The 114,323-nt window shown below is 36.6% G+C and overlaps 8 protein-coding genes and 3 long non-coding RNA genes across 11 annotated transcripts; all 11 read left to right on the top strand.

Annotated features, from left to right (window-relative positions):
• Positions 1–4,717: 4,717 nt before the first annotated feature.
• Positions 4,718–6,765, top strand: cldn31 (claudin 31). The gene is made up of 2 exons (XM_055204097.2): positions 4,718–4,851; positions 5,313–6,765. Exon 2 carries the CDS (start codon positions 5,432–5,434, stop codon positions 6,086–6,088), a length of 657 nt encoding a protein of 218 aa, XP_055060072.1. The 5' UTR covers positions 4,718–4,851; positions 5,313–5,431; the 3' UTR covers positions 6,089–6,765.
• Positions 6,766–8,635: 1,870 nt separating this feature from the next.
• slc25a10b (solute carrier family 25 member 10b) lies at positions 8,636–20,907 on the top strand. Its single transcript, XM_055204096.2, has 11 exons — positions 8,636–9,058; positions 13,617–13,736; positions 15,500–15,614; positions 16,964–17,012; positions 17,112–17,153; positions 17,245–17,288; positions 17,428–17,498; positions 17,570–17,662; positions 17,819–17,896; positions 19,180–19,236; positions 19,314–20,907. Exons 1-11 carry the CDS (start codon positions 8,969–8,971, stop codon positions 19,413–19,415), a joined length of 861 nt encoding a protein of 286 aa, XP_055060071.1. The 5' UTR covers positions 8,636–8,968; the 3' UTR covers positions 19,416–20,907.
• A 191-nt stretch (positions 20,908–21,098) lies between these two features.
• Positions 21,099–34,924, top strand: LOC141354955 (B-cell receptor CD22-like). Its single transcript, XM_073860070.1, has 8 exons — positions 21,099–21,107; positions 21,900–21,957; positions 24,019–24,279; positions 24,401–24,748; positions 25,039–25,299; positions 25,538–25,795; positions 34,334–34,597; positions 34,699–34,924. Exons 1-8 carry the CDS (start codon positions 21,099–21,101, stop codon positions 34,857–34,859), a joined length of 1,620 nt encoding a protein of 539 aa, XP_073716171.1. The 3' UTR covers positions 34,860–34,924.
• Positions 34,925–35,032: 108 nt separating this feature from the next.
• Positions 35,033–35,939, top strand: LOC129443852 (uncharacterized). Its single transcript, XR_012362635.1, has 3 exons — positions 35,033–35,113; positions 35,254–35,334; positions 35,416–35,939. It is a non-coding gene; the product is annotated as an uncharacterized lncRNA (long non-coding RNA).
• A 15,067-nt stretch (positions 35,940–51,006) lies between these two features.
• Positions 51,007–52,426, top strand: LOC129443855 (sialic acid-binding Ig-like lectin 14). Its single transcript, XM_073860122.1, has 6 exons — positions 51,007–51,087; positions 51,275–51,538; positions 51,640–51,733; positions 52,008–52,053; positions 52,164–52,238; positions 52,326–52,426. Exons 1-6 carry the CDS (start codon positions 51,072–51,074, stop codon positions 52,410–52,412), a joined length of 582 nt encoding a protein of 193 aa, XP_073716223.1. The 5' UTR covers positions 51,007–51,071; the 3' UTR covers positions 52,413–52,426.
• A 4,823-nt stretch (positions 52,427–57,249) lies between these two features.
• On the top strand, positions 57,250–58,476 carry LOC129443857 (uncharacterized). Its single transcript, XR_008644232.2, has 3 exons — positions 57,250–57,874; positions 58,171–58,228; positions 58,395–58,476. It is a non-coding gene; the product is annotated as an uncharacterized lncRNA (long non-coding RNA).
• A 22-nt stretch (positions 58,477–58,498) lies between these two features.
• LOC141349276 (B-cell receptor CD22-like) lies at positions 58,499–99,886 on the top strand (the record flags this gene model as incomplete). The annotated part of the gene is made up of 7 exons (XM_073860071.1): positions 58,499–58,739; positions 96,514–96,765; positions 98,188–98,451; positions 98,672–98,765; positions 99,047–99,092; positions 99,229–99,309; positions 99,391–99,886. Coding segments are annotated over 7 exons (1,074 nt in total), but the record flags the coding sequence as incomplete, so codon positions are not given.
• Positions 59,289–67,003, top strand: LOC129445233 (B-cell receptor CD22-like). Its single transcript, XM_073860022.1, has 8 exons — positions 59,289–59,299; positions 60,588–60,895; positions 63,792–64,133; positions 64,306–64,563; positions 65,066–65,329; positions 65,431–65,524; positions 65,733–65,778; positions 66,896–67,003. The coding sequence occupies exons 1-8, from the start codon at positions 59,289–59,291 to the stop codon at positions 67,001–67,003; spliced, it is 1,431 nt and encodes a 476-aa protein (XP_073716123.1).
• LOC141353227 (uncharacterized) lies at positions 75,665–81,404 on the top strand. The gene is made up of 3 exons (XR_012360238.1): positions 75,665–77,103; positions 81,083–81,197; positions 81,386–81,404. It is a non-coding gene; the product is annotated as an uncharacterized lncRNA (long non-coding RNA).
• Positions 99,887–101,188: 1,302 nt separating the features above from the next.
• LOC129445234 (cell adhesion molecule CEACAM6) lies at positions 101,189–103,578 on the top strand. Its single transcript, XM_073860072.1, has 6 exons — positions 101,189–101,347; positions 101,665–101,722; positions 102,120–102,470; positions 102,674–102,925; positions 103,237–103,494; positions 103,556–103,578. Exons 1-6 carry the CDS (start codon positions 101,189–101,191, stop codon positions 103,576–103,578), a joined length of 1,101 nt encoding a protein of 366 aa, XP_073716173.1.
• A 216-nt stretch (positions 103,579–103,794) lies between these two features.
• Positions 103,795–105,903, top strand: LOC129445235 (B-cell receptor CD22-like). The gene is made up of 6 exons (XM_073860073.1): positions 103,795–104,069; positions 104,259–104,522; positions 104,600–104,693; positions 104,899–104,944; positions 105,244–105,464; positions 105,591–105,903. The coding sequence occupies exons 1-6, from the start codon at positions 103,859–103,861 to the stop codon at positions 105,622–105,624; spliced, it is 870 nt and encodes a 289-aa protein (XP_073716174.1). The 5' UTR covers positions 103,795–103,858; the 3' UTR covers positions 105,625–105,903.
• Positions 105,904–114,323: the final 8,420 nt, after the last annotated feature.

The following is a 114,323-nucleotide window of genomic DNA, read 5'->3' on the forward strand; positions in this document are numbered from 1 at the left end:
GGGTCCTTGACTCTTGTTATTCACTAAGTTAAATCTTTCTTTTCTTTTTTTGTATTTGTGTGTGTTTATGTAGAAACTAGGGGTGGGTGGATCGATCTAAATATCGATAGTATCGATGCCAACACTGGTATTGGTATCAGATCGATACAGTTGTAATTGAATCGATACTTCAATTTAAATATCCCTCCTCTACGTTCATTACACTTTGCTCGTGTCTTCTACCTCTACAATTCTGAGCAAACGCTTCTTTCACATCCTGGCCCACTTTGCTACTCCTCCCCCTCCTTCTGCTCTGCTGTGATTCGTTGTTGTGTCGTCATGTGACTCACTGACACAACGCGCCGAGGAGCAGCGAACTGAGTGAGAGATCAGGATGGCCGAGAGGAAGAGAAGAGTTGTGTGGAGCTATTTTACGGCTCTAAATAATAATACTATAACTTGAAACGTGTAAAAAGTAATAATTGTGTGCACTTTATTTCATTTGCTTTTAAAACCAGAAAAAAAGGGAGAGAATTTTGTTATTCTTTTTTTTTTTAAAAAAAGGTTGTAACAAATTAATTCTACAGTTCCTAATAACTAATAATTTTGTGGACTTCAACAGTTAATAAAAAAGCCTAAAGAATTTATCATTCATTTATCTCAGAAATAATGACATACTGCTCTCCCCTACACAAAAGTATTTTTTAAAGTAAAAAGTATCGGATCGGTATCGGAATCGGCAATACTGACCCTCAGGGACATCGTTAGGCCTATTTTAGGGGGGCTGAAGCTACCCCAAAATGTTCCTAAGCCCCCCTAAATGATTATAAGAACAACTGTAAAATTTGATTTATCAAAAACCGTATAATCATTAATATTTAGACTCAACAAATGTTATATATCCAGCTACAAAAAAAACATCTGACAAGTCGGACAGAATACGCTAGATGTCGAACGTCAAGTGACCAAACCGGAAAACGGCGATCGCTTCCGGTTGCCTGTATTAGTGATGGGTCGTTCGCGAACGAGCGGCTCTAAGAGCTGATTCTTTGTAGCGAACGAGCAGAGCCGAATCTTCAGACGCATGCAGGGGAGCCGGCTCTTCTAAGGGAGCCGAGCCAGAAGAGCAGAATCTATGAAAAGAGCCGGACTGCCATCACTAAAATGTAGAGCCAGCGCTTGAGCCGAAAGAGCCGAATCAATGGAAAGAGCCGGACTGCCCATCACTAATACACACGCTAGTACGCACGCTAATGGTGAAATAAAGATTGGTAAGTGTCGTGATACGGAGGAGTGAAATTGTAAGTTGTTTTTAATTACCTGCTGGCTGCTTACCTTTAGCTACGTTTTCTTGAGGTAAAGGAATGGTAATATTTTGGTTTGCTATGTCATGAAAAACTTTAGTCTTGCACAAGCAAAATACAAGAAATTGTTAACTTAGCAATCTAATCACAACTCTTTATTCTTTGCCAACAATATAGGCCTAATAATCTTTAAAATAAAATATCTCTAAAATAAAATATCTCTAAAAGAGGCATATTCAACAGTATCAATCCCCATAGAATGTTGTTTTCACTGAAAACTAAATGTCATCATAGGGTCCCTGTTAATGCAATACTGTTGTATCCTTCAATTCATTGAGCAGATGAGATGGATATTAGAAAATATTTTAGGAGAGAGAAAGAGAAGCAGCTGCAGGAGATTGGCAGGCCAGTTGATTCTGAGGGAGCCGGTGTGATCGAGGTCAGTAATGGTCTATAGGTCTAAGGGTTGTTTTTCTTTTCTTGAATTTCTTATAACAATAAGCATTTGTTGGCAGGTCTAGGCACTATGCATAACATACAGTACATTTTTTTTCATTATATTTAATATGCTAGCTATATTCTAACTAGGCCTGAGACTATTTTAATCATATAATGTGATAAATTAAATATTAAATACGTAGATGTTACCTAAAAGTAGGCTAAAGATGAGTAAATGCCCACACTCTCCACAGATACACATGTGAAACAAAAATGAAAGCAGTCATACAGTACATATTATACAGTAATCATTACTCCAAATCTTTTATTCCTTCCGCCATCAGGTTATTGTATTTATACAGTAGCCACTTTAAAAAGGATCCATATCAATAGCTTACCTGGTAAAATACTGCCTTTTTGTTGTTGATTTATATTATACATTGTATTCATTTGGCAGAATAAATCATCTTTAATTGAGAAATGCTCAAACCTGTGTGTTGTCAAATGTCACTATGACTTTAAAACTCTAGTTCTTGGGTTAAACTGTATGCAAGTCAAACAAAATTGCACTCTGATTGAACCTATCCACCATAGCATTCTGTGTGTGGACAACTTAATATAGAAATTAGATATAGTATGCTATTACTTTATCATATATTTACAAAAGCATACAGATAGCATTTAAGTCATTGCTTATAGAATAACTAATCAGGAGCAAAGTCTGGCCTAAATTCCCCCATGCAGCTTTGATGTGTCTAAAAGCTAACATTACAGTAACTTTTATTTAACAGAGTAGAAATGGAAGAGGAGGATATGTCTGTCATGTTTTACTTGTTAACATCTTGGTTTCTTGACTGGATGTTGACATAATTGTAGCTCAGTCAGATGTGAGTGCAAACATTTTGCAAACACAAGTTACAAATACTCTGTGGGCTGAGCCCCCCCTGTCTTCCAATCCTAGTGACGTCCCTGCTGACCCTATATGTATTTGGTATCGGATCGATACCAAATTTTGCAGTATCGCCCACCACTAGTAGAAACACATGTGCATTGGAAAAGAAAGATGTGTTTTAAAGTTAAGTTGAAACTGGTTGCTTTTTGTGAAGAAGTCAAGTTTATATAAAATTAAGCTGCTTTACATGATTTTGTTGATCCATTTTTGACATTTATAATTGTTTTGGTTTGTAAATACACTGTACAAGACAAATAGAAAAATTGCTGACACATTCAGACATCATTACTCATCCTACAAATCTCAACAATGGTGACAATCATCAAACAAATTCAGATAAAACGATCAACTGCAATGCATGCTGGGAGTCATAAATTAGTTTAGTACTACGATGATACCCAGCATGCATTGCACCATGAAGCTTTCTTTTGTTGATCGTCACCATTGATGAGATTCATAGACCGATTCATGATGTCAGAGATAGATTCAGTAGTTTAACTTTTTAAATCTTTTGTAATCCTCAAAATAACAGACCTGACACCGTTTCCAACTAGTATTGTAAAATTAATTTTTTGCATGACTTCAACAGTATTTCATTATTATCATTTAGGTTTATCTACAAGAATTAAACGACTTGATAACATTAGATCTTTGTTTTCTTTGCAATAGCAGACAAATTTTACGTATATTAAAACACTGCTTCAACAGGCAAAGAAAACTTACCATTAAAACACAAGAGTAAAGGGCCCAACAAAAGCAAACACTGATCATGATAATGGTGATTTGTTGAAATTTCAATATTTTTTCAATATTAATTGAGGGTGCAAATGTGATATTGATTCAATGGTATTAACATTGACAAATCAACGATTTTTAACATTGTTTCAATGGTTGCATGCTATCTGGGGGGACATCTTCATCCTCCTCATCCATTCTGTTTCTTCCTCCACCTCTCCTGTTTCTTCTCTTGGAAGAGTTTATGAAGAACACCAAACCTGCTCCTGCAAGAAAGCTGAAAGGTAATGTGCTCACTGCAGCATCCATCAGTGCAGCCATTGCAACCCCAACCATCAGCGTCTCCACTGATATTCCCATGTCAGACAGAAATTCCCAGCCCTCCATCAAGCCGATCAGAGCAGAGATTTGTCTGACTGCTGTTTCCACTTGTTTTCTGATCGTCTCAGCTATAAGAGCTGCTACGAATGTTAACATTATACAGTAGGTGCTACAGTCGCTCCAGCTATTGTTGCCAAGACTCCTCCAGCTTTACCCTCTACCTCCACCCAACTTACAGCTGCGTCTGCGGCCAGATGTCCAACAACTGCTAATGCAACAACAGCAAGACTGAGTCCAGTTACCCCAACAGACTCAAGTCCCATCCATACTAATGACAGACCAGTTTCTCCTAAAGCTCCATAAGCAACGGCACAGCTGAATAGCAGTAAGAGGATTGAAATCCCAATGGCACTCAAAGCCCCGGCTATCCCAACCACACACATTAAATAGTCTAATATTCCTGTTGCAACAGTTGTGTCTGAATTTGATAAGTCCTCCTCCATACCTACTGCCTGAGGGGAGGTTGTAGCATGTTAGACTGTCACAAATATCGCCAAATGGTTTTGTCAAACTTATGTTGGAGTTATAAGTTATATGCATGCCTTGTACCTGGTAAGGGAAGTGTCCTGATGTGCATAAACCGCTAGGTGATAGAAAATTACACGAAAATTAATAAAATAGCAAGATTAACAAAATGCAACTAAGGAGTGGCTAAAAATAACATTTATAACCCAAGTGTACACTTCTGGGTCATGAGTTCTTCTTTGTAAAACTGAATTGTCTCTATATAACTGCATCATACTGCCACCTGCTGCTTTGGAGTAAACAAATAAAAGTTTTGTGTGTGTCTATTTGTTAAAATGTGGACTTTCAGTGAATATATTAGTGTAAAACGTAGGCGCTTGCATATGTGCATGGTCGTGGCTCTTATGTATGTAGGCGCTTGCATAAGTGCATGCCGTTGCTCTGTGTGTGTTTGTGGGGACATAATTATGAAATTATTTTCTCAGTGGGCCAGATGCTTATCGACTCCCACATGTGAAACAAAGCCAGTGTTTCTACAAACACAGACCACAGTTCAGTCACATCATCTCAGACACACACAGATGCTGGTAAACAACAGTAAGTACTTCTAAAACTCATCTACTTTGCTTGTATTTTCTCAGTTTCATTTGTTATTATGTTATTGCAAAAATGAAAAAGCTGATATTTCATGAACCATCTTTTGGGAAAATGTTAAGCTACTCAAGCTATATTTAAGTATTAATATTGATGTAAATGACACTTCTAGACATAATGTCTGTAATAATAATTATGCCTACATCTATAATGAAACCATTCTTTTCTATAACAATATTAATTTACAATAGTAGTAATTTTGATAATTATTATAATTATTATAGAAATAGTGTAAAGTAATAATGGTATATCTTGGTACAATTATTATTGTACAGTTTGGTAATGCTGTTTTGTTTATTTATCTTATAAATTACATAATATATTTTGTGGTATATGTTTTCAAGCTAGTTGTTTACTTAGCCTATTTTTGTGTAATAATATACCTTGTTTTGTTTTTCTTAAAGGAGTAACCAACAAATTATCAAACCAAAACTTTGCACAAGAACTGATTTGAGATTTACAAATAAAATAAAATTTCCTTCCCTAAAGCCAAGAGGAGCCTCACATATAATTTTTAGTAGCCATGGCAAGCACTGGTCTTCAAATGCTGGGTCTGGTTCTGGTCATAGCAGGGTGGGCGTTTGAGATCCTGGTTTGTGCCGCCCCCTGGTGGCGAGTGTCTGCATTTGTAGGGGATGAGCTTGTGGTGTCGCAGGTGTTGTGGGAGGGGCTATGGATGACCTGCCTATCACAGTGGGGCCGTCTGCAGTGTAAAGTTTACGATTCCGGCCTCGCCCTCTCAGGCTCCGCCCAGATGTGCCGCACCCTCTGCGTGGTGTCCCTCCTTCTCTGCCTGCTAGCGCTCCCGCTAATCATCACCGGCCTGAAGTGTACGCGCTGCCTTGGCGATGCACAAGAGTCTAAGTCTCGGCTGGTGAGAATCGGGGCGATACTTTTCCTTGTGGCTGCTTTCTTCTTCCTTATACCGATCTCTTGGACCGCATATGTGGTGGTACGAGATTTCTATGACCCGAATGTCGCTGCCGCACTCAAACGTGAACTCGGACCTGCCCTTTACCTGGGATGGTGTGTGACCGTGCTGATGCTAGTGGGAGGAGCTGTGCTGTATTTGGGCTCCGCCTCCCCTGGAGTCCCACCCATGCCTGCTTTTGGAAAAGGGGTGAAAGGAAATCCTCCATCCACAGGTACAGAAAGCAAACCAGACAAAGTGTTTGTATAAGGGAGCTGCTGGAACTTCTGGATAAACTGTGGCCATACATTTTTTTTTTTTTAATTTAGACTGCAACTATCATATTTTGTTAATGTCAACTGTCGTGCATCCAGTCAATATGATCAATCTCTATAGAGTTTTGGCACAAATTAATCTGTGTCTCTTTGTAATAACTAACAATATATCAACAAATGACAATATGTGTTTGTTCATATGTTAATAACATATTGTGTGTTAATAATTTTACATTGTTAGACAGTTGGTCCAGTGTTTGGCTACCCCTTCATGCTCAGTATAAAATCATTAAAAAAAATATTGAAACAGGAAAAAAATAAATGTTATCCATATGAAAATGATTTAATAAAAATATATAAAGTGGTCTCTGCATAACAGAAGGTTGGATGTAAATTGTTAAAACATAAAGTGACATCAGTCAAAAATAATTTCACTGATGAACTAAGTTCCAGATAAATTATATACACCAAAGGATTATTCACATTAAGATCAGGACCATTTATAAATAATGTAAATATGTTTACTTTAAGGTCTGTTATTTAATTATGGTTTGGTGCATTTCATGATTTTTTTGTGAATGTTTTATTCTTTATTCATTTCACAATTGTAAAATATTTATTTATTTATATGTTCAAGTGTGTATTATTTCTCTAATAAATCTAATGAAACAATGCATTGTGGCATGGATCTGCATATGGAACATGTTTATATGTGCCAAGTGTACGTGCACGTGTGGTGTGTAAGTGTGTGTTGTGCGTTGGCAGCAATCACACAACACAATAGCAGAATACATGACACACACAATGAACAGTGTGTTCAAGAAGAACATGATGTCATAATGGCGGAGGAAGTGTAAAATATGGAGTTGCGTTTCACAGACCTCCTTTACAAACCATGCACAGACACAATCACAATGGCAACGTAAGGAGGAAGTACTTAAACTGTAGTAAAACTGTAACGCCTGAAATGTCCACAAGATGGAACAATCGGGCAAATTCAAGCCTGCTAATTCCATATGTGAACTTTGTGCCTGAATAAAAGAATCAACAATGAACCTTTAAGTTTAAAAATGTAACTAAGCTCTTAAGTTTGCCAATTTTGTGCAGTGCCTTAATGAAGGATGCAATAGGGATACATAGAGCTTGAACTTCTAGTTCATGCATGGCCTGTGACATGTAGGTTCAGATACATGCAGTGTACGTGCAGACAAATGGGTACAGACAGACAGATGTCAAAGGTCCCAGAAAAGTCAATAGTGACACAAACTGACGTCAACAAACGTGGGAACACTAATATCACTTGTAAAGTTTAAACTGCCTTAAAATAGGATGAGGTTCTACCCAGCAAACACAGAATGTGGGAAAAAAACAAGTAATATAATATTTTTTGGGAACCAAGTAATAACATTCTTCGTAGGTTTTATTTTTGCAATAGTGTTCCCATAACGTTGTAGGTTGGTTATTTTTTTAAATAACGTATACAGAATGTTCTGATGTTTTTTTTTGCAACCATAAAATAATGTTACCATAACGTTGCAATTGGGTTATTTTTTATAACCTAAGAATAACGTATACAGAATGTTCTCTGATGGCTATTTCTGGGTTTTTTCAACCATAAAATAACGTTCCCATAACGTTGCCGGTTGGTTATTTTTTAAATAACCTAAAAATAAAGTATACAGATTGTTCTCTGATCGTTATTTCTGGGGTTTTTTCAACCATAAGATAACGTTCCCATAACGTTGTAGGTTGGTAGATAACATATATAGAATGTTCTATGATGGTTTTTTCAACCATAAAATAACGTTCCTATAACGTTGCAGGTTGGTTATTTTTTAGTAACCAAAAAAGAACATATATAGAATGTTCTCTGATGGTTATTTCTGGGTTTTTTCAACCATAAGATAACGTTCCCATAACGTTGCAGGTTGGTTATTTTTTTAAATAACCTAAAAGTAACGTATACAGATTGTTCTCTGATGGTTATTTTTTGTTTTTTTTAGAACCATAAAATAACGTTCTCATAATGTTGGGGGTTGGTTATTTTTAAATAACCTAAAAATAAATTATAGATAATGTTCTCTAATGGTTATATTTTAGCGTTAGGAAAACTTTAACTAAACTAAAACTGTCCTGGCTAACCAAAACCAAACCTTGAAAAATATTGTTCTGGAACCCAAAGTACTAACGTTATGGGAACGTTTTAGGAAGAGAGAGAGAGAGAGAGAGAGAGAGAGAGAGAGAGAGAGAGAGAGAGAGAGAGATTCAGTATTACTGTCTTTAATTTGATACCATTCAACTAGTGTCGAGTAAGGACAAAAGAAATAAATCCACTTGACTGCTCTATTCAGAAAACATGGCACGTTTGCCTAAAGCATACTGTTAATGACCCACTAAAACATTTTTACACAACACTAGTGCGCATCTATTGTACCCGCCTCCAAAATGTTGCGTTATTGAGGAACCGTTCTCTTAAAGTCACAGCGCGGTTATTCAGACCACTCACCCGTTATGTCAGAGCGTTCTGTCTCTTTAAGAGTTTAGCGTGTATCACAGCCATGCTGTTGCAGAAAAGCTGAGCTCTCAAATACATGTTTTTTTCTCGGTTTGTGTTTGTTTGTTATAATGGGTGTGCGTCGGTAGGAGGTGGATCAGGTGCACCGGAAGGCCGTTCCCGATCCCGCTCGAGTAATTGGCTGCGCGTGAACTTTGCAGCGCGTGTTTGTCCTCGCATTCGGAATGTCTCGCGCACATCGGAATTACCGGCACCGACTGAGCTGAAGATCAAACGCGATCCCCCTCACACACACTGTCAGAAGCGAACAGGCCAGTGCACTTTGAGAGAAAGGGAGAGAGATTTGCAGCAACCGGAGAGATGACGGAGAAACGAATGTCGCGCTGGTATTTCGGCGGGCTTGCGTCATGCGGAGCCGCGTGCTGCACGCACCCGCTGGACTTGGTCAAGGTGAGACGCTCACATGATTGTCTCGTGAAGTGTGTGTATGTGTGTTTAGCTATAGGTTTAATGGGAAACTATGCTGTAACTAGTATAGGGATTGTCGAAATAATTTAAGACCCGGAACATTAACTGGTAACTTACTATACAGTACCCCAGCGAAATTTAACAATAGTTTTTTTCTTTGTAGTATTTTTTATGTGTATTGATGCAAACTGGTTTTCTACAGTAACAATTCATACGTAGTTTTTAATAACACCATGTTTTTTAACTGTAGTACAATATTTTTGTAAATTGGGCTATATATTTAATATGGTATTTGTATTTAAACCAATCACAAATGTACTATACTATAGCAAGCTTAGCTTAACTATGATAGTTGTAGCTATGATAGTACAGCCTCTTATGTTGCCCTATAACTGCACCGAATGAATGGCTGTGTAATTGTATTATAACAGGAGAGAGGTCACTTCTGCAGTCCTGGCAGTAATACAGGGTTTCACTAAAGGCCTTTGTCCTCATTATAGTCTGACTTATATTACAGACCAGATTATATCAAAGCTTTTCTACAGTATACCGCCTCTGTTTGGTCACATATAACACAGTTGGATGGATGTTCCAAGACTGCAATGGAGTATTTAACATTCATACATAAAACTAACGCTTTCTCTAACTGCATGCTGTGTTAAAGACCATAGATATTTTAGGATTCACCTTCACTGTCTATACTGTGCTGAGTGATGCTGTCTATGAGAAAGATATTCACAGCGTGCCGTGCCATAACACTTCAAAGTGTGCTTGAAGGAGAAATGAAAGTTTGAAGTACTTGTGTCTTGAAATGCACGTATGTCCAGATAGCACACACTTGACATTTGGTTGAGACATTTGTGTGCACATTGTTAAGTTCAGTTTGGTGAACTTTGATTATGTTGTGAATTCATCTTCTCCATGCACATGAGACTCACTGGACCACTGGAGTTGTGTTTTAGGGGTAGTATAAAAAGTTTCACAATGGAAATGAGTAAAAGAACAGGATCTGGCGGATAAAAGTGCCAATGTGTAATGAGACACTATATAAATGACTTCAGAGGACAAAGATTTCTAAACAACTGAATGGATATCCGAGAGATAAAGTATATCTTCTAGTTAGTAGTATGGTTTTAATTTAACTTAAGTAGTCTGAGAGCTCTTACGTTTATCTGTAAATGTAAATGTCGGCATTATCTCAGATGTTGTTGTGTTCATGCCAAACCAGAAGAAAAAACACAGATCACAAACCTGTTTACACCACACAAACATTAACTTTTGCCAAGAACAGATAGTTAAATCTCCTGAAGTGTTTTGTGTGAAAGTTCACAGAGCTGTTTGTTTACTAGGAGATGATTATACCATGCCGAGCAAAGTACTTGCACTTATAAATGCAGATATACAGTAATAATACGTGGCCGATAACTATTCTTAATCGCACAGCCGATAATATTCACAGCTATTTCGTGTACTACGGCTTTTGATCAGGAAGTCCTTATCGATCTGAAATCACTCAAACTGTTAGTTTGAGTCGTTTATAACATGCATTTGAAAAAGCAACGCTCGTCAAAACTAATAATTATACATATTCTTTATTATCATGAAAATACCTGAAAAGATTTGAAGATCAGCAATATAAATATATCCTTAAACCATTTCCTGGAGCTGCGTGTCATCATAGCTGCATGTGTATTAGAGCCCGACCGATATGCGTTTTTTCGGGCCGATGCTGATACAGATATTAGGGAGTAAAAAAAGACCGATAACGATATATCGGCCGATATTCTTTATGTGTACATTATAGTTCAGTATATACTACAGTATATTATACTAAAGTACTGTACATAGAATACACTATATACTTTAACATAATATACTATGAATAAATACAATGCAATGCAATGATCACTCACAAATGTGGTGATCCAACACTTATATTGATGTGACAAAGATATGTACTATAGGCAAGAAGTTAACAATAAACTTTATTATCCAAAATTAGTTGGATATCAGTGCACTAAAAAGTAAACTTGACTTATTATAAATAACTTTAAAACACAAAGAGAACAAAATACATAAAACTTGAATCATTTGCAGTTTTGACGAGAATAACGTTATAAAGAGAAACTTACGAAGTCATTGATTAATATTAGCTTTACAGTAAGTTGTGTACTTCCCCAATTAGTTAGCCACTCACAGTTACGAAGACAATGCTTGACGGAGCACATACTAATGTACGCTATGTTTAATGTTGTGCTTGTGCACAACGTTTTTATAACACAAACCCAGGGTTCCGTGCAAACTTTAGACTTTAATAAAACTAATGCGTCTTCGCTCCGCCTCTTTTATTTAGCAAGGGTGTAGAGTTGCGCGAGCTTATTGAATCAATTGCTCTGAAATGAGTGTGTTAACTAACAACACAAGCAGCAGTAATCTCATATAGTGTTATATAAGTGCACGGCTGCGTGTAGTTTAAACGTGTCATTTCTCCGTCTCGCGTCATTTCTCCCGCTTGCGTTTTAACTCGCAAGTCGACAAAGAGACGGATTAAAAACACCAAATGTAAGCGGGAATGCGTCTCTCTTGTCCATTTATAATCCAATCGACCAAAGCGCGTCTTAATACCAGGTGTAAAAATGTTGTGAAGAAGACACTGCGTGACTGCAGCCACCTGAACTGAGAGACTGACTGACTGAAGTGAAGGGGGTGGGGGATTGGATGGTGTCACTACAGTGAGTGATCTGGGTCGCCATTAGCAACCAGTATGGCGCACTCTGCTGGACAAACAAGTACTTACATCTTTCAAATGCATTTGTGTTCTGTAACAAACGTTCATATCGGCGCATATCTGCGGCTTATACGCCGATACAGATATATCTGCGACATGCTCATATCGGCCGATAAAATCGGCAAAACGATAAATCGGTCGGGCTCTAATGTGTATGGTTCTTTGTCTACAGCACATATTGAGTTTCTGCACGAGAGCGCCCCCTGGCTTTTGGATGTAGCGGCATTTCATCGTAATTCATTGAGAAGCATAGCAAGCTTCATCGGCCGATATATCGGTGCACCCCTAGTAATAATAATATATAAGTCATTAGTGATAGACCGATTTGCATTGCAGTTATCGACATCGGCCAATAAATGTTTCTTTTTTAAAAATTGTTGTTCCTCATGAAAAGACCCTCAGAAGTAAATCCAAAGTCTGACAGATATGAAAATGTGACATTACATAACCAAACAATACTCCAGCATGCTCTGAAGTGTCAAGTCCTTTTCAAACAGTACCATGAAGTGTCAGATTTGCAGTACATATGTCTTGTATGCCTAAATACTTGTATATTTTAAATATTATGCATAACAAATAAAGAGCTCAAAGCAAAACTCTTTAAGTTCGTCTGGTCTGACGTTTTATTGTAAATTTGCATTTTTTTGTAAATCAGACTCCTAATGAATTCTGCCAACAAAGTGGTATTTCTGAATGAACTGAGGCCGGAATTAAACATTTGAAGCAAAAGTATTTAATAAGCGTATAATGTGTGCTGAGAGCATTCTGTTATCATCCTTATCTCATTTCTAAACAGTAGCGGCCGTTGACTTCTCAAGACTATCAAGGATGCACGATGCCAAGCTTGTCACAACATATATTTAGCCCGTCATGTGTGTGGCTGGTGGATGTTAAAATATTTGTTTGGCACGTTATGTGGACTTATGTGCATCACGTGTCATGTCAAAATACGTGCCTGCTGCAGACGCTTCGAAGGGGTTTATTATTAAAGAGATGCTCAGATACTCGCTTAATCTCATGTGTTATCAGAGTTTAGTGTTAAGTTGGTATCTTGCAAGTATTTTGTAAACGTGAGCATCTCTCTTTTATCATAAACCCTTTGGACGTGTGTGCAGCAGGCACGTATTTTGACATGACGAGCCAGACACTCCAAACACATATTTTGAATTCGGGCCCCTCGAAAGAAAAGTCACCGGCCCTACTGCTTCTAAAGTACTTTAAACGAAGGCATAGTGTACAGCCAAAAACATCATCATGGTTATGTGCTGTGTTGGCATTGAGCTTTCAACGTGTTTGTGTATGTGTGTGTGTGTTTGGTTATGTGCTGTGTTGTCAGTGAGTACAGGAGTTTTTATCAATAATATGTGATTCATGTTGGTGCTTAAATGTACACAGTTTTACATTTTCACATATTCATGCTCGTACAGTGAAGCTCTGCTATTCATCAACACCAATGTAACAAACTTTCTCTGTGTTTATTTATTGTACTGCTTTAGTCAGCTCAGCTCTAAAAGTGGCCTGACCTGCTTTCTTTTGTCTAACCAAACACAACAAGCTTATGTGCGTGTTTTCTGTATGTGTCAGTATGTTTTTCTGCCTATTAAAGAACAAGCAGTTGATCCTTCAGAATGATTATATGTATTAGTGAGTCTTTTTGAATTTTTTCATGAGAATTAAGTGGTGTCACTTTTTGATTTACCTCCTGCATCTGTTTGCGACGATGGTGGTAATGATGGTGATTTCATTGAACAGGTGCACCTGCAGACGCAGCAGGAGGTGAAGATGAGGATGGTTGGCATGGCGATGCACGTGGTGAAGAACGATGGCGTGCTGGCGCTCTACAACGGCCTCAGTGCTTCACTCTGCAGACAGGTGAGACCCACAACTGGGAATGCTGGGAACGATGGGCTATGATTACAGACAACAGCTGATCTTTGTCTTGGAATTGAATGCAGTTTTTCCATGTAGAGCTCATGTGTAGGCAGCACATGTTGATAAAATTCCAGCACGTCGGCTTTACATGCTGGCGGTCGAGCAGGAACATTGCCAGAAATATTTCATACTGATGTTACATGAGAACAAAGTGCAAACAGTTCAATGACATTATAACGCTAAATCGATGTATCTACCATCCCTACATTTTTGGAGGATCTGACAAATACTTTGCTTATGTGGAGGTAATTTTTAACAGCATTTTCTTAAAGGTGCAGTGTGTAAATTTTAGTGGCATCTAGTGACAACTCAGTTTACAGCTCACCCTTCGCTTTTGAAATGCATAGAGAAGCTACGGTAGCCGCCAAAGAACAAACATATCACAGTTGAAGATATTTTGGTTAAAAATGTGTCCGTTAAGAGCTTCTGTAAAAACATGGCGGCACAAAATAGCGACTTCCATGTAAGGGGACCCTCTGTGTAAGTAGATAAAAACATCTCATTCTAAGGTAATAAAAACATAACGGTTCATTATGAAAGGTCTTTATACACCCCTGATAATATAGTTTTGTATATTATTTTGCAATTCTGTCAGGAGATCCTTCTAAAAATTACACACCGCACCTTTAACCAATATTATTGAACTTTATTGCTGCTAATGCAGTTAATAAAATTATTTAGAGGCATTTCATTTAAAGGGTTTCAGGAATTTTTGTTGTGTTTTTTTGTTTGAGCCATATGTCTACAGTATGATTTGTTGGGAAAGTTAATATATGTGAATTTGATGACAATGTAACAGGTTTCATGCTTGAAAAGTGTTATGTGTTCAAAAAAACAACACAATCAGTGTTCGTTTTGGGACAATACACTAAGTGTGTTGGCCAAAGTTTTTATTAAAACAACACATCTGTGTTACTTTTAACTTTGTATTGTCACTTTTATTTACTTTAACGCAGAATCAACACAAAATGACACACAAGCATAACACAAAAAATGTGTAAAAAATAAACAAATTTTCTTCAAGTGTTGAATTACATGATAAAGAATATCAGTAGATTTAGTTTATTATTATGACACCATAGACTAAAAGTCCTTGTTATCAGTCTGTGTTTGATCGTGACACAAAAGATCTTAAGATCAAAGTTAATCTCGTAGTTCAGCATGAGATTAAGGGCTTTAATGATAACAATGAGTGAAGGCAAAGATAGCAACATTGAGCACTCTTATTATTATAAATAAGAGACAATGCAACTCTCAATATGGCCAAAGGTGACAGGAGTTCCGCCTTCCAGTTACAAGAACCAATCAGTAATCGATAAAGACTAAGGGAGGAGCTCTGTACAGAGTCTTGTGGGCCGCTTGCCAGCCTGTGGCCATGCACAGAAGCTAAAATGACCAACAATATGTTTTAGTGCATAAGAAACAAAAGTTATAGTACAGTTGATGTCAGGTTGTTGGATAGAAATTGTTGTTTAATTGTGAATTTATCCATCTTAACCCATTGAAGTAGATGGTACTTTAGTCTTGCATGACTGAAATGACAGACTTGGGGGCGTGGCAAGCATAGCTGCCAAGTGGTGCAACTTTCTTACATGATGCAAGAAAAAACATGTTGAGCAACAACTGGTAAAATACACATGGCCTAATAATGATCTCTCTCTATCTTTCTCTTCCTCCTTCTCTCTCTCTCTCTCTCTCTCTAGATGTCATATTCTCTCACCAGGTTTGCCATTTATGAAACAGTCAGAGACATGATGGGCAGCAGCAGTCAAGGGCCGATGCCTTTCTATCAAAAAGTTTTGCTGGGGGCGTTTGGAGGTAAATACACACTAGCTTTGCGTGTGCAAAAGCCCGTAAGCCTGGAGATAAAAAGCCAACTATTGTTTTAAAAATGTAAAATTCATGTAAAATGTACTGTTCAGTAAATTTCATAGTGATCGGCTGTCATTTCGTCACATCCTTTTGAGTCCAGTGCTTGATCAACTCTAATGTCGATCTCACAATCCCCTGTGGCATTGTGTGTCACTGCGTACATACAGAATACATTGAATCACTTCATGCCAGTAGACATTTACAGTCACACACAAAACTACACACCAAGGGCCAGATATACTAGCGCCTCTTTTGGTGTTATTAATCTGCTATAAGGATTTACTAAAGACATGCAATAAAAAATTAGCTTGTCAGTATTTTGGCGGCTGACCTTTATTGCATATGCATTTGTTGAAGTTTTTGTTTTCAGACGCAAAATTAATAAGAGGAGAGTATTTAAATATATCACACAACATGATTTTCTAAGGTTATTTAACACCAAAAAAGCTGAGGGTTCCCACGGGTCCTTATAAACCTTGAAAGTTTGTAAATCTGGGGGGAGCATTTTTGTAAATAATATACATAGATACAGGTCATTGAAAATACTTGATTCTATTTTATGCAAGAAGTTTTCTGGAAAAATCAATATTATTCCCTGTGTAGTGTAGGATAATATCATAAAAATTCTAGTCTTTTTAAGCACACGTGCTAAACTGTTCGCTTTAAATGCTTTTATCTTCTCTATGCCAATGTTGATTCATACCACAATGCTTTTTTGCATAGTTGTGTTTGACACATGAAAACGTCTCGGGTTACATATGTAACTGTTGTTCCCTGAGAAGGGAACGAGGTGCTGCGTCTCCCTTGCCATACTTCCAACACCATCTCTGGCAATATTTCAGATAGCGATATACTTCTTGGCTCCCGCATCATCCCGTCTTTGTCGTTAAGCCTCACCATTGGTTGAATTTGGTCACCGCAGTGAGGCAGCGCAAGTTCCCTTTGCAATGGAACTTTAAGAATGTATCTTTAAAGGTAACATGATGTAACCTTGCTCTCACTTGAAATGTGTCCCCACATTTAGTCCTTGAATTTGAGGGTATTGGACCTGGAAAGTCCTTGAAAGGTCCTTGAATATGAAGTTAACTAAGGTCTGGGAACACTACGCTAACTTGCACTGCTCTTAATAGATTGCCTTGGTCATTAGGGAAATGAGATTTAAATAAATCACCTGCAAAAAAATCTACGCTCATCTGCACTTTAAAAAAATTGAACTCTCGTGCTAATAACGCCCTGTTTGGTAAATCTGGCCCCAATACACTCACACATGCTCCTATGTTTCTGTCATTCTCCAGGATTCACAGGTGGTTTCATTGGGACTCCAGCAGACATGGTTAACGTCCGGTAAGAGTTGTCGCATTTCTGTTTGTGTGACCTATCTGTGTGTTGTGTTACTGATGTGCTTGTTTGCGTAGCTGATCTGTGTGTTGTTCATCTCGGCAGGATGCAGAATGATATGAAACTCCCTGCAGAGCTTAGGAGAAAGTGAGTGTGTTAATACATCACATTAAACACATCACAAGCCTTACGGTTCACACACTGATAAAGCGATTTATCATCTCTATCTCTCTCACAGCTATAAACATGCACTTGATGGACTCTACAGAGTCTGGAGGGAAGGTAAGAACACCCTGTCCTTTTGTCCTTGTGTGCATTTGTTTATGATTTGTGAATACTACGCTTTAAAATAAAGACATTTTATCTTGAATAAAAAATGTTTTTAAATATTTCATGTTACTGGTCTCTCCGTGTGTGTCAGAGGGCATCAGGAGGTTGTTCTCAGGAGCCACCATGGCTTCCAGCAGAGGAGCTTTGGTCACAGTTGGACAGGTGAGGAAGCAATGCATGCTGGAAATTATTGATGAGATGATGTTGATGCTCACAGTCTTTCTCTTTCTCAGCTGGCGTGTTATGACCAGGCCAAGCAGCTGGTGTTGGGCACAGGACTCATGGGAGATAACATACTTACTCACTTCATGTCAAGTTTTATTGCCGTGAGTATTAAGGCCTCTGATTGGTCAGTCTGCATTACAATCACTTTGATGGTCATTGCACAACATTCTTTTCAAAATTCCTGTTATGAACATGTGAAACATGTAATTGTGCAGTGATGTAGTGATGTAACACAAGTGACAAGTGTCTCTCTACAGGGAGGTTGTGCGACGTTTCTCTGTCAACCGCTGGATGTGATCAAGACCAGATTAATGAACTCTAAAGGAGAATACAGAGTGAGTTTCTGTGATTGACAACATACATTTTTCGATTTTTAATCAGTTCAAATTTCAGTGCAAGCATCAATATTTATTCACAATCAACCTGGACTTGTATAAAATAAATCAAAGTAAAAGTTTGTATAGTGTATATACAAACAAATATTGAATGAAAATGACTTTAATGAATAATTCTATTTTAAACTATACAATATTTTAAGCCATATTTGCATACTAAATATTATATTATATATATTACTACTACATATCTTATTAAATATTTACCTTACAAGTTCAAATACTTGTCGAGATGGTTTCATAGGCAGGGCTTAATGTGGCGTTCACACCAGACGCTGTAGAGGCGGCAAAAACTCGCTATTCACATGTAGTTGGATGCTTGAACATTTTGAGTTTACTCACTTTATTCGCGTGTGAAGTTCTAGTTATTCAAGACATTCCCATGGAAATTTGCATAATGGGAGGGGCTTCTGCGACTCCGCTCGCTTCCTGTAATCACGTCACCACTAGAGCAAGCTTCTGATTCACTCGGCGCGATTATCTGCCAAAGTTCAGATTTTTCAACTCACGCGTATCCCGCGGCAACGCTCAATTTGTGTGGAACGCACCAGAGGATGCCTATTCGCGTCTTTGCATTAATTTAACATGTAAATCATTCACACTTGCCGCTTCTACCGCTTCTGGTGTGAATGCCACATAATGCTACGTACACACCAAACACGGGGCATCGTGTTACTCGCTCTAGATTAGTCGTGGGATTTAACTTTGTGTCATGCGAATTTTTTGCTCGAGTTGAATATTTTTAAATTGGGCGAAGATGCGTTTGAGGCGAATAGCGCGTGTTTTCGCGGCAAATGCGCCACCCATATCGCGTCATTCGCACTGCCCCACGCGTGGACGTGTCTGATCGTGTCTTTGCATTGACTTTGTATGTAATCTACTCTAATCGTTGAACTCACGTCTGGTGTGAACCCACAGTTGTTAGTCTTGTTCTAGACTAAAATGCATGTTTGGGGTGTCTTAAAATTACTTGCCTGACGTATCTGAATATATAAATAAAGATGTAAAATATAAATTTGTCTCAAGATGCACACCAGTGACGTTTTTTTAAGGCAGATTTATAAAAGCTACTAAAAGTCCTAATTTAACTAAAACTTAAGTCCTGTTTGTTAAACGTCATTTTCTTTAAACCAGCTCACATTCTGACACATTTTTATCAATCATTCATTTTTGCATCTTTCACAAGCATCTGACTGGTAAAAATGTTTTGTGTTCTGCATTAGGGTGTCGTGCATTGCCTGTCTGAAACGGCCAAACTCGGACCACTGGCCTTTTACAAGGTACGCCACACAAGAAGTTTTATTTCAGTCTGAAATTATTTGAATAGCTTCGTTCTCACCACCCAATCATATTGCAGGGTTTAGTTCCGGCCGGGATCCGCTTGATTCCTCACACAATCCTGACGTTTGTGTTCCTGGAGCAGCTGAGGCAACACTTTGGGATCAGAGTGATCAGCTAAATGTGTCTGCAGGACCTCCTCTTAAAGCTGCTATTCATTTTCATGACGACAACAACGTTATTTCTGGAAGTTCTTTTCTCTCCCAAATTACACAGGAGTCATCGTTATGACATCATTAATGTGATGACATCACTCCTGCTCATGGGACGGAGATCAGCTTGGTAGCACAGCGTATGTGAGGAGGTCCAGTCCCAGTGGATGAAAGTAGGAGCTGAGAGGAACGATCAGACTCAATAAACTAAATCGGCCTTTTACTCATCTTTTCATGATGAGATATAGATTGTAGGTGTTGTGTCAGGAAGAAGATTCTAAGACTATGAATGAATAGTTCACAGATTTAAGATTGATTATTGTTTTTAAATTCTTTTGTTGTAATGTGACAAGATGTTTTAAGAATTAGTTCACTTAAAAATTGAAATTTTGTTTTTATTTTATCACCCTCATGATTACTTTTCTCAGTGCAACACAAAGCCCATAGGGAACAGGTTTTACATTCCTTTGCAATAAAGATATTTTATTTTCAGTAAGCACTTATGAGGGTGAATAAATTATGGCAAGATTTTCACTTTTTGAATGAACTTAGATGATTCTCACTGAAAAGCCAAATTTATTTTGTATGTCCATCAAAATTTAAAAACGGTACATATCTGTATTTGAGTGTGCATATTTGATTTATAGGCATTGGATTTAAATGAACAGTTTTACTTCACCAACCAAAAATTTGCAGTATGAGAGAAAATGTGAAATGGTAAACTGCATATAGTTTGCGTGATAGATGTCTAAACACACAATATGGGGATCCAGTAGTGTATTAGCAGTGTAAATGACCAGTCAAACTTCTGTACTCGGTGCTATGTTTTCAGTTCAGTTTTCTGTTTTATAATTTTCCACTGACGTATTTCAATCATTTCAGATTTGGATCCTGTTTGGTGTGACAATAATGCTGTAATTTTTGCAGATGTTCTTGTAGTTCATTTACTACCCCGATGACACAGACATTAGATGAATTAATTTGCACTAATTCCTTATAATTTAATATAATATTGCACCTTAGTCATAAATAACTGGACCTGATCTTAGTGATTTGCTTAAGCATATAATAACAAACTATATATCAGATTTTACTTGGAGTGAATACTACATTGTATTAGCTGGATTGATATTAGACACCTAAAACAGGCTGATAGTTCACACTAAACATGACAATTGAAAACTTGAATCATTTTGTGCCTCTTTTGGTGGCCAGCAGAGGGCGATTGTGTTATACAGTAATTGTGTGCAACGTATTTGTTTGCAAGTGAATTTATGTTCAGATAAGTACGAACATTTGTGTATTTGTTATCTTTTTCTATAATCTGACAATGAAAGCTGGGTGGAGCTTGTATTGAAATATGCAAACAAAAACTGATCTGAACTGCAATCCGAGCCATCATATCTAAGCTTTGTTTTGTGTAACAAGAAAATGAATGGAAATAAACATACCAATACTTTAGGTTATTGACTGGACTTGTATATTTCTTTCTAAACCGAGATTCGTTGCTTTTTTTAAGTCATGTTTACAATGTTAGAAATTTGTGTTGACATGGTCTCTAACTGACAGGAGATGCTGTTATGCAGTTAGTTTCAAAGGTTATAAATGATGTCATCTTTCATGATATTGCACCATCAGTCGTGGTTGTTAACATGTGTGAGGTTCGTGTAAATTCACCACAAACTCTTGATCATTTTAATCACTTTTAGTTGCTTTTGAGCTTTGGTCTCATGTTAAGATTATATCATGATGTTCAAGTAAACTTTAGATGATTTCAGTTGTGTCACCATGACCTTGACTAAATGAGCAGACATAAGTGCTTGTGAGGCACTGAGGATGTGATGCTAACATCTGTAAAGACATAATATGCAGATCTGATGCTCATGCAGATCTGATCTTCTCAATATTTTGTGACATATTCTCATACAAAGCTTTATCCTCTGACAGATGATGATGTTTGTTGTTATGTGATTTAGAGATTAAAGAATTTATTACCTTTGTTTCTTGAGTTTCTCAAGTGTGGTTTTGATGCAGGGCACAAATTCTCAGGAAGTATTCTCAGTTTTAAGCTTCATATTAAGGTGTGAAAACCACAAACAGTCCATTAGTTAACAACGCCTGTCCATCTTGTTCATTTCTTTATTGTGCATTGAGAAAAACACTCATTACAGCATGGTAAGATCATTTTTAGATTGCTCTAAGAGTAAATGAATCTGTAGAACTGTAAATGAGAAGAGAGTTAACTTTTATACAAAGAAAATATTTTAACTTCATAAGCGTAATAAATGTTTTTTGAGATTATTACTGTAGTTGTTGAAGCTTTAAGATGAAAAATATCTTGAATGAGCAGTGAATTATACTGAAACTATAATCTTTTCTCATTAAATCAAATGATGAAGAAATTAATGTTTGTGTTGATCTCATGACTGTAAGTGTATGTTTTATGATTGTAGAGGTTTGATATGGAGATGTGTTTCAGAATATCTCTGATGTTTCTGCTCATGACTGCTGGTAAGTGCAGATCACACTTCATTTCTCATACTTATAGACTCACTTTATACACTTTATGTCTTCATTTCTATAAAAAGACCTCATGAATCACATCACACTTTGTGTTTTACATAAACTCTGTGAGAGTGACATATTTAAGCTGATTTGTTTGAAAATGTTTTGTGTGTTATTCTCAATTGTTTCCTCGTTGCTGTTTTTCAGATGTTGATGGTCAACAGGTTTTGGAAATAAATTACAGTCCTTCATATGTTTGTGCTTTAAGGGGATCAAAAGTGAGAATATCCTGTAGTTATCCTCATGGCTATCCAGTCACAACAGCCTTCTGGATCAAATCAGTATATATAACTGGTGTAACACAACCGAACCTGTGTTTAGACAAAAATTACAGAGGAAAGATTCAGTGTCACAGTGAATATAAAGACACTTACAGTATTACTTTGCCACAAGTGACAGAAACTGATAAATGCATCTACTACTGTGGATTTTTAACTCATGGATACTATGTAGTATGGACAGGAGTACCTGGAGTTCGGCTTGATGTCACAGGTAATGAAACAAACCATTCACATAGAGGACATGAGAGATTATATTAACTCTGATCTGATATAAATTCAGAAGCAATAATTTACGATGGGACATTGAATTATTTGAAAATAATGCACACCAAAGGTGGTAAATGCACACCGTAAAAAGTATTTTGTGGTGCTGCCGTTTCAACTTTATTTTTCTTAGGTTGACACAGCTTGCAATTTCTGAATTTGTTCATTTCAACTTAAAATTCTAAGGTTTTACTGTCTCATCTTAACAAATAAAAGGGTTTTTATTCCCTTTAAAAAAAAAAAAAAAATATATATATATATATATATATATATATATATATATATATATATATTTCACATCTATATTTTATAACTTGAGCCAATGACAAATAAACAACTTCCAGTTTTTATGTTTTAAGAACGTTTGTTGATTGTGTGAATGTAAGAGGAATGTTACACTTATTATAATTTTCAAACTGTTATAAAACATTATTTCTGATTGTTCTGTAAATTATTACTGTAGAAAACACTATTCACTTTTTGGGTTTAGATGTTTTGTTTCATTTAAAGGTGGGGTCCATGATCTCTGTAAGCTAATGTTGAAATTTAAAATTACCTAAACAAACACGCCCCTACCCCAATAGAATCTGGACATTCTTTTGATAGACCCACCTCACACATATGCAACCCAGGCAACGATGTCAGTTAGTAAATAAATGTGTTTTGGTCTCTCGTTTTCAAAGCGTTTATCATATATCGTGCACTCCGCCTTTAAAGGGGTAATATTATGAGATTTTTCGAGATGTAAAATGAGAGTGTCCTTAGAGTGTGTATGTGAAGTTTAACTCGCTTATATTTCACAGATAATTTATTATAGCATGTTAAAATTGACATTTTGTAGGTCCGTAGTCCATAACTAAAACAATCACTGATCACCATAATGGCGATGTAGATAGCAAGGACAATTACAATAAACCGCCCCTTAATCTGCACAATCCAACCACGGCACTGACATGTAGTGCCAAAAGATAGAGAAAAATGAATTGACAACACAATTAAGTTTCAGTTTCAACAAACCACCATTATGGCGATCAATGTTTGCATTTCATCAGCTCATTTGCATTTTAAAGGACACACCCAAAACGGCACATTTTTGCACACACCTACAAATTTGCAATTTTATGTTATAATAAATTATTTATATGGTATTTTGAGCTAAAACTTTACATATGTGCTCTGGGGACACCAAAGATTTATTTGACATCTTGACAGTCTTGTGCCATGGCCCCTTTAAAGGGCATACCCAAAAACACAATTTATCAGAAAATAATGCATACCCAGGGAAAATTTCTCGACCCATCAGAATAGCACATTCAAAAGCCCTGTGGTATACAGGTAGTAAAGTTAATGTAGTGATGATATTGATCTAGTTTATTCTGTAATGACATTGATTGGAGGATTTCAGTATGATGATGATGATGATAATGGACTAACAGAGAGTTTGTTGTTGTTGTGCTGTCAGACCTGCAGGTGGAGACAAATCAGAAAGTGAAAGAGGGAGATACAGTGACTCTTACATGTAAAACCACCTGCAGACTGACTGAAGAAACAACATTCATCTGGTACAGAGACACACAGATATTCACTAAAGGAATAAAAACATTGAATCAACTTCACCTGCATTCAGTCAGTCGTGATGATTCAGGAGTTTATAGATGTGATGCTGCCGCTTTAAGAGGATCTGAACGTCTCTCCTCTCCTGATGTTTATCTTAATGTTGAGTGTAAGTACTCACTGATTTATTAATTTAAAAAAAATATTTTGTATTCATTCTAGATTTAACTTGAAAGAATTTGTAAAATGTGGTGAATTTTGATGCCATATTTGTGTATTCTGTATTTCAGGGGTTAGTCAGCAGGATTGGGTGAATTACAGCCCTCCATATGTTTGTGCATTAAGAGGATCAACAGTGAGAATAACCTGTAGGCCTACTTTAAAATATCCATCTGACCATGTGATTGATAAAGCCTTCTGGACAAAAGTTGCACATAAAACTGACGGAGAACCACCTGACCTGTGTTTGGATCCAGAAAACAGAGGAGTTCAGTGTCACAGTGAAAAGAAAGACACTTACATCATCACTTTGACAAATGTGACAGAAACTGATAAACACATCTACTACTGCAGATTTATAACAGATAAAACAGGTGGTAAATGGACAGGAACTCCTGGAGCTCGGCTTGATGTCACAGGTAATGAAATAAACCACACAATCATATTAACACAGAGAGGACATGAGACATTATATTATTTAACTCTGATCTGATATAATTCATAAAGTTAACATACTGATGATATTGATACACTTTATTCTGTAATGAGATTGATTAGAGCAGTGATTCTCAACTCCAGTATAACAACATCAGCTTGTTAGTGTGTTAATTAAGAAAATGTTTCAAGGACTGAAGCTGAGAACCACTGGATTAGAGGATTTCAATATGATGATGGACTAACAGAGAGTTTGTTGTTGTTGTGCTGTCAGACCTGCAGGTGGAGACAAATCAGAAAGTGAAAGAGGGAGATACAGTGACTCTTACATGTAAGACCACCTGCAGCCTGTCTGAAGAAACAACATTCATCTGGTACAGAAACACAAAGAGATTCACTAAAGGAATAATTATATTGAATCAACTTCACATGCAGTCAGTCAGTCGTGATGATTCAGGAGTTTATAGATGTGCTGCTGCTGTAAGAGGATCTAAACGTCTTCTGTCCTCTCCTGATGTTTATCTTAATGTTGAGTGTAAGTACTCACTGATTCATTAACATACACAAACACATATGTAACACATTTACATTCATCTGAATTCAGTATTGTTTATACAGTCAGCTTCAGTTTACTGAGTGTATGACATTAGATGCTGTATAGACATTTATTATAAATACGACTGTAGTGATGTGTAAAATGGTTGTGCATTTGTTTTATTTGTGGGAAATCATGGACTGATTAAAATAATACTGAATAATACTTTAAAATGTAGATCCTCCTGAGAAAACTTCAGTGTCCATCAGTGGATCTGGTGAAATAATGGAGGGTGATTCAGTGAATCTGATCTGCAGCAGTGAATCAAATCCACCTGTTCAGATCTACAGCTGGTTTAAAGGAGGAGAGTTTATAGGATCTGGACAGATCTACAGCATCAAGAGTATCAGATCTGATCACAATGGTGAATACAAGTGCAAGTCAAGTAATAAACATGGAGAGAAAGATTCAGATGCTGTGATGCTGAATGTGATGTGTAAGTGTTGTACCCTTAAAAAGGGGAAAATAGTGAGAAAGAGACGAAGGAACACACACGCATGCAGCTCTTGCCTTCACTCGTCTGTATTGAATGAGCTTTTACACAATGTATACAAAAGAACATACATTTTAACATTAATTCACTCACCAGAGTCACAAGCACATTTTTAATGCTTTCTAGACTATATTTTTAACTAATTTACCATATGAAATGTAAATTGTTTTAAATAAAATGATCAAATGACATTTAATACTCAATTTTTAAAATTAATTCTCACATAACACTCAAATTAATTATATTCTTAACAATATTCATTGTTTCAGCATTGCATGAACTCACCCTTATGGATAACTACACAACATTTACAACAAAAATATGAAATGTAACTGTAGCAGTATTTAGCTTAAACACCAATGACGCAGTAAACACTCATATATGGTGAGATTTAGACATGACGGAGCCACGAGGTGCCCGGTTGCTAGCATAAAGCTACACATCTTCTCTATTAACACTAAACTCTTTAAACAATACAAAACATGTCTTTTACTCATATAAAACCACAATACCATAACGAAATGTATTACAACATATTGTCAAGTTCGATATTGCTTTGTCATGGTAATTACCTTAAAAAGGGGAAAATAATGAGAAAGAGACGAAGGAACACACACGCATGCAGCTCGTGCCTTCACTCGTCTGTATTGAATGAGGCAGAGACACGTGCACAGGTGATTCGACTCCCCCTACCGAATACCCGAGGTATTACCAATACATCAACAAATAATCAACCCATACAGACAAGGATCAGTATGATCTGCATTTCACCTCTTAATATTACTTGTTGTCTATTTTTAACAGTGACAAACTTAATACATACTCATATATAACCATTAATATAACGGACTATTGTTAACTAAATAATGAATAAGGAACACAATATAATTAAATAATGAATGGGGAACACAATATAATAATTAATATAACGACTACTGTAAATTGAATAATTAATTAAGGACACACTTGTCACATACTCCCCCTCAAAATAAATGTTGTCCTCAACATCTAAATGTAACCTTTGACCTTTAGTGCAAATAAGGAGTTAAATCATACATACAATGCACCGTTATTTCAGAGTAACACTTCTGCCACATTGTATCATATAGTGCAATATTACAAACTGGAACTCTTTTCATACATTCCTTTAAACACAGGTAAGTACCCAAAATCCTTTTGGTCTTTTTGTTTTGTGTCCACTTAGGCACACTACTGCCTTGTTAACAGTTCTGTTGGTGCAACATGTTTAAGTCAATTATGCTCCCCTTTAACAAAGGTCCATGAGTGTGGTGTGATTTACTGCAACAGTGTCATGTAACTGTGTATGTAGAGTGTAACCACAGTCCATCTTATGTTCAACAGTCCATTTCAATGTGCATTATGTGCCGAACAGTCCATTCTGAGTTTAATGTGTATGAACTTACTCAGTTCAACAGTCCATGTGCATGTGCATTATGTGCTGAACAGTCCATTCTGAGTGTAATGTGTATGGACTTACTCAGTTCAACAGTCCATGTGCATGTGCATTATGTGCTGAACAGTCCATTCTGAGTGTAATGTGTATGGACTTACTCAGTTCAACAGTCCATTTGAATGTGCTTAATGCCGGACATATTGAAAGTGATGTGGCTGTGCAATGTATGTCCATGGAACCATCCAGCCTTGTTGTTGTAATGCCCTAATGTTGTGGCAAGTTGGTGAGCCAAGCCTATCATATGTGAAAACCCTCGGCCGTCTGGGCTCTCTTCTAGGCCGTTGAAGCTCCTCACCACTGGGGTCACTTGAAATAAGCAAGGGGACAGCTTCCTCTACAGACATACCCTCGACAAAACTGTTCTCTCTCTCCAGCGCATTTTCCATTTGGTTTGTCATTCCTTGTTCTTTATCTGGCTCAGGTGACATATTTTCCTCATCCTGTATGCATTCAGGTTCCAGGGGTGTACTATTCACAGGGTTTATTGTCTCAGGTACGCACAGTTCAAATTGCTGCTGAAGTGACACTGGAGAATAGTCATCTGCATCGTCCTCTTCTTCCGACTGCTCCGCTTCCTCAGTTTGCTCCACATTTCTTTTTCTTGCTCGTGGCTGCACTGTCGTCTCGAGTGGCAGGTGGTCACATGGGAGTAGAAGATTACGATGTAAAATTCTTGATCTCCCTTTTCCTTTCTCAGGTCTGAGTTCATAAACAGGGATTTCTGGACTCACTTGACGCACAACTGTGTGGATAGTATCCTCCCAATGGTTTCTCAGTTTTCCTGGACCACCACGAGGTGTCATGTTCCTGATTAAAACACGGTCTCCAGGCTGTAGCACTGAGCTTTTAACTTTACTGTCATAATGTCTCTTACTTCTGATTGTAGCTTTGTGAGCATTCTCTCTTGTGATCTCATAAGCTTCTTCCATGCCTTGCTTCCATTTTTCCATGTATTGATGGTGATTACCGTTTCCTTGTTCTGAGGTCAGGTTGAATAACATGTCAACTGGCAACCGTGGAGAACGTCCGTACAGTAAGTAGAAGGGGGAAAACCCAGTCACTTCGCTGCGAGTGCAATTGTATGCGTAGGTCAGTTTGTTTAGTGAGTCTTTCCAGTTACTTTTCTGTCTCTCCGTTAGCGTCTTTAACATCTGAAGTAGTGTTCGGTTAAACCGTTCCACCTGTCCGTTCCCTTGGGGGTGGTAGGGAGTAGTTCTCGACCCAGCAACTCCACAGTATTTTTTCAGTTGTGTGAACAGTTGGTTTTCGAATTCACCACCCTGATCGTGATGTATTCTTGTGGGAAAGCCAAATCTTAGTGCATAGTCATTAAATATTTTGTCAGCTGCTGTTTTCCCTGATTTTGAAGTTGTAGCATATGCCTGGGCAAAACGTGTAAAGTGGTCAATGATTACAAGAATATATTCATAGCCACCTTTACATTTGTCAAGATGCAAAAAATCCACTGAGACAAGCTCAAACGGTTGAGTGGTGACAATGCTCGTCAGCGGGGCTCTTGTCTCACGACTTGGCTTCTTGTGTTTGAGGCATGCACACTTCCTTGCAACATAATCTTCTATTTCTTGTTGCATATAGGGCCAGTAAAACCGGTCTCGTATCAGTGACGTAGTCCTGTCTACACCTTGGTGGCCCATTTCATCGTGAAGTTCCTTTAACACAGTACCTTTATATTTTTCTGGAAGCACTAGTTGCTTTCTGTTTGTGGTCTTCCTGTACAATATCCCACTTTCATTGATGTCCAGTTTGTCCCACTCTCTAAGAAGGCATGTGATCTGTGGACTGAGCTGTCTTAATTTGTGACCTGATGGTTTATCTCCTGTCTGTTTGAACTGAACCACGGGTCCAACAGTGGGGTCATTCCTCTGGTCTTGTTTAATTTGTTCTGCTGTTAGTGGACTGAGTATGGTGTCTGTAGTTAGCATTCCACATTCAGCTGAGATACCCATGGACCAAGATGCACTGGACTCTTCCTGACTTTCCACTGCTTGTGTCGCTGCTCCAATCACATCATATGACATTTCCTCTGAACACTCTTTCATAAACGTCTCCTCATCCAGCGGCATTCTGGACAAACTGTCCGCATCAATATTTTCTTTGCCAGGGCGATATTTTATTGTAAAATGGAAATCAGCTAGTTCTGCTACCCAGCGGCAACCTGTTGCATTCAGTCTAGCAGTGGACAACACATAGGTGAGTGGATTATTGTCACTGTAGACAGTGAAGAATGGTGCATAGTATAAGTAGTCACGAAATTTTTCTGTGATCGCCCACTTTAGGGCTAAAAACTCTAACTTGCCTGAGTGCAAGTGATAGTTCTTCTCCGCTGCTGTCAAAGTACGGGAGCCATAAGCAATCACACGTAGCTTTCCATCCTGTCTTTGATATAATACCGCCCCTAGCCCCTGACTGGAAGCGTCAGTATGGAGGGTGAATGGCTGGGAAAATTCTGGGAAACCTAGAACAGGAGGCTGAATGAGACAGTCTATCAACCGTTCCAATATGGTCTGATGCACGTCACCCCACTCAATGGGTGTGTTGGATGGAACTCCTCTACTGTTTTGTTTTGTTTGCCACTTTCTCTTTTTATTTTGTAGGGTTTCAGTCTCGACAGGTGCTTTGAGGAGGTCATACAAGGGACTGGCAATACGTGAAAAATCCTTGATGTACTGCCGGTAATAACTTAACAGTCCTAGAATGGCTCTCAACTCGCCAACAGTACCTGGTTGCTTTTCTTTCAGGGCTCTTACCGCAGCTGTATCAGCAGGGTCCATTCTGTTTCCCTCAGCAGACACAATTCTTCCGAGGTACCGCACTTCTGTCTTAAACAGGTCACATTTTCCGGGTTTAAGTTTTATCCCATGCTCCCTCAGTCGTTGCAGCACCTTCCTGACATCATTGACATGATCCTCAAACGTTCTGCTAAACACAAGAACATCATCGAGATATGGCACACATATTTCGTCCCTCAAGCCCTCTAAGCACTGTTCCATGCAACGTTGGAATGCTGCAGGTGCATTCATGAGTCCGAACGGGATCCGGGCCCATTCATATAGGCCCCACGGGGTGACAAAAGCTGTCAAATGTCTACTTCCCTTTGCCATGAATCCCTGGTGGTACGCCTTACCCTGATCCAACAGTGAAAAGAGGGTGTTTCCTCCCAGGGTGTCCATAATGTCCTGTACTCTGGGAATGGGGTGGCGATCTGGATAGGTTTTCTTGTTGAGCTCCCTATAGTCAATGCATAAGCGCAGAGTACCGTCTTTTTTTCTAACACAAACGACTGGGGAGGAGTAAGAAGACGTCGACTTTTCAACCCACCCTTGTGCTATCAAGTCCTGTAAATAGTCTTTCATCTCTCTATATAAAGGTTTTGGAACAGAGAGGTACGTTTTTGACACTGGCTCATTGTCTTTTAGTGAAATGTCCATCTGCAGGTTCTCCACACAGCCTATGTCAGTATCAGATCTGGAAAATGACCCTGACTCTTCTCTTAGCATCTGACTGACTATCTGCCTCTGGTGTTCATTAAGGTGAGTTAAATCAACAGGAGGTTCCCATTGCTCTTGAGTAGGTATACCTTCACTAGAATTCTGAGCCTGGACATGGTGAATGGATGCGGTTGGTAGGATATCTGTTTTAAATGTGTTGGCAGGATACGCTGATCTGGCTGACTGTACGGTTCCAATAACAGTCCTTCCTGACAGCACAATGTCATGATTTGTAGGATTTTGCACGCTAACAATAATTTTTGGAGTCATCCCTGCCTTCACTGACACAAGAGTGTCACAGAACTCTAGTCCTTCAGGCCAACGTGGGTTCTCATCGGGTTCGAAGATAAGAGTCTTGTCATCCCTGAAAGGCGGGGCCTGTACTCGACACTCGATTTGGATAGAGGTACGTTTAGGCACAGTGACTCTCTCATTTACTGTCTTCACATTATGGTCACATGTCTGTCCTACACTCACTGCATTAATAAAGGTTTTTGCTTTGTTTTTCCTGAGGTGAGGAAAAGCCATTCTCACTGCCTTCACAAGGTTGTTTTTATTTACATGTTTTGTTTGATCTCGCAAGCTATCTAGGACAAGGCGTTCGATGACATTAAAGCCAATAATAGGACATTGCTGTTGTTTGCCTTTTAACACTAGCATGGGTATTAACAGCGCATCATCCTCAGCAGTAAGTTTAAAGGAAACTTCAAGCCATCCGACGTATGGCATTTCTGTTCCATTGGCTGCTTCGATTTGCAAAGGGTCAAGAGGGTCAACTAATTCTGACACGTCTCTGAGAGGAACATCAGGTAAATGACTTTTTTTCCATACCTCATCTATAGCACAAACTTGTGAACCTGTATCCCAAAGTGCCTGAGTTTTATGTTTATTCAGGAAACATCTGATGACACACTTTTTTCCTACTAGCTCACTTACAGTAGGTGTTTTCTCTGGAGCACACTTTTCTTTGCACTTGACTTTATCTCGTGACTGAGTTACCTGCTTCTTGACACTTGAACATGTATATGGCTTACAAAGTATTTTGTGTGTGGGCCAATGGTTCCTCTGACACTCTTTTGAGCAATATAGTGTAGTATTACAAACTGAACAACATTTCAGTTCCTCACTTCCTTTCTCTTCTTTACAGCCTGCGCAAAATTGGGACTTATCAGTACCACTGGTTGCTCCATGTCCCGTGGGGGCAACCCCTATTAGTTTAAAGGGTTTCTCCGAGCGGGATCTATTGGTCTCTGTGCTTTACAACCTGCTCTGAAGTGTTCATTACTTCCGCACCTGAAGCAATGCTGGCAGTACTCCTCACCTGCTTGAGTACATGCGAGACACCTGGGCTGAGGGCGTCGTGCTGGGTAAAACCTCTGCGGCGCAAACCTCTGCTGGAACTGGGCCGTCTCTCTCATCCGCCCAGGGCCAAATGCTGGTCGATATTCCTGCACTGCTGTTGGTGACTGCTGATGGTAAAATGGCATTTCATTTGACTCAGTATTATAAGGGGAAGATTGTGGAGGTGAGAACACTGGATAGGGAGAGGGCACAGTTGCCGGTTCTCTGGATGGTGGGACGTACTGTGACGGTGTGGCTGTGGGTCTTTGGATGGTTTCTTTGATTTGACAGATTTCAGCCTTCAAGTCTTTCAGTTGCACTATGTCAGAGCGCATCTCTTTGATTTCAGCGAGCAGTTCAGGGGGAATTATAGCTGGGCTTTGTGAGGTGGTGTTTCTCTTTTCCACCGAAGCTTCGCCTGACTGGACTGTATTCACATGAGTTACACGTGATGGGGCCAAATGTTTCTTTTTGTCCTGCCTCTCTTTTTCGTTGGCACATGAAATGTTCAGTTTCTCCAACAGCAGCTCATCTGAGGTATCAGTCTGGAGAAGGTAGGGCTGTAGGTCACCTTTAATATTGTCACTCTGGAGGCCAGTTAGGACAGTATGCATAAACAGACTCTGGACTAGCACTGGGTCATATTTTAGGCTTGAATCAGCTTCCTGAGAAGCAAACAGGATTTTTTGTCTTAGGTCCATTGTCCTTATAAGAAAGTTTTGAGGGGTCTCTTTACTGTTTTGAACTTCAGAAGTGAGTTGTTTATATAACTCTGTGGCGCCTCTCTCCTGATAATGACACCTGAGGATCCTACGAAGGGCAGGCAGTGTTAGTTTGTCTTTCCCTTCAAGATAACTGCGTAACTGTAGGCCTGGTGTGATAGCACGGATTACAGCATCGATAATCTCTGACTCTGGGTAGCCTTTGCTGAGCCCACTTTCAATTTGTTTGGCTAGGCTAGAAAACGTCAGCTTATCCTTTTGCCCTGGCTCGCCTATTTGGCCAGATATCTTGAAATCTTTGCGCCACATGGAGCTATTAGGGGGTGCTAGGGTCGTATTCATTTCTGACTTGCTGGAAGTGACAGGGGGGTACATGCTTGTTTTCATCAGGTCATACATTGCGTTCTCTTTTTCTTTCAATGACAGCCTTAGCGCCTCCACTTCTTTCTGAAGATTTTCCTGTGACTCAGTTTGACTGTAAATTTCACTTTCACTTATGTTTGTTGCCGTATCGATTTTGCATATTATGTCGTGGACACTAAGGAGGTCTGACATACCCTCATCCTCTAGGTCGGCCAATTCTTCCCGTTCAAGATACTTTATTACATGTGAAATCACTTGGCTGCGAGTTTTACCAGTTACATGTTCTTTTCCTGGTCCTGAAATCTGCAGTGAATTGCATACTTTAATCAGCTGTTCAATTGTAAGTTTGTACAGCGCCCCTTTAATTTCCAGTTGCAGCCTCTCCAATTCAGACTCCATTTTATCAGTGAGAGCATAAGCAGTAAAATGAGGGTTAATCTGACTTAATTGGCTCTTTGCTATTCCCTAGCGGTCAGTTTTGCTCACTTCAGGATACAAGGTGCCAGATTCGTCTGAAGACCACTTCCACCGCCCTACTGAACTCACTTGCCTGATACCTGGGTTGTTTGAGGGATGATCGACACAAGGACTCCACTTACAGCACAGGGGTGATCCTCCAAATGTTGTACCCTTAAAAAGGGGAAAATAATGAGAAAGAGACGAAGGAACACACACGCATGCAGCTCTTGCCTTCACTCGTCTGTATTGAATGAGCTTTTACACAATGTATACAAAAGAACATACATTTTAACATTAATTCACTCACCAGAGTCACAAGCACCTTTTTAATGCTTTCTAGACTATCTTTTTAACTAAATTACCATATGAAATGTAAATTGTTTTAAATAAAATAATCAAATGACATTTTAGGACACACTTGTCACATAAGCAGCAGTGTTATGGCTGTAACATGTTTGATTGTGAAAATAAATTAATATTCTGTCTGTCAGTGTCTATACAAACATATAAAGATATGTGTGTTAAAACTAAACCTTTCATAACACATAAAAACCATCATGAGTTTTACTCTAGTTTAAGTTAAATAGTCTTTCTTTATTTTTATCTGTTGTAGATGCACCAAGAAATGTTGTGGTGTCCATCAGTGGATCTGGTGAAATAATGGAGGGTGATTCAGTGAATCTGACCTGCAGAAGTGAATCAAATCCACCTGCTCAGATCTACAGCTGGTTTAAGAAGAATGAAACATCATCTGTTGGATCTGGACAGACGTACAGCATCACTAACATTAACTCCAGTAACAGTGGATGGTTTTACTGTGAGGCTCAGAATGAAGTCGGATCTCAGAGATCTTCTGCTATATCAGTCACAGTAACAGGTGATCTGTTCACTTTTCATTCATTCACTGTGTTTTATTTTTCATCTAGCACTGTATGACTTACCTGTTAAATAATCTAATTCATAAATATCTTGTTTCAGGGGTTCATAATTTTGCTCTTTATACACTTTATGGGATTCTGGCTGGATGTGGGGCTTTGATCTTCATCATCATCTTCATCATTTTGTTTATGTTGTCAGTAACATTTTATATTTCAAGTGTTGTCTTCATGGATTCAGTTTATCGTCTGCTCTGTTTCTAATGTGGCTGATTCACAACAAAAACATTCAGTAACGATTCAAAATGATTTTTGTCTTTTTGTCAGTTTTATTGATGGGATGATAGTGTAGATGTTAAAGGCAGTGATGAGGACGAGTTGTGCGACGATCACAGAGGCTCAGTGTATCAGAGGTCAAGTTATTTAAACATTAAAAGGTTATTTTCTGTTATTTTTGTCTTGTTTTGTCTAGGAAGCGCAGAAGAGATCGTACAGCAGAAGACATCAAGCAGAAGCAGGTGAGCAAACACAAACCTCCATCTACACCTGCAGTAGAATTAAATTCTGCTTCATCTATATGAATCCTTCAGTGCTGATGTAACATTCAACTATAAATCAAATATTGTTTGTGAATAATGATGAAAATCTTTCTCTATAGACGGCTGACTCGAATGATGATACATACACAGCTCTGAATCCTGAGTCCAGAACATCTGATGACATTTACAGCACAATCAGAGTAAAACTCTCAAACATTTCAACACTTAAATTCACTTGATCCAAATGAACACAAGATCTATTGTTCATCTTTCTTTTACAGTCTGATCAGTGCAGGGCTGCTGATGGCGTCTACACGACTCTTGAGCTTCAGTCCAGATCTTCTGAATATGACACACTTACAGTAAACAGACATTAAACTCTCTCTGACTCTGTCAGACGACACTGTACACTGATGTAATGTTGTGATTTGTTGTTTATTATTACTAATAAACTGAAATGTATAAAGCTGTTATGTTAAGATTTACACATAGTTAAACCTTTAAAATATATGTTCTATCATCATAATGAGCACATTTATGTGTTATAATTCTCATCTGTATCCCAGAAGAGACTTCTCGTTCTCTGAAGTTGACACAGATGCTGATAGTCATTAAAGATGATTGACTGAGATGATTTTTCAGTATATTGAGAGTCTGTCACACCTTCAGTACAGTAAAGGTTAAATGTGATTTTCTGATTGGTCAGTTTAAGTCACATGGTCAATGATTTTTCATATATCTTCTTTGAAAACATTTAATTCAGCATGTTAAAGCAGTGTTAATAAATGTTAATAAACACTTTTTATCCTTCTAAATGTGTGTTGTTCTGATGATTCTGTAAAAGTAAATTCTTCAATGATTGTAATGTGAGAGTTCAGTAACAGGACTCAATTTTTGATGGTGTCTCTGTGTTGAGTATAGATAGATGAACTCTACACAGTAATGTCAAGTCTTAAAGAAACAGTTCACCTAAAAATAAAACTTCAGTGGTTAGCATGACACCATCAGTCCGTATGTTAACATGTTTCTGGTGTTTCTTTGACTTCATCACCTTGAGTTTGATGTCAGACTGAATGAGCAGAAGTGTGATGAAGACATTTATCATCAGATCATTATATAGATCATCTAAACAGATTCATGTCTAGTGAAACAGAGCAGTTAAGATAAATTAATATTAGAGGTTAAACTTGAAAATAATAGGAGGAAACTGAAGATTCTCTGTACATGCAGTGATCAATGCAAAGATCAATGCTAACACATGAATGCATCTTTTAGATATTAGTACAACTCTTTATTTTAAAAGTGCATCAAAGCTGAAGTGTAAAAATATTCAAATTGTACTTCCGTTTTTTTCTGATGTTGCTCTTTTGCAGACCTTTGTCTGATCTCTAAAGACAGAGTCTGAATGAGGAAGTGATGTTATCGTCTATAAACAAATCCTTTTCTGACAGCCCCTGATATTCTCAATATTTTGACATATTCTCATATAGTGTGAACTCTGATGATGATGTTTTTACTATATGATTTTAAATATGAAGACATTAAATGATTCATTATCTTTGTTTCCAGAGTTCCCTCATGTGTGTTTAAATGCAGGGCACAAATTCTCAGGAAGAGGAAGACAAAAATATTCACAGTATATGTAGTTTAATATTAAAGTGTGAAAACCACCAACAGTTCATTGGTTAACAACGTCTGTCCATCTTGTTTATTTGATATTCATGCATTGTCATAGACGCTCATTACAGCATGGTAAGATGATTTTTACATCGTTTTAAGAGTAAATCAATCTGAGAAGAGACAGAGTGAATATTTATAAAAGAAAGAAAAGTTTAACTTCATGAACTCAATAAATGTTTTTGTGATTTATTTCTGTAGTTGTTGAAGCTTTAAGATGAAAAACATCTTGAATACACATCAGCCTATGAATGAGCAGTGAATTATACTGAAACTATAATCTTCTTTCGTTAAATCAAATGATGAAGAAATGAATGTTTGTGATAATGTCATGATGTGTATATGTTGATCTCATGACTGTAACTGTATGTTTTATGATTGTAGAGGTTTGATATGGAGATGTGTTTCAGAATATCTCTGATGTTTCTGCTCATGACTGCTGGTAAGTGCAGATCACACTTCACTTCTCACACTTATAGACTCACTTTATACACTTCATGTCTTTATTTCTTACATGATCTCTATGAGTGTCTGAATTACGGTTAGAAAATAAATGATTTGCCAGGACTTATTCCTACACATTTTTCCAATTGAATTCACATGTCTGTGTTTCAGATGTTGATGGTCAACAGGATTTGCAAATAAATTACAGACCTTCATATGTTTGTGCATTAAGAGGATCAACAGTGAGAATAACCTGTACTTATCGTCATGATGTCACTTCAGCCTTCTGGATCAAATCAGCATCTGCAACGCAATCAGACCTCTGTTCAGACACAAATTACAGAGGAAAGATTCAGTGTCACAGTGATAATCGAGACACTCACAGCATCACTTTGACAGATGTGACAGAAGCTGATAAAAACATCTACTATTGCAGATTTACAAAATTCTGTGGATACTACTGTGAAGTTGGGTACAATGAATGGTCAGGGACTCCTGGAGTTCGGCTTGATGTCACAGGTAATAAAATAAACCACTGAATCCTATTAACACACAGATGACATTTTGAGACATTACAGGGTGGATTCCCGGACAGTGATTTGTTTAAACCAGGACTAAGCCTTAGTTCAATTAGGAAATATTACTACACTGTAAATTCTAACACGTTCAGTTTACTTGAAAAAACTAAGGAAACCCTTATTTTTCCAAAGCAAACTTAAAAGGAAAATTAAGGTTAACTTACTAATCAGCTATTGTATAAAACTCATTCATAACTCCCATCATGCATTGTAACTTGACAAAATTGTGCAACTTTCTTACCATTTATCTTCACCATGATTGAGATTTGTATCAAAAGTCATGATGTTCAAGCCAAAAAAACCCTAAAGCATTACAGCAATGTTTTTTTTTTCTTTTTCGGATCAGTGCCATATGAGCAGCATTTTTATATGATTAATTTTCTTTATCATTTATTTAGGAACAAACATTTTAATAACAACTAGTTACAAAATAAATATAAATAAACAACCCCAGATGATCGAAACAGCTTATTCTCTCCATCAAGCAATGAACAAGTGTTCTTATTAAAATGCCATTACAACTGCTAAAAGAGGAGAGTTAGTTCAATGAAATGGGTCAAGTGACAAATGCCTAACTAAAGGAAACACTAATCTTAATAATGGTGACTTCAAATGAACACAAACTGGAGATTTAATGTGGTACATTTTGTGGTAAATATCTATTTGACTTGTGATTACATCATGTCAGAAAGAAGATTTTTCTACTAAATCACATGTGTGAATTCTGAAATAGTTGAGCACTTGTATTTTGTTCTGACAGCAGTTTAGAAGTTAAACTTATCCCTTTAGAAAATAACGCAAGTTATAATCATTTTCAAACAGAGATGATGATAGAAAGGCAAATGTGAAATATTGCATCTTCTGGATTAGAAACAGGTGTGGAGGAGGGGAATTGCGCTCAAATACACATGCTCAATAGAACGTCTTGGATATTTTGTAATATATCACCTTCATTATGTAACTGTGCAACTAACTGTCGAGAGGAGGTATTTACCATCCAGTTAAATGTTTATGTTTTATAATGACAATTAGGTCTGTTAGTTGTCCAACTGATTTACATAAAATAATAGATTCTGAGGTTTTAGAGTAATGTTTATTACTTTTACACTGTTTTCTTTTTCAAAGCACAGTCTGATTCTGTTAAAGGGGTCATATAATGAGATTTTTTAAAGATGTAAAACAAGTCTTTGGTGTCCCCAGAGTGCATATGTGAAGTTTTATCTCAAAATATCTCAGTTTTTGGGTGTGTCGTTTAAAATGCAAATGAGCTGATGAAATACAAACACTGATCACAACAATGGTGGTTTGTTGTAATTGAAACTCAATTGTGCTGTCAATTATTTTCTCTCTCTCTTTCTCTCTACACTAAATGGAAGTGATGTGGTTGGATAGTGCAGATTAAGGAGCGGTATTATTGTAATTCGCCTTGCTACCTACATCAAAAAACAGGCAAAATCTGAAACTTTCACATGATAAAAGGCTTACACAAAAAAAGTTACTGGGTTGATATTTTTCACACTGTCTAGATTGATAGAAGCACTGGGAACCTGTCTGATTTTCACACTATGACCCCCTTTAATGGACTAACAGAGAGTTTGTTTTTGTTCTGCTGTCAGTCCTGCAGGTGGAGACAAATCAGAGCGTGAAAGAGGGAGATTCGGTGACTCTTACATGTAAAACCACCTGCAGTCTAAATAAAAAAACAACATTTATCTGGTACAGAAACACACAGCGATTCACTAAAGGAAGAATTACATTGAATCAACTTCACATGCAGTCAGTCAGTCGTGATCATTCAGGAGTTTATAGATGTGCTGCTGTAAGAGGATCTAAACGTCTTCTGTCCTCTACTGATGTTAATCTAAATGTTGAGTGTAAGTACACACTGATTCATTAACATACACAAACAAATATGAAACAAACTTACACTGCAAAATCCCTGGTGTTCAATTAACACCGGCTCGGTGTTTATATGGGTACCACCAGCAGGGTGTTAAAAGTAACACCGAAGCAGTGTTAGAGTTAATTAGATAATTAACCAATCGTTTGAGTGATTATTTGATTATTGAAGACACCTGGTGATAATGAGCAGAACTACATCTACAACTTCCAGTCACTGCCTTAGATAAAATCAACTGAAAAGACATCTCTCTTATTAAAAACCAGACTGACTTTTGTCTACTTTGAAGTTGTTTGGTCGCCATTGTGGTGATCTGTGGTTCCTTTGGTTGGGTGGGTTGACTCTTGTTTTCCTTTTGGGGTCTTTGCAACAGTGTTTACTGAACACATTGTTTGTTGTAAGGGTTGTTAGGGCAAAGTTTGTAAAGTTTTTATGGCAGAGATTGTAGATTTGAGCAAACTGCCCAAACAGTCAAAAAATTCAGCATTCATGGAAAATAAAATGTTGATCAAATATATATTCTCTATTGGTTTTAACTTAGAGCTTTTCAAATTTTATTGTTAAAAATACTTGCCGGAAATTAATATTGTGCCTCGCGTGCAGATATCATGAATCACCCCATTAATCACAATGAGGGTGACATAATTTATGTTGCAATGCATGATGGGAGTCATGAGTTTTATACTATGGTGGATCCCAGCATGCTTTGCAACATTATGTTTGTCACCATGATTCCGATTAGTGGGGTGATTCATGATATCTGCACATGAGGCAAAAAAGTATTTGCAGCAAGTATGTAACAATAAAATTTGAAATGCTTGATCCGAGGAAAGCTATGTTACTGAAGTCCAATAGAGAATAATATACATATGATCAAAATCTAACTTTCCATGAACACTGAATTTTTTGACTGTGTTAACAACTTACTTAAATCTACAATCTTTGTTATAAAAACTATATAAACTTTGCTTTAACAACCTTTACAACAAATAACGTGTTCCGTAAACACTGTTGCAAGACCTCAAAAAGAAAATAAGAGTCAACCCACCCAACTAAAGGAACCACAGATCACCATAATGGTGACCAAACAATTTCAAAGTAGACAAAAGTCAGTCTGGTTTTTAATAAGAGAGATGTCTTTTCAGTTGATTTTATCTAAGGCAGTGACTGGAAGTTGTAGATGTAGTTCTGCTCATTATCACCAGGTGTCTTCAATAATCAAATAATCACTCAAATGATTGCTTAATTATCTAATTAACTCTAACACTGCTTCGGTGTTACTTTTAACACCCTGCTGGTGGTACCCATATAAACACCGAGCCGGTGTTAATTTAACACCAGGGATTTTGCAGTGTACATTCATCTGAATTCAGTATTGTTTATTGTCAGGGTCAGTTTACTGAGTGTATGACATTGGATGTTGTTTAAACATTTATTATTAATGCTAATGTAGTGAAGTGTTAAATTGTTGTGTTTACTTTCTTTGGGTTTCATCTTCGTCAGTAAATATTAGACTCTGCAACAGTGCAGATCTGTAGACATAATTGATCTGACATCTAAATAAAATCCTTTTGTTTTCTGTTTATACGTTTTAGTAAGTGATAAAAGGTATAATTGTGATGAATAAAATAAGTAAGGAATAATTGATGATGGGCCATTGAATTATAAGAAAATAATGCACACCCAATGTGCATTATTTTAAAATAATTCAAAGGACCAGAGCCAATTAATCCTCTTATACCACTGTTACTACAGCCTATTTTAAAGACATTTGACAAGTTAGGTGTGCGGTTATTCAATTCAATTCAATTCAATTCAATTTTATTTATATAGCGCTTTTCACAAGTGTTAATTGTTGCAAAGCAGCTTTACATGAGAAGATGTAGGGGAGAACACAGAAAATCAATAGATAATATAAGAAGTAGAGAAAGCGGTTAAACCGTACAAGCGAGCATATTAATAATGTAACGTATACTGTAAAGTGCTAAATTAAGCCAAAGTTGGCTGACTCTCCCTGGGATTAAAAATCCTCTAGGAAAAAAACCCAATGGGAAAAAGTCCTAGAAGGACAAAAACCCTTGGGAGGAATTAATATATATTTATATATATATAGAAACGGTTGGGATAGGAGGCGGGTAAGCGAATTAAACTGGTTTAGCCGGTGGTCGTTGGTCGGGCATCGGCTGGTCATCACGTTGAAGGACAGCCAGTGGATCAGTGATGCAATGATCTTCACAGCAACCGGAACTGGGTCTGTTTGTCTCATGGTCCTCGTGGTTGAGGACGAGACAGGGAGAGAAAAACAGAATTCTATTAGCGTAGGGGCCGTTTGCATGCAATGCAAGTGTCAAACATTATAGTGGTTCAAGAAATTAATGCATACCCACAGAACATTTCTCAGCCAATCAGAATACAGCATTCAACAGACCCGTGGTATAATGCTAAATAATACACTGACATTAAGATCCTCCTGAGAGAACTTCAGCATCCATCAATGGATCTGGTGAAATAATGGAGGGTGATTCAGTGAATCTGACCTGCAGCAGTGAATCAAACCCAGATAGCATGCAACTATTGAAACAATGTTAAAAACAGTTGATTTGTCAATGATAACAGCATTGAATCAATGTCAGGTTTGCACGCTCCATTAATATTGAAAAAATATTAACATTTCAACAAGCCACCATTATTGTGATCAGTGTTTGCTTTAGTTGGGTGCTTGACTCTTGACATTCAATAAGTCAAATCTTTCTTTTTAGGGGTTCAAGCACGAAGTGCTGAAATCCTGTTATATTTGTAAGGATTTTTATTATTATTTATCTTCCCTAAAACTGATCGTGCAGCCCAAACTGTAAGGTCTAGAGCAGGGTTCCCCAAATCTTACCCTGGAGGGCCGGAGCACTACATAGTTTAGGTCCAACCCTAATCAAGCTTACCCACCTGTGATTTTCTAATGTTCATGAACAGAGGTGGGTAATCCATGTGCCATGAGTAAAAGTCCTCTCCAGTATTTGGTTTCAATCACATGTATTTGCTAATTAGCACAGTTTTTCAGCAGGAGGTGACCTCCTGACTCGTTGGTGTTTTAAGGCCTCAACGAATCCTTCAAGGAAGCGCTGCCTGGAAGGCACTCCACGCCCCCGAGTGTTTCAGCCAATCACAGCACTGGTGCTAGATATTGAGCCTTCCGCCAGCTTCTGGCAGTTTGAGCTCACCGTTGGTCAGGTGAGTAGCGCAGATATGGTAAGATAGGAATGTGATTGAATTTGAATTCAGCTCGAACGGTTTCGAGCGTTTAAGTCAATTTTTGATTGGGATTAGATTTGTGGGTTTTGTCTGATTTTTAAACTGTTTTCACGCAAGGATAAAGTTGTGTTTGGCATAAGTGCAGATGTCATTTAAGCATTGGTTTATATTTTAATTTGTCAGAATTTTAAACGGTTTTCACATGGGGTTAAAGTTGGGTTAGAATGTCATTTTATGTAACAGAAAATTGTATTAACCCCAATCCCAAGCTCCAATGGTAAGAAAATTGGGGAAAAAATTGAGCAACCAACAGTGAAACTGGCAAAAAAAGAAAGACGTGCCACAAAAACGTGGAAACATGTCTCTCAAACATTTGAATTGAATTCAAATACAGTCACATTCCTATCCTTCCATATCTGCGCCACCCACCCGACCAACGGTGAGCTCAAACCGCCAGAAGCTGGCGGAAGGTTCGATATCTAGCACCAGTGCTGTGATTGGCTGGAACGCTCGGGCATGGGGATTGCTTTGCAGCGCTGCCTCGAAGACTTCGTTGAGGGCCCAACACACCAACCAGCCAGGAGGTCACACCCCCCTGGAAAACTGTGCTAACCAGCAAATCCAGGTGATTGGAACAAAACACCGGAGAGGACCTCCACTCATGGCACATGGATTGTCCGCCTCTGATCATGAAGACCTTGATTAGCTGCATCAGGTGTGTTTGATAAGGGTTGGAGGTAAACTCTGCAGTGCTCCGGCCCTCCAGGGTAAGATTTGGGGAACAGTGGTCTAGAGACTTGAAACTTGGTCAAATGGTAGTAGAGGTGCTTGGGCATGCATACACAAGGGCTCACCCCAATTGGCCAATGGGGGGCGCTATAGCGACAACAAACGTGTTTGTGCTCATAACTCGCACAATTTTTGTCCAATTGTCAAGTTGCTTATATCCTTGGAATCTTTGCGTCAAACCAAACAAAATGTATATCTCCAGTTTTATTTACATCATACTTTTTTTCACAATTTTGGATTTTGTTGAAAAAAATAAAAACGAACTAGTCCTACGTTTTTTGCCCGATCGGAACCAATCCAGTGCTAAAATATTCCTTGGTAGGGGTGTGCAGTGGAGTCAGTATTTGTATCTGTATTTGTATCTGTAACAGTCTCAAAATTATTTGTATCTGTATTTGTATTCGGATGGAACCAGAAGTGGGCGGGTCTTAAACCGGAAGTTTGTCATATTACATGAAAATGGCATTTTAAATGCATTTTAGCTTTTTATTATAATTATAACTTAAATAACTGTAAATATTTATTAAAAATAATAATAAAAAATTTTAATCAAAAAGACAAATAGCTTGATTCTCGTTAGTAATACTCATGGAAAGTTAGTAATACAGCTATGCATCATTTTATTGTAGCATTAAAATAACAAACTTGAAAGCACGTTGACAAAACTGTAGGCTACATCACCTTTAAATGTTTATTGTGCCTGTCAGCACAGTTCCATGAGACCCATTCTATCTAAATGAGTGCGATGTTTTCAGAAAAAAATAATAGCCTACATTAATCCACCGTCTAGCGATTCAAATATAGCAATTAAACATCCTAAATGATCATTATTTGTAAGTTTTCTAAAAGAGTGAAATATAACCTAATACTACTCATATATCCATGTCTGACATCTTGGTTTCGGTTTAAAAACATGCAGGAATCTGAAAATAAAATGCAGGACTTGCTTGATGTTTAAAGAGTTATTAAAGGAGAGAAAGTTCGGGAACTGATTTATGTTAAAAAGTTAATAAGATCAACAAACTCGTGCTGACTGACAGATCCGAAATGCAATGCAGAGACACGCAAGTGGCGCAGCGCAGTATATGCACAGAATAGTTCAAAAACATCTGTTTTGATAAGAATTTACGAAAGCATAATAAGCATTACAACAAACTTGTGAAAACACATCACTTAAACGCTCGAAACATTTCGAGCTAAATTCAGGTTCAGTCACGTTCCTATCTAACCATATCTGTGCTACTCACCTGACCAACGGTGAGCTCAAACTGCCAGAAGCTGGCAGAAGGCTCGATATCTTGCACCAGTGCTGTGATTGGCTGAAATGCTCGGGGCACGTGGAGTGCCTTCCAGGCAGCGCTGCTTTCGTTGAGGGCTTAAAGGGGTCATATAATGAAAATGTTAGCATTGCCACTTTGTAGGTGTGAGCAAAAATAGGTCATTGAAATTTGGCTTTCATTATGATGTCATAAGGATATCTAATTAGAATAATACCGCCCCCTTAATCTGTATTATCCAACCACTGCACTGCCATTTAGTGCAGAGAGAAAGAGAGAGAAAAGAAGGACTTGACAGCACAATTGAGTTTGAATTACAACAAACCACCATCATTGTGATCAGCGTTTGCACTTTATCTGCTCATTTGCATATTAAAAAACACACCCAAAACGACACATTTTTGCTCAAACCTACAAAGTGGCAATGCTAACATTTCATCATATGACCCCTTTAAAACACCAACGAGCCAGGAGGTCAGCTCCTGCTGAAAAACTGTGCTAATTAGCAAATCCAGGTGATTGGAACAAAATACTGGAGAGGACTTTTGCTCATGGCACATGGATTGTCTGCCTTTGGGAATGAGCTATCAATACCAAACTTGGTACACAAATGTATCTGCCCAATCTAGGTCACATACAAACATTGCACTGCTTGACCAATAGGTGGCGCTATAACGTAATTCCAAGTGGTTATATCTTTATATCCAAATGTTGTAAAGATAAGTAGACTAGTTTGTATGATTCAAACTTACAAGTAGCCTTCTGAACCATTGTTTTTTTAAAGGAGCCTCAAATGATCATTGTGGGTGGGGCAACACATTTATTTGGCTATATATCAGAACAGGAATGACCTATCGATACCAAACTTGGTACACATATGTATGGGTCCAATCTGGGTCACATGCAAACATTGCACCACTTGATCACTAGGTGGTACTATAATAGAATTCCAAATGGTTATAAATTCAAAAATAAATGTTGTAAAGAAATGTGGGCTAGTTTATATGATTTAAACATACAAGCAACATTTGGTGAATTGTTACTGGCATGCATGCCCAAATGACAATTGTGGGCAGAGCCACACATTTATTTGGCTATAAATCTGGACAGGAATGAGCTATCAATACCAAATTTTGTACACATGTATGGGCCCAATCTGGGTTACAAACAAAATATTACAGAGCTTGACCACTAGGTGGCGCTATAATGCAATTCCAAGTGGTTATAATTTCAAATATAAATATTGTAATAAAATGTGGGCTAGTTTATATAATTCTAACTAACAAAGAAGCCTTTTGGAGTATTGGTATTGGCAAGTACCCTCAACTGATTATTGTGGGTCAAGCCACTTTTATTAGATTGGCTACAAAGCAGTACAGGAATCAGCTACTGACGCCAAACTTTGGACATATATTTATGTGCGTAATCTGAGTCTCATGCAAACATTGCACCGCTTGACCACTAGGTGGTGCTACAATACATCCAGAACAGTTATATCTTTAAATCTGAATGACAATGAAATTGGGACTTGATTAAATGCTTCAAACTTACAAGAAGCCAAAGAACACCATACAGACATGCGGGTTGGGTTTTATCAATCAAACTGGGTGTCAAGGTCCTAAACGCTTGAACTCCGGCAATCGCTGCTTGCAGCTATATTCTTTTTTTAGTGTTTCTATGTGTCTGAGTAGAAACTCATGTGCATTGAAAAAGAAAGATGTGCTACAAAGTTAAAGGGAACATGTTATGAGATTTTTTTAAGATGTAAACGAAATCTTAATCTATAGGTCTGAGCAAAAGTGTGCCTTTTTGGGTGTGTCATTTAAAATGCAAATGAGCGGATGAAGTGCAAACACTGATCACAATGATGGTGGTTTGTAGCAATTGAAACTCAATTGTGCTGTGAATTATTTTCTTTCTCTTTCTCTCTGTACTAAACGGCTGTGCTGTGGTTGGATAGTGCAGATAAAGGGGACGGTATTATCCTATTGTGATGTCAAAATAGGATAATACCGCCACCTTTATCTGCACTATTACAATGCCAAATTACAATGACCTATTTTTTCACCATCTTGCAGAGAATGGTTTACCAAAACTAAGTTACTGGGTTGATCTTTTTCACATTTTCTAGGTTGATAGAAGCACTGGGGACACAACTATAGCACTTCAACATAGAAAAAGTCAGATTTTCATAATATGTCCCCTTTAAATAACAGAGTGTAAGGTTAAAACTGATTGCTTTTTGTGAAGATGTCAAGATGATATAAAAATTAAGCTGCTTTACATGATAATGTTGATCCATTTTTGACCATTATAATTGTTCTTGTTTGTAAATCCACTTTGACAAGATAAACAGAAAAAATGCTGACACATTCAGACATCATTACTAATACGACAAATCTCAACAATGTTGACAATCATCAAACAAATTCAGATAAAACAATCAACTGCAATGCATGCTGGGAGTTTTAAATTAGTTTAGTACTATGATGATAACCAGCATGCATTGCAGCATGCGGCTTTCTTTTGTTGATCGTCACCATTGATGAGATTCATAGACCGATTCATGATGTCAGAGATAGATTCAGTAGTTTAACTTCTGAATGTGTTTTATAATTCTCAAACAGACCAACTAGTACTATAATATCCATTTCTTACACATCTTTAACAGTATTTCATTAATATTATATAGACAAGTTTCCTGGGTGAAATAGGCGGGCCGCCATTAGCCTTTCACTCTGCCAACAACTTCCTGTTGTGTCTGCCAAGCACTTCCGGTTAGCGAGTTAGCATCTTTTACTGTCTTTGGTTAGCGTGCAGAAAAAGTAAACTATGGATGGTGTTACAAGTGTCCAGTTTTAACGTTCTAAGAACGTTTTTGTGTTGTCTGAACGTTAGAGGAATGTTACATTTTACCATTTTTAAACGTTATGACAATGTCATGTTTTAATGTTCACACAATGTTTAAAACAACAACTGTTTATTATATTGACTTGTTTGATTGTTATGTAAATGATAGAGAAACGTTTTATTTTATTATATTTATTTTTTATATTTATATTATATTTATTATATTATATTTATTATATATTTTATAAAACATTATTTTTGAATGTTCAGTAAATAAATTGCTGTAGAAAACACAATTCACTTATTAGGTTTAGATGTTGATGTTTTGTTTCATTTTAAAGGGGACATATTATGAAAATCTGACTTTTTCCATGTTTAAGTGCTATAATTGTGTCCCCAGTGCTTCTATCAACCTAGAAAATGTTAAAAAGATCAACCCAATAACTTGGTTTTGGTAAACCATTTTCTGCAAGCATGTGAAAAAATAGGTCATTGTAATTTGGCCCTTATTATGATGTCAGAATAAGGTAATACCGCCCCCTTTATCTGCACTATCCAACCACAGCACAACCATTTAGTATGGAGAGAAAGAGAGAGATAAAATATTTCACAGCACAATAGAGTTTCAATTGCAACAAACCACCATCATTGTGATCAGTGGTTGCACTTCATCCGCTCATTTGCATTTTAAATGACACACCCCAAACGGCACACTTTTGCTCAGACCTATTTTAGACTTAGTTTTCATCTTTAAAAAAATCTCATAATATGTCCCCTTTAAGTCACCATTATTGTGATTAGTGTTTGTTTTAGTTGGGCTCTTGACTCTTGACTTTTTGCTTGCTAGTTTTGTCCCTGGTTGTGTTAACTTTATGTTAATGCACCACATTTGTTATGAACATGTAAAGTTAATAGTGTAATTCTGTGGTGGTTGGATTAATTGTAAAGATCATCACCTAATTAATGTACTAATCAAAAGTTTATTTTCTGTAAATACTGTGTACGAGATCCAGCCCCCCCACACCCGTTTGTCACTAATGAGTTCAAGAAACTTTGCACAAAAAAATGTCTGCTGTATAATTGGGATGCACAAACATCAAGAATCAGAGTATGAATCTCAACCATGGTGACAATTAATTGAAAAACTTCATGCTGCAATGGATAAATAATGATTTTTTTTTACAATTTTCTTTGTCACCATGATTGAGATTCATACTCTGATTCTTGATGTTTGTGCGTCCCAATTATACAGCGGATATTTTTTGTCCAAAGTTTCTAAAACTCCTTAATGACAAACTGTGAAAGTGCTGGCTCTCATATACATTATTGACAGAAAATAAACTTTCGATTAGTAAATTAATAAGGTGATGATCTTTGCCATTATGTACCAACCATCTCAGAATTACACTATTAACTTTACATGCTCATATTAAATGTGGTGCATTAACACAGAGTTAACACAACCAGGGAAGAAACTAGCAAACAAAAGTCAAGGGTCAAGAGTTCAACTAAAACAAACACTAATCACAATAACGGTGACTTAAAATTAAACAAAAAATCAACATCTAAACCTAATAAGTAAATTGTGTTTTCTACAGCAATTTATTTATTGAACATTCAGAAATAATGTTTTATAACATATATAACAAATATAATAAAATAAAAAATATAAATATAATAAATAAATATAATAAATGCAACGTTTCTCTATCATTTACATAACAATCAAACAAGTCAATATAATAAACAGCTGTTGTTTTGAACATTGTGTGAACATTAAAACATGACATTGTCATAACGTTTAAAAATGGTAAAATTTAACATTCCTCTAACATTCAGACAACACAAAAACGTTCTTAGAATGTCAAGAAAACTGGACACTTTTTACATTGGCAGATTGCCCTGGGAACGCTGGGAACCCTCAGGGAACGCTCCCAGAACGTTCTTCTTTTTTCCGTTAGCTGGGGAATTAATTAAAGCACTGTCAAACACCCCCGCATTCTGCGCTCACTGTAAACACCTTGCTGTTGTCTTAAAAGTAACTCTAAAAGTAAAAGTAACTCGCAATGTATGCAAAGTGTCTCTCTTCCTATCAGCGCCGATCAAAGAGCATTTAAAATGCTAGGCAGGAAGGCTAGAGGGGATTACTTTTTATTTTTATTACTTTTCATTTTCTGTTATAGATTAACACACGGATACATACAAACATCTTAATACAAGCATAAGACTGGCTAAATTAACTGCCCATATTGTGTAAAAGTACACAGCCCACTTTGTCGGAATGGAGGGACTGAAACGCCTCTGAGCTTTTCAGGTTATTAATTGCATTCCCATCCACCACCATGGAATCAACAAAATAAGAAAAGATCTTGGATGTTGTCCGCCCATGATGTTACCTTACTTGGATGCGGAATGGTCAAAACACCATTTTTAACAAGATTTTCAGTCAAATGTTGCCATTCCAAAGCCATTTTTACACCACTACTCAGCCTGCACAGGAAGTTCTTGGCAGAAACAGGAAGAAAACCGGAAGTGCCCGGGAAACTTGTCTATAGGTATATTTACAATAATTAAACTACTTGATAACATTAGATCTTTTGTTGTCTTTGCAATAGCAGTTGTTAAAACACTGCTTCAACAGCCAAAGAAAACTTACCACTGATCACAATAATGGTGATTTGTTGAAATTTCAACATTTTTTCAATATTAATGAAGGGTGCAAATGTGATATTGATTCAATTGTATTAATATTGACAAATCAATGATTTTTAACATTGTTCCAGTGGTTGCATGCTATCTGGGAATCCACCTGTTCAGATTTACAGCTGGTATAAAGGAGGAGAGTTTATTGAGTGGTTTACAAGACAGGGATTACACTAGTCCTAGACTAAAATATATGCAAGAGTTGTCCAAACAACTTGCCCTGACAAGTGCCCTTTGTTTTGCCTCAAAATGCACACAGGTAATGATTTAGTAAGGCATGTTTGTTGAAACTAGTTAAATTTCCTAACTAAACTAAGGCCTAGTCCTGGCAAGCTAATCCCTGTCTGGGAAACCACCCCTATAAGATCTGGACAGATTTACAGCATTTACGAGTATCAGGAGGATCAGATCACAATGGTGAATACAAGTGCAAGTCCAGAAATAAACATGGTGAGAAAGATTCAGATGCTGTGATGCTGAATGTGATGTGTAAGCAGCAGTGTTATGGCTGTAACATGTTTGATTGTGAAAATAAATTAATATTATGTCTGTCAGTGTCTATACAAACATATAAAGATATGTGTGTTAAAACTAAACCTTTCATAACACATAAAAACATCATGAGTTTTACTCTAGTTTAAGTTAAATAGTCTTTCTTTATTTTTATCTGTTGTAGATGCACCAAGAAATGTTGTGGCATCCATCAGTGGATCTGGTGAAATAATGGAGGGTGATTCAGTAAATCTGACCTGCAGCAGTGAATCAAATCCACCTGTACAGATCTACAACTGGTTTAAGGAGAATGAAACATCATCTGTTGGATCTGGACAGACGTACAGCATCACTAACATTAACTCCAGTCACAGTGGATGGTTTTACTGTGAGGCTCAGAATAAAGTCGGATCTCAGAGATCTTCTGCTATATCAGTCACAGTAACAGGTGATCTGTTCACTTTTCATTCATTCACTGTGTTTTATTTTTCATCTAGCACTGTATGACTTACCTGTTAAATAATCTAATTCATAAATATCTTGTTTCAGGGGTTCATGGTTTTGCTCTTTATACACTTTATGGGATTCTGGCTGGATGTGGGGCTTTGTTCTTCATCATCATCTTCATCATTTTGTTTATGATGTCAGTAAAATTTTATATTTCAAGTGTTTGCTTCATGGATTCAGTTCATCACATGCTCTTTTTTTAATGTGACCAATTTGCCACAAAAACATTCAGTAACGATTCAAAATGATTTTTGTCTTTTTGTCAGTTTTATTGATGGGATGATAGTGTAGATGTTAAAGGCAGTGATGAGGACGAGTTGTGTGACGATCACAGAAGCTCAGTGTATCAGAGGTCAAGTTATTTAAACATTAAAAGGTTGTTTTCTGTTATTTTCTCTTGTTTTGTCTAGGAAGTGCAGGAGAGATCGTACAGCAGAAGACATCAAGCAGAAACAGGTGAGCAAACACAAACCTCCATCTACACCTGTAGTAGAATTAAATTCTGCTTCATCTATATGAATCCTTCAGTGCTGATGTTATGATTAATGATAAATCTTTCTGTATAGACGGCTGACTCGAGTGATGATACATACACAGCTCTGAATCCTGAGTACAGAACATCTGATGACATTTACAGCACAGTCAGTGTAAATCTCTCAAACATTTCAACACTCAAATTCACTTGATCCAAATGAACACAAGATCTATTGTTCATCTTTCTTTTGCAGTCTGATCAGTGCATGGCTGCTGATGGCGTCTACACGACTCTTGAGCTTCAATCCAGATCTGACACACTTATTGTAAACAGACAATGAAGAAGATTTTTTAAAGGGGTCATATGATGAAAATGTTGGCATTGCCACTTTGTAGGTGTGAGCAAAAATAGGTCATTGAAATTTGGCTTTCATTATGATGTCATAAGGATATCTTATTAGAATAATACCGCCTCCTTAATCTGAACTCTCCAACCACTGCACTGCCGTTTAGTGCAGAGAGAAAGAGAGAGAAAAGAAGGACTTGACAGCACAATTGAGTTTGAATTACAACAAACCACCATCATTGTGATCAGTGTTTGCACTTTTTCCGCTCATTTGCATTTTAAAAAACACACCCAAAACGACACATTTTTGGACTTGACAGCACAATAGAGTTTCAATTACAACAAACCACCATCATTGTGATCAGTGTTTGCACTTCATCCGCTCATTTGCATTTTAAAAAACACACCCAAAACGACACATTTTTGCCCAAACCCACAAAGTGGCAATGCTAACATTTTCATCATATGACCCCTTTAATTCAGAACTTAAATCAGAACTATATCTTTGGTGAACATGGTATTCATATTCAAATGTGTTTTGCAAGTATGCATGTCTCAAGCTTGTAAGCTAAAGACTAGCAGTCGTAAAGACTGCAATGTATGCAGGGTTTAAAATATGGTAAATGAGAGCAGAGCTAAAAATGCATAGGTTGACATTTGAAAGGAATGAAGTCACAACACCTGTCAGACATAAAAACATGCTAAAAACAACTACATGGGAGGGGTTTCAACTTTTAGAGAACTGTATATTAGGTTGCATTCTGAAAAAGACTCTTTAGTGGCTTGGCCACCAACTCGGCCTTATTGTTGTATGCAATAAAGTCATCTTTTGGCAATGGAACCCTCTGCTGAAAATTATTTTTTGTAATCACTAAAAAAAATCCACAACACATTAAATTCTATCTGACTCTGACAGACGGCACTGTACACGGATGTAATCTTACACTGAACAATTAACATGAACTAACATATGTAATGCATATACTTTAAATTTTCACATATTTAAACAGATTGACACATATAGTTTCTTTTGTATATTAAAAAGATGTTTGTTTATCATCATTATGACCACATTTCTGTGTTAAAATCCCAGAAGAGACTTCTCGCTCTCTGAAGTTTACACAGATGCTAAATTCTAGAAAAGTAAATTCTTCAATGATTGTAATGTGAGAGTTCAGTAACAGGACTCAAGTGTTGATGGTGTCTCTGTGTTGGGTATAGATGGATGTTGTAAACCAGTGTTTCCCGGTCCTGGTCCTCGGGGTCCCCCTCCCGGAGGTTTTACATGTCTCCTTATTTAACACACCTGATTTAACTCATCAGTTTGTTAGGGAGACATGTTTACCTTTTTGGAAGGAGGCTGATAAGTTGAATCAAGTGTTTTAAATAAGGAGACATCTAAAACTTTCTGGGAGGGGGGCCTCGAGGACCAGGATTGGGAAACACTGTTATAAACCATGGCTTTCAAAACCGTGGTTATTTGGTTTTAACTGTAGTAAAACATGTTTAAAGGGGACATATTATGAAAATCTGACTTTTTCCATGTTTAAGTGCTATAATTGTGTCCCCAGTGCTTCTATCAACCTAGAAAATGTTAAAAAGATCAACTTAATAACTTAGTTTTGGTAAACCATTTTCTACAAGCATGTGAAAAATGGGTCATTGTAATTTGGCCCTTATTGTGATGTCAGAATAAGGTAATACCGCCCCCTTTATCTGCACTATCCAACCACAGCACAACCATTTAGTATGGAGAGAAAGAGAGAGATAAAATATTTCAAAGCACAATTGAGTTTCAATTACAACAAACCACCATCATTGTGATCAGTGTTTGCACTTCTTACGATAATTTGCATTTTAAATGACAAACCCAAAACCTCATACTTTTTCTCAGAGATATTTTAGACTTAGTTTTCATCTTAAAAAAAAACTCATAATATGTCCCATTTAAGTTTCGTAAGGGAACCAACCACACTCAAAGTTTTGTGTCACCGCTCCGCTCGACTCACTGATTCCGGTGATCCACTTTGTGTTTTCCCGGCCGCTCAGCAGCTTTTACATTCTGTGTCCTCTCTCTGGAGAGCAGAGACGACAGTTTTTGAACTTGTTACATTAACACGTTACGTTCATTACCTTAGTTGTTGATCTACAGAATTAGTCATTTTGTTTATATATTTCTTCAGGTAATTATTTGCTCTATGTGTTCTAAAAGTGCTAACAACTAGCATTCAAGCAAACAACAACAAAATAATCACATTAAAATTACAATGCTTGCAATGTAATCAAATCAAGTTCTAATATAAATGCACAGCGAGGTGTATGGTTTCTGACCGTGAGACATGGCGTGCTGTAGGCAAATCATGGATACTTTAAGTTGATTTAAGTTGAGAGTTAAGTTGATTTTGAGAAATGTTTTACTTTTCTTTATGTTAATAAATGGATTGGCATATCCGAGTTTATTTTTGGAGTTTTGAAAGTTTACTAATACTATACTTGCTTTAATTATTTTAAGCCAGAGGGAACAGTACATCCAAAACACGTGTGCAAAACGACTTAAATGTGCGTCAACATAAAGGTTGTCACACTTTAAATCTTTTCATTAAGTATATTTCCAATTAGAAACTTTTAGGCAGGTGTGCTGAGGCAAGTTGAAGCTAAACTCTGCAGGACACCGGCCCTCCAGGACCGAAGTTGCCCATCCCTGATCTAAACAGATTCATGTGAACCAGAGCGATTAGGATAAATGAACATGAAATGTTAAAGGGGACATATTATGAGATTTTTTTTTAAGATGTAAACTAAGTCTAAAATAGGTCTGAGCAAAAGTGTGCCGTTTTGGGTGTGTCATTTAAAATGCAAATGAGCAGATGAAGTGCAACCACTGATCACAATGATGGTGGTTTGTTGCAATTGAAACTCAATTGTGCTGTGAAATATTTTATCTCTCTCTTTCTCTCCATACTAAATGGTTGTGCTGTGGTTGGATAGTGCAGATAAAGGGGGCGGTATTACCTTATTCTGACATCACAATAAGGGCCAAATTACAATGACCTATTTTTCACATTCTTGCAGAAAATGGTTTACCAAAACTAAGTTATTGGGTTGATCTTTTTAACATTTTCTAGGTTGATAGAAGCACTGGGGACACAATTATAGCACTTAAACATGGAAAAAGTCAGATTTTCATAATATGTCCCCTTTAAAGGGGCCATGGCATGAAAGTGTTAGCATTGTCACTTTGTAGGTATGAGCAAAAATTAGGTACCGTATTTTCCGGACTGTAAATCTGCACTATCCAACCACTGCATTGCCATTTAGTGCAGAGAGAGAGAGAGAGAGAGAGCGAGAGAGAGAGAGAGAGAGAGAGAGAGAGAGAGAGAGAGAGAGAAAATAATTGTCAGCACAATTGAGTTTTTAATTACAACAAACTACCATCATTGTGATCAGTGTTTGTATTTCATCAGATAATTTGCATTTTAAAAGACACACCCAAAACGACACATTTATTGCCCACACCTACAAAGGGGGAATGCTAACATTTTCATGCAATGGGCCCTTAAAAGGCAGAGGTTGGTAATCCATGTGCCATGATTAAAAGTCATCTCCAGGATTTTGTTCCAATCACCTGGATTTGTTAATTAGCACAGTTTTTCAGCAGGAAGTAACCCTCTGGCTCGTTGAGGGCTTAAAGGGGTCATAGCGTGAAAATCAGACTTTTTCCATGTTTAAGTGCTATAATTGTGTCCCCAGTGCTTCTATCAACATAGAAAATGTGAAAAAGATCAACTCAGTAACTTAGTTTGGGTAAGCCATTTTCTGCAAGCATGTAAAAAATGAGGTCGTTCAGATTTCGCCTGTTTTGTGAGGTAGGTAGCAAGGCGAATTACAATAATACCGCCCCCCTTTATCTGCAATATCCAACCACAGCACTGCGATTTAGTGCAGAGAGAAAGAGAGAGAAAAGAAGGACTTGACAGCACAATTGAGTTTCAATTACAACAAACCACCATCATTGTGATCAGTGTTTGCATTTCATCTGCTCATTTGCATTTTAAACAAAACACCCAAAATCGGCCCACTTTTGGTCAGACCTACAAATGTGCTATTTTAACATGCTGTAATTAATTATCTGTGGAGTATTTTGAGCTAAAACTTCACATACACACTCTAGGGACACCAAAGATTTATTTTACATCTTACAAATATCTCATAATATGACCCCTTTAAAACACAAACGAGCCAAGAGCTCACCTCCTGCTGAAAAACTGTGCTAATTAGCAAATCCAGGTGATTGGAACAAAATACTGGAGAGGACTTTTACTCATGGCACATGGATTACCCACCTCTGTTTAAAGGGGTCATATTATGAGATTTTTTTAAGATGTAAACTAAACCTTTGTTGTCCCCAGAGTGCGTAATTGGAGTTCTAGCTTAATATTTCCCACAGATAATTAATTACAGCATGTTAAAATTGCCATTTTGTAGGCCTGAGCAAAAGTGTGCCGTTTTTGGGTGTGTCATTTAAAATGTAAATGAGCTGATGAAGTGCAAACACTGATCACAATGATGGTTGTTGCAATTGAAACTCAAAAGTGCTGAGAATTATTTTCTCTTTCTCTCTTTCTCTCCCTACTAAATGGTTGTGCTGTGGTTGGATAGTGCAGATAAAGGGGGGGGCATTATCCTTTTCTGACATCACAATAGGAGCCAAATTACAATGACCTATTTTTTCACATGCTTGCAGAGAATGATTTCCCAAAACTAAGTTACTGGGTTGATCTTTTTCATATTTTCTAGGTTGATAGAAGCACTGGGACCCAATTATAGCACTTAAACATGGAAAAGTCAGATTTTCATAATATGTCCCCTTTAAAGATTACAAAAGAAAACTGATCAGCAGGCTCCTCTGTACATACAGTGTGAGATGAGCTCCAGGACATTCAATAAAACTCTTCATTTGTGCATTACATAGCTGAGGTGTAAACATATTCATAGCATGCTTCTGTATATTCTGATGTTGTTTTCTTGCTAACAGACTGTGTGACCTCTAAACACAGAGCTTCAAGGCCTGCCTAACCATTAACATGGAGTATGAGTCTCAATGAGGAAGTGATGCTAACACCTATAAACATAAATTATATGCAGGTCTGATGCTCCTACAGCTCTGATTTTCTCAATATTTTGTGACATTTTATAAAGCTTTGACCTGTGACTGATGCTGATGTTTGTTGTTATGTGTCAGCTTTAATATGAAGACATTAAAGGATTCATTAACTTTTTTTCTGGAGTTTGAGGCAGCACCCAAATTCTCAGAAAGAGGAAGACAAAAATATTCACAGTTTTTTAAGCTTCATATTAAAGTGTAAATGCCACCAACAGTCCATCAGATAACAACGCCTGTACTCCTTGTTTATTTGTTATTTGTGCATTGACGTAGACGCTCATTGTCATAGCATGGTAAGATGATTTTTACATTGTTTTAAGAATACATCAATCTGTAAAGCTGATTGAACATTTATAAAATAAGAAAAGATTTTAACTTTTAATGTTTTTTGTGATTATTACTGTAGTTGTTGAAGCTCTAAGATGAAAAACATCTTGAATATACATCAGCCTGTGAATGAGCAGTGAATTATACTGAAACTATAATCTTCTCTCATTAAACCAAATGATGAAGAAATGAATGTTTGTGATGATGTCATGATGTGTATATGTTGATCTCATGACTGTAACTGTATGTTTTATGATTGTAGAGGTTTGATATGGAGATGTGTTTCAGAATATCTCTGATGTTTCTGCTCATATCTGCTGGTAAGTGCAGATCACACTTCACTTCTCACACTTATAGACTCACTTTATACACTTCATTTCTTAATTTTTAAATTATCTCTATGAGTGAAAGAATCATAAGATAATAGGAATTGTTTATGCATTATTTTATTTATTTATCTTTAGTTTCCTAATCTTTGTGTTTCAGATGTTGATGGTCAGCAGGATTGGGTGAACTACAGTCTTTCATATGTTTGTGCATTAAGAGGCTCAACAGTGAGATTATCTTGTGCTGTAACATATCCTCATAATTATTGGGTCACAGCATCCACTTGGACCAAATCATCATATACAGCACCAAACCTGTGCTCAGACACAAACTACACAGGAAAGGTTCACTGTGTTTACAGTGAATATAATGGCACTCACAGCATCACTTTAACAAATGTGACAGAAGCTGATAAACACATCTACTATTGCAGATTTATAACAAACTGCAGATACAACTGTGAATACAATGTATGGATTCCTGGAGTTCAGCTTGATGTCACAGGTAATGAAATAAACCACTGAATCATATTAACACACAGAGGACATGAAATAGTATGTTATATAACTACCCAGCTAACAGAAAAAAGTTCTAAGAACGTTCCCTGAAAGTTCCCAACGTTCCCAAAAATGTTCTGCCAACGTAAAAAGTGTCCAGTTTTCTTGACGTTCTAAGAACGTTTTTGTGTTGTCTGAACGTTAGAGGAATTTTACATTTTACCATTTTTAAACGTTATGACAATTTCATGATTTAATGTTCACACAATGTTTAAAACAACAACTGTTTATTATATTGACTTCTTTGATTGTTATGTAAGTGATAGAGAAACATTGCATTTTTTTATTTTATAAAACATTATTTCTGAATGTTCAGTAAATAAATTGCTGTAGAAAACAAAATTAACTTATTAGGTTTAGATGTTGATGTTTTGTTTCATTTTAAGTCACCATTATTGTGATTTGTGTTTGTTTTAGTTGGATTCTTGACCCTTAACTTATTGCATATTAATAGCCTTGATCGACTTCATGCGGCGCCGCAAGAATCAACTGCCGGATGACGTCAAAGTATCGCGAAAGCCGAGCAAAAATGATTTCTTTAATCATTCTTGCGGTACTTTGTCGTCATCCGTCTGTCGGTGCTTGTGGTGCCGTGTGAAGTCGAACAAGACTATTGACATTATGAATCTCAACCATGGTGACAAAGAAAATTGTAAAAAATCTTTATTTAATCATACTACAGTGCATGCTGGGAGTCCTGAATGAGATTTGTAATTTGTTGATACCCAGCATGCATTGCAGCATGAAGTTTTTCATTGAATTGTCACCATGGTTGAGATTCATACTCTGATTCTTGATGGTTGTGCGTCCCAATAACACAGCAGATATTTTTTGTCCAAAGTTTCTAAAACTCCTTAATGACAAATTGCTGGTCTTTACCATTATGTACCAACCACCACAGAATTACACTATTAACTTTTCATGTTCATAACAAATGTGGTGTATTAACACAAAGTTAACACAACCAGGAAAAACTAGCACGCAAAAAGTCAAGGGCAAACTCAAACAAACACTAATCACAATAATGGTAACTTAAAAATGAATCAAAACATCAACATCTAAACCTAATAAGTGAATTGTGTTTTCTACAGCAATATATTTACTGAACATTCAGAAATTATGTTTTAATAAAATAATAAAATGCAATGTTTCTCTATCATTTACATAACAATTAAACAAGTCTAAATAATAAACAGTTGTTGTTTTAAACATTGTGTGAACATTAAAACATGACATTGTAATAAAGTTTAAAAATGGTTAAATGTAACATTCCTCTAACGTTCAGACAACACAGAAACGTTCTTAGAACTTAAAGAAAACTGGACACTTTTTATGTTGGCAGAACGTTTTTGGGAACGTTGGAAACTTTCAGGTAACGTTCTTAGAACTTTTTTCTGTTAGCTGGGTAGCCTGATATAAATTTATAAAGTGATGATGTGATGATATTGCTAAAAGAATCTCATTATGGTCAGTGTGTGATTTTCTTTTTTTCCTACATTGATTTTAATGATCAGAGGTGGATGAGATTTGTTTCATCCAGACTAAATATAATCTTTATATTGTTGCAGTCAGTCTATTGATAACATCTGTGAGCAGTTTATACTGTACTAAGATTATATCAAAATGATTTGATTTGTTAGGTTAGATGTCTGATTATGCAGTTTCTGAGACTTAACATTTGCAATAACCGTGTTGTTAGAATTAGTTTAAACAATAATTTCAAAACATGTTTGATATTGATTTTTATTCAGATTGCAGCCTGGTTATGATAATGAGGATGATTGCGAACTAACAGAGAGTTTGTTGTTGTTGTTGTTGTTGTTGTTGTTGTTGTGCTGTCAGACCTGCAGGTGGAGACAAATCAGAGCGTGAAAGAGGGAGATTCAGTGACTCTTACATGTAAAACCACCTGCAGTCTGACTGAAGAAACAACATTCATCTGGTACCGATACACAGATATATTCACTAAGGGAAGAATTGCATGGAATCAACTTCACCTGCAGTCAGTCAGTCGTGATGATTTTGGAGTTTATAGATGTGCTGCTGCTGTAAGAGGACCTGAACGTCTTCTGTTCTCTCCTGGTATTCATCTTACAGTATATCGTGAGTCCACACTCGCTTATTAACACTGAAATATTTCACACCTTTAAACTCATTCTTAATTTTGTTTGAAAGTATAAAATGCTTAAACTGAAATATTTGGTTTAATGTAGAAAGTGCAAAAGAAGATGATTTTTGATTAATTAAGTAATTTCCCTTTGTTGTTCATGTCTGATGGCTGTTTCTCAATCAGCTCCTTTGTTCTGTAGTCTGGGCACTGATCAGGGGGTCGGCCATTTTAAGGGCTGTCTAAATTTCAAAATCCTTCCTGTGCACTGGAATATTCATTTCCTAAAAATTCCCCCAATGAAACTCAAAAACCAGTGAGCATTGATGTTCACTATGTTTCCTTACTGAAAATCATGTAACCTTTTCGGAGGTTCTCCAACCGAAAATTGCGCAAACCAACTCAATAAAATTGCAACAGAACTTTTATAAAGATAAATGTTTGTTTTAGTTTTAATATAAACACACATCACTAGACAGGAAGGGACCACAATCTACTTAATATTTAACGTAATATTCCTCCAAATGTATGCACATATATGTGAGAGAATAATGAAAGTGTCTTCAGTTACAGAACAGCTGAAAAATTAGTTAGTTCAATCGACTCTGAGTTAAGCGCGTGCACAACCACTATGAAAAGCCATCATCAATGGAGCTCCAATATTATCATTCACCATGGCAACAGCAAGTAACAAAGAGGTCTAAATCCTTTTTACTACTGAAACTGAAAGGGGCGGTTTCCCGGACAGGGATTAGACTAGTCCTAGCCTAAAACATTTTTAAGAGCTGTCCAAACCGAAAACAACTTGCACTGACATATCTTAAAATACATCAGGGCCCTTTGTTTTGTCTCAAAATGCACACAGGTAATATTTTTAGTAAGCCATATTTGTTAAAAGTAGTTACATTTCCTAATTAAACTAAGGTCTAGTCCTGAATTAAGCTAATCCCTGTCCGGGAAACCGCCCCCAAAGTGTTGCTGCAAGTGTACAACAATGATGAGCATATATTTTAAAGAAAAGAGTTGTTGTTGGAAATTGCTATTCTAGTAAATGTGTACATTTAATTTTTCATCACGGTTAACATATAAGACGTAAATAAACTGAGGACTGTACGTTATATTAAATTTCACGGAACACACGCTGCTTCTGCATTTCTGATGTTAATCTGGAGTACCTATAGAGTAGTATTACAACATTGAAAGACTTGTAAGGTGCGACCCATCGGCCCAACGAAGGTATCCAATGGATACCGCCCCCTTTATCTGCACTATCCAACCACAGCACAGCCGTTTAGTACAGAGAGAAAGAGAGAGATAAAATAATTCAAAGCACAATTGAGTTTCAATTGCAACAAACCACCATCATTGTAATCAGTGTTTGCACTTCATCCGCTCATTTGCATTTTAAATGACACACCCAAAACAGCACACTTTTGCTCAGACCTAGATTTAGTTAAAACCCATAATATGTCCCTGAGCAAAAAGTGTACCATTTTTGGGTGTGACATTTAAAATGCAAATGAGCTGATGAAGTGCAAACACTGATCACAATGATGGTGGTTTGTTGTAATTGAAACTCAATTGTGCTGTCAAGTCCTTCTTTTCTCCCTCTTACTCTCTGCATTAAATGGCAGTGCTGTGGTTGGATAGTACAGATAAAGGGGGTGGTATTAATATAATTGCTCTTGCTACCTACCTCACAAAACAGGCGAATTCTGAACAACCTAATTTTTCACATGCTTGCAGAAAATGGCTTACTAAAATTAAGTTACTGGGTTGATCTTTATCATATTTTCTACATTGATAGAAGCACTGGGAACCCAATTATAGCACACATGGAAAAGTCTGATTGTCACGCTATGACCCCTTTAAAGGGGTCATAGCATGAAAATGTTAGCATTGCCACTTTGTAGGTTTGAGCAAAATGTCGTTTGTGTGTGTTTTTTAAAATGCAAATGAGCGGATGAAGTGCAAACACTGATCACAATGATGGTGGTTTGTTGTAATTGAAACTCAATTGTGCTGTCAAGTCCTTCTTTTCTCTCTCTTTCTCACTGCACTAAATGGCAGTGCAGTGGTTGGATAGTGCAGATTAAGGGGGTGGTATTATTCTATTAAGATATCCTTATGACATCATAATGAAAGCCAAATTTCAATGACCTATTTTTGCTCACACCTACAAAGTGGCAATGCTAACATTTCCCTGGTTCAGCAGGACGAAGCAGTGTTTGTCAACTTTGCGACTTTGTCACTAGATTTAGCTACATGATGTCACATGTGTTTTTTTTTTTTGCAATTTGAGCTTAAGAAACAAAAGATAGTTGATGTTAGGCCTAATTCTTGGTCAGAAATATATTGTTTAAAGGCGCTCTAAGCGATTCTGTGTGATGTCACTTTTTGTTGATGTTTGAACTGTTTTCAAACAAATGGAGCATAGCTAACTCCTCCCGCTCCCCCTCTCTTCCGTGCTTTCATGAACGTGCCCAACCCCCACCCCCAAATCCTTCTTGTTGTTTATTGTCTGGAACACTTTGTTATGGTTTCTGTTTGTAGGTTTGGCCACTTTGTTTTTATTGCAGTTTGTGGAGCCTGGGCTGTCTACAGAGATCGCGTTTTTTTACAGTTTGATCAGCAGACAGGCAGGAAGCAGATGTTTTCTGTATGTAACAAAAAATGTTTTATGGTCTAAAACGCATGAATTCGCTTAGAGCACCTTTAATTGTGATTAGCTCGTGATTTTAAAGATATCTGTCTTTTCGGATACAAGTAGATAGGACTTGTCTTCCATGACAAATAGCAAGAATCGCCTTTAGTGGATTAATTGTGACATTGATGTTCTTGTACTACTTGTTTCCTAAAGATTTATTTATTGCCTTTATTTGTGTGTTTCAGATCTTGATCAGCCGGATTGGGGAGTGAATTACAGCCCTTCATATGTTTGTGCAGTAAGAAGTTCAACAGTGAGAATAAACTGTACTTTAAAATATCCATCTGGCCATGTGGTCAATATAGCCTTCTGGACCAAAGCTATTGAACTTCATACGGCAGAACCAAACCTGTGTGTGGACCCAAAATACAAAAGAGGAGTTTGTCAAAGGGAAAATCAAGACACTCACAGCATTACTTTAACAAATGTAACAGAAGCTGATAAACGCATCTACTACTGCAGATTTATAACAGACCAAACAGGAGGTAAATGGAGAGGAGTTCCTGGAGTTCAGCTTGATGTCACAGGTAATGAAATAAACCACACAGTAAAATTAACACAAAGAGGACATGAGACATTATATTATAAAACTGTCTCTAATATGTTCTGATGGTATTGGTTTACTTTATTCTGTAATTACATTGGCTAGAAGAGTTCAGTATGATGATTGGCTAACAGTTTTTGTTTTTCTGCTTTCAGACCTGCAGGTGGAGACAAACCAGAGAGTGAAAGAGGGAGATTCAGTGACTCTTACATGTAAGACCACCTGCAGTCTGACTGAAGAAACAACATTCATCTGGTACAGAAACGCACAGAGATTCACTAAAGGAAGAATTACATTGAATCAACTTCACCTGCAGTCAGTCAGTCGTGATGATTCAGGAGTTTATAGATGTGATGCTGTAAGAGGATCTGTACGACTTCTCTCCTCTCCTGATGTTTATCTTAGTGTTGAGTGTAAGTACACACTGATTCATTAACATACACAAACACATATGTAACACATTTACACGATTCTGTATTCAGTATGTTTTATACAGTCAGGCAGTTTACCGAGTGTATGACATTAGGGGATGGTTTCTCGGACAGGAATTACCTTACATGGCCAATAAGTGTTTTCAGCAATATAAAAAGTCTCTGGTATCCCCAGCATATGTCTGTAAAGCTTCTAGGCTTAAGCCATCCATAGGAAACCACCCCTAGATGTTGTTTTAGACATTTATCAAAAATACTACTGTAGTATTTTGTATGATTTAATCGTGTTTCATCTTGGTCAGTAAAGGAACTCAACTTTGCAACAGTACAAATAGTTTTTTGTAATATTTAAACCTTATTGATATGATATAAAATCAGATATGTATAAAAATTCAATTTTCTTTTGATTTCTGTTTACACATTTGTTTTATTTGTGTGAAATCATGGGTGATAAAATAATACTGAATAATACTTTTACATTTAGATCCTCCTGGAAAAACGTCAGTGTCCATCAGTGGATCTGGTGAAATAATGGAGGGTGATTCAGTGAATCTGACCTGCAGCAGTGAATTAAATCCACCTGCTCAGAACTACAACTGGTTTAAAGTGAAGGAAACATCATCTGTTGGATCTGGACAGACGTTCAGCATCACTAACATTAACTCCAGTCACAGTGGATGGTATTACTGTGAGGCTCAGAATGAAGTTGGATCTCAGAGATCTTCTGCTACATCAGTCACAGTAACAGGTGATCTGTTCAATATTCATTCATTCAGTGTGTTTTATTTTTCATCTAACACTGTGTGACTTACCTGTCAAATAATCTAATTCACGAATTTCTTGTTTCAGGGGTTCATGGTTTTGCTCTTTATACACTTTATGTGATTCTGGCTGGATCTGGGGCTTTGATCTTCATCATCATCTTCATCATTTTGTTTATGATGTCAGTACAATTTTATATTTCAAGTGTTTTCTTCATGAATTCAGTTTAATTCCTGTTTTGTTTCTAATGCGACCAATTCACAACTGTAGATGATAAAGACAGGGATGAGAAAGAGTTGTGTGATGATCACAGAAGCTCAGTGTAGTAGAGTTCAAGTTATTTAAACATTAAATCTTTATTTTCTGTTATTTTTCCTTTCTTTTTATAGGAAGCACAGAAGAGATCATACAGCAGAAGACATCAAGCAGAAGCAGGTGAGTAAACACAAACCTCCACACACTGTAAAAAATGATTTGTAAATAAAGTTAGCAGGATGTTTTACAAACAAATTCTATTTTGTCTTTCTTCTTCAAAATGATGTTATTGTAAAGTCATGTTATTGTAAAGTTTCTTGGTTGTCTGAATGTTAAATGAATGTTACATTCTACCATTTTCAAACATTATGACAATGTCATGTTTTAATGTTCACACAATGTTTAAAACTACTATTTTCTATATTGTAACGTAGGCTCCTTTACACAAAGCGAGAGAGAGATGAATCAATGTGCAAGGAGGTTTTATTAAATAAATCCCAAAAGGGCAGGCAAACAAATCCAACAAGGGCAATCCAAAAACGTAATCCAATCCAAAATCCAGAATATCCAAAAACAGAAGCAGGAATAGAAAACAGACAGGAACAAGAAAACGCTTAGTAAGGCAGTGTTAAACTGACAATACTTTGCGGTGATATGATCAGATTGAACCAGTTTTATATGGACAAACAGGAAGTGGAATGTGAAGCATTACATGATCAGATTTCAAAATAAAAGACTGAATACAGAACATGATGTCAAAATAAAAGACCTTATAACAAAACAAACAGAACACAAGAGAAAACCCTTACATATATTAACTTTTTTGCTGGTTATGAAAATAATAAAGAAACATTGCATTTTATTATTTTATAAAACATTATTTCTGAATGTTCTGTAAAAATATTGCTGCATAAAACACAATTCATTTATTCAGTTTAGATGTTGATGTTTTGTTTCATTTAAAGTTACCATTATGGTGATCAGTGTTTGTTTGTTTTAGTTTGATTCTTGACCCTTCAGATTTTGCTTGCTAGCATTCTCTTGGTATTAACTTTGTGTGTATAAGCACATTTGTTGTGATAATGTAAAGTTAGTAGTGCAGTTCTGTGGTGGTGTCACTGACAGAAGACTACGGAGACAGATATATATAAAATGTAACAGAGTTTATTGAATAATAGAATATGCAGATGTAGAGATGAAAGTTGTTGGTCTTCAGAGGGGAATCACAGACACACAGACACACTGGGGAAGAGATAATCCATAAGATGATGATGATGATGACGATGATGATGTTCAGGAGAAGTTCTGTAAAGATATAGAAGTTAGAGAGTCTGGTAATCACATAGACAGTAATGTTCTTGTGACGAGACCGGACGATGACTGTGTGTTTGTGAGTGGTATATAAAGGGAAGGCTTGATGAGAGGTGACAGGTGCAGCTGATTAGTACTCTGGTGATTGTGATCTGTGATGATGAGGGGTGTGTGTGGAAGGACCTGGCAAATCCGTGACAGTACCCCCCCCCTGAGGGTCCGCTCCTGAGGACCCTTGAGCTCTAGGACGCCGAGGAGGACGGCCTCTGGGTCTGGGAGCAGGTTTGTCTGGATGTGCTTGATGGTAATCACTGAGGAGTTCTGGGCCAAGAATGTCATCACGAGGAACCCAGGATCTTTCCTCTGGTCCATATCCCTCCCAATCCACCAGGTATTCAAGCCGCCCACCTCGTCGTCTGGAGTCCAGGAGCTGCCTGACGGTGTAGATGGTTTCTTCTTCATCAAGAGGGGGGGCTTCTTCACCAGGTCCTGTGGGAGGAACAGAAGTGACAGGTGAGTAAAATGGTTTCAATTGTGATACGTGGAAAACGGGGTGAATCCGGTAATGTGCTGGAAGACGAAGTTGAAAGGCTACCGGATTGACCTCCTTGATGATGGTAAAGGGACCAATGTACCTGGGACTCAGCTTTTTGCAAGGTAATCTGAGACGGATGTTTTGCGTGGATAACCAAACCTTATCACCAACTTGAAAGTTCGGAGTAGGGAACCTTCTGGTATCTGCATGCTGTTGATGACGGCGGATGGCGGATTGGAGGTGATGATGAGCTGAGTCCCAGACCCTCTCGCTCTCTTGGAACCAGTGCTGCAGTGATGGTACGTCGCAGGGTTCTCCAGTCCAGGGGAACATGGGTGGTTGGTAACCGAGTACACACTGGAATGGTGTAAGACCCGTAGCATGCTGGTGTAGGGAATTTTGTGCATACTCGGCCCAGGGTAGAAACTGGCTCCAAGAGTCCTGGTGGTTATGGCAGAAGGTTCGGAGGAAGCGACCCACTTCCTGGATCTTACGTTCCGTTTGACCATTCGTTTGGGGGTGATAACCTGAAGAGAGACTCACAGTTACCTCTAACAGCTTGAAGAATTCTTTCCAGACTCGAGATATAAATTGAGGTCCTCTGTCTGAGACGATGTCTTCTGGGAGGCCAAAATATCTGAACACATGCTGGAAAAGGAGTTCTGCAGATTCCATTGCTGTTGGTAAACCCTTGAGAGGTATTAGTCGTAGCATCTTTGAAAATCGATCTACCACCACGAAAATACAAGTGTTACCTTGAGAAGGAGGAAGATTGGTGGCGAAATCCACACCTACATGTGACCATGGGCGACGAGGAACAGGAAGAGGACGTAGTTTACCATGGGGTAGATGCCTTGGGGTTTTGGCCATAGCACATTCCTTACACCCCCTCACGAACCTTCTGATGTCTTCTGCCATATTAGACCACCAGAAGCGATGTTTTAGCAGCGAGAGGGTTTGTTGGGCGCCCGGATGACCAGTACCTACAGAGTTGTGAGCTTTGGTGATGAGAGATGTCCGATGTTGCAAGGGTACATACTTTATTCCTGGAGGACAACCCGGCGGAACATTGGTGGTTTCAGGAATCTCATCTTCCTGGCTCCAATCGATGGGACATACAAAGATTTTCTCAGGAAGAATGGTTTCTGGGGGAGAGAGATCTTCATCCGCAATAAACATCCTTGACAAAGCATCGGCTTTACAATTTTTTGTTCCTGGACGATAGGAAATGATGAAATGGAAACGAGTGAAGAAGAGAGCCCACCTTGCTTGTCTTGGATTCAGTCTTTTTGCCTCACGAAGATATTGAAGATTTTTGTGATCTGTCAGAACTGTGAATGGATGACGTGCACCTTCCAGCCAATGACGCCACTCCTCTAACGCCAGCTTGATGGCCAACAGTTCCCGATCACCAATGTCATAATTCTTCTCCGCCGGGCTGAACTTGTGAGAATAGTAAGCACAAGGACGAACGTCAGATGTTTTCCCCTGCTGCTGAGACAAGACGGCTCCGACTCCTGTTGAGGATGCATCTACCTCTACAATGAAAGGTTTGTTAGGATTTGGGTGTACTAGAACGGGTGCTTCACAAAAGGTTTTCTTCAGAAATTGGAAAGCGTTAGCAGTATCTTCATTCCAAGACAGAAATTTTGGTTTACCTTTTAAGGCAGATGTCAGAGGAGTCACAATCTGGCTGAAGTTCTTTATAAATCTCCGGTAAAAGTTTGCAAAGCCCAGAAATCTTTGCAATTCTTTTACCGTCTTGGGTTGAGGCCAGTTTTTAATGGCTGCTACCTTTCCTTCGTCCATACTCACTCCGTTAGATGAGACATCATATCCCAGGAATCGTATCTGTGGTTGATGGAATTCGCATTTTTCTGCTTTGATGAAGAGTGAGTGTTGTCGAAGTCTCTGTAGTACCTCCTTGACATGTTGTACATGAGTTTTGAGGTCACTGGAATAGATAAGAATATCATCAATATAGACAATCACGAACCGATGAAGAATATCTCTGAAAATGGTATGCATGAAGTCTTGAAATACTGAAGGAGCGTTTACTAGGCCATATGGCATCACTAAATATTCCCAGTGACCAGTAGGGGTCACAAAAGCGGTCTTCCATTCATCACCGGCTCGGATTCTGATCAGATTGTAGGCACTTCTGAGATCGAGTTTGGTGAAAATGGTTGCGCCTCTGAGCTGTTCCAGTGCCGTAGGGACGAGAGGAAGAGGGTAGCGAAACTTCCGAGTGATGTTGTTCAGGCCACGGTAATCAATACAGGGTCGGAGACCGCCGTCCTTCTTGGTGACAAAGAAAAATGGAGAAGCAGCAGGGGAATTGGACGGTTGTATGTACCCTTGTTCTAGGGCCTCTGTAATGTATTTTTCCATGGCTTCCTGTTCTGGTATGGATAATGAATAAATTTTACCTTTTGGTACTGGTTCACCCGGGAGGAGGTCAATCGCACAGTCCCATGGCCGGTGAGGTGGTAGTTTGGAAGCTCTCTTGGGACAAAAGACATCTTCAAATTCCTTGTATTCTGAAGGGATGGATACAGAAACATTTTCGTTAGGACTTTCAATGGAGGTGCTGCATACCTGAAGTTTTTTACTTGGAGGAAGAGGTTTTGGAAGATTTGGGAAACATCTTGGAAAACATTGACTGCTCCAGCGTTTAATTTCTCCTGTGTCCCAAGAGAGCTCCGGATGATGTTCCATTAACCATGGGCGTCCAAGAATCACATCCGCGGTGGAATTCTCCAGGACCAGAAATTTTATCCTCTCCTGATGTAAGATTCCCACTGTCAGAGTGATTTCTCCTGATCGTTGACGGATATCGGAGCGGTTGAGGGGTTTTCCGGTGATTGACTGCACCTTTAACTTTTGCTCGATGGATTCCTTCTTGATGTGGTACTGTCTACATAACTGGGAAGAGATGAAGTTCCCGGCCGACCCTGAATCGAGGAGTGCAGATACTATAATGGAGACATTACGGTAGGATAATTTCACCTTTGTGGTAAGAGGTGTATAAATATGCTTTTCAGGTTGGACAGTACTCACCAACGCCCGGGGTGGACGGATGGGACAATCAGCGATGAGATGTCCTTTACTGGCACAGTATAAGCATAACCCCTCTTTAATCCGACGTTGTCTCTCTGACAGTGGGATGCGGGTGGAATCCAACTGCATGGGTTCTGGTCCTGGAGGGGACGGTTCTGGTGAGCGGTGGAGTGCAATTTGAGATGGATTACAGGCAAGCATGCGATTTTCAGTTCTGATCGCTCTTTGAATAAATCGTTCAAGACCAATATTGTCATCAAACGCAGCCAGTTGTAGTCGAAGATTAGCTTTTAATCCATTACGAAAAGTAGTGATGAGGGCTCGTTCATCCCAACCACTAGCTGCCGCTAGTGTGCGAAAACGCAATGAAAACTCTGCTGCCGAATCGTTACCTTGTTTTATATTGTACAGTTCATCACAAATGGAGTTGTCACCTACTGGAAATCCAAAGACTTCCCGAAAGTGTTCACTAAAGGCTCGATAGGATTGGAGAACGGAGCCATTTTGTTCTCGGATTGAGACTGCCCAGTGTAACGCTTTTCCGGTAAGTAGAGACATGATGAAAGCGATCTTACTGCTATCTGTAGGGAAACGGTTAGGTTGCATCTCAAAGATAAGCTCACATTGTAACAAAAATCCTTTGCACTCACTCGCTTCACCAGAATATGGGCTTGGATGGGCCATGGGAACTGTGTTAGCGGTAGCCTGAGGAGTAACAGTGGTCTGTTGTGTCTGTAGTAGTTCGTTGCGTAATGTATCCACCAGGTTCTGGAAAGTATCCTGTTGAGACATGGTGTTAGTTGGTTGTGGTCCGGTCTTCTGTCACTGACAGAAGACTACGGAGACAGATATATATAAAATGTAACAGAGTTTATTGAATAATAGAATATGCAGATGTAGAGATGAAAGTTGTTGGTCTTCAGAGGGGAATCACAGACACACAGACACACTGGGGAAGAGATAATCCATAAGATGATGATGATGATGACGATGATGATGTTCAGGAGAAGTTCTGTAAAGATATAGAAGTTAGAGAGTCTGGTAATCACATTGACAGTAATGTTCTTGTGACGAGACCGGACGATGACTGTGTGTTTGTGAGTGGTATATAAAGGGAAGGCTTGATGAGAGGTGACAGGTGCAGCTGATTAGTACTCTGGTGATTGTGATCTGTGATGATGAGGGGTGTGTGTGGAAGGACCTGGCAAATCCGTGACAGGTGGTAAGAAAATACAATATTTCTCTATTATTCACATAAAAAGCAAAACGTAAATATTAAAAATAGTCATTTTTAAACATTGTGTGAACATTTAAACATGACTTTGTCATAACTTTTGAAAATGGTAGAATGCAACATTCCTATAACCACATTTAAACATCCCAGAAACATATTTAATAATTAAAATTACTTGAGAAATTCCATTTGAACGTACAAATGTATTTGAGCGCAAATAATAAAAAGAAACTGCAAAGAAAATTATTTTTCCATGCCGCAGTGCATACTGGGAAGTTCTTCTTTTAATTGTCACCATTGTTGAGTTTCATACTCTGATTCTTGACATTTGTGCCTCCCAGTAGTTAATTGGTTAACTTTTGTCCATAGTTTCTAAAACTGCTGCAAGAGTGGATTTCATTTGGACATGAAACAAATGTATGTGACTAAATCATTTAATTAGATCATGATCACCACGGAATTGTGCTATTAACTTTACGTTAACACAACACATTAAAAAAATATTTTATTTTGTAGTGTATTCATTGAATATTGTTTGTGAATAATGATGAAAATCTTTCTTTATAGATGGCTGACTTGAGTGATGATACATACACAGCTCTGAATCCTGAGTCCAGAACATCTGATGACATTTACAACACAATCACAGTAAATCTCTCAAACATTTCAACACTTAAATTCACTTGATCCAAATGAACACAAGGTCTATTGTTCATGTTTCTTTTACAGTCTGATCAGTGCAGCGCTGCTGATGATGTTTACACGACTCTTGAGCTTCAGTCTAGATCTTCTGAATATGACCCACACTGTAAAAATGATTTTTTTGAATTTGTAAATAAAGTTAGCATTACCTAAGTATGTTTTATAATTTTGTTTTTCTACAACAGTTTGTCATTAAATATTTTTATTACAGAATTAACCATTGTGCATTTAATTCAGTGATGTTAATAAATGTTTATAAATGTTAATAAACACTTTTTATCTTTGTAACTGTGTATTGTTCTGATGATTCTGTAAAAGTAAATTCTTCAATCATTCTAATGTGAGAGTTCAGTAACAGGACTCAAGTGTTGATGGTGTCTCTGCGTTGAGATGGATGTTATAATCATTTTATCTACAAGTTATTAAGATACCTGATTTTCAAGTGTTTTCGCAGCGAACTGAAGTGGGTGGAGTGGTGAGTGACTGAAAGCGACAGAGGTCAGCAGGGTTGTTCGTTTTGTACCAGGGACGTCGTTAGGCCTATTTTAGGGGGGCTGAAGCTACCCCAAAATGTTCCTAAGCCCCCCTAAATGATTATAAGAACAACAATAAAATTTGATTTATCAAAAACCGTATCCTCATTCATATTTAGACTCAACAAATGTTATATATCCAGCTACAAAAAAAACATCTGACAAGTCAGACAGAACACGCTAGATGTCGAACGTCAAGTGACCAAACCGGAAAACGGCGATCGCTTCCGGTTGCCCGTATGTGCTATTGTGACTTGTTATTACAAATTGTGCTCCATACTCCAATCCAGTAGGTGGCGGAAAATGCACCTTTAGTTGGTTTGCCAACCGCCATTAAACACCAGAAGAAGAAGAAGCTTGTTATTACACAATACACACACACACACAAACTGATACTGATACACACGCTAGTATGCACGCTAATGGTGAAATAAAGATTGGTAAGTGTCGTGATACGGAGGAGTGAAATTGTAAGTTGTTTTTAATTACCTGCTGGCTGCTTACATTTAGCTACGTTTTCTTGAGGTAAAGGAATGGGAATATTTTGGTTTGATATGTCATAAAAAACTTTAGTCTTGCACAAGCAAAATACAAGAAATTGTTAACTTAGCAATCTAATCACAACTCTTTATTCTTTGCCAACAATATAGGCCTAATAATCTTTAAAATAAAATATCTCTAAAATAAAATATCTCTAAAAGAGGCATATTCAACAGTATCAATCCCCATAGAATGTTGTTGTCACTGAAAACTAAATGTCATCATAGGGTCCCTGTTAATGCAATACTGTTGTATCCTTTAATTCATTGAGCAGATGAGATGGATATTAGAAAATATTTTAGGAGAGAGAAAGAGAAGCAGCTGCAGGAGATTGGCAGGCCAGTTGATTCTGAGGGAGCCGGACCCGGTGTGATTGAGGTCAGTAATGGTCTTTAGGTCTAAGGATTGTTATTCTTTTCTTTTCTTGAATTTCTTATAACAATAAGCATTTGTTGGCAGGTCTAGGCACTATGCATAGCATACACTACATTTTTTTTCATTATATTTAATATGCTAGCTATATTCTAACTAGGCCTGAGACTATTTTAATCATATAATGTGATAAATTAAATATTAAATACGTAGATGTTACCTAAAAGTAGGCTAAAGAAGAGTAAATGCCCACACTCTCCACAGATACACATGTGAAACAAAAATGAAAGCAGTCATACAGTACATATTATACAGTAATCATTACTCCAAATCTTTTATTCCTTCCGCCATCAGGTTATTGTATTTATACAGTAGCCACTTTAAAAAGGATCCGTATCAATAGCTTACCTGGTAAAGTATGCAGTGATGCCAATTTTTTTCTATTTCTTGTACTGCTTTTTCTCATTTGTTTAACTTACCAACTTTTTAGCTGTCTGACCTCTGTTTATGGACATTTTGGATGTTTCATGTGACCAATTTGCATTTCTAAAGTCATGAAATTATTATGGATAGGATTGAACCTATCCACCATAGCATTCTGTGTGTGGACAACTTATCTTATATAGAAATTAGATATAGTATGCTATTACTTTATCATACATTTACAAAAGCATACAGATATCATTTAAGTCATTGCTTATAGAATAACTACACTGCAAAATCGCAGGAGTTAAATTAACACTGCTCAGTGTTTATATAGGTCCACTCTCCAGAGTGTTAAAAAACTAACACCGGAGAGAGTTAAAATCTGTGACTTTATCCTCTCTATCACCATCTCGGTTTGAAACCTAAAATTGCATTTTACATCTTACTTTTAAAGATATTTTCTTATCTTAGGATTAGATGTTGGCTGTTTCATTTAAAGTCACCATTATTGTGATCAGTGGTTGTTTTAATTGGACTCTTGAGTCTTAGTCTTAGCTTTTCAGCTTTTTTGGCTGCTATAATTACATGTGTTTGAAACATGTTTGGTGTGGCCAAAGAGGAGACACTAATGCTATTCTATGATTATCATGGTTGATATGATATACTTTCAAATAACACTCTCTTTAAAAATGATTTCTGCAGTGATTTCTTACTAGAAGTATTTATTTCTGTCAATAATATGATACTGTAGTATGAGATCCAGTCATCCCATAGCAGTATTTCATTCTGAAGAATTTTGAAACACTGTCACTTACACATTAACTGCTGCATAATATAAACACACAAACATCAAGAATCAGACTATACATTACAACAATGGTGAAAATAAAACGAAAAGCTTCATGCTGCAATGCATGCTGGGTATAAACAAATTACAAATCTCATCCAGGACTCCCAGAATGCACTAGGGCATGAATAAATAATGAACTTTTTTACCATATTCTTTGTCACCATTGTTGAGATTCATACTCTGATTCTTGATGTCTGTGTATCTACATTGTGCAGCGATTAATGTTTTTGTGCACACTATCAAAATCCTTCAGAATAACAAACTGCTATGAGATTTCTGGACCTTTAAACTGTATCATTTCATTATTAACAGAAGAAGATGCTTTTGATGAGTGAGGAAATCTATATTAATAAATCTTTTCATTTAAATGTTTTTGTTTGACATTATATATATCCATCTATATTCATTTATACAATTGTTTTTTTCTTTGCTGTAACTAATGTGCTTTAAACACACTAAGATATAGCTGTTAGAAAAAAGCTAACAGTCAAGAGTCAAGGCCAACTAAAACAACCACTGATCACAATAATGGTGACTTTAAATGAAACAGCCAACATCTCATCCTAAGATAAGAAAATAACTCTACAAGTAAGATGTAAAATGCAATTTTAGGTTTCAAACAGAGATGGTGATAGAGAGGAGAAAGGCACAGATTGCAGCTTTTAACTCTCTCCGGTGTTACTTTTTTAACACTCTGGAGAGTGGACCTATATAAACACTGAGCAGTGTTAATTTAACTCCCGGGATTTTGCAGTGTAATCAGGAGCAAAGTCTGGCCTAAATTCCCCCATGCAGCTTTGATGTGTCTAAAAGCTAATATTACAGTAATTTTTTTATTTAACAGAGTAGAAATGGAAGAGGAGGATATGTCTGTCATGTTTTACTTGTTAACATCTTGGTTTCTTGACTGGTTGTTGACATAATTGTAGCTCAGATGTGAGTGCAAAAATTTTGCAAACACAAGTTACAAATACTCTGTGGGCTGAGCCCCCCCTGTCTTCCAATCCTAGTGACGTCCCTGTTTTGTACCATTACTTATCAGCAGCCCTGATGTAGTCTGTTGCTCAAGATGATACAGCTCTAACTTAAAGTATGGACATTTTGTGCTTTTGTATTTTTTGATGTGGTTTTCTTGCTAACAGACTGTTTTAAGCTTCAAGGTTCAGCTTTAACCCTTAACACAGAGTATGAGCCTCAATGAGGAAGTGACACTAACATATATTCACACATTATATGCCAATGTCATGCTCCTGCAGCTCTGATCTTCTCAATATTTTGTGACATATTCTTATATAAAGCTTTGACCTGTGACTGATGATAATGATTTGTTGTTTGTTGTTATGTGATTTTACTGTAAATCTGGAGACATTAAAGATTCATTATTTTTGTTTCTTGAGTTTATTTGGTTTTGGTTTTGATGCAAGGCACAAATTTTCAGGAAGAGGACGACAAAAATATTCAGTTTTTTATACTTCATATTCAAGTGTGAAAACCACCAACAGTCCATCAGATAAATGTCTTTTCATATTGTCATTTCTTATTTGTGCATTAACATAGACATTCACTACAGCACGGTAAGATGATTTTGACATTGTTTTAAGAGTAAATCAATCTAAGAAGAGATAAAGTGAACATTTATAAATGAAAGAAAAGATTTTAACTTCATAAACTCAATAAATATTTTTGTGATTATTACTGTATTTGTTGAAGCTCTAAGATGAAAAACATCTTTAATACACATCAGCCTGCAAATGAGCAGTGAATTATGCTGAAACTATAATCTTCTTTCGTTAAATCAAATGATGAAGAAATGAATGTTTGTGATGATGTCATGATGTGTATATGTTGATCTCATGAGTGTAACTGTATGTTTTATGATTGTAGAGGTTTGATATGGAGATGTGTTTCAGAATATCTCTGATGTTTCTGCTCATGACTGCTGGTAAGTGCAGATCACACTTCACTTCTCACACTTATAGACTGTTGTGTATATTTTAAGAATGTTTGCTAGGTAAATGAAGAGAAATGTTATCTAGAGAAATGTTACATTTTATTATTGTAAAACGGCGAATGGAAAATGCTGCCACCAGAGTGGATGGTCACACGCTCACACATAAATTGCACAAACACTGCTTTTAAACACTTGCTGTGTCTCTCAATCAGTCCCTAAATCAAGAATCAGAGGGTGAAGTGATCATCCCTATGCCCTATTCCCTTCGAAGTTCAGAGCTCTTGGTGTGTAAACTATTGAGAGAGTTGCGAGATTGTGTCTCATAGCATGGCTGATTAAAATACATTGTCGAATAACAATTTTTTTATTTATCTGGAGTGTGTTTTTACGTGCGTCCCCTTCCTGGAATGCCCTTAAAAGGGTGCAAAAACCCAGTTTCGAATTAACCCAAGTAGTATATCATGTACAGGGGTTTTGGCACTTGTAAGGACACATTGGGACACTTGCTGGGTTATTTTCGCATGACGTGACTATTAAAACAAGAGACAACACCACTGAAATTGATAAGCATTATGCAATTGACAAGAACAAAGTTAAGTAAAAAAGACAGTGCTCTAGTACATTGTTAAGATTACAAAGAAAATCTATTGTGTATTTAAATATATAAGTTATGGAATTTAACTTTTATCTCCGCCAAAACAGTAATAACAAATAAGTGACTAAATATGAATAAAAGAAACAAATGATAAATTTATGAGACCAGAGACTGTTGGATAGATATACCTAAAACAAATCAAATTTTTGACCATCAGACACAGATAGATCAGAGCCAGCAGCAAAATATACAGTTGTGGCCGAAATGAAGCTGTGCTCATCCTAGGGTGGGGATGTAATTTTATATAACAGAAAGTTGTTCTAATCCCAAGCAACAATTGTAATATAAGAAAAAATATTGAGTAATCAATACATGAAACTGGCACAAAATAAGAAAGTCATGCCACAGACATGTGAAAACATGAAAACACATCACTTAAACACTCAAAACATTTAGGGCTGAATTTTAAAATAGTCACATTCCTATCTTAACATATCTGCGCTACTCACCTGACCAACGGTGAGCTCGAACTGCCAGAAGCTGGAGGAAGGCGATATCTAGCACCAGTGCTGTGATTGGCTGAAACGCTTGGGGCACGGGAGTGCCTTCCAGGCAGCGCTGCCTTTGTTGAGGGCTTAAAACACCAACGTGTCAGGAGGTCAGCTCCTGCTGAAAAACGAAAAACTGTGCTAATTAGCAAATCCAGGTGATACACAGGAAAATCCCCAGTGTTTAATTAACTCTATCAGTGGTAAATCAACACTATTTGGTGTTTATATAATCCACACCAAGATCGGTGTCAAAAAAAAACTGGTGTAAAAAATATAACTCTGAATCAGTGTTAAAGTTAATGAGATAATGAAGTGATGATGAAGACATTAATGGTGAACACCTGCTGGTCATTTAAATCAATTACATTTTGGACATTTTCCTGTCTCTAAATTTTTATTTTGATGACTCGTTTTCTGGAGAAAATACTAAAATAATAAAGAAAGACAAATTATTAAATGCAATAAATGAATACTGTTGGGTGTATGCCTCCAAAAGCTTTCACGTTTGCCTCTCTATCAGCATCTCTGTTTGAAAATAAAAAGACAACTTGCTGAGTTATTTTCTAGTTGGATAAGTTTAACTTCTAAACAGCTGTCAGAACAAAATACAAGTGCTCAACTATTCCAGCATCCACACGCGTGATTTAGTAGACAAATCTTCTTTCTGACGCGATGTCTCACAAGTCAAATAGACATTTATCACAAAATGTATCACATTAAATCTTAAGTTTGTGTTTGTTATGAGTTCATTCGAAGTCACCATTACTGTGATTAGTGTTTCCTTTAGTTAGGCATTTGTCCCTTGATCTTCTCTGATCTAACTCTCCTCTTTTAGCAATAGCAACAATGTTTTAGTAAAACCACTTGTTCATTGCTTCATGTAGAGGGAAAACCTTCCAGACCTTCTCAGTTTATTTTTATTATATTCTACTCTACAAATCATTGAAACATTTGATCACAAATTAATTATAAAGAAACAGGCATATAAAAAAGCTCTATGCAAATGACATTGTATTGAATGAGACTGCTGTAATGCTTTAGTGTTTTGTTGTTGTTGTTGTTGTTGTTTTTTGCTGAAGAGAGACTTCATGATTTCTGATACAAATCTCAACAATGGTGACAGTTAATGGAAAAAAAATGTGTCATGTCGCAATGCATGATGGGATTCATGAATAATTTTTCCACAATCCTGGTACCCAGCATGCATGGCGGCATGAAGCTTTGTTGTTGATTGTCACCATGATTGTGTTTTATAGGCTGATTGTTGATGTCTCAGTGTGTCTGACTTAAGGGCGATTTATAGTCGTGCGTAGGTCCTACGGCGTAGCAGCGACGGCGTAGGTTCCGCGTCGGTTTTCGTTTATACTTGTGCGTCGACGTGCAAACACACGCGAAACCGCTGGTTGGCAGTAATCACGCGTGTAACCACAGTAGCAGCAGAAGTCGCCACAGAAGAAGAAGCTAAGCAAGTAAACCCACAAACGAAGAAGAAATAGCAACTTGTTGTGTATGATTTGAGAAGACCAGCAATGATGGAAGTAAATAAACAGCGACTTATGTTTCAGTTTGAGTTAAATCACTCCTCAACTTGGCTCATCTTTGTTTTCACCGTCTCAAACGGAAATACCTATGACGCAGTTTTTTTACCTGACGGGAGGGGTTCTGGTGGACCAATCACAGCGCTTACGGTCCGCGTAGAGCCGACGCGCTGTTAGAAATTTTGTGAGGTGCGCGTCAGGCTACGCAGAGCTACGCACAGGCTACGGATAGCCTACGCCGTAGCTACGCCGTAGGACCTACGCACGACTATAAATCGCCCTTTACACCACAGATTAGATTTGGGTAAACATTATTTAACTCTTCAGGGTATGTGGACTTTTACAGCACTGTTGGATTTCATGGGAGCCTCACAGGGTTGGCAGAACATAAATTAAACACTTATATTTAGTGATTACTTTTTATGATATCATTGAATCCCAAGACTTATACTTTCATACTAATTAATATAGTATGAGTTATAGACTTCATTACTCTCATCTTCCTCTGCTTTAACAGATGTGTTTTATAAACACACTGCACCAATTAGCAAAAGAAAACTTACACCAAACCTCAAGACCCAGGTACCCAACTAAAGGAAAACCTAATCGGAGCAATGGTGACTTACTTTATTAACCAGATTTTCAGCAGTTCTTTAGAAGTTAAACCTATCATCCATGTAACTCTGCAAGCAAGTTGTAATTTTAGTTTTCAAACAGAGATGATGATATTGTTCATTTAACTATGGGGATTTCATCTATTGCATTTAATAATTTGGCTTTCTTCCTCATTTTAGTATTACTTTCTCCAGAAAAAGAGTCAACGGGATAGAAGTTTTGAGACAGGAACAATTCCAAAATTGAGTTGATTTGACACGGAATGACCAGCAGGTGTTCACTATTGATGACTCAATCACTTCATTGTCTTATTGACTTTAACACTGATTTAGTGTTTTTTTAGCGCCGATCTTGGTGTGGATTGTATAGACACCGAGCAGTGTTAATTTAACACTGGGGATTTTACTGTGTAGGAAAAAATACTGGAGAGGACTTTTACTCATGGCACATGTATTTTACACCTCTGCAAACATGAAATTTTTTTACTTCAAAATAAAAGACATGACAGGACTGACAAGACAAAACCGTTAAAAATCCTGCTGAGAAAAGGTCAATGACCACCATCAGTGGATCTCAGAGATCTGCAGCTGTATCACTCACCGTAACAATAACAGATAATCAGTTTACTATTTATGTATTCTGTGTGTTAATTCATAATTATGTTGTTTCAGGGGTTCAGGCTTCTACTCTTAATTCACTAGTTGTGGCAGGATACAGGGCTTTGATCTTCATCATCATCATCACTATCATCTTCTTCATCCTCTACTACATCATTTTGTTTATTATGTCAGTTCAAGTGTTTTTTTTTCATGGATTTAGTTTATCACATGCTCTGTTTCTAATGTGATCAATTCACAACAAAAATATTCAGTAATGATTCAAAATGATGTTTGGCCTTTTTGTCAGATTTATTAATAGCTCGGTGTTAGAACTCAAGTTATTTAAACATTAAAATGTTTTTTTTTTTTTTTTAGGGAGCTCAAGCAGAAGCAGGTGAGCAAACACAAACCTCCATCTACACCTGCAGTAGAATTAAATTCTGCTTCATCTATGAATCCTTCAGTGCTGATGTTAAATTCAACTAAAAATCAAATATTGTTTGTGAATAATGATGAAAATCTTTCTCTATAGACGGCTAACTTGAGTGATGATACATACACAGCTCTAAATCCTGAGTCCAGAACATCTGATGACATTTACAACACAATCAGAGTAAATCTCTCAAACATTTCAACATCAAATTCACTTGTTTCAAATGAACACAAGATCTATTGTTCATCTTTCTTTTACAGTCTGATCAGTGCAGGGCTGCTGATGGCGTCTACACGACTCTTGAGCTTCAGTCCAGATCTTCTGAATATGACACACTTACAGTAAACAGACATTAAACTCTCTCTGACTCTGACAGACGACACTGTACACTGATGTAATCTTGTGATGTGTTGTTTATAATTACTAATAAACTGAAATGTATAAAGCTGTTACGTTAAGATTTACACATACACTCAAAAAAATGAAATGTTGGATTTACTTAAAAATATTTTGTCAACAGGTTCCACATAATTTGTTAAGTAAACTCAACGAACAATTATTAAGTTCATTTAACAAAAGAAGATTACGTAAACTTAACAAACAACAGTTGAGTTGATTGTACATAAAAAAATTAATTAATGATGACAAAATTTTGAATAATGCCATTTTATAAACTCCACCCCTTTTATCTACACTGAATCAATCAATCAATCAATCATAGTGCAGCTGCTTATTACTACTAATCATATAAGCCTCTTAATTATAACTTATCAAGTACATAACAAATATATTTGAAATGAAATGTTACATTTCAAACCATTAATTTGTTTGTTTTTGTTCTAATAATATATCAGAACAAGTTAATTCAATCATAGTTGGCCACAGGTACCCATCTAATGGTGCTACACTTCTGCAAGAGGGTGCCAGAACAACAACAATTACCCATAATACACTGCAACATCATTAGCCAATGAGATGCCAGTCTGTACACTGAAAAAAATGATTCATTCAATTTACAGTTTTTTACGATTGCTATGACACTTTTTTCAATACTTTTAACAAATTTTCTAAACTCTTAACGCACCAACACACCTAAAACACACAACTGGCAAAACAGTTAATTTTATCCTCAAAATCACACATTGTAAACTAAACTCTCACATTGTTTACAAAAACACTGTAAACATGTTTCAGAATCAACTATTATACCAGATCACCAACACATGCTCTCTTCCAACAGAAACATTTAGTCAATCATAACACAATGTCATGAAAAACACAAACATAAGGTGGACAAACAAAAACTGCATAAGTTTATGTGTAAGTCTGTCCTTATAGACTGTAGTAGATTATAGACTATAGATTATAGTTTTTTTGGAAAACTTTTTTATAGTTTTGTTTAGTTGGGTTTAGTATATGCATGTATTATGATTGTTTTGCTGCAGCAATTCAAGACAAAAATGAATCACCCATCTTAGAGTACGTTACCTAACCCTAACCCTAACAAAAAAAGTAGACATACAGTAATTGCTGCAGTAAAGAACTTACAGTAGGCTATTTACGACATTACTGCCAGATATTCAATATTACTTCCATTTACAGTAAAAAAGTAAAAATAAACAAATACAAACAGAAAAAGCCACTGAAGAATAAAGCAAAAAAGAAAAGCTCATCATCTAATTTATTGCGTTTCTATTTGGCCACATGTTCTCATTCACATTACACCTGATTTTTCTCTGGCAAGGCATCTTGTGAAGAACCTTTTGCCATGTCTCTGACAGTGTTCAGGTGTGATGTCTGGGAATGCACCATCTATTGCATCCAGGTGGGACTGGAGGAAAATCTTCCCCTTGACCTGGTGGTCTTCAGTTGACTTCAGTGCAGCCATATATCTTATTTTTTGTGTTGCTCATATTGTTCCTTTTCCACACAAGATCGACCTAAAGAGGCCGTCCTTTACACTATTGTATACCATATAGTCATGCAATTGAAAGAACCTGAGTGTGTTTCCTAGGTGGGAATCAGCTGTGATTTATATATTTGCATTGGTACAATAAGTTGTTTTTCAATCCCAATGGAATAAAATACAGGAGATATATTTATGTTTCAATTCATCATTTGAACAGCTGTTTACTTTGACTATAAGTCAGGTTTAGCACATGATGTTATCTGTTTTGACATGCTGTGTTAAAGCATTTGTAAATTTGACATTCAAAATCTACTGTTTTGGTCTTGTTTGAGCTTGTCTGTAAAAGAAGTTAAATCATTTTAAATTTGTGTTAATTGTATGCATTTTGTGTTGAAGCAACAAGAAATGTGTTAATAGTATAGCTTACATAGGTGGATGTAGTGCTAACTGTGTTAAGAGTTTTGAAAACTTGTTAAAAGTATTGAAAAATCTGTCATAGCAATCGCAAAAAACTGTAATAATTTTTTTTTAAGGTAAGCGGTTGCAATCAATTTATTTAAGCTACATTTAAACAAAAAAAATGTGTTGAACTTAATCAATTTTATTTAGTAACCCTAGTATAAAAAGCTTAGTAATTTCTGCCATATTTAATTGTGCTACATTCTCGTATATTATTTATTTATGACTGATGAAAAATTATTAATTGAATTTAATAATTTTTTTTAAGGTAAGTGGTTGCAATCAATTTATTTTAGCTACATTTAAATAAACACATTTCATTGACTAACTTTCAACATTTTTAAGGAAATTGTTTGCAATCACTAACCTTAAAAACAATATATAAAAATGACCCTTAAATGGCTTTGAAAATACACCAAGTGGTAAGTTTAATGTTATTTTTTAATGTCAGCAAATGTACAATAACAATTTCTTTGTGTGTACAAGTGTTTAAAACAAGTGCTCACTGCACATTCACAAAATATAAAATAAAAAAAAACACAGATGGAAAGAGGCCACAATGTTTGTGAATCAATAAAACAGCACAAAAGTCAAAAACAGTAGTGCCGACTTCACACATTGCACAATAATTATTTTTAAAAAAGTGTTACATTTTTACAGACAACAGTTATGAATCATTAAAAGCATTATTAAAATGTTTAAAGGGGACATATTATGAAAATCAGACTTTTTCCATGTTTAAGTGCTATAATTGTGTCCCCAGTGCTTCTATCAACCTAGAAAATGTTAAAAAGATCAACCCAATAACTTAGTTTTGGTAAACCATTTTCTGCAAGCATGTGAAAAATAGGTCATTGTAATTTGGCCCTTATTGTGATGTCAGAATAAGGTAATACCGCCCCCTTTATCTGCACTATCCAACCACAGCACAACCATTTAGTAGGGAGAGAAAGAGAGAGATAAAATATTTCACAGCACAATTGAGTTTCAATTGCAACAAACCACCATCATTGTGATCAGTGGTTGCACTTCATCCGCTCATTTGCATTTTAAATGACACACCCAAAACGGCACACTTTTGCTCAGACCTATTTTAGACTTAGTTTTCATCTTTAAAAAAATCTCATAATATGTCCCCTTTAAAACTACGGATTCCAAGGTCTTAAATCAAAAACAGAGTAGACTGTAGGGGTGGCACGGTTCACAAAACCCTCGGTTCGGTTCGTATCACGGTTCTATGGTCACGGTTCTCGGTTCAGTACGGTTCTTGTTGTTATTTTTTTAACACTCCAGAAATGTATTATCTTATTAATGTATTAATTATCCATAATTTAGGATACAGTATTAAAAAAAGTTATATCATGTAATCATGCACAAACTGAATTTGACTTTAAGCACATTATTGGGACCATCCCTGAGGAAAGCCAGGTGAGATTTTGATACAGCAAGCCAAGAGAGAAGACATTGATGATTTCAACATGCTTTTTATTTATTTGGCAAAAAAGAGAATGTGTATTGCCATGAACTTTGTGTGCATTTTTAGCACACAAAGATAACTCCCATTTATCAAAATGCCAACTTCAGTGTAGCTTTAAGATTTCTCACTGAGAGGCTGCTTAAATACTGCAGAGAGAATATGTGAACGAGAGAGAAACATAACGTTTACACCTGTAATATTTAAATCCGTCTCTTTTGTCCACTTTTGACCATTTCTGTCTTGATTACTTTAAGGGGCAATTTATGAAATAAGATCGCACAACTTTCACACGCTAGCAAAATGAAACTACGTGGAAATCAGCCGCTTTCGTTTTATCAACGAAAGGCTAAAAATAGCGCTGAATACGAAAAGACGTAAAACAGTGTTTATTACCTCAGATTAGATAAATGGTCGGAGAGAAGGCTGTCGCGTGTGGCGTATCTATTGTTTTATTTCCGCTGTCATCATAGGTAACATGAAATAAAAAATGTTTCCACACACCAAACTTATACGACGCTGGCGCATCCTCCAACTGCGGGCAGACTTCTTTTTCTCTCCCTCTTGCCATTTCTACACGTAACATGACTGGCAGCACTCACTCTCCACACCAGTCACCTCTTCTTTCGCGCTATTCGCGCTATCTGAGGTCACATACAGGGCACGAGGCTACATACATTGCGCATGCCATGAACCGTTGAACCGTACGACACACACGCGCTCCGAACCGAGACAAGCGAACCGAACGGTTCGGATTTTTTTCATGAACCGTGCCACCCCTAGTAGACTGTGACATCTGGACTAACATTTCATGCTGAGCATGCACAAACATGTCTCCTACAAAATTTCAGTATTAAAGGTGCAGTGTGAAATTTAGAAGGATCTTTTGACAGAAATGCAAAATAATATACAAAACTATATTATCAGGGGTGTATAAAGACCTTTCATAATGAACCGTTATGTGTTTATTGCCTTAGAACAAGACCTTTTCATCTACATACACCGAGGGTCCCCTTACATGGAAGTCGCCATTTTGTGCTGCCATTTTTTTGCTAAGTTGTCTCCAACGATGACATGTTTGTCCTTCTCTATGTGTTTCAAAAGCAAGAAGTGAGCCGTGGACTAAGCCGCTGGTTGCAACTCGCAACCTCACCACTAGATGCCGCTAAAATTTACATACTGCACCTTTAAAACGTTTTTCAGTCCTTGAATTTTTGGGGAGAGCTTTAGGCTATATCCACACGAAGCCGGTGCATCCCCTATCCGATCATTTTTTTTCCTTGCTCTAAAAAAAATAATCCGTACACACGAAACCACTGAAACCGACTGAAAGTGGTGTAGTATATATGCCAGACCAGTATGGGGCGCTGTAATTCTGCCACAGATATACACTATACACGGAGAAGAAGACTTTGAGCATGCGCATAACCAACGTATGGTGTTGTCCATTATCGATTGTTGGTCACCACAATTGCATAGAAGCAATAGATTTTGCTGTAATAAAGCTAGTAGGCTTTAGTAGCTTCTGTAGCACGAACACAATCACGTAGTCCACCGTTATTGTTGCTGCTGTTACGTGTGACGCTTCCGACACGTGATGTGATGACGTTTTTGCTTCACAAAATATATGGATTGGCTGTACAGACGAAACCGCAAGGGTGTCGGTTTCAGATTTATTCACTTTAGGACCCGGTTTCAAAAAATAGCGGATTCAGTCTCCCAAAACGCCGGATCCGTGTGGATGTAACGCCAATACGATAACAAATTTATACGTATGCAGTGATACGCGTCTCCGTGTGGACAGCCCCTTAGAATCCATCTGCATAATGAATTTCTAAAAAATTTCAAAAAAGTAGTATTAGTTCTTTGGGGTACGCCAAATTAAGCACATAGATTGTACCCAGCATCAATGCAGGCTTGTGCCACAGATTTGAGCTGCTTAAGAATCATCACTCCAACAACGATTCCAATATCGTCATAGTCGCCAAGAACACCTTCTTTCTTTTTGATTACACAAAATGCACACCATGATTATGTCCATGGTGATGTTTTCCAGGTCTTTCAATAAGTCATCTTGTTGACTGTCCTACATTTAAATCAAAATAAGCTGTTATTAGAGATTGTTCTGATTCATAACACTTTGACAAGTCTACAGGCAAGGGTAATTACAAAAACTATGACACCCCTGTTGCCCATTAATTATACAGTGCCCTCCATTAATATTGGGACAGAGTGCACACTTTGAGCTGTATTTAGAGGGTATTCACAAATTCCAATTTGTCTTTAGGATTTAGGAATTACAGTCGTTTAAATGGGCCAAACGTAATGGGACAGTTGAGCTGTAATGGACATGCATTTTGTATTTGTTAAATAATTTCCTCATATATGAAGCATGTTGTGATCTAAAGTTGAAGTTTGGCATTTGGACGCTGTGGCTGTAAACACACATCATGTACACAATTCACGTCCATAAAACAACTTTTAAGCGAACTGTCCCATTATATTTGGCCCTAAAATACACTGAAATACATTTCTACATATATAATAACATATCCCAATTTTTATGAAGGGCACTTTGTGTGTGTATACAGATATATATATCTGTGTGTGTGTGTGTGTGTGTGTGTGTGTGTAAGCAACTCCGAGAAAGCGAAAACATAGTGGAACTGCAGGTAAGCACTGCAGCTTTTAAATTTGGACAATTGATAACGAATTTATCGTGACGTGAATTTATTAAAACACGTTATGAGATATCGCCACTGATATATTTATAAGCAGCATGCAAAAACATCTCTCTGACACTTTTAAAAAAACTTTTATATAGTACTGGCAAGCACAAAGTCTAATATTAAGCGAGTTAATAACAGACAAGGCCAACATCAGAGCCATGGAATTCCGTCAGAGATGTAGCCCAGAGAGGGCGGTGGTCAGCGGGGCGAGTGAACACTGACGTCCGCTCTCTGGTTCTCACACAGGAAAATCCCCAGTGTTAAATTAACTCTATCAGTGTTAAATCAACACTACCCACATAGCAATGTTGTTCCGGCCCAGCTCCGGCCCACACAACCAGTTTTCTTCGGCCCACATACAACGAAGAATGGCGGCCCTACAATGGCCCAGTTCTGGATTACAGACCATAGCCCATAACTGGCCCAGACCTGGGCCAGAACAGGCACTACAAACAAGCCTACGATGGCACTTGCATGGGCAGCCCTCACTTAGCCCCCAGGAAGTCCTTATGCAGCAAAATCCCCAGAGTTAAATGAACACTGCTGGATGTATATATTGTCCCAATCTTACAGTGTGTTAAAAAGTAACACTGAAGCAGAATTAAAAGCTCTGTTATCCTCTCTCTCACCATCTCTGTCTGAAATCTAAAATTGCATTTTACATCTTACTTGTAGAGTCATTTTCTTACTTTAGGTTAAGATTTTGTTCCATTTAAAGTCACCCTTATTGTGATCAGTGTTTGTTTTAGTTGAACTTGACTCTTGACTCTTCCCTTATTTAGTTTTTTGACTGCTTTGACTTTGTGTTTTTAAGACATGTTATTTATTAGTGATGGTCGTTTTTGAAGCACTGCTTCATGAGGCTTTGAAACATTTACAAATCTTTTGTTTCGAATCAGTGGTTCGGAGTTTGTTTCAAACTGGCCCAAGTCACGTGATTTTTAGCAAACTAGGCTTCATTACGTTATAACTGTTTCGAAATGTTCCGAATATCCGATGGTTCACCACTGGGGGGGTTGATCACATGACCAGTGTCTAATATGTTTAGGTGAACTCGGGTCAGTTTTATTATAAAAGTTCATAAAACATTTATCCTTCTGACTAATAACACAGCCATTTTGTCTACTTTTTGTTTATAGACAGATTTAATGACAAAAATGTGCATAATTAAAAGGGTAGTTAGTTTTAATGATTTGTTTGCCCTAAATAAAACTAAAAACACATGATAGACTTTTAACTTTGTCTTAATTAAGTTAAATAATTTTTTAAACATATTTTAATACAGATCTTGCTATTATTTTGTTAAAAAAATGTAAAATGTTTGGGCATATCTGCTTTTACACTATTTTGACCAGCAGGGGTCATCCAGCGTGTGTGTTGTTTCGAACTGCTTCGAAAAACTGAATCAATTTTCGAAGCAATTGGTTCAATTGATTCGAAGCTTCAAAAAGCTTCATTTCTCCCATCACTTTTTTGTCAGTGTTTCAGAATTCTCCAGAATAACAAACTGCTATGAGAAAGCTGGATCTCATACTGTAATATCACATTATTGTCAGAGAAAGATGCTTCTGATAAGTGTGCAAACATTAAATTAATAATACATTTTCTAGTTGATGATGTTTAGACTTTATTAACAGTGCTAACTACCATCAAAGAATTGCTCTATTGTCTTGTCCCTGCTGAAGACAACATGTCTTAAAAACACAAAGTTAAAGCTGTCAGAAAACTAAATAAGGTAAGAGTCAAGAGTCAAGTTCAACTAAAACAAACACTGATAAGGATGACTTTAAATGAAACAAAATCTAAACCTAAGTTAAGAAAATGACTCTACAAGTAAGATGTAGGTTTCAGACCGATATGGTGAGAGAGAGGATAACAAAGCTTTTAATTCTGCTTTAGTGTTACTTTTTAAGATTGGGACAATATATACATCCAGCAGTGTTTATTTAACTCTGGGGATTTTGCTGCATGAGGGCTTCCTGGGGGCTAAGTGAGGGCTGCCCATGCAAGGGCCATCATAGCCTTGTTTGTAGGGCCTGTTCTGGCCCAGGTCTGGGCCAGTTATGGGCTATTGTCTGTAATCCAGAACTGGGCCATTGTAGGGCCGTCATTCTTCGTTGTATGTGGGCCGAGGAAAACTGGTTGTGTGGGCCGGAGCTGGGCCGGAACAACATTGTTATGTGGGTATTTGGTGTTTATATAATCCACACCAAGATCGGTGTTAAAAAAGACTGGTGTTAAAAATATAACTCTGAATCAGTGTTAAAGTTAATGAGATAATGAAATGATGATTAAGACATTTATGGTGAACACCTGCTGGTCATTTAAATCAATTACATTTTGGAAATTTTCCTGTCTCTAAATTTTTTATTTTGATGACTCGTTTTCTGGAGAAAATACTAAAATAATAAAGAAAGACAAATTATTAAATGCAATAAATGAATACTGTTGGGTGTATGCCTCCAAAAGCTTTCACGTTTGCCTCTCTATCAGCATCTCTGTTTGAAAATAAAAAGATAACTTGCTGAGTTATTTTCTAATTGGATAAGTTTAATTTCTAAACAGCTGTCAGAACAAAATACAAGTGCTCAACTATTCCAGCATCCACACGCGTGATTTAGTAGACAAATCTTCTTTCTGACGCGATGTCTCACAAGTCAAATAGACATTTATCACAAAATGTCTCACATTAAATCTTAAGTTTGTGTGTGTTAGTTCATTTGAAGTCACCATGATTGTGATTAGTGTTTCCTTTAGTTAGGCATTTGTCCCTTGATCTTCTCTGATCTAACTCTCCTCTTTTAGCAATAGCAACAATGTTTTAGTAAAACCACTTGTTCATTGCTTCATGTAAGGGGAAAACCTTCCAGACCTTCTCAGTTTATTTTTATTATATTCTACTCTACAAATCATTGAAACATTTGATCACAAATTATTTATAAAGAAACAGGCATATAGAAAAGCTCTATGCAAATGACATTGTATTGAATGAGACTGCTGTAACGCTTTAGTGTTTTTTTATTGTTGTTGTTGTTTTTTGCTTAAGAGAGACTTCATGATTTCTGATACAAATCTCAACAATGGTGACAGTTAATGGTAAGAAAGTTGCTAAATTTTTGTCATGTTGCAATGCATGATGGGATTTATGAATGAGTTTTCTACAATCCTGGTACCCAGCATGCATTGCGGCATGAAGCTTTGTTGTTGATTGTCACCATGATTGTGTTTTATAGGCTGATTGTTGATGTCTCAGTGTGTCTGACTTACACCACGGATTAGATTTGGGTAAACAATATTTAACTCTTCAGGGTATGTGGACTTTTACAGCACTGTTGGATTTCATGGGAGCTTCACAGGGTTGGCAGAACATAAATTAAACACTTATATTCAGTTAATTACTTTGTTATGATATCATTGAATCCCAAGACTTATACTTTCATACTAATTAATATAGTACGAGTTACAGACTTCATTTCTCTCATCTTTCTCTGCTTTAACAGATGTGTTTTATAAACACACTGCCACAATCAGCAGAAGAAAACTAACACTAAACTTCAAGACCCAAGTACCCAACTAAAGAAAACACTAATCGGAGCAATGGTGACTTACTTTATTAACCAGATTTACAGCAGTTCTTTAGAAGTTCAACCTATCATCCATGTAACTCTGGAAGCAAGTTGTAATTTTACTTTTCAAACAGAGATGATGATAGTGTTCATTTAACTATGGTGATTTCATCTATTGCATTTAATAATTTGGCTTTCTTCCTCATTTTGGTATTACTTTCTCCAGAGAAAGAGTCAACAAAATGGGAATTTTAAGACAGGAACAATTCCAAAATTGAGTTGATTTGACACGGAATGACCAGCAGGTGTTCACTATTGATGACTCAATCACTTCATTATCTTATTGACTTTAACACTGATTTAGTGTTTTTTTAACACCAATCTTGGTGTGGATTATATAAACACCGAGCAGTGTTAATTTAACACTGGGGATTTTACTGTGCACGTACCGAAGCTTCCTTAAGCAAACGTTCAAACAGGCGCTCTCTTAACTTATCGACTGCATATTTGAATATTATACATACATATTCTCGACTGAACTAATCTTAAAACTACATCTTGTGACAAAGAAACGCTAATATTAAGAAACGGCTTGTTATGAGATTCAAAACAGCCGAGTGAAATCCGTGGCGGAAGAAAGTAGTTCCCAAACAAAGTGGCTTTTAAAATAACTCTGTTGTTGTTTTCTAGTTTTCGTTTTTCAAACATGTGCCGTCGAACTGTTGTATAAAAGCAATTTCGCTTTTTTTTTCGAGTCGTGTGGTATTTGGTTAACTTATATCGTCACGCCTGGGATTGCCTCCAGCACTCTGCCTGGAGGAGCTATCTTATAAACGGCGTATTTTAAGTTTATAAAAATATTCACGGTAAAAAAATGGTGCTGTATTACATGAAATATTACTTACTGTGCAAATAGACCGACTGAGCAAAACTCCGGGGCTGAAATATCCCGTCTTCCTTTCCCACCGTCACCGTGAACCTGACTGGAAACTCCTTTTAGCACCAGGGAAAATGTGCATTTGTGCGCATGCGCAAAGAACCAAACTATTTTTTTAAACTGAATTTAATAAATTATAATGACTTGGATTTAAAGCACATATAATTCGCTTAAAACCTATTAATATATACTAATTAAAATCAAAAACTTAAATAAAATAATTAAAACTAGCTAAATTGAATTATGCTTCATTTAATTGGGGCCATAATAATTTTTTTCAGTGTATTGGTTTTATTAATCTGTTAATTTTACACAACAATGTTATGTTGGCTTAACAAATCATTTTTAAGTAAAGCTGACAAGACACACCTTTTTTGTTGAATAAACTCAATTAAATTAAGTTCACGTTGTTAAATTAATTTTTTTAACTAATCACAATATAAAAAGATTAAGTAAAACTGACAAAGGCGAAAGTTCATTTTTTTGAGTGAGTTAAACCTTTGAGTACATTAAAATATATTTTCTATCATCATAATGACCACATTTCTGTGTTATAATCCTCATCTGTATCCCAGAAGAGACTTCTCGCTCTCTGAAGTTCACACAGATGCTGATAGTCATTAAAGATGATTGACTGAGATGATTGTTCAGTATATTGAGAGTCTGTCACACCTTCAGTACAGTAGAGGTTAAATGTGATCTTCTGATTGGTCAGTTTGAGTCACATGATCAATGATTATTCATATATCTTATTTGTAAAAATTTAATTCTACATGTTAAAGCAGTGTTAATAAATGTTAATAAACATGTTTTATCTTTCTAACTGTGTGTTGTTCTGATGATTCTGGAAAAGTAAATTCTTCAACAATTTTAAGAGTGTTGATGGTGTCTCTGTGTTGAGTATAGATGGATGTTATAATCTCTTCTATCCACTATAGAGGACTGATGATTGTCAATTCTTAAAGAAACAGTTCACCTAAAAATGAAACTTCAGTGGTTAGCGTGACACCATCAGTCCTGTATGTTAACATGTTTCTGGTGTTTCCAAACTTGCCCGTTGGCCTACTAATCATCCCTCATACTAATTGGCTATATCACTCTATCTCCTCTCCAATAATAAGCTGGTGTGTGGTGGGCGTTCTGGCGCAATATGGCTGCCGTCGCATCATTCAGGTGGGTGCTGCACATTGGTGGTTGTTGAGTAGAAAACCCCCTTTCATATGTAAAGCGCTTTGAGTGCTGCAGAAAAGCGCTATAAAAATGTAAAGAATTACAAAAAAAAATTACTAATTGTTTCACTTTTTCACCTTGAGTTTGATGTCAGACTGAATGAGCAGAAGTGTTATGAAGAAATTTACCATCAGGTGCATCTGTATTATAGATCATCTAAACAAATTCGTGTCCATGTGAAACAGAGCAGTTAAGATGAATGAATGTTAGAGGTTAAACTTGAAAATAATAAGAGGAAACTGAACAGCAGACTTCTCTGTACATGCAGTGTGAGATGAGCACTACAACATCAATAAAAGATCAATGCTTTAGACATTCAGACAACTTTTAAAAGTGCATCACAGCTGAAGTGTAAACATATTCATATTATGCTTCTGTATATTCTGATGTTGCTTTCTTGTAGACTGTTTGACCTCTAAAGACCTCTGAGCCTTAAAATCTTAAGACAGAGTCTAAATGAGGAACTGTGGCCGGTTGCATAAAACTTTTTTTTCTTAAAGACTGATCATAACTGTTTTAAGTATGTTACATAGAAAGGTAGATTGGTCTCATTTAAATCCAAATAATAAGACTGATTAGCCCTAACTAATTGCTAGTTAGTCAGAATCATTCTTAAGACACAGTCTTAACGTCACGGCTATGTTTATGCAACCGGTCACTGATGTTAGCGTCTATACACAGATCCTTTGCTGACAGCTCCTGCAGCTCTGATCTTCTCAGTATGACATATTCTCAATATAAAGCTTTGACCTGTGAACTCTACTGATGCTGATGTTTATTCTTATGTGATTTAAAATATGAAGACATTAAAAGATTTGTTATCTTTGTTTCTTGAGTTTCCCACATGTATGTTTGATGCAGGGCACATATTTTCAGGAAGAGGAAGACAAAATATTCACAGTATTTTTAGTTTCATATTAAAGTGTGAAAACCACCAACAGTCCAGTTAACAACGTCTGTCCATCTTGTTTATTTCATATCCATGCATTGACATAGACGCTCATTACAGCACGGTAAGATGATTTTTACATTGTTTTAAGAGTAAATAAATCTGAGAAGAGACAAAGTGAACATTTATAAAATAAGAAAAGAATTTAACTTCATAAACTCAATAAATGTTTTTGTGATTATTACTGTAGTTGTTGAAGCTTTAAGATGAAAACATCTTGAATACACATCAGCCTGTGAATGAGCAGTGAATTATACTGAAACTATAATCTCTCTTTAATAAAAATTATGAAGAAATGAATGTTTGTGATAATGTCATGATGTGAATATGTTGATCTGTATGTTTTATGATTGTAGAGGTTTGATATGGAGATGTGTTTCAGAATATCTGTGATGTTTCTGCTCATGACTGCTGGTAAGTGCAGATCACCCTTCACTTTTCACACTTATAGACTCACTTTATACACTTCGGGGCGGTTTCCCGTACAAGGATTATCTTACTCCAGGACTAGGTCTTAGTTTAATTAGGAAATATAACTAGTTTTAACAAGCATGCCTTACTAAAAACATTACGTGTGCATTTTGAGGCAAAACAAAGGGCACTGGTGTATTTTAAAGGGGACAGAGGATGAAAAACCATTTTTACCTTGTCTTTGTTGAATAATGGTAGTCTACCCACATTCACAAACATACAAAAGTGCTAAACATGTTAAACATCTCAGTCTCATAGAAATTCCTCTTTTAGAAATGTCAGCCAAAAACAGCCCAATCTGAAAAACTGATGCTTATGACATCACAGGCATCTAACTGCCCCTTCACTTTAAAATAATTGCCTACATTTTTTGAGTGGCAGCAAAGTCAGACAATCAGGAATGAGATTGCAAGTTAAGCCAGTAGGGGGAGCCAAATAGGTGCAAAACCACTTGTTTAAAATCCCCCACCCTAATAGAGCTATCTGAGAGAGGTTTTTAGGAAGCTTCTAAGGCATTACAGACCCAAACAAAAAAAATTTGTCTACATGTCTTATCACAAAACAAGGATAAATACTCCGTTCAACCATTCTATGTCACCTTTAAAATATGTCAGTGCAAGTTGTTTTCAGTTCGAACAGCTCTTAAAAATGTTTTAGTCTTGGACTAGTCTAATCCCTGTCTGGGATACCTCCCCTATGAGTATCTGAATAAGGGTTAGAAATAAGCATAAGAAAATTTCCTAGGAATTGTTTATGCATTATTTCATTTTTTATGTTTCCCAATTGCTGTGTTTCAGATGTTTATGGTCAGCAGGTTTGGGGAGTAAATTACAGCCCTTCATATGTTTGTGTATTAAGAGGATCAACAGTGAAAATAACCTGTACTTTAAAATATCCATCTGACCATGTGGTGAAGAAAGCCTTCTGGACAAACATCGCCTATACACCTTATAGAGAACCACCTGACATGTGTTTGGACCCAGAAAACAGAAGAGGTGTTCAGTGTCACAGTGAATATAAAAACACTCACAGCATCACTTTGACAGATGTGACAGAAGCTGATAAACACAACTACTACTGCAGATTTATAACAGACCAAACAGGTGGTAAATGGACAGGAGTTCCTGGAGTTCAACTTGATGTCACAGGTAGTGAAATAAACCACACAATCATATTAACACACAGAGGACATGAAGTATTATATTTTGTAACTCTGATCTGATATAAATTCATAAAGAAGAAAGTACTTGTGATGATTTTGATAGACTGTAATGACATTGATTATTAGAGGATTTCAGTATAATGATGGACTAACAGAGAGTTTGTTGTTGTTGTTGTGCTGTCAGACCTGCAGGTGGAGACAAATCAGCGAGTGAAAGAGGGAGATTCAGTGACTCTTACATGTAAAACCACCTGCAGTCTGACTGAAAAAACAACATTCATCTGGTACAGAGACACACAGAGAGTCACTGAATACAGAGTAAATCAACTTTACCTGCAGTCAGTCAGTCGTGATGATTCAGGAGTTTATAGATGTGATGCTGTAAGAGGATCTGAACGTCTTCTGTCCTCTCCTGATGTTTATCTTAATGTTGAGTGTAAGTACTCACTGATTTATTAACATACACAAACAAATACGAAACAAATTTACATTCATCTGAATTCAGTATTGTTTATACAGTCAGGGTCAGTTTATTGAGTGTATGACATTAAATGTAGTTTAGACATTTATTATAAATACTACTGTAGTAAAGTGTTAAATAATTGTGTTTGCTTTGTTTGGGTTTCATCTTGGTCAGTAAATAGACTCAACTTTGCAACAGTTCAGGTGTAGTTTTTTATATACTGTATAAACATTATTGATCTCAATTATAAAAATTCAATTTTCTTTTGATTTCTGTTTACGCATTTCTTTAATATCATGGGTGAATATAATAATACTAAATAATACTTTTACATTTAGATCCTCCTGAGAAAACTTCAGCATCCATCAATGGATCTGATGAAATAATGGAGGGTGATTCAGTGACTCTGATCTGCAGCAGTGAATCAAATCCACCTGCTCAAGAGTACACCTGGTTTAAGAGAGGAAGGATTATAAGATCTGGACAGATCTACAGCATCACGAGTATCAGATCAGATCACAGTGGAGAATACAAGTGCAAGTCCAGAAATAAACATGGAGAGAAATATTCAGATCCTGTGATGGTGAATGTGATGTGTAAGCAGCTGTGTTGTAGCTGTATTTCATGTTATAAATATTGATATTGTCAACTTTAAAGATGTCTGTGTGCTAGAACCAGACCTTTTAACTCCTCTATATTTTCTAAATACTAATGAGCCCAAACTGGATGTTGTTTTAGTTTGTTACATAGATTTTCAACAATGTAAATAATGCTGCCTTGAGTTTATTCAACTTGGTTATGCAAGTCTATTCAACATACTATTATAAGTTTTGACTAGAGATAAGTTGGTATAAGTTATAAAAACAAGTTAAATTTGTTACGTAACATAAAACATGTTATATGATATCATTTATTTACAGCAAGTATATTTTTTTATTGAAATATCTTGCAGATGCACCAAGAAATGTTGTGGCATCCAGATCTGGTGAAATAATGGAGGGTGATTCAGTGAATCTGACCTGCAGCAGTGAATCAAATCCACCTGTTCAAGAGTACAGCTGGTTTAAAGGAGTAACTTTTATAGGATCTGGACAGATCTACAGCATCACGAGTATCAGATCAGATCAGGGTGGAGAATACAAGTGCAAGTCCAGAAATAAACATGGAGAGAAAGTTTCAGATGCTGTGATGCTGAATGTGATGTGTAAGCAGCAGTGTTATGGCTGTAACATGTTTGATTTTGAAAATAAGTTCATATTCTGTCTGTCAGTGTCTATACAAATACGTAAAGATATGTGTGTTAAAACTAAACCTTTCATAACAATACATAAAAACCATCATGATTTTTACTCTAGTTTAAGTTAAAGAGCCTTTCTTTATTTTTATCTGTTGTAGATGCACCAAGAAATGTTGTGGCGTCCATCAGTGGATCTGGTGAAATAATGGAGGGTGATTCAGTGACTCTGACCTGCAGCAGTGAATCAAATCCACCTGTTCACACCTACAGCTGGTTTAAAGAGAATGAAACATCATCTGTTGGATCTGCACAGAAGTACACTATCAATAACTTTAACTCCAGTCACAGTGGATGGTTTTACTGTGAGGCTCAGAATGAAGTCGGATCTCAGAGATCTGCTGCTGTATCAGTCACAGTAACAGGTGATCTGTTTACTATTCATTCATTCTGTGAGTGTGTGTGAGTGTGTGTGTGTGTGTGTGTGTGTGTGTGTGTGTGTGTGTGTGTGTGTGTGTGTGTGTGTGTGTGTGTGTGTGTGTGTGTGTGTGTGTGTGTGTGTGTGTGTGTGTGTGTGTTTTATTATTATTTAACACTGTGTGACTTACCTGTTAAATAATCTAATTCATAAATATCTTGTTTCAGGGGTTCATGGTTTTGCTCTTTATACACTTTATGGGATTCTGGCAGGATGTGGGGCTTTGATCTTTATCATCATCTTCATCATTTTGTTTATTATGTCAGTAAAATTTAATATTTCAAGTGTTGTCTTCATGGATTCAGTTTATCACATGCTCTGCTTCTAATGTAACAACTTCACAACAAAAACATTCAGTAATGATTCAAAATGATTTTTGTCTTTTTTTTTCAGTTTTATTGATGGGATGATATACTGTATATGTTAAAGGCAGTGATGAGGACGAGTTGTGTGATGATCACAGAGGCTCAGTGTATCAGAGGTCAAGTTATTTAAACATTAAAAGGTTATTTTATGTTATTATTTCTCCGTTTTTTCTCTAGGAAGTGCAGGAGAGATCGTACAGCAGAAGACATGAAGCAGAAGCAGGTGAGCAAACACAAACCTCCATCTACACCTGCAGTAGAATTAAATTCTGCTTCATCTATAGTGAATCCTTCAGTGCTGATGTTACATTCAACTATAAATCAAATATTGTTTCTGATTAATAATAAAATCTCTATAGACGGCTGACTGGAGTGATGATACATACACAGCTCTGAATCCTGCGTCCAGAACATCTGATGACATTTACAACACAATCAGAGTAAATCTCTCAAACATTTCAACACTCAAATTCACTTGATCCAAATGAACACAAGATCTATTGTTCATCTTTCTTTTACAGTCTGATCAGTGCAGGCCTGCTGATGGTGTCTACACGACTCTTGAGCTTCAGTCCAGATCTTCTGAATATGACACACTTACAGTAAACAGACATTAAACTCTCTCTGACTCTGACAGACGACACTGTACACCAATGTAATGTTGTGATGTGTTGTTTATAATTACTAATAAACTGAAATGTATAAAGCTGTTACGTTAAGATTTACACATAGTTAAACCTTTGAGTACATTAAAATATATTTTCTATCATCATAATGACCACATTTCTGTGTTATAATCCTCATCTGTATCCCAGAAGAGACTTCTCGCTCTCTGAAGTTCACACAAATGCTGATAGTCATTAAAGATGATTGACTGAGATGATTGTTCAGTATATTGAGAGTCTGTCACACCTTCAGTACAGTAGAGGTTAAATGTGATCTTCTGATTGGTCAGTTTGAGTCACATGATCAATGATTATTCATATATCTTATTTGTAAAAATTTAATTCTACATGTTAAAGCAGTGTTAATAAATGTTAATAAACATGTTTTATATTTCTAACTGTGTGTTGTTCTAATGATTCTGTAAAAGTAAATTCTTCAACAATTTTAAGAGTGTTGATGGTGTCTCTGTGTTGAGTATAGATGGATGTTATAATCTCTTCTATCCACTAGAGGACTGATGATTGTCAATTCTTAAAGAAACAGTTCACCTAAAAATGAAACTTCAGTGGTTAGCGTGACACCATCAGTCCTGTATGTTAACATGTTTCTGGTGTTTCCAAACTTGCCCCATTGGCCTACTAATCATCCCTCATACTAATTGGCTATATCACTCTATCTCCTCTCCAATAATAAGCTGGTGTGTGGTGGGCGTTCTGGCGCAATATGGCTGCCGTCGCATCATCCAGGTGGGTGCTGCACATTGGTGGTTGTTGAGGAGAAAACCCCCTTTCATATGTAAAGCGCTTTGAGTGCTGCAGAAAAGCGCTATAAAAATGTAAAGAATTACAAAAAAAATTACTAATTGTTTCACTTTTCACCTTGAGTTTGATGTCAGACTGAATGAGCAGAAGTGTTATGAAGACATTTACCATCAGGTGCGTCTGTATTATAGATCATCTAAACAGATTTGTGTCTATGTGAAACAGAGCAGTTAAGATGAATGAATGTTAGAGGTTAAACTTGAAAATAATAAGAGGAAACTGAACAGCAGGCTTCTCTGTACATGCAGTGTGAGATGAGCACTACAACATCAATAAAAGATCAATGCTTTAGACATTCAGACAACTTTTAAAAGTGCATCACAGCTGAAGTGTAAACATATTCATATTATGCTGTATATTCTGATGTTGCTTTCTTGTAGACTGTTTGACCTCTAAAGACCTCTGAGCCTTAAAATCTTAAGACAGAGTCTAAATGAGGAACTGTGGCCGCTGGCATAAAACTTTTTTTTTTCTTAAAGACTGATTCTAACTGTTTTAATTATGTTACATAGAAAGGTAGATTGGTCTAATTTAAATCCAAATAATAAGACTGATTAGCTCTAACTAATTGCTGGTTAGTCAGAATCATTCTTAAGACACAGTCTTAACGTCACGGCTATGTTTATGCAACCGGTCACTGATGTTAGCGTCTATACACAGATCCTTTGCTGACAGCTCCTGCAGCTCTGATCTTCTCAGTATGACATATTCTCAATATAATGCTTTGACCTGTGAACTCTACTGATGCTGATGTTTATTCTTATGTGATTTAAAATATGAAGACATTAAAAGATTTGTTATCTTTGTTTCTTGAGCTTCCCTCATGTGTGTGATGCAGGGCACACATTTTCAGGAAGAGGAAGACAAAAATATTCACAGAATTTTTAGTTTCATATTAAAGTGTGAAAACCACCAACAGTCCAGTTCACAACGTCTGTCCATCTTGTTTATTTCATATCCATGCATTGACATAGACGCTCATTACAGCACGGTAAGATGATTTTTACATTGTTTTAAGAGTAAATCAATCTGAGAAGAGACAAAGTGAACATTTATAAAATAAGAAAAGATTTTAACTTCATAAACTCAATAAATGTTTTTATAATAATGTGATTATTACTGTAGTTGTTGAAGCTCTAAGATGAAAAACATCTTGAATACACATCAGCCTGTGAATGAGCAGTGAATTATACTGAAACTATAATCTTCTCTCATTAAATCAAATGATGAAGAAATGAATGTTTCTGATGATGTTATGATGTGTATATGTTGATCACATGACTGTAACTGTATGTTTTATAATTGTAGAGGTTTGATATGGAGATGTGTTTCAGAATATCTCTGATGTTTCTCCTCATGACTGCTGGTAAGTGCAGATCACACTTCACTTCTCACACTTATAGACTTACTTTATACACTTCAGGGCGGTTTCCCGGACAGGGATTAGTTTACTCCAGGACTAGGTCTTAGTTTAATTAGGAAATATAACTAGTTTTAACAAGCATGCCTTACTAAAAACATTACCTGTGTGCATTTTGAGGCAAAACAAAGGGCACTGATGTATTTAAGATATAACTGTGCAAGTTGTTTTCAGTTCGAACAGCTCTTTAAAAATGTTTTAGTCTTGGACTAGTCTAATCCCTGTCCGGGAAACCGCCCCTATGAGTATCTGAATTAGGGTTAGAAATAAGCATAAGAAAATTTCCTAGGAATTGTTTATGCATTATTTTATTTTTTTATGTTCCCTAATTGTTGTGTTTTAGATGTTGATGGTCAGTGGGATTGGGGAGTGGATTACAGCCCTTCATATGTTTGTGCATTAAGAGGATCAACAGTGAAAATAACCTGTACTATAAAATATCCTTATGGCCATGTGGTGAATAAAGTCTTCTGGACAAAAGTTGCACATAAAACTGATGGAGAACCACGTTACCAGTGTTTGGTACCAGGAAACAGAAGAGGAGTTCAGTGTCACAGTGAATATAAAGACACCTACAGCATCACTTTGACAGATGTGACAGAAACTGATAAACACATCTACTACTGCAGATTTATAACAAACAAAGTAGGTGGTAAATGGATAGGAGTTCCTGGAGTTCAACTTGATGTCACAGGTAAAAAAATAAACCACACAATCATATAAACACACAGAGGACATGAAGTATTATATTTTGTAACTCTGATCTGATATAAATTCATAAAGATGAAAGTACTTGTGATGATTTTGATAGACTTTATTCTGTAATGACATTGATTATTAGAGGATTTCAGTATAATGATGGACTAACAGAGAGTTTGTTTGTTGTTGTGCTGTCAGACCTGCAGGTGGAGACAAATCAGAAAGTGAAAGAGGGAGATTCAGTGACTCTTACATGTAAAAGCACCTGCAGCCTGTCTGAAGAAACAACATTCATCTGGTACAGATACACAACGCTATTCAATAAAGGAAGAATTACATTGAATCAACTTCACCTGCAGTCAGTCAGTCGTGATGATTCAGGAGATTATAGATGTGATGCTGTAAGAGGATATAAACGTCTCTCCTCTCCTCTTTATCTTAATGTTGAGTGTAAGTACACACTGATTCACTAACATACACAAACACATATGTAACACATTTACATTCATCTGAATTCAGTATTGTTTATACAGTCAGGATCAGTTGACTGAGTGTATGACATGTTGTTTAGACATTTATTATAAATACGACTGTAGTAAAGTGTTAAATGATTGTGATTTGTTTGCAACAGTACATATGTATTTTTTATAAACATTATTGATATCAATTATAAAAATTCAGTTTTCTTTTAATTTCTGTTTATGCATTTGTTTAATATCATGGGTAAATAAAATAATACTGAATAATACTTTTACATTTAGATCCTCCTGAGAAAACTTCAGTGTCCATCAGTGGATCTGGTGAAATAATGGAGGGTGATTCAGTGAATCTGACCTGCAGCAGTGAATCAAATCCACCTGCTCAAGAGTACAGCTGGTTTAAGAGAGGAAGGATTATAAGATATGGACCGATCTACAGCATCACGAGTATCAGATCAGATCACAATGTAGAATACAAGTGCAAGTCCAGAAATAAACATGGAGAGAATGATTCAGATGCTGTGGTGCTGAATGTGATGTGTAAGCAGCAGTGTTGTAGCTGTTTTTTATGTTATAAATATTGATATTGTCAACTTTAAAGATGTCTGTGTGCTAGAACCATGAGCCCAAACTGGATATTGTTTTAGTTTGTTACATTTTCAACAATGTAAATGAAGCTGCCTTGAGTGTATTCAACTTGGTTATGCAAGTCAATTCAACCTACTATTATAAGTTTTGACTAGAGATAAGTTGGCATAACTTATAAAAACAAGTCAAATTTGTTACGTAACATAAAACATGTTATATGATATTATTTATTTACAGCAAGTATATTTTTTTATTTAAATATCTTGCAGATGCACCAAGAAATGTTGTGGCATCCATCAGTAGATCTGGTGAAATAATGGAGGGTGATTCAGTGAATCTGACCTGCAGCAGTGAATCAAATCCACCTGTCCAAGAGTACAGCTGGTTTAAAGGAGGAGAGTTTATAAGATCTGGACAGATCTACACCATCACGAGTATCAGATCAGATCACAGTGGTGAATATAAGTGCAAGTCCAGAAATAAACATGGAGAGAAAGATTCAGATGATGTGATGCTGAATGTGATGTGTAAGCAGAAGTGTTATGGCTGTAACATGTTTGATTGTGAAAATAAGTTAATATTCTGTCTGTCAGTGTCTATACAAACATAAAGATATGTGTGTTAAAACTAAACCTTTCATAACAATACATAAAAACCATCATGAGTTTTACTCTAGTTTAAGTTAAAGAGCCTTTCTTTATTTTTATCTGTTGTAGATGAACCAAGAAATGTTGTGGCATCCATCAGTGGATCTGGTGAAATAATGGAGGGTGATTCAGTGAATCTGACCTGCAGCAGTGAATCAAATCCACCTGTTCAGATCTACAGCTGGTTTAAGGTGAATGAAACATCATCTGTTGGATCTGGACAGACGTACAGCATCACTAACATTAACTCCAGTAACAGTGGATGGTTTTACTGTGAGGCTCAGAATGAAGTTGGATCTCAGAGATCTGCTGCTGTATTAATCAATGTTAAAGGTATTTACATTAGAGATATAACTGCTGTATGTCTTCTCTTACTGTATAAAGTCATCTTCATATTTATTGTGTTTTAGAGGTTCAGGGTTCTGCTCTGTACACAGTTTTTGGGATTGTGGCAGGATGTGGTGGTTTGTTCTTCATCATCATCTTCATCATCCTGTTTATACGGTGAGTGAATATTAAGTAATTGCTATAATAAAAACAATGATTCTAATAAATATAACAATCATCATGGTTTATATGTACAGAATATAAATGAAACTACTCACATATAGAGCTGTTCCTCAATGTTATAGGTCTGCTCAAATTTGTAGTGAATTTGTTGTGATAGCGTTTTCTACAATAATAAACAAGTTTGTTTGTTTTTCTTCAGAAAGAAGAGAAGAGCAGGTGGATCTGAAGCTTACAGGCAAAATCAGGTAATTCAAAAAATACACACCAGATATACAGTGTGTTGGTTGGTTGGTTGGTTGGTTGGTTGGTTGGTTTGTTTAATAAAAAACATTATTTGTGTATTTGTTATAAAAGTTTTAGCATGGTTTAAGATAAAAAACACATTATTATTCACATAACATATATTATTGCAGGTAACAATATATCTTTTTTGTGTTTTATCTATCAGGATGTTATGAGATTAACTTTAATCTCATTAATTTTACATTAATGGTTACGACATCATGTTTTCTCTCACTTATATGATGTGATTGTTTTATTGCAGGACAATAACTTTAACGTATCAGCAGGAGCAGCTTCAGCCAATGATGTCCCAATTTACTCACTAATATCAACCAATCAGAACGAGGTCTCAGAGACCGCTGATGCAGTTGAGGTTCAATATTCCAGTGTTCAACACTTCAGAAAGAAAGAGGTGAATGAATCTAAAGAGAAGGACTGTCAGTATATGAACTTTGAAAAGCATCATACCTCTGATCCTCACAGGTGAGAAACATTCACTGATCTCTTAATCACAGCTGTTGTGTATTAAACATTTGAATGAAAGATGTCACATTCAGATAAACAGATCTGAAATGGCTCACTGACGTGTTTTTGACTACTTTACCCCAGGTTGACTGATGTGATCTACAGTTTTGCCAAATGATGTCAGATCTCTGAGGTGTGTGCGCGCATGCATGTGTGTTTCTAATAAGAAATAACCTCACTAATGTGTTTCAGTTGTGCGTTTTCTTTATCTGGCCAGATGAGGGCGATACCACACCTTTAAAGCTTTTTGACAAAGCCTTATCTTAACATTTTTAAGCAAGTTTGTAAAAACAAAGCTTACCTTGACTGTGTTTCAGTTCATAGTAAGATTTTCTGTCTGATTTCTTTTCACCATGGAGACACTGAAGCTTTTAGTGCATAAAAAGCTAATGTTTATTAATCTAAGTTTAGTCTTTAGCATGTCATTTCATTGACAGAATGTATACATATTATATTATTACGCAAAGCCATAATTCATCTGAAATCTGTAGATATTTGATTATAATATTAAGGTTACTAACAATGAAATATTTTTGCATCTATAACAAGCAAAAATAAATGTAAGCATTGAATAGAGTCAAGATGTTTTACATGCATCAAGAGAATTGTAAAAAGTGAGATTTTGGGTTTATGTGTGTTAAACCTCCAGAGAAACAAAAATATTTGGTATCATTCTTGTTTTCTCTGTATTGTTTTATTAGATTATTATTTTAAGAAAACACTCAATGTGTTCAAATAAAACAACAAGAGCATAATGGCATTATCTGTCATGTTTACACAGATAAATTAATGCTACGGTGCTTTTATGGTGTATTACAAAAGGTCCTAACTTTATAATCTCATATCATTTGTAAACATTAAAAGTGGCACATATTAAAACGGCCGCCTTTCACTTTCCTACAAAGTTGGTTCAACTTAAAATTGCAATTTATTGGGTTGCCTTAATATTTTGACTTGTCTTTTGAAAATATTAGTGGACACAACAATTTTTACTTTTTTTAGGCAACCAGGTAACTTACCTTTTTAAATTAAAACAATAAATCAGTTTGAATAAAAGTGTCTGCTTGATGTAATGAATGTAAGTGCTGATGATTGTGATTTAAGATTTCATAACTACAGATAAAATAACTTTTTGTGAGATAATCCTAAATCAGGAGATTTACTTCTGCAATACAAATTAATGAATAAAAATTAATTTAACGTATCAAAAAAAGACCGAACATAAAAAGTTTTTGATAGTTTGAAGGGTTTGTCTTTGGCCATCTCACATTTTTGCTATATAGTCAGCTTATTTATTATAATGGCAGATTTAGATATTTTTACTGAAAACAAGACAAAAATACTAAGTAAGAAAGTCATTTTTTGCAGTGTGCAATATTATTGACTATAAACAGTTTTGACGAGATGATATCTTGCAGGTTGAACTTCAGTCTATATATTTGGCAACAAACATGTTGTAGGAAGTTTTTAAAGATTCCAAATATTCAGACAGTAGTAGCAGACAAACGTTTAGTTGTAGGGAAATTTGTTTCATAAATCGTAAATTTGTTTGTTTCTGGAAAAGAAAATCCATTTAGTAAACTGTGATTCTGGTTACAAAGGGGTTAATTGCATCAATCTGAATTAGTCTATTTCACATACAGTTGAATTCAGAATCACATTTATTTTTTAGAATCTGTGTAAATGGTGGTTCATTGCATTGTTTTAATGAAGCAATCATGTTTTGTGTGCTGAATAGTCATTGTTTTTATATTGCAGTATGAATCTCAACAACACTGTCATTTAAACAAATGGTCAAGTCTTATGGTAATAAACCTAATTATGTTTTGTTAAGAGGTTTGTCTTATATTTGCACTTTGAAGAGCCATCCTTTTTTCATTTGTTGGTTATTATTGCTTTTGGTTTGTGCATTTATTTCAAAGAGTTCCTACAAAGTATGTTGTCTCCCAAAAAACTTGTGTTCTTTCTTTGTCACATGCATAACGCATGTACATTTCCCTCAACTAAAATAGCAAACATGAGTGTAGACTGATATTTTTCTGATGTCAGCTCTATTGTCAGGGGTTTAGGAACATATTAACAGATGGTTTAATATAATAAAGGCATTCTTTAAGAATCCATCTTTCAAGTTTTGACTGTAAATCTAACATCAGGCTGGAATTATGTGTCATCATTTGAAAGCTACAAGAAACTTTCTTTTACTTCACCGCTTTAAACTCAGAAAGTGTTTCTAGATTCAAGTGATTGAAAATAATAGACTGTGTCACATAAGCACTACTGACCGCTACATTATGGTATAAATGAGGAAAGCATGGTCACATTTAATCTTTTTTTTTTGTTCAGGAGTTTGTCCACACAGAACAAGTAAAAGTTCTTGGATGTAGCTGTAGGATTGTGGATTTTTCATTAAAACAGTATCAAAGAAGGCGAGCAGTCATTTACAATGACCTTTACACACACATTCACCCAGTGGAGACCAACATGCCATGCTGACAGCAGAACTCCAATGAACACCACAGAAACAGAAACCACAAGAATAACCTTCTCTTGAAAGGTATCCTTACTATGAAGACTTGTACACTTTAATACTTAATGTTTGCCTTAAACTACTAAAATTAATTCATGGAAGCACATAAAATATTTTGATTCCTAAAACACAACAGCAACAATATGTAATGCTCATTTTTACCTATGGAGGCTACCATTATGTTTCGCGTTCTGAAATTGATGACGTGTAATAGTTGTGAAATATAATAAGGTATCTTCTATAGTGCTTCATGTGAGAATTTTTATCACTCACACATACCTCTCATATCGCCTTTATTTTGATCTTCTTTCATTACTATGTTTTCTGTATTATTCTTCATTTATGTTACTCTCTGTGAAAGGGCTGTACAGAAGAACTGAAGATTCTTTTTTTATGAAATGCGAATCAAAATACCCCCACCTGCTGCCTGTGTGCATATATAATTCTTGTCTTCTGTTTACATCATTTTATAATATATGTTTACCTCACTTTAGCGTTAATAGAACAAGTTGTATTGTAAACATTTGATGTCATGTATAGTGATGACAAAACAAAATGGTAGTCTCCAGTTAAAAAAGATTTTTTCAATTTTATGTAAACAATGAGATTTTTAATTTTTTACATTCAAATTGCCAATCCCAGTGTCAAACGATTAAACCATACATGTGTTTATAACCGGGGTACATTTTAAAGGGGTCATATTATGAGATATTTTTAAGATGTCAAATAAATCTTTGGTGTCCCCAGAGTGTGTATGTAAAGTTTAAGCTCAAAATACCATATAGATAATTTATTACAGCATGTTAAAATCGCAAATTTGTAGGCCTGAGCAACAGTGTGCGGTTTGGGTGTGTCCTTTAAAATGCAAATGAGTAGATGAAATTCAAACACTGATCACAATGATGGTAGTTTGTTGAATGATACTCAATTGTGCTGTCAAGCCCTTCTTTTCTCTCTCTTTCTCTCTACATTAAATGGCAGTGCTGTGGTTTGATAATGCAGTTTAAGGGGGCTGTATTATTGTAATTCGCCTTGCTAACTACTTCACAAAACAGGCAAAATCTGAACGACCTAATTTTTCACATTCTTGCAGAAAATGGCTTACTCAAATTAAGTTACTGGGTTGATTTTTATTACATTTTCTATGTTAATAGAAGCACTGGAGACTATTATAGCACTTAAACATGAAAAAAAGTATAATTTTCACGCTATGACCCTTTTAAAGGTGTAATGTGTATTTTAGCGGCATCTAGTGGTCAGATTGCGAATTACAATCAACCTCAATTTTGAACAACAATGAGAAGCTACAGTAGCTGCTACAGGACAAACATGTCATCATCTGAAAAAACATAAGGATGAAACATGCTTTGTTAAGCAGGTTGTCCATTTAGGGCTATTGTAGAAACATGGCAGCGACTTCCATGTAAGGTGTATGTACAGTGCTTTAAGTGGCCTAAAAGAAGTGCCGGTACTCTATTTTTTTTTTTTTTTTTTTTTTTTTTGCTGACTGGACTTCTATATTGAAGGGGTTTTATATTCAGCAGTCAATAGACGACCTTGTTAAAAATTAATAAATCGTTATATAAGTTTATGGATATGCTTGAGCTAGAAATAGCTACTGAACATATACAATGTGCAAAAGGATTTTGAAAAAATACTATTAGAAACTTTCTACTGTAGAAAGAGCTTTTGAACATAAATAAAATGTGCAAAAGGTAGATATGTGAGTAAAATTTTCAGCATGGTTAAATGCTAAAACTAGTTGTTCAGATAGAAAGAGCTTGAAAAAAAACTTTAAAATGACACCAAGACCATGTCTATGGGTTCAAGAATAACACAATACTGGACATTTGAAACTCGAAAGTCATTTATTTTGTCCCATTGTTTTCCATTTTGCGGGGTGTAAAACTACTGTGCACGTCGTTCAAATTCATTGAAATTTTGTTCACTTGTAGTTTAGCAATTAAACTAAATGTATATTACAATTTCAAGAATGTTTTCTGCACATTGTCTGAGGAAATCCGAAGTTGCGTCGAGGGGAACCAAACTGACAGCCGCGACAGCGGAGATTATCACGTACCTACAAGGCTTGTGTCTGACCTGCAGCTATCATTCTGGCTTGGTGGGATGTCAGCCAGCGAGTCCTCTGATTCTGACCTTGTTCTTTTACTACTCAAACAAGGAGGGCATATTAAGTGTTCGTTGTATTTTCATTTTAACCGAGCAGCTATGGTTGCGCGTTTCACACACAAACACACACACCTCTCCAGTCCAGAGCACGTTGACTGACCGACGCATGCGCTTTTAACTTGTAAACACAAGGGTGTATGGGTAATGTAGTCTCTGCTCTCGGTGGGACGAATTAGGAAGCGTACATTAAGGGCGCTCTGAAAAGCCGCAGCGCAGCCAAAGGATTAATTTAAACTTCTGATTTTTAAACAGATGTGCAAATGAGCGTTCTGGTACGCAAAAAGCACGTTCTGGGCGCAGGGAGAGGTTATGTATATTATATTGCATTTTTGATCCTTTTTAAAGTTACATAATGCACCTTTAAATGTTTATTCATAAACGATTAGTTGGATGTAGAGTATAACAAGCAGGTAAATATCACATAGGTTTCATTTGCATAAGATGCTTATCAGTGTGCCTATCTTAAAACACTCTGTATCTGTTACAGGCTACAGAAAAGAGATCCAGCAGCCTCATTCAATTTTTTGTTAATGAAGTTTCATTATCAGCCCTCATTATTTCATAAGAGGAGTTTGTTTGCATGTGGCTTGGCTTTGATTGATAAAGCCTCTTCCAGATTTGGCAAAGGCTCAAAAACATGACTTTCTGTCTACTTAAACTCAACTCTAAACCTGGAGCTATGACAAGCTGACACTGCACCTCACTAGTCTTTGTTTTATTGCTTGAAAATATTCAGAACATAAAAAAATGTCAATGCACGTCTAGATTGTAGTTATGAATTTCTTGCTGTAAAGTCCAAATCCCTGTATGATGTTGAGATAGATCATCAAACCAGTGAGTTGAACAACTTACAAACTTACAAAGAACAAGGCCAGAATGAAATGATTTGTTGTAGGTGCAAGGAAAGTGAACTTTTCGAGAGAGCGAGAGATTTGTACTCATAGAAAGGATGGATGTGTAGTGGTGAAGTATTAGGGCAGAGTGAATTTTGTTCTGTATGCTATAGCGATAAGTTACAATAGGCTATATCTGTCACTGGACTCTCAGTTTTCTGTTAGCTGTTATAAACTCTCCCACTGTGTGCCCTGCATTTCTATGGCACTAAATCTCCACAGAAACGGCCTACAAACTCGCTGGAGAATTGGATTGTCATCCTGTTTTGTGTAAGAAGTCACCTTCAAGCCACCCAGCATGACCTGTTTGAAGATTTTATTTTTAGCCTTTTGATGTTGTTTTTGATTTGGTTAGGAATGGCCATGACTCATGAGTTTTATTTTCATATACTCATATGAACTGAATTATTCAGTGTTTCCAAACCATGCTTGGGTGCTGTGTCAGTATAGTACTTCATATTTGGTCTTTCTCTGCTTTTATTGCACATTTCTATATATTTATAAAAGTGTGCATGCTGTGAAAATGACAAATGTGACCATGGTCCACAAAACAAGTCATAAGTAGCACTGGTATTTTGTAGCAATAGCGCAAATCGGTCAAATTTATTGATTTTTTGTGCCCAAAATCATTAGGACATTAAGATCATGTTCCATCAAAATATTTTGAAAATTTCCCACTGTAAAAAAATCATCATGAAATTAAAACATCTTGGTTTTGCAATTCAACCTACTACTTTAAGTTTTGGCTTGTGAAAAGTTGACATAACTTAAATTGTTTAACTTCATTTTTTAAGTTAAACTACTGTAAAAATATATGCTGATTTGACAAAAATTATGCATTGTTTTTACAGTGTACCGTAAATATATCCAAAATGTATTTATCACAAGTAATATGTGTTTCTAAGGTCTTTATTTGGACTACTTTAAAGGTGATTTTCTCAAAATATTTTACTTTTTTGCACCATCAAATTCCAGATTTTCAAATAGTTGTGTATCGGCCAAATATCGTCCTATCCTAACAAACTATGGAAAGCTTATTCACCTTTCAAATAATAATAATCTCAATTTTAAAAAATTACCCTTATATGCTATTGTGGTCCAGGGTCACAAATGGTTATTATTCTTATGCAAACACATGCATGCCAACACAATCAAGCTTAACAATTAATATTAGACACAACGTATATGTTACAACTCAACTATCCTCACCACAGTGATCGATAGGAAACATGTTTCTTGACTTAAGTGGACAGGTTTGGATTTCCTGTGAGCTTCAATGTCTCTTGTGTTGTATTAAGAGCTTTGATTTCAGCATGTCTTAACCACTTAGTAATTTCGATCTTACATATAAGACCTCTCAGTTTTCAATGTGCTATTTTAGTTAGCTAATATTTATAGTTACTTGTATGCTAAAAACTAATTGGGTAATATTAAACTAAAGTATTATCACTTATGTGTCATGGCTGTAAAGTTGCTTTTATTGAACTAGCAATGACTTTTATTACGTAGGTACCTTTAATGCACACAATGTTAAATGCCGCACTGTAGAGCTGACGATGTGTGTAGAGGTGCACTCACTTGTAAATCGTAATATTTAGAAATAATTGTGTGTGTGTGTTAAGGTACTTGCATCTTTTGTCAGCTTTCCTATTGTTTATGAGTAATAGTGTTTGGTATACCCAAAAAAGGCAAGATTCTGAACAAGAAGTATTTGGTAAAATATTACAACATTTTGGAGATTTTGACTGGGGAAAGTTTGAAGTGCTCCTGTGGTAGGGCAGTGTTTGAATTATGTCAAAGATTATGAAGGTCCCCACCCACCTGGATCAACTATTTAAAGAAACTTTGACAATCTGTCAATCCACATAACAGTGTGAAACACACCGAAGTTTCAGACAGAAATCTTTTGAATTGGTTTATTACGAAATTGGGACAAATAATGGACAGTATCGCTTTGTGGCAGCATGAGAATTTAAAATTCATGCAGTATTTTAATTTTAATAATAAACAAGGGTTAGGTTCAATCCGTTTAGGAATCCTAGGAACCTCCCCCTCAATTCGAACAGTATGAAGGTGATTTTATTTTGTGATCTGAAGAAATACTTGAGAAAATTCATAATGTCGTACAAATTCTGCCTGGATGGTTGATGATGTTTTTGTAAAGAGCGGATCTGGGGACTTTCTGGTCCGAAAATCATTTCCACTGCCTTAGATATGACACACAGATCTTATCTCTCACAGCATTCACTGTTCTTTGTGAGATTGTGAAACAAAAAACATGATTTATTACAGCTTGAGCAAATCCTTTCCTGATGCACTTTTGTGTCTTTTATACTGTTTCTTGAACATCTGTCTTTTTCTAATGGTCTCTAAGAAACAAACATTAAAAAACATACTTATTTCTTATTGCAGAGAAGTAGGAATGTTTTTAGACTTTTGATGAAAACCCCTGGACAAAGCATGTGGGCTTACTCAATAATATCTGCGCTTATTTTTTAGAACATTAATACTTTCAGGAGGAATTTGCTTTCTCCAGGAATTATAGAAATACTTGAAGCTAACAGAGGAACTGGAACAGTAATGGTAAGATTGTGCCCTCGAGAAACTTACTGAATCTCACATGCCTACAGTTATATATATATATACTGCAAATCTCTTTGACTCTGTGTCGAACAAACCGACAGTACACAGAGCACAGATGATAATGGTGAAGTCTCCAAATAGAATAGATGACTAATTATTCATGAGTCCTTTGAGATAAGGAAGAGCCTCAGGTAGGAAGATTTAGAGATAAAATAGGGTTGCCATTACTGAATGTGTTTGTAATAAGATGAGATTTGTCCATGAGGTATTTTAACGAAGACAAACTGGGTACTTAAAAGAGAGACGTTTTATCATGAGCCTGTAAGCGATAAGAGCGCTCTTGTTTTGTTTCCATATGTTCAGCAAATTTAAATTCTTTCATGCATATTCTCCTGCATCAGCACACAGACATACATTTCTCATTGTTGGAGGCAGCTAATGTTTACCAAATCAGTAACAACACATTTCCCAGGTGACTATATATCAAACTGACCTTCTGTCCATCTATCTTGCAATCAAATGCGATCGTATCTCCTCTGTGTTCCTTACAGATGCAGAGAGGTGGGCTGTCTGGAGTCTATCCGATCTTTAAAGATCTCCAAGCATTCATTAAAGATCTGTAGT

The sequence above is a fragment of the Misgurnus anguillicaudatus genome, chromosome 3 (assembly GCF_027580225.2).
Source record: "Misgurnus anguillicaudatus chromosome 3, ASM2758022v2, whole genome shotgun sequence".
NCBI classification, from domain to species: domain Eukaryota; kingdom Metazoa; phylum Chordata; class Actinopteri; order Cypriniformes; family Cobitidae; genus Misgurnus; species Misgurnus anguillicaudatus.

What these genes read in the sequence shown, in the direction of transcription:
- LOC129445234 (XM_073860072.1), top strand. Translation starts at nt 101,189, where the DNA reads ATGCAGGGCACACATTTTCAGGAAGAGGAAGACAAAAATATTCACAGA. An exon ending in TAGACGCTCATTACAGCACG is followed by an intron (nt 101,348 to 101,664) that starts GTAAGATGATTT and finishes TTATAATTGTAG; the next exon opens with AGGTTTGATATGGAGATGTG. An exon ending in AGTTCAACTTGATGTCACAG is followed by an intron (nt 102,471 to 102,673) that starts GTAAAAAAATAA and finishes TTGTGCTGTCAG; the next exon opens with ACCTGCAGGTGGAGACAAAT.
- LOC141354955 (XM_073860070.1), top strand. An exon ending in GTTTCTGCTCATGACTGCTG is followed by an intron (nt 21,958 to 24,018) that starts GTAAGTGCAGAT and finishes TTGTGCTGTCAG; the next exon opens with ACCTGCAGGTGGAGACAAAT. An exon ending in TATATCAGTCACAGTAACAG is followed by an intron (nt 34,598 to 34,698) that starts GTGATCTGTTCA and finishes ATCTTGTTTCAG; the next exon opens with GGGTTCATAATTTTGCTCTT.
- LOC129443855 (XM_073860122.1), top strand. An exon ending in TATATCAGTCACAGTAACAG is followed by an intron (nt 51,539 to 51,639) that starts GTGATCTGTTCA and finishes ATCTTGTTTCAG; the next exon opens with GGGTTCATGGTTTTGCTCTT. An exon ending in TTCATCATTTTGTTTATGAT is followed by an intron (nt 51,734 to 52,007) that starts GTCAGTAAAATT and finishes TGTTTTGTCTAG; the next exon opens with GAAGTGCAGGAGAGATCGTA.
- cldn31 (XM_055204097.2), top strand. Translation starts at nt 5,432, where the DNA reads ATGGCAAGCACTGGTCTTCAAATGCTGGGTCTGGTTCTGGTCATAGCA.
- LOC129445235 (XM_073860073.1), top strand. Translation starts at nt 103,859, where the DNA reads ATGGAGGGTGATTCAGTGAATCTGACCTGCAGCAGTGAATCAAATCCA. An exon ending in TGTATTAATCAATGTTAAAG is followed by an intron (nt 104,523 to 104,599) that starts GTATTTACATTA and finishes ATTGTGTTTTAG; the next exon opens with AGGTTCAGGGTTCTGCTCTG. An exon ending in TTCATCATCCTGTTTATACG is followed by an intron (nt 104,694 to 104,898) that starts GTGAGTGAATAT and finishes GTTTTTCTTCAG; the next exon opens with AAAGAAGAGAAGAGCAGGTG.
- LOC129445233 (XM_073860022.1), top strand. An exon ending in TATTCATCTTACAGTATATC is followed by an intron (nt 60,896 to 63,791) that starts GTGAGTCCACAC and finishes TGTGTGTTTCAG; the next exon opens with ATCTTGATCAGCCGGATTGG. An exon ending in TGTTTATCTTAGTGTTGAGT is followed by an intron (nt 64,564 to 65,065) that starts GTAAGTACACAC and finishes TTTTACATTTAG; the next exon opens with ATCCTCCTGGAAAAACGTCA.
- slc25a10b (XM_055204096.2), top strand. Translation starts at nt 8,969, where the DNA reads ATGACGGAGAAACGAATGTCGCGCTGGTATTTCGGCGGGCTTGCGTCA. An exon ending in CTACAGAGTCTGGAGGGAAG is followed by an intron (nt 17,289 to 17,427) that starts GTAAGAACACCC and finishes CGTGTGTGTCAG; the next exon opens with AGGGCATCAGGAGGTTGTTC. An exon ending in TCATGTCAAGTTTTATTGCC is followed by an intron (nt 17,663 to 17,818) that starts GTGAGTATTAAG and finishes GTCTCTCTACAG; the next exon opens with GGAGGTTGTGCGACGTTTCT.